Source organism: Nelumbo lutea, chromosome 1 (genome assembly GCF_056320005.1).
Source record: "Nelumbo lutea isolate HS-2025 chromosome 1, American lotus-T2T, whole genome shotgun sequence".
Taxonomy (NCBI): domain Eukaryota; kingdom Viridiplantae; phylum Streptophyta; class Magnoliopsida; order Proteales; family Nelumbonaceae; genus Nelumbo; species Nelumbo lutea.
In genome coordinates, this window is record NC_142684.1 from 136172569 (window position 1) to 136303888 (window position 131320).

At 41.4% G+C, this 131320-nt stretch overlaps 5 protein-coding genes and 3 long non-coding RNA genes across 17 annotated transcripts; 4 read left to right on the top strand and 4 right to left on the bottom strand.

Moving 5' to 3' along the window:
• Positions 1–35954: 35954 nt before the first annotated feature.
• Positions 35955–39613, bottom strand: LOC148877789 (uncharacterized). The gene is made up of 3 exons (XR_016105398.1): positions 39354–39613; positions 36519–36914; positions 35955–36441 (listed from the first exon to the last, which is right to left on the bottom strand). It is a non-coding gene; the product is annotated as an uncharacterized LOC148877789 (long non-coding RNA).
• Positions 39614–46868: 7255 nt separating this feature from the next.
• Positions 46869–49187, top strand: EXPA12 (expansin 12). The gene is made up of 3 exons (XM_088944014.1): positions 46869–47070; positions 47179–47488; positions 48626–49187. Exons 1-3 carry the CDS (start codon positions 46917–46919, stop codon positions 48936–48938), a joined length of 777 nt encoding a protein of 258 aa, XP_088800140.1. The 5' UTR covers positions 46869–46916; the 3' UTR covers positions 48939–49187.
• A 995-nt stretch (positions 49188–50182) lies between these two features.
• LOC148877791 (pentatricopeptide repeat-containing protein At2g20710, mitochondrial-like) lies at positions 50183–59969 on the bottom strand. 3 transcript variants are annotated; one of them, XM_088943979.1, is made up of 3 exons: positions 59712–59969; positions 51593–51673; positions 50183–51388 (listed from the first exon to the last, which is right to left on the bottom strand). In XM_088943979.1, the coding sequence occupies exons 1-3, from the start codon at positions 59967–59969 to the stop codon at positions 50423–50425; spliced, it is 1305 nt and encodes a 434-aa protein (XP_088800105.1). In that variant the 3' UTR covers positions 50183–50422. The 3 variants fall into 3 exon arrangements, with proteins under 3 accessions (XP_088800105.1, XP_088800111.1, XP_088800099.1); XM_088943985.1 differs by adding an exon at positions 58948–59331 and having other exon boundaries at positions 50183–51673; positions 59712–59852; XM_088943973.1 differs by having other exon boundaries at positions 50183–51673.
• Positions 59970–60139: 170 nt separating this feature from the next.
• Positions 60140–66702, top strand: LOC148877792 (uncharacterized). 2 transcript variants are annotated; one of them, XM_088943996.1, is made up of 4 exons: positions 60140–60905; positions 63972–64124; positions 65766–65837; positions 65963–66702. In XM_088943996.1, exons 1-4 carry the CDS (start codon positions 60753–60755, stop codon positions 66629–66631), a joined length of 1047 nt encoding a protein of 348 aa, XP_088800122.1. In that variant the 5' UTR covers positions 60140–60752; the 3' UTR covers positions 66632–66702. The 2 variants fall into 2 exon arrangements, with proteins under 2 accessions (XP_088800122.1, XP_088800129.1); XM_088944003.1 differs by lacking the exon at positions 63972–64124 and having other exon boundaries at positions 60252–60905.
• A 2398-nt stretch (positions 66703–69100) lies between these two features.
• On the top strand, positions 69101–87204 carry LOC148877793 (uncharacterized). 2 transcript variants are annotated; one of them, XR_016099085.1, is made up of 4 exons: positions 69101–70549; positions 70642–70849; positions 73585–73659; positions 73743–74359. It is a non-coding gene; the product is annotated as an uncharacterized LOC148877793 (long non-coding RNA). The 2 variants fall into 2 exon arrangements; XR_016099087.1 differs by lacking the exons at positions 73585–73659; positions 73743–74359 and adding an exon at positions 86544–87204.
• LOC148877794 (uncharacterized) lies at positions 86684–87630 on the bottom strand. Its single transcript, XR_016099090.1, has 2 exons — positions 87198–87630; positions 86684–87017 (listed from the first exon to the last, which is right to left on the bottom strand). It is a non-coding gene; the product is annotated as an uncharacterized LOC148877794 (long non-coding RNA).
• Positions 87631–115049: 27419 nt separating this feature from the next.
• Positions 115050–117978, bottom strand: LOC148877795 (Tetratricopeptide repeat (TPR)-like superfamily protein). Its single transcript, XM_088944082.1, has 2 exons — positions 117554–117978; positions 115050–116649 (listed from the first exon to the last, which is right to left on the bottom strand). The coding sequence occupies exons 1-2, from the start codon at positions 117821–117823 to the stop codon at positions 115399–115401; spliced, it is 1521 nt and encodes a 506-aa protein (XP_088800208.1). The 5' UTR covers positions 117824–117978; the 3' UTR covers positions 115050–115398.
• Positions 117979–118138: 160 nt separating this feature from the next.
• LOC148877796 (uncharacterized) lies at positions 118139–126941 on the top strand. Of its 6 annotated transcripts, none has more exons than XM_088944104.1 (8): positions 118139–119009; positions 120896–120977; positions 122383–122432; positions 122617–122658; positions 123681–123769; positions 125786–125950; positions 126032–126133; positions 126229–126941. In XM_088944104.1, exons 1-6 carry the CDS (start codon positions 118585–118587, stop codon positions 125893–125895), a joined length of 798 nt encoding a protein of 265 aa, XP_088800230.1. In that variant the 5' UTR covers positions 118139–118584; the 3' UTR covers positions 125896–125950; positions 126032–126133; positions 126229–126941. The 6 variants fall into 6 exon arrangements, with proteins under 6 accessions (XP_088800230.1, XP_088800220.1, XP_088800239.1 ...); XM_088944094.1 differs by having other exon boundaries at positions 126055–126133; XM_088944113.1 differs by having other exon boundaries at positions 123681–123745; positions 125784–125950; positions 126055–126133.
• The last annotated feature ends 4379 nt before the right edge of the window (positions 126942–131320 follow it).

The following is a 131320-nucleotide window of genomic DNA, read 5'->3' on the forward strand; positions in this document are numbered from 1 at the left end:
GACCTTGGAGAAACATGGGCAAAACTAGAATGTTACACTTGACCCCTAGACTCGATTGTGATACTGCACTAGGTGTCAGATTGGGCTGTCTTTGATATGCCAATCAGTGAGATCCTTAGAGGGGTCAAAACCTAGGTATGTTGGGACAATCTGAGAATTCATCTAAGTGGGTGATCATAGTGACAGGATATGCCAATCAGTGAGATCCTTTGTCGTGTTAGACATTTTTGTATAACCTTAGCTTCAATCAAAATGATGTACTTTATGAGTTTATTGTAAATGAATAAAAGTGCATATTTGATTCATGTTCCCTTGGTATGTTTGTGTGTAATACACTTAAACTGGACACTTAATGATACTCGTGTTAGTTTAGAATGTTCACAGCCGATGGGTCGGTCTAGGGAGACCTATCCTGACAAGGCTGACACCGTGGTGCCACCAAGTCAGTTGGGGTGGCTTGTCTCAGCTACCAGGGTGAGGCCCTAGGCACATACAGTGTGGGATTAATTGAATCTTTGAACTGGACTAGATTTCCAGTATTGCCATGGACCTTGGAGATTGATGGGAAAAACTGGAAAGTTACACCCGACCCCTAGACTCGATTATGATACTGCACTAGGTGTCAGATTGGGCTGTCTTTAATGTACCAATCAGTGAGATCCTTAGCGGGAGTCAAAATCTAGGTATGTTGGGACAATCTGAGAATTCATCTGAGTGGGTGATCATAGTGACAGGATCAGCCCCTTTGTCGGACAAAGGTAATGATCAGGGATGCACTCTCACTAATGGAAACCAAGACTGCCAGCAGCCCATTTCAATCGTTGAAATTTGTTTTGCAAAATATATTTTATATGAGATATAAAAGTGTATAAATTATGGTTTCAAAATGATTTGCAAAAGGTTTTAACTCCCGGGATCCATACTTGAGAGAGTGCAACACTATTCCTTACAACCGAGGGAGAGGTCCTCTCTTGTCGGGCAGTGAATGATCATTATGGACTGAGAGGTTAAGTGTAAGACCATTGAGGATAATACTTGATGGGCTAATCTTGCATCTGCCCACAGTCCCTGGGTGTTACAAGGTGGCTTGGCCCAAGGACCACTTAGGGTAAGTGTTGGGCTCATAGAGCCCATCTGATGGGTTTCAGGGGGTGCACTGTCCATAACAGTGTATTCGGCTAGGCCTTGTAACAAAGGCTGGGCTGAACACATGTGGCTGATGTGTAGATCAATGTTTGGGTCCCACGCCATACAAGGAAGCCCAACTGGGTAGCAGTTTGGAAGGCTTAATGAATACATAACCCTAAATGGGCCTTAAGCCCATTTCGAACTGGGCTAATTTGATTAGTCTTTAAGGGGCGAATTCTGAGATAAGATCAGCTGATAGGATTGGGCCCACACCCTATCCACTCAGAGAGTCCAAGATCAAAATGAGATTTAGATTTGGAAACTTCCTAATTAGATTAGGAGCTCGCTGTTCTAATGTACAAATAAGATAAGGATTATCCCTTATCTTAAATGGACTTCTAATCGAGATATGATTTGGGTTAGCAAATCCTAATGGGATTAGGAGCTGATCCCTTTAAGTCTATAAAAGGAAGAGGGGGCGGCAGCCTTTAGACATCCAACACAACAGACAACCAGTAGTCTTGTCTTCAGAGCTGAGATCACAGAAGAAAGAATTCTACACCCTACAAATACTCTCTAGCCGCCTCCTTCCTACAGCTGCCGCCTATAGCAGTTCAATCTCCTTTCCTTAGGAGAAATCAAGATTGGATCTTGATTCTAATCTTTTGGAGAAAAGATTGGTAGGAGTTGTATTCACAACTCCACCTTGCACTGCGCCATTTTCAGTGGGAGCAGATTTTGGTTTCTACCTTGGGCGTGAACACCTCCATTGAGAGATATTGTTTCTCTGTATCAGGTATTATCTCTCTCCTCTTTTATGTTCAGATCTGGTTCAGTTTATAGTTCAAGAATGATCCTTGAAAATATGATTTTCTAAATAGGGAATTCGATTCCCAGTTGAAGGGAAAGAAAAAATTTTTGAATTTCGCCCCCTTTATTCCACAATCTTGGGCATCCATATAATGGATTTCCTATCCCTACATGTCGGACAAAGTGAATGATCGGGGATGTTCTCTCTCTGATGAAAACCAAAGCTGTCGGCAGCCGATTTTATTTGTTGAAATTTGTTTTGCAAAATATATTTATATAGTGATAAACATATATATATATATTATGGTTTCAAAATGTTTGCAAAAGGTTATAATTCCCGGTATCCATGTGAATAGAGAGTACAACACTGTTCCTTGCAGTCAAGGGAGAGGTCCTCTCTTGTCGGGCAGTGTTTGATTATTATGGACTGAGAGGTTAAGTGTAAGACCATTGAAGGTAATACCTGATGGGCTAATCTTGCATTTTCCCACAGTCATTGAGTTTTTATAAGGTGGCTTGACCTAGGGACCATTTATTGTAAATGTTGGGCCCATTAAGATCCCATGGTGATGGGCTCAGGAGTTCACTATTTTCTACAATGAATTTGGTCAGGCCTTGTAATAGAGGCTAAGCTGAACCCATGTAGATGATGTGTAGATCAATGTTTGAGTCACACATCATACAAAAATACCCAACTGGGCAGCGGTTTGGAGGATATGTGAGTACATGGACTTAATGGGCCTAAAACCCAATTCGAACAGGTATAATATGATTATTTAAAGAAGGGGCAGTTTTGGGATTTAGATCAGCAGATAGGTTAGGGAGTTATCCCTATTCACTCAGAGAGTGCAGATCCAAATAAAGATTTGGATTAGGAAACTCCTAATAAGATTAGGATGGCTGATCTTTATATGCAATTAAGATAAGGGTTTATCCTTACCTCCTAAAGAGAGTCCAGATCCAAGAAAGATTTGGATTAAGAAACTCCTAATGGGATTAGGAGAAACCCTCTTCAAGGCTATAAATAGAGGAGAAGGGCAAACCCCACTTAATCCTTCAAGATTACATATTCAAGAGAGAAGACAACTCTAGTTAGACTGACGCCATGTTCTGCTCTTGCCTCCCTTTATTGTTGTCGCCATAACTAGTTCGTTCTTCCCCTGTAGGAGAGATCAAAAAGTGTTCTTGATATCAGTTTTTGGTAAAAAACTTATCTGAAGTCGTGCTCACTCACCCTCAATCAAATTCTTACTAAAGAGTTTGGTTCTTGTTGAAAACCACCTGTTGATTCTGCTCCACCCTACGCTGTTTCTGAAGGGATAGGAAATCCATCATATGGACGCCCAAGATTAAGGAATAAAGGGGGCAAATTTCAAAAATTTTTTTCTTTCCTTTCAACTGGGAATCAAATTCCCTATTTAGAAAATCATATTTTCAATGATCATTCTTGAACCATAAACTGAACCAGATCTGAACCAAAAGGAGGAGAGAGATAATACCTAATACAGAGAACAATATCTCTCAATGGAGGTGTTCACGCCCAAGGTAGAAACCAAAATCTGCTCCCACTGAAGAGGGCGCAGTGCAAGGTGGAGCAGAATCAGCAATGTCCTTCCTAAGAACTTGATTCTTCCCAAGAATCACCTGAACGGCTTGTGAATACAACTCCTACCAATATTTTCTCCAAAAGATTGGAATCAAGATCCAATCTTTATTTCTCCCAAGAAAAGGAGATCGAAGTGCTATAGGCGGTGGCTGCAGGAAGGAGGTGGCTAAAGAGAATTTGCAGGGTGCAGAATTCTCTCTTCTATGATCTCAGCTCTGAAGACAAAACTGCTAGTTGTCTATTGTGTTGGATCTCTAAAAGCTGCCGCCCCCTCTTCCTTTTATAGACTTAAAAGGATCAGCTCCTAATCCCATTAGGAGTTGTTAACCCAAATCATATCTGGATTAGAAGTCCATTTAAGATAAGGGATAATCCTTATCTTATTTGTGGATTAGATCAACCAGCTCCTAATCTAATTAGGAAATTTCCAAATCTAAATCTCATTTAGATCTTGGACTTTCTGAGTGGATAGGGTGTGGGCCCAATCCTATCAGTTGATCTTATCTCAGAATTCGCCCCTTAAAGACCAATCAAATTAGCCTAGTTCGAAATGGGCTTAAGGCTCATTTAGGGTTATGTATTCATTAAGCCTTCCAAGCTGCTGCCCAGTTGGGCTTCCTTGTATGGCGTGGGACCCAAACATTGATCTATACATCAGCCACATGGGTTCAGCCCTGCCTTTGTTACAAGGCCTGGCCGAATACACTGTTATGGACAGTGCACCCCCTGAAACCCATCAGATGGGCTCTATAGGCCCAACAGTTACTCTAAGTGGTCCTTGGGCCAAACCACCTTGTAACACCCAGGGACTGTGGGCAGATGTAAGATTAGCCCATCAGGTATTATCCTCAATGGTTTTACACTTAACCTCTTAGCCCATAATGATCATACATTGCCCGACAAGAGAGGACCTCTCCCTCGGCTGCAAGGAACAGTGTTGCACTCTCTCAAGTATGGATCCCGGGAATTAAAACCTATTGCAAATCATTTTGAAACCATAATATATATACTTTTAAATCTCATATAAAATATATTTTGCAAAACAAATTTCAACGATTGAAATCGGCTACCGGCAGTCTTGGTTTCCATTAGTGAGAGTGCATCCCCGATCATTACCTTTGTCCGACAAAGGGGCTGATCCTGTCATTATGATCACCCACTCAGATGAATTCTCAAACTGTCCCAACATACCTAGGTTTTGACCCCTGTTAAGGATCTCATTGATTGGTACATCAAAGACAGCCCAATTCGACACCTAGTGCAGTATCATAATCGAGTCTAGGGGTCGGGTGTAATTTTTCAGTTTTGCCCATCAATCTCCAAGGTCCAGGGCAATACTGGAAATCTAGTCCAATTCAAAGATTCAATTAATCCCACATTGTGTGTGCCTAGGGCCTCACCCTAGTAGCTGAGACAAGCCACCCCAACCGACTTGGTGGCACCACAGTGTCAGCCTTGTCAAGATAGGTCTCCCTAGACCGACCCACTGGCTGTGAACATTCTAAACTAACACGAGTCTCATTAAGTGTCCAGTTTAAGGGTATTACACAGAAACATACCAAAGGAACATGAATCAAATATGCACTTTTATTCATTTACAATAAACTCATAAAGTACATCATTTTGATTGAAACTAAGGGCATACAAAAACTGTCTAACAGCTCCCACTTGCACTTAGGTCCAATCAGGTACTAGCCGGAGTCCCATGCTTTCCACGCATTTCTCAAACACTTTCTGTGATAGTGGCTTAGTCAATGGGTCTACCACATTCTCTGATGATGCTACCTCTTAACATCATCCTCCCGTAGGTTCAATGTTGTCATACAACAGTGGAATGGGTGATGTGCTGAATTCCAAATTCAGGAATGAACACCTTCATTCATAAGGCAACCTATTTACGGTAATGCGCTCGGCTTGGGTTGTGGACTATTAATTTGCTACTTAGGACCCTTGTTTGCTGACATTCAGGAAATAGCACACGATCCTATCGTGAAAACATATCCAGATGTAGACTTTTTATCATCTGGATCCGACTAGAAATCGGCATCTGTATACCCTTGGATCTGTAGTGACCTACCATCAAATACTAGACAAAACTCTTTTATCCTTCGAAGGTACTTAAGTATGTTTTTCACAGCAGTCCAGTGCTCCTGCCTTGGGTTGGCCTGAAATCTGCTTATTACACTCACTGCCTGAGCAATGTCAGGGCGAGTGCACAGCATGGCATACATGATGCTCCCTATGGCAGAGGCATAGGGAATGTCCTTCATGCCATCAATCTCCTTAGAAGTCTTGGGTGACATCTTCTTGGAGAGAGTGACTCCGTGCCTGATAGGAACATTTCATTTCTTGGAGTTTTCAATGCTGTATCTTTTGACTATTTTGTCAATGTAGGCAGATTGGGATAATCCTATTATCTGCTTCGATCTATCTCTATAGAGTCGAAAACCCAGTATATAAGAGGCTTCTCCAAGATCTTTCATGGAGAATTGCTGTGAAAGCCATACTTTCACCGTAGTCAACATTCCTACATCATTCCCAATGAGTAGAATGTCATCTACATACAGAACCAAGAAGGTAACCTTATCTCCACTGTTTTCCTGTAAACACAGGGTTCATCCGGATTCTACTCAAAGTCAAACAATTTGACAGCAGAGTCAAAACGGATGTTCCAACTTCTAGAAGCTTGCTTAAGTCCATAAATGAATCTATTAAGTTTACATACCATGTTTTCCTGACCCGCAGCTATGAAGCCTTACAACTACTACATATAAATATCTTCAGTAAGATCTCCATTCAGGAATGCAGTTTTGACATCCATTCGCCAAATCTCATAATCATGGTATGCTGCTACAGCTAGCAGGATCCTAATGGATTTAAGCATGGCCACAAGCGAAAAGGTTTCCTCATAATCGATGCCCTCTTTCTGAGTGTACCCTTTCGCCACCAAACGAGCTTTGAAGGTCTCAACCCTACCATCGGGGCCCTTCTTCCTCTTGTAAATTCATTTGCAACCGATTGCTTTTACCCCAGAGGGCGGATCTACTAGAGTCCAGACTCCATTGGTCTCCATTGAGTCCATCTCTGCTCTCATGGCCTCTACCCACTTCTGGGAATCTATGTCCAACATAGCTTCCGTGTAAGTCACGGGATCCTCATCACTAATCAAGGTTTCCACCAGGTAACTATCCTGGTCATAACCATAATGGACTGGTGGTCTGTATACCCAAGTGGATCTTCTAGGTTGGTCGCTACCTGGAACTTGTGGGACATCTCCCACTGCTCCTGAGCTCTCCTCATCAAGAACAATTTCCTGACGATGGGTGTCCAGGATATAATCGGTCTCCAAGAACTGGGCATTTCGACTGTAGAACACTTTCTGCTCACTTGGGTCATAGAAAATGTAACCTACAGAGCCTTTCGGGTAGCCTACAAATAGGCAACGACCGGTCTTGGATTCCAACTTGTCTACACTCGTTCTTTTAACGTGTGCTGGACAACCCAAAATCTTCAAGTGTTTGACACTTGGTTTCTTTCCGGTCCAAAGTTCATATGGAGTGTTTGGAACCCGATTCAGCACGTAGATCGCAGTCTCTAATGCGTAACCCCAAAAGGATGTGGGTAACTCTGAGTGTATGAGAAGTGACCGGACCATATCCAATAAGGTCCTATTCCTCCTATCTGAAACACTGTTAAGTTGTGGTGTAGCAGGAGGAGCTAATTGTGATACTATCCCATTGTCCTTTAAGTAGTCCCTGAACTCGTCAGAGTGATACTTGCCACCTCGATCAGATCGAAGGGCTTTAATTTCTCTCCCCAACTGTTTCTCGACTTCTTATCTAAACTCTTTGAACTTTTCAAAGGATTCAGACTTGTGTCTCATTAGGTACACATAACTATAGCGTGAGAAATCATCTGTGAAGGTGATGAAATACACGTGTTGATTCCATGTCCTAACACTCAGGGGACCGCATACATAAGTATGTATTAGGTCAAGTGTGCCTGTACATCTTTCAGGCTTATCGTCAAATGGTCGTTTCATCATCTTGCCTTGTAGGCAAGGCTCATAGGTGGGAAGATCTTCTACAGTTAGAAAATCCAAAGGACCATCCTTTACCAACCTTGTGATTCGGTCACACCGATGTGGCCAAGTCGGTAGTGCCACAGACACGTGGGATTAACTGTATCACAGGCTCTCTTCTTGGGGATTTCAGCCAACGTAGTTTTGGTTATGTTAATTTCTAGAGAAGGATGTAGAACATAGAGACCGTTCTCCAGTTCCCCGTATGCGATGAATCTGTTATTTCTTTTAATAGTAATCGTATTGCTAAAGAAGACAGAATAACCATCTGCACACAATTTTGAAACAGAAATCAAATTTCTTCTCAAGTTTTGTACATAAAGACAATCTTTCAGTACAACTTTTCCTTCTCTAAAAATTAACTCCACGGTTCCTATTGCCGCGTATGCAACAGTTGCAATAGTCCCAAGTAGAGAGTGACTTCTCCTTCACTCAGCCTTCTGCTTACCTTGAACCCCTGCAGTGAGTTACACGCATGAGTTGAAGCCCCAGAGTCAATACACCAGGACACAGAAGCTACCAATAAATTGGTTTCTATAACACAAGTTTCGAAATTACCTTTCTTGGATTCCAAGTAGGTAGGATAGTTCCATTTCCAGTGGTCGGTCCTTTTGTAGAAGTGACAGGCATCTGATGCTTTGTCTTTTTTCTACCTTTTGCCTTTGGTGGCTTTCTTCTGAGGCTTCTTTGCCTCCTCTTTCTCTTGCCCGACTTGCTAGCTTCAACAAGCATAGCTACAGGCTCATCCTTTTTAATCAGTTCTTCAACTCTTTGCAACATATTGCTGAGCTCTTGCAAACTGACATTCAGCTTGTTCATGTAATTGTTCATGATGAACGGATTAAAGGAAGGAGGCAAAGAATTAAGGATAGCATCTATCTGGGTGGCGAGGTCCAACCCGGATCCAAGAGCCTCTAGTTCGTTGATGTAACCCATCATCCGAAGACAATGGTCGTGAACTTGTTGGCCCTTGGACATTTGAGTGATCATGAGCTACTTCAAGACCTTTTGCCGAGTAGAACGATTATGCTCTTCATACATCATCCTCAGACTGTCCAATATGTCCTTGGCAAGTTCGATCTGATCGAACTGCCTCTGTATTGGGTTGTCCAAGGAGGCGATGATGTAACACTGGGCTAGGGAGTTTTTCTCCTCCCATTCCTGATAGTCTCTCCTTCGGGCCTCAGAAGCCCTATCTCCCGAATGCTCCGGGGCAGGAATCTTTGCCACTTTGTCCAGCTTTTCTGAAGCTAGGACCAGCATAAGGTTCCTGTACCAGTCGGCGTAGTTTGGGTCCTTAAGCTTATTGTCATCAAGAAGCTTTGCAAAAGATCCGTTTGCCATTTTCTGATAAAAGAGCAAACATCAGTCCACAACCTAATTTGATTAATGTTCATTTCATAGATATGGCTTTTAATCTACGATCCAATTCCATTTATTCATTTTTGAGATTTCCCTCCTTTCTCAGTGACGGAGACTACGGGTTGTCTCTGGAAATGTGGAAAATCACATAGGGTGCATGGAGCCAACTGTTTCAGCTGCATAACCCCATCACCTTTCTGTGAAGGATCATATCCACTCATCATATGAGTTTTCCCTTAGGCCTCTGTCAGACAAGGTTCAAAGCCGTTTTCAGGTAAACCTTTCTGTCCAGTGAGTGCTTACCCATCATATTCGTGAACGCCAAGGTACCGTGAGAGAGTTTCCATTTTCTAGTGAAGCCCCTCCCACATCGATCTATAACGCCCCTATCATCTTATGAAACACTCAGACAAGCCCAATAGCAAATGGATAGCCCATTTTCTGGTGCGTTTCCTCATTACTAAAGGACCCATCCTCATGCTAATGATGGAAGGCCTTTAGAGAGTTCATCATATGAATCTCCCGAACACATGCACTCATATTAGCTGGAGAGAACAAATAATTACGCCCTAGTTTGATTTAGGTCAAACCAAAGTGGCTCCCATTGATTTTCATAAAGCTAGATATCGGTGGGCCTTAAATCGGCTAGGGTTCCACACGTAACCTCTTGATGAGGTGTGGGGCCTACCACTAAGGGAGGTCATCCAATGACCTAAAGGGACACCATGGTAATGATGTGCATTCAGCCATGGTGTGCGCAAGAGCCATTGTCGAATGAGCATGGGCCAAGCACCTATGGCCCATGTACGTAGCACATCACACACCATACATCTCATGCAGGGATAAATTGATTCAATCAATTAATTATCTGTAAGGCCCGTTGGAAGCCCGTTAAAATTTCATAATATTAACCATTAATATTATCTAGGTATATGGGCTGAATTAGGGTTACACAGTTCGGCCCATATAACTTTATCCTTTAAAAATGGCTTTTGCAGTTTTAACTATTTAAAACTGGGCCTTTACAGGCTGGGCCGAATTAACCATTTAATTAAATATCAATCCTTAGGCCCATTAGTGGGAAAATTAGGGCTGACTTTCAGCCTTGATTAAACCCTAGAATTGGTCCAAACAGTTTGAACCAATCTTGGTTCGAATGGGTCTAGGGTTTGATTTTTAATTAAATCCTTAATTCAAGAAAATAATCTAAAATTAAATAACTGATAAAAGAAAAACAAAAATCAGTTAATCAGGGCTGTTCGCACACTCCATCCTGCAAAACAGAGGTTATATCACAGATTGCAGCTCAAACTGCAAACCACAGATAGCGAATCTCCCATCTGCGAAATCTCCTTCTCTGCACTGCCATCTTCGATCCAAAATTAAAAATAAATAGAAATCCTATTTCTATTAATTATTACATCAGATCGAATGCCTATACATTGAGTCTAAAAAAAAAATTATTTACAGACCAAATGTAATAAATAAATTCAATAAACTGCAAATCTTGCAGTTCTCCCTATGCAAACCAAGATTTTGATCTCCTCTTGTATGAATAGCCCATAAATCTAGAAATATATAAAGAACTATTCTAAATAATAATCAGATTTATTTAAAATTAATTTCAGATTATTTGCCCATCTACTTTGGGAACAAATTTCCCGAAACCCATATATGCGCAAATTGGGTAGAACGCCTTCTCCCTATTTGTGCAGGTTCAGATTTGAAACAGAATGGTTCAAGATTTGGACCATGGCTCTGATGCGAGTGAAGGGATAGGAAATCCATCATATGGACGCCCAAGATTGCGGAATAAAGGGGGCGAATTTCAAAAAAATTTTTCTTTCCCTTCAACTAGGAATCGAATTCCCTATTTAGAAAATCATATTTTCAATGATCATTCTTGAACCATAAACTGAACCGAATCTGAACCAAAAGGAGGAGAGAGATAATACCTGATACAGAGAACAATATCTCTCAATGGAGGTGTTTACGCCCAAGGTAGAAAGCAAAATCTACTCCCACTGAAGATGGCGCAGTGCAAGGTGGAGCAGAATCAGCAGTGTCCTTCCTAAGAACTTGATTCTTCCCAAGAATCACCTGAACGGCTTGTGAATACAACTCCTATCAATCTTTTCTCCAAAACATTGGAATCAAGATCCAATCTTGATTTCTCCCAAGGAAAGGAGATCGAATTGCTATAGGTGGCGGCTAAAGAGAATTTGCAGGGTGCAGAATTCTCTCTTATGTGATCACAGCTCTGAAGACAAGACTGCTGGTTGTCTGTTGTGTTGGATCTCTAAAAGCTGCCACCCCCTCTTCCTTTTATAGACTTAAAGGGATCAGCTCCTAATCTCATTAGGAGTTGCTAACCCAAATCATATCTGGATTAGAAGTCCCTTTAAGATAAGGGATAATCCTTATCTTATCTGTGGATTAGATCAGCCAGCTCCTAATCTAATTAGGAAGTTTTCAAATCTAAATCTCATTTAGATCTTGGACTCTCTGAGTGGATAGGGTGTGAGCCCAATCCTATCAGCTGATCTTATATCAGAATTCACCCCTTAAAGACTAATCAAATTAGCCCAGTTTGAAATGGGCTTAAGGCCCATTTAGGGTTATGTATTCATTAAGCCTTCTAAACTGTTGCCCAGTTGGACTTCCTTGTATGGTGTGGGAACCAAACATTGATCTACACATCAGCCACATGGGTTCAGCCTAGCCTTTGTTACAAGGCCTGGCCGAATACACTATTATGGACAGCGCACCCCCTAAAACCCATCAGATGGGCTCTATGGGCCCAACACTTACTCTAAGTGGCCCCTGGGCCAAGCCACCTTGTAACACTCAGCGACTGTGGGCATATGCAAGATTAGCCCATCAGGTATTATTCTCAATGGTCTTACACTTAACCTCTCAGCCCATAATGATCTTACATTACCCGACAAGAGAGGACCTCTCCCTCGGCTGCAAGGAACAGTGTTGCACTCTCTCAAGTATGGATCCCGGGAATTAAAACATTTTGCAAATCATTTTGAAACCATAATATATATACTTTTAAATCTCATATAAAATATATTTTGCAAAACAAATTTCAACGATTGAAATGGGCTGCTGGCAGTCTTGGTTTCCATCAGTGAGAGTGCATCCCCGATCATTACCTTTGTCCGACAAAGGGGCTGATCCTGTCACTATGACCACCCACTCAGATGAATTCTCAGACTGTCCCAACATACCCAGGTTTTGACCCCTGCTAAGGATCTCACTGATTGGTACATCAAAGACAGCCCAATTCGACACCTAGTGCAGTATCATAATCGAGTCTAGGGGTCGGGTGTAACTTTCTAGTTTTCCCCATCAATCTCCAAGGTCTAGGGCAATACTGGAAATCTGGTGCAGTTCAAAGATTCAATTAATCCCACACTGTGTGTGCCTAGGGTCTCACCCTGGTAGCTGAGACAAGCCACCCCAACCGACTTGGTGGCACCACAGTGTTAGCCTTGTCAGGATAGGTCTCCCCAGACCGACCCACTGGCTATGGACATTCTAAACTAACACGAGTCTCATTAAGTGTCCAGTTTAAGGGTATTACACAGAAACATACCAAGGGAACATGAATCAAATATACACTTTTATTCATTTACAATAAACTCATATAGTACATCATTTTGATTGAAGCTAAGGGCATACAAAAACTGTCTAATAGTGTCATCTTCAGTGGGAGTAGTCTTTGGCGTTTTCCTTGGGCGTGAACACTTTCGTTGGGAGTTATTGTTACTCCATATCAGGTACATCCCTCTCCTACCTTTTGGTTTCAGATCTGGTCTGGTTTAGGGTTCAAGATTGATCCTTGAAAAAGCAGTTTTTTAAAACAAGGAATGTGATTCCCATATGGGAGAGAGAAATTTTTGAAATTTCGCCCTACCTACCTGTAGGGTTCGGCTATCCATATGATGGATGTCTCATCCCTCAAGTGGTATCAGAGCCAAGTTCAAATCTTGAACCGAAATTGATCAGATCTGAAACTATGCAAATGGGCAGAAGGTGTTCTACCTGATTTGTGTAGATAATGGTTTTTCTAGGAAATCAGCTCCCAGATTAAGGGTGATTGATCTAAGTTAAATCTTTTTAAATCTGATATATATTTAGAATTGTTCTTTTTATTTTTCTTGATTTATGGGTTGTTTGTATGGTGGAGATCGCATTCTTTAATGGCCCAGGAAAACTACGATTTGTAGTTCTTTACATTATGGTATTTAATTATTATTTTTTATTTTCTAGACTGAATGTATAGGAATTTGATTTGATGTAATATTAATAGAAAATTAGGGTTTTTCTATTTTATTTTGTTCAAGATCAAAGCTGATTGCGCAGAAGGAGGAGATTTCGTAGATTTGGGTTTTGCTATCTGCGATTTGCAGTTTGGGAAACTGCAAACTGTAATCTAACATCTATTTTGTAGGTAGCAGATCTGCGAACATCCCTAGTACTGATTCTTGATTGTCTTTAATCAGCAATTTAACTTCTAATCAAATCTTGAATTAATTCTTGAATTAAAAATCAAACCCTACACCCATTCGAACCAGATTGGACCAAACTGGTTGGACCGAATTTGTGATTCAATGGGACTTCTCTCAGCCCTAATTTTTACTCTTGGGTCAAGGAATTGATTATTAATTGCAAGACCTAATTCGGCCCACACCTGTAAATTCCAATTTTAATGTGTTAAAACTGCTTAAGCCCATTAACTGCATGAAAGCTATATGGGCCGAACTGCTATTTGCTATTCAACTCATATACCTAGATAATATTAATCAGTAATATTATGAATTATTTTGGGCTTTAATAATGGGCTTTGCAGATATGAATTGATTGGATCAATTTTATCCCTACATGTGATGTATGGATGTGTAATGTGCAACGTTCATGGGTCATAAGTACTTGGCCCATGCTGATACGATAGTGGCTCTTGTGCACACCATGGCTGGATGCACATCATTGCCATGGTATCCTAAAGATCATTGGATGATCTCCCTTCATGGTGGGCCCCACACCTTCCGAAGAGAAACTATGCAAAACCCTAGCCATTTAAGGCCCACCGAAATCTGACTTTATAAAAGTCAGTGGGAGCCACTTTGGTTTGACCTAAATTAAACTAGGGCATAACTTTTGTTCCCTCCTGAAATATAAGTGCATGTGATAGGGAGATTCATATAATGAACTCTGTAAAGGCCTTCCATCATTAGCATGAAGATGGGCCATTCAGTAATGAGGAAGCACACCATAAAATTGGGCTATCTATTTGCCACTGGATATGTTGGAATGTTTCATAAGATGATAGGGGCGTATTCTAAAATGGAAGACTCTCTCACGCTACCTTGGCGTTCACGAATATGATGGGTAAGCACTCACTGGACAGAAGGTTTTAACCTAAGATGGCAATGAACCTTGTTTGACAGAGGCCAAAGGGAAAGCTTATACGATGAGTGGATATGATCATTCACAGAAAGGTGGTGGGGTTATGCAACTGAAACAGTTGGCTCCATGCACCCTATGTGAATAAATGGAAATAGAACAAAGATTAAAAGTCATATCTATGTGGACAACATAAACCAAATTATGTTGTGACTAATGTTTGCTTTTTATCAGAAATGTCAAATGGACAATTCGCTAGATGACAACAAACTTAAGGGCCCAAACTATGTTGACTGGTACCGTAATCTTATCATGGTCCTGACCTCTGAAAAACTAGACAAAGTAGCTAAGAATCCTGTCCCAGCATGTCTGGGTGATAGGGCTTCTGAGGCCTGTAGGAGAGAATACCAGGAATGGGAAGAGAAAAATTCCCTAGCCCGCTGCTATATCATTGCTTCCTTGGATAATCTTATACAACGCTAGTTCGATCAGATCAAATTGTCCAATGATATATTGGATAGTCTGAGGACAATGTATGAAAAGCATAATCGTTCTACTCGGCAGAAGGTCCTAAAACTGTTCATGACTACGCAGATGTCCAAGAACCAGCAGGTTCATGACCATTGTCTAAAGATGATGGGTTACATTAATGAACTTGAGGCTCTTGGATCCGGGCTTGACCATGTCGCAAAGGTGGATGTCATCCTAAACTCTTTGCCTCCTTCCTTCAATCAGTTCATCATGAACTACTACATGAACAAGCTGAATGTCAGCATCCAGGAACTCAACAATATGCTGTAGAGGGCCGAAGAATTGATTAAGAAGGATGAGCCCATTGCTATGCTTGTTAAAGCTAACATATCGGACAAGAAGAAGAGGAAGGCAAAGAGAAAACCTCAAAAGAAAGCTGCTAAATCTAAGAAGCAGAAGAAAGACAGAGCATCAGATGCTTATCACTTCTGCAAGTAGACCAGCCACTGGAAGAGGAACTATCCTCAGTACCTGGAATCCAAGAAACAAGGTAATTTCGAATCCTATGTCATAGGAACCAATTTGTTGGTAACTTCTGCTTCTTGGTGTATTGACTCCGGGGCTTTGACTCATGCGTGTAACTCATTGTAGGGGTTCAGGATAAGCAGAAGACTGAGTGATGGAGAAGTGACTCTTACTTGGGGACTTCTACAAGTGTTGCAGTTATGACTATAGGAACCGTAGAGTTAATTTTTAGAGAAGGAATAATTGTACTGAAAGATTGTCTCTATGTTCTTCATCATTCTCCGGAAACTAACATAGCCGAAACTACATTGGAAGACATCCCCAAGAAAAGAACCCCTGATACAGTTAATCCCACGTGCCTGTGGCATTACCGATTTGGCCATATTAACATAGATCGTATCACAAAGTTGGTAAAGGATGGTCCTTTGGATTTTCTAACTAGAGAAGATCCTCTGACTTGTGAAACTTGCCTTCAGGGTAAGATGATGAAACGACCTTTTAACGGTAAGCCTGAAAGATGTACAGGCACGCTTGACGTTATACATACTGATATATGTGGTCCCATGAGTGTTAGGACACGTAACCAGCACATTTATTTTATAACATTCACTGATGACTACTCTTGGTATGGTTACGTGTACCTAATGAGACACAAGTCTGAATCATTTGAAAAGTTCAAAGAGCTCAGACAAGAGGTCGAGAAACAATTAGGGAGAGAAATTAAGACCCTTCGATCGGATCGAGGTGGTGAGTATCTCTCTGACGAATTCAGGGACTACTTAAATGTCAACGGGATAGTATCACAACTAACTCCTACTACTACACCACAACTAAATGGTGTGTCAGAGAGGAGGAACAAGACTTTATTTATATGGTCTGATCACTTCTCGTACACTCAGAGTTGCCCACATCCTTTTGGGGTTACACATTGGAGACTACAATATACGTGTTGAACCAGGTTCCAACCAAATCAGTTCCGAAGACTTCTTATGAGATTTGGACAAAAAAGAAACCAAGTGTAAGACACTTGAAGATTTGAGGTTGTCCGACACATGTTAAAAGAACGAGTGTGGACAAATTGGAATCCAAGACCAACCGTTGCCTATTCGTAGGCTACCCTAAAGGCTCTGTGGGTTACCTATTCTATGACCTAAGAGAACAGAAGGTGTTCTATAGTCAGAATGCCCATTTCTTGGAGGATTATTAAATCCTGAACAATCATTGTTAGGAAGTTGTTTTGATGAAGAGAGCTCAGGGTCAGTGGGAGATGTTCCACAAGTTAAAGGTAATGACCAACCTAAAAGATCTACCCGGGTTTCCAGACCTCCAGTTCATTTCGGCTATGACCGGAATAGTTACCTGGTGGAAGCTACGACCAGTGAGGAGGTGATGGGTTGTCGAAGCCCTCAAAATTAGTATTAGTCCCACAATCACCGTCCCCCTCTTAGCGGACGGAATCCTCAGCTTGAATGTGTCTCTCACAGTGGCACTTGTCATCGCCCCACTCCCTGCTACAGTCGGAGCGACGTTCACCAAACCCTTGGTCGTGCCCTCAACGGCCAGCTCAAACCAACTAGAGGACTTGATGCAGTGCATGCAGGCCATGCAGGCCTAAATGTAACAGTTCTAGCAACATCAGCTCTATCAACAACATGTACTGCACCATGTCTCCTAGTATTAGTATCAGCAGCAGTTCCCCCAGCTGCCTCAACCTCAACTTTAGCAGTCGCAGTTCCTGCCTCGGCACCCAGCCTCGCAGCAAGCTAAGTCTCACCGCCAGGACGAGCGCCCCTCTGGCCAAGGAGAGGCCCCCCAAAACCTCCCAAAAAACCAAGCCTCCCCACGCAGCAGAGGAGAGAGACCGGCTACCCCGATCTCACCGCGGGCAGACAGGTCGGGAGGACCCCAGCTCGCTAGGTCTACGTCACCTCAGCAGTCGAAGTTTGAAACCCCACTCCTTGAGAACCGATGCGAGGTTCTGGCAACAAACTCCAAGCAAGACCCCTTTATTCACAGCCGTCACCAGCAGATTGGGATACTCCCTGTGCAGACCATTTCGGACAGCGCAGAGGTGAGCAACACGAACGCCGAGCCCACCAAGAAGCAGAGACACCGCCGCCGGGCTCGCTGGTCTATCACCTGCGATTTGCCCGAGCTCATGGACAAAGAAGAGGTAAGCTCGGCCGAAGTCAAAGCTCCCTTCCTCTCAGTTCCATCCCCCCTGTCTTTCGAACTCCTGGCAGTCCCAATGCCCAAAGACTTCAAGTTCCACCCTCTTGACAAGTATGACGGGTCGTTTGACCCAAATGACCACATAGATGCCTTTCAATCATAGATGCACCCGGCGCGAGCCAGTGAGTCGTGCATGTGCGTGGCCTTCTCCACTACTTTTAGGGGAGCAGCCCGCACGTGGTACTGGAACTTGGCACCCAGGTCGATAAGAAGTTGTGCGCAGTTCACACAAACCTTCATGTCCCACTTCGTTACTAGCAAGTGGTGTCTGTGAACTGAAGAAAGTCTCCTCAGCATAGTACAGAGAGAGGGAGAATCCATCCGAAGCTATATCAAGCGGTTCAACGATGCTTGTATGCAGATACCACGCTTGGACCCCGCCGTACGCCTTGTAGCAGCTAAGAAGGGCGTGGCGCATAAATAGTTTAAATGGCACATGGTCATCAACCAACCAGCGACCATAACCGAGTTCCTGAATCTTGCGAACAGGTTCATAGCCACCGAAGAGGAGATCAACCAAAAGGGCGAGAGAGGGCTCGAAAAAAGAAAGAAGGATAGCTCTCCAGTCAAGAAGACAACCGAAAGAAAAAGAACATAGCTCGGGGGGGCAAGGCCAGGTCAATTATTCTGACCTTTTGTAGCGGACCGACCCGATTACACACCACTGAACGCGAAGTGGGCTGAAATCCTGATGGCGATCAAAGATGCCCTGTACATGAAGTGGCCACCCTGTCTGAGGGGGAATCCCAATGAAAGGAATAAGAATCTGTATTGCAGTTTTCACAAAGATCACGGTCACAGTACCGAGAGTTGTAAAAACCTCCACGATGAAATAGAGGAGCTCATCTGTCGTAGGTATCTAAGAAACTTTGTACAGAATAATAATAATAGTAATAAAACAGGTCGGCAAGGGGAGCACGGTAAGGATGCTCCCGAATCTAGCAGTAGGCCGGCCGAACAGCCGTAGAGGCAGCCTCCGGAGGAGAGGCCAGTCCAGGGAACCATCCACATGATAGTGGGAGGTTCTATCGTTGTAGGTTGCACTTCAGCAATAGCTCAAACTTCGGTTCGTGAAGCCACCCGGGACAAAAGAGCCAATTTTCTTCACAGAAGATGATGCGCGAGGAGTGCACTACCCCCATGGCAACGCGCTCGTAATAAAGCTAAGAATCAATGACTTTGATGTCAGGCGTGTAATCGTCGACTTAGGCAGCTCAACCGACATCCTCTTCAAAGCTACGTTTGACCAGCTCCAGTTGCAGAGAAGCGACCTGAAGCCCGTAGACACTCCTTTGGTAGGCTTCAGCGGAGAAGAAGTCTGGCCCCTTGGGAAAATAACAGTACCTGTGGAAGTCAGCACGTGGCCTTGTGTAGTTAGATTCAAGCATGATTTCTTGGTGGTCGCGACCCCCTTCCCCTACAATGCCATAGTAGGTCGACCGATAACCCATGTCCTACAGGCGGTGGTCTCCTCTTACCATTTGGCTATGAAGTTCCCAACCGGCTTCAGTGTGGGAGTAGCGCGGGGTGACCAGCTCGAGTCCCACACGTGCTACGTCGCTGCCCTAAAGGGAAAAACCAAGGTAGTCGATGACCTTAAGCTGGAGTGGCCTATGGAGCAAGGCGAAGAATGGGCCGTGCCAATAGAAGAAACAGTCACAGTTCCAACCTCAGCAGCGGACCCAGCTCAAACACTTCAGATCGGCGCTTCCGTCCAGGAACCTTTACGATCAGAACTGATAAGTTTCTTACTTCAAAATTTAGATATTTTTGTATGGTCTGCGGCCGAGATAACGGTATAGACCCCAAACTCATAACTCACAAGTTAAACACTGATCTTGTAGTTAGGCCCATTAGACAGAAGAAACACAACCTAGCCTCAGAGCGGTGGAAAGTGGTCGACGAGGAGGTCGAAAAGCTCCTTGCAGCTGACTTCATAAGAGAAGTCCACTACCCGAGTTAGGTAGCCAACCCTGTCCTGGTAAAGAAGGCCAACGGCAAGTGGTGCATGTGCGTCAACTACACCGACCTGAATCGGGCTTGCTCAAAAGACTACTTCCCGCACCCCAGGATTGACCGATTAGTGAAAGCGACCTCAAGGCACAAGTTGGTAAGTTTCTTAGACGCCTATTCGGGCTATAACTAATTAAGTTGGACCCAGCAGATGAAGAAAATGTTAGACAGTTTTGTATGCCCTTAGTTTCAATGAAAATGATGTACTTTATGAGTTTATTGTAAATGAATAAAAGTGAATATTTGATTCATGTTCCCTTGGTATGTTTCTGTGTAATACCCTTAAACTGGACACTTAATGAGACTCGTGTTAGTTTAGAATGTTCATAGCCAGTGGGTCGGTCTGGGGAGACCTATCCTGACAAGGCTGACACTGTGGTGCCACCAAGTCGGATGGGGTGGCTTGTCTCAACCACCGGGGTGAGACCCTATGCACATACAGTGTGGGATTAATTGAATCTTTGAACTGGACCAGATTTCCATTATTGCCCTGGACCTTGGAGATTGATGGGAAAAACTGGAAAGTTACACCCGACCCCTAGACTCGATTATGATACTGCACTAGGTGTCGGATTGGGTTGTCTTTGATGTACCAATCAGTGAGATCCTTAGCGGGGGTGAAAACCTGGGTATGTTGGGGCAGTCTGAGAATTCATCTGAGTGGGTGATCATAGTGACAGGATCAGCCCCTTTGTCGGACAAAGGTAATGATTGGGGATGCACTCTCACTGATGGAAAACAAGACTGCCGGCAACCGATTTCAATTGTTGAGATTTGTTTTGCAAAATATATTTTATATGAGATATAAAAGTATATAAATTATGGTTTCGAAATGATTTGCAAAAGGTTTTAATTCCCGGGATCTATACAAGAGAGAGTGCAACACTGTTCCTTGCAGCCGAGGGAGATGTCCTCTCTTGTCGGGCAGTGTATGATCATTATGGGCTGAGAGGTTAAGTGTAAGAACAGTGAGGATAATACCTGATGGGCTAATCTTGCATCTGCCCACAATCCCTGGGTGTTACAAGGTGGCTTGGTCCAGGGACCACTTAGGGTAAGTGTTGGGCTCATAGAGCCCATCTGATGGGTTTCAGGGGGTGCACTGTTTATAATAGTGTATTCGGCCAGGCCTTGTAACAAAGGCTGGGCTGAACCCATGTGGCTAATGTGTAGATCAATGTTTGGTTCCCACGCCATACAAGGAAGCCCAACTGGGCAGCAATTTGGAAGGCTAGATGAATACATAACCTTAAATGGGCCATAAGCCCATTTTGAACTGGGCTAATTTGATTAGTCACTTAAGGGGCGAATTCTGAGATGGATCAACTGATAGGATTGGGCCCACACCCTATCCACTTAGAGAGTCCAAGATCTAAATTAGATTTAGATCTAGAAACTTCCTAATTAGATTGGGAAATGGCTGATCTAATCTGCAGATAAGATTAGGGTTATCCCTTATCTTAAAGGGACTTCTAATCCATATATGATTTGGGTTAGCAACTCCTAATGGGATTAGGAGCTGATCCCTTTAAGTCTATAAAAGGAAGAGGGGGCGGCAGCCTTTAGACAGACAACCACAAGCAACAGATAGTCTTGTCTTCAGAGCTGAAATCACAAAAGAGAGAATCTACACCTTGCAAATACTCTTTTGTCGCCTCCTTCCTGCAGCCGCCGCCTACAGCAGTTCGATCTCCAGTTCTTGAGAGAAATCAAGATTGGATCTTGATTCCAATTTTTGGAGAAAAGATTGGTGGGAGTTGTATTCACAAGCCGTCTAGGTGATTCTTGAGAAGGATCAAGTTCTTTTCGAAGAACACTACTGATTCTGCTCCACCCTACACTGCGCCATCTTCAGTGGGAGCAGATTTTTTATCCTTCCTTGGGCGTGAACACCTCCATTGAGAGATATTATTTCTCTGTATCAGGTATTATCTCTCCCTACTCCTTTTGGTTCAGATTTGATTCAGTTTATGGTTCAAGAATGATCCTTGAAAATATGATTTTCTAAATGGGGAATTCGATTCCTAGTTTAAGGGAGAGAAAAATTTTTGAAATTCGCCCCCTTATTCCGCAATCTTTGGGCATCCATGTGATGGATTTCCTATCCCTTCAGTGGTATCACAGCCATGGTTCAAATCTTGAACCATTCTGTTTCAGATCTGAACCTGCGCAAATTAGGAGAAGGCGTTCTACCCAATTTGCGCAGATATGGGTTTTGGAAAATTTGTTCCCAAAACAAATGGGCAAATAATCTGAAATTAATTTTATATAAATCTGATTATTATTTAGAATAGTTCTTTATAATTTTCTTGATTTATGGGCTGTTCGTACAATAGGAGATCGAATTCTTGGTTTGCGCAGGGAGAACTGCAAGATTTGCAGTTTTTTGAATTTATTTATTTCATTTGGTCTGTAAATAAATTTTTTTACTCAATGTATAGGAATTCGATCTGATGTAATTATTAATAGAAATAAGATTTCTATTTATTTTTATTTTTGGATCGAAGATGGCGGCGCAGAGAAGGAGATTTCACAGATGGGACATTCGCTATCTGCGATTTGCAGTTTGTGAAACTGCAATCTGTGATCTAACCTCTGTTTTGCAGGATGGAGTGTGCAAACAGTCCTAATTAACTGATTCTTGTTTTTCTTTTATCAGTTATTTAATTTTAGATTATTTTCTTGAATTAAGGATTTAATTAAAGATCAAACCCTAGACCCATTCGAACCAAGATTGGTTCAAACTGTTTGGACCAAATCTAGGGTTTAATTAAATAGTTAATTCGGCCCAACCTGTAAAGGCCCAGTTTTAAATAGTTAAAACTGCTAAAAGCCCACTTCAAAGGATAAAGCTATATGGCCGAACTGGGTAACCTAATTCAGCCCATATTCCTAGATAATATTAATGGTTAATATTATGGATTTTTAACGGGCTTCCAATGGGCCTTACAGATAATTTATTGATTGGATCAATTTATCCCTACATGAGATGTTTGGCCCATGCTCATTCGACAGTGGCTCTTGCGCACGCCATGGTGTACCTTCTGGTCATTGGATGACCTTCCTTCAATGGTAGGCCCTACACCTCATCAAGAGGTTACGTGCAAAACCCTAGCTGATTTAAGACCCACCAAAATCTAGCTTTATGAAAGTCAGTGGGAGCCACTTTGGTTTGACCTAAATCAAACTAGGGCATAATTATTTGTTCTCTCCAGCTAATATGAGTGCAAGTGATAGGGAGATTCATATGATGAACTCTCTAAAGGCCTTCCATCATTAGCATGAGGATGGGTCCTTCAATAATGAGGAAACGCACCAAAAAATGGGTTATCCATTTGTTGTTGGGATTGTCTGAGTGTTTCATAAGATGATAGGGGCGTCATAGACCGATGTGGGAGGGGCTTCACCAGAAAATGGGAACTCTCTCACAGTACCTTGGCGTTCACGAATATGATGGGTAAGCACTCACTGGACAGAAAGGTTTACCTAAAAGAGGCTCTGAACCTTGTCTGATAGAGGCCAAAGAGAAAACTCATATGATGAGTGGATATGATCGTTCACAGAAAGGTGGTGGGGTTATGCAGCTGAAACAGTTGGCTCCATGCACCCTATGTGATTTCCCACATTTCCAGAGACAACCCGTAGTCTCCGTCACTGAGAAAGGAGGGAAATCTCAGAGATGAATAAATGGAAATGGATCATAGATTAAAATCCATATCTATGAAATGAACATGAATCAAATTAGGTTGTGGACTGATGTTTGCTCTTTTATCAGAAAATGGCAAACAGATCATTTGCAAAGCTTCTTGACGACAACAAGCTTAAGGGCCCAAACTATGCCGACTGGTACAAGAACCTTATGCTAGTCCTAGCTTCTGAAAAGCTGGACAAAGTGGCAAAGAATCCTGCCCCGGAGCGTCCGGGTGGCAGGGCTTCTGAGGCTCGAAGGATTGACTATCAGGAATGGGAGAAGAAAAACTCCCTAGCTCGGTGTTACATCATTGCCTCCTTGGACAACCCAATACAGAGGCAGTTCGATCAGATCGAACTAGCCAAGGACATATTGGACAGTCTGAGGACGATGTATGAAGAGCAGAATCATTCTACTCGACAGAAGGTCTTGAAACAGTTCATGACCACTCAAATGTCCAAGGGCCAACAAGTTCACGACCATTGTCTTCGGATGATGGGTTACATCAACGAACTAGAGGCTCTTGGATCCGGGCTGGACCTTGCGACCCAGATAGATGCTATCCTTAATTCTTTGCCTCCTTCCTTTAATCCATTCATCATGAACTATAACATGAACAAACTAAATGTTAGTTTGCAAGAGCTCAGCAATATGTTGCAAAGAGCTGAAGAACTGATTAAAAAGGATGAGCATGTAGCTATGCTTGTTGTTGCTAGCAAGACGGGCAAGAGAAAGAGGAAGGCAAAGAAGCCTCAGAAGAAAGCCACTAAGGGTAAGAAGTAGAAGAAAGACAAAGCATCGGATGCCTGTCACTTTTTCAAGAAGACCGGCCACTGGAAAAGGAATTGTCCACCTACCTGGAATCCAAGAAAGGTAATTTCAAAACTTGTGTTATAGAAACCAATTTATTGGTAGCTTCTATGTCCTGGTGTGTTGACTTTGGGGCTTCTACTTGGGGACTACTGCAACTGTTGCAGCCACGACAATAGGAACCGTTGAGTTAATTTTTAGAGAAGGAAAAAATTGTATTGAAAGATTGTCTTTATGTACAAAAATTTAAGAAATTTGATTTCTGTTTCAAAACCGTGTGCAGATGGTTATTTTGTCTTTTTTAGTAATACGATTACTATTAAAAGAAATAACAGATTCATCATATACAGGGAACTGGAGAACGGTGTCTATGTTCTACATCCTTCACTAGAAACTAACATAACCGAAACTACGTCGGCTGAAATCCCCAAGAAGAGAGCCCGTGATACAGTTAATCCCACGTGTCTGTGGCATTACCAGCTTGGCCACATCGGTGTTGACCGAATCACAAGATTGGTAAATGATGGTCCTTTGGATTTTCTAACTGTAGAAGATCTTCCCACCTGTGAACCATGCCTACAAGGCAAGATGACGAAACGGCCATTTAACGGTAAGCCTGAAAGATGTACAAGCACCTTGACCTAATACATACTGATGTATGTGGTCCCCTGAGTGTTAGGACATGAAATCAACACGTGTATTTCATCACCTTCACAGATGATTTCTCACAATTGGTTACGTGTACCTAATGAGACACAAGTCTGAATCCTTTGAAAAGTTCAAAGAGTTTAGACAAGAGGTCGAGAAACAGTTGGGGAGAGAAATTAAAGCCCTTTGATCTGATCAAGGTAGCAAGTATCTCTTTGACGAATTCATGGACTACTTAAAGGTTAATGGGATAATATCACAATTAGCTCTTCCTGCTACACCACAACTTAACGGTGTTTCAGAGAGGAGGAATAGGACCTTATTGGATATGGTTCAGTCACTTCTCATACACTCAGAGTTACCCACATCCTTTTGGGGTTACGCATTAGAGACTGCGATTTACGTGCTGAATTGGGTTCCAACCAAATCGGTTCCGAACACTCCATACGCACTTTGGAACGGAAAGAAACCAAGTGTCAGACACTTGAAGATTTGGGGTTGTCCAGCACACGTTAAAAGAACGAGTGCAGACAAGTTGGAATCCAAGATCATTCGTTGCCTATTTGTAGGCTACCCAAAAGGCTCTGTAGGTTACCTTTTCTATGACCCAAATGAGCAGAAAGTGTTCTGCAGTCGAAATGCCCAATTCTTGGTGATCGATTACATCCTGGACACCCATCGTCAGGAAATTGTTCTTGATGAGGAGAGCTCAGGAGCAGTGGGAGATGTCTCATAAGTTCCAGGTAGTGACCAACCTAGAAGATCCATTCGGGTATCCAGGCCACCAGTCCGTTATGGTTATGACCAGGATAGTTACCTGTGGAAACCTTGACTAGTGAGGAGGATCCCATGACTTACGCGGAAGCTATGTTGGACATAGATTCCTAGAAGTGGGTGGAGACCATGAGAGCAGAGATGGACTCAATGGAGACCAATGGAGTCTGGACTCTAGTAGATCCGCCCTCCGGGGTAAAAGCAATCGGTTGCAAATGGATTTACAAGAGGAAGAAGGGCCCCGATGGTAGGATTGAGACCTTCAAAGCTCGCCTGGTGGCGAAAGGGTACACTCAGAAAGAGGGCATCGATTATGAGGAAACCTTTTCGCCTGTGGCCATGCTTAAATCCATTAGGATCCTTTAGCTATAGCAGCATACCATGATTATGAGATTTGGTAGATGGATGTCAAAACTGCATTCCTGAATGGAGATCTTACTAAAGATATCTATATGCAGCAGCCACAAGGCTTCATAGCTGCGGGTCAGGAAAACATGGTATGTAAACTTAATAGATTCATTTATGGACTTAAGCAAGCTTCTAGAAGTTGGAACATACATTTTGACTCTGCTGTCAAATTGTTTGTCTTCGAGCAGAATCCAGATGAACCCTGTGTTTACAGGAAGTACAGTGGAGATAAGGTTACCGTCTTGGTTCTGTATGTGGATGACATTCTACTCATTGGGAATGATGTAGGAATGTTGATTACGGTGAAAGTATGGATTTCACAGCAATTCTCCATGTAAGATCTTGGAGAAGTCTCCTATATACTGGGTCTTCGACTCTATAGAGATAGATCGAAGTAGATAATAGGATTATCCCAATCTGCCTACATTGACAAAATAGTCCAGAGATACAACATGAAAAACTCCAAGAAAGGAAATGTTCCTTTCAAACACGAAGTCACTCTTTCCAAGAAGATGTCTCCCAAGACTTCTGAGGAGATTGATGGCATGAAAGACATTCCCTATGCCTCTGCCGTAGGGAGCATCATGTATGCCATGCTGTGCACTCGTCCTGACATTGCTCATGCAGTGAGTGTAGTAAACAGATTTCAGGCCAACCCAAGGCAAGAGCACTGGACTGCTGTGAAAAATATACTTAAGTACCTTGGAAGACAAAAGAGTTTTGTCTAGTATTCGATGGTAGTTCACTATATATCCAAGGGTATACAGATGCCAATTTCCAGTCAGAACTAGATGATAGAAAGTTTACATCTGGATATGTTTTCATGATAGGATCATGTGCTGTTTCCTGAATGTCAGCAAACAAGGGTCCTGAGTAGCAAATTAACAGTCCACAACCCAAGCCGAGCGCATTGCTGTAAGTGAAGCTGCCTTATGAATGAAGGTGTTCATTCCTGAATTTGGAATTCAGCACATCACCCTTTCCACTGTTGTATGACAACACTGGACCTACGAGAGGATGATGTTAAGAGGTAGCATCAACGGAGAATGTGGTAGACCCATTGACTAAGCCATTGACACAAAAAGTTTTTATGAAACACGTGGATAGCATGGGACTCCGGCTAGTACCTGATTGGACCTAAGTGCAAGTGGGTGCTGTTAGACTGTTTTGTATGCCCTTAGCTTCAATGAAAATGATGTACTTTATGAGTTTATTGTAAATGAATAAAAGTGCTTATTTGATTCATGTTCCCTTGGTATGTTTCTGTGTAATACCCTTAAACTGGACACTTAATGAGACTCGTGTTAGTTTAGAATGTTCATAGCCAGTGGGTCGGTCTGGGGAAACCTATCCTGACAAGGCTGACACTGTGGTGCCACCAAGTCGGTTGGGGTGTCTTGTCTCAACCACCGGGGTGAGACCCTATGCACATACAGTGTGGGATTAATTGAATTTTTGAACTGGACTAGATTTCCAGTATTGCCCTAGACCTTAGAGATTGATGGGCAAAATTGGAAAGTTACGCCCGACCCCTAGACTCGATTATGATACTGCACTAGGTGTCGGATTGGGCTGTCTTTGATGTACCAATCAGTGAGATCCTTAGCAGGGGTCAAAACCTAGGTATGTTGGGACAGTCTGAGAATTCATCTGAGTGGGTGATCATAGTGACAGGATCAACCCCTTTGTCGGACAAAGGTAATGATTGGGGATGCACTCTCACTGATGGAAACCAAGACTGCCGGTAGCCGATTTCAATCGTTGAGATTTTTTTTGTAAAATATATTTTATATGAGATATAAAAGTATATAAATTATGGTTTCGAAATGATTTGCAAAAGGTTTTAATTCCCGGGATCCATACAAGAGAGAGTGCAACACTGTTCCTTGCAGCCGAGGGAGATGTCCTCTCTTGTCTGGCAGTGTATGATCATTATGGGTTGAGAGATTAAGTGTAAAAACAGTGAGGATAATACCTGATGGGCTAATCTTGCATCTGCCCACAGTCCCTGGGTGTTACAAGGTGGCTTGGCCCAGGGACCACTTAGGGTAAGTGTTGGGTACATAGAGCCCATCTGATGAGTTTCAAGGGGTGCACTGTCCATAATAGTATATTCGGCCAGGCCTTGTAACAAAGGTTGGGCTGAACCCATGTGGCTGATGTGTAGATCAATGTTTGGGTCCTACGCCATACAAGGAAGCCCAACTGGGTAGCAGTTTGGAAGGCTAAATGAATACATAACCTTAAATGGGCCTTAAGCCCATTTCGAACTGGGCTATTTGGTTAGTCACTTAAGGGGCGAATTCTGAGATGGATCAGCTGATAGGATTGGGCCCACACCCTATCCACTTAGAGAATCCAAGATTTAAATGAGATTTCGATCTAGAAACTTCCTAATTAGATTGGGAGATGGTTTATCTAATCTGCAGATATGATGAGGGTTATCCCTTATCTTAAAGGGACTTCTAATCCAGATATGATTTAGGTTAGCAACTCATAATGGGATTAGGAGCTGATCCCTTTAAGTCTCTAAAAGGAAGAGGGGGTGGAAGCCTTTAGACAGACAACCACAAGCAATAGATAGTCTTGTCTTCAGTGCTGAAATCACAGAAGAGAGAATCTGCACCCTACAAATACTCTCTTGCCGCCTCCTTCCTGCAGTTGCCGCCTACAGCAATTCAATCTCCAGTTCTTGAGAGAAATCAAGATTGGATCTTGATTCCAATCTTTTGGAGAAAAGATTGGTGGGAGTTGTATTCACAAGCCGTCCAGGTGATTCTTGAGAAGGATCAAGTTCTTTTGGAAGAACACTACTGATTCTGCTCCACCCTGCACTGCGCCATATTCAATGGCAGCAAATTTTGGATCCTTCCTTGGGCGTGAACACCTCCATTAAGAGATATTATTTCTCTGTATCAGGTATTATCTCTCCCTACTCCTTTTGGTTCAGATCTGGTTCAGTTTATGGTTCAAGAATGATCATTGAAAATATGATTTTCTAAATGGGGAATTCGATTCCCAGTTGAAGGGAGAGAAAAATTTTTGAAATTCGCCCCTTATTCCGCAATCTTTGGGCGTCCATGTGATGGATTTCCTATCCCTTCAGATAAGACTACCTTAATCATGGAATTCGGCCTATACTGTTACAAGGTTATGCGTTTCGGGTTGAAAAACGCAGCGACAACCTTTAAAAGGCTTGTAAATAAGTTGTTTGCGCCGTTAATCGGTAGAAAAGTAGAATGCTATGTAGACGACATGGTCGTCAAAACTCAATTCTCATATGATTGAATACAAGATTTGCATTCTGCTTTTGAAATTTTGCATAAGTTTAATATGAGACTGAACCCAAACAAGTGTGTGTTCGATGTGACCTCGGGCAAGTTCCTAGGGTACATCATTAACTAGCACGGCATCGAGGCCAACCCAGATAAAATTAAGGCCATTTTAGATATGAGACCGCCCCAAAAATTGAAGGAGGTTCATAGGTTGAATGGCCGCATAGCCGCCCTGACCCGCTTCATGTCTAAATCGATGGACCGCTGTCTATCGTTCTTTAAGGCAATTGAGAGCAAAGGGTTCGAGTGGACCCAAGACTGCCAGCTTGCATTCAACGAGCTCAATAAATACCTCACTACTGTGCCGACCTTAACCCAGCCCGATGAGGGCGATGTTTTAGAATTGTACCTCTCGGCGAATGACGAAGTGGTCAGTTCGGTACTAATAAAGGAAGTAAATCAGGTCCAATGACCCATCTATTACATTAGTAAAGTATTGTTGGGAGCAAAAACGAGATACCCAGAGATGGAAAAGCTAGCATATGCATTGGTAATCGCAGCTTGGAAGCTCTGCTCATACTTTCAAGCTAATATTGTTGTCGTCCTCACTGACAAACCTCTGAGGCAAGTATTGCTTAAGCCCGAGGTCTCTGGTCGGCTGACGAAGTGGGCCATTGAGCTCAGCGAGTACGACCTCCAGTACAAGCCACGAACTGCCATTAAGGCCCAAGCCTTAGCAGATTTCATAGCTGAATGCACATTCAGCTCCGTAGTTCCCAGGCCGGTTGAGCACAAGGCTCTTAGCTCAGGTAAGTCCGAAGCTCCCGGGTCGATCGAGTCTGAACCCCGTGAGGTAGCAGCCAGTGTGGCACCTCTCCTAGCTCGGTCAACCGCGAGCTGGGATGAGGAGCCCTAGATCCTTCACGTAGATGGCTCCTTGAACCAACAGGGCAGCGGCGCCGGAATAGTTTTGCATGGCCCAAGCGGTACAAAACTAGAATACGCGCTACGCTTTGAGTTCGCAGCATCTAATAATGAAGCAGAGTACGAGGCATTGATAGCTGAATTAGCCATAGCCAGAGAAGTAAAAGCAAAGCACATTGTTATCTGTAGCGACTCCCAGCTCGTGGTTAACCAGGTCACCAGCGAGTACGAAGCTCGCGAGCCAACCATGATTGCCTACTTGACCAAGGTTTGGGAGGCCTTGCTCGACTTCTAGTCACACTTCATCAGACAGATCCCTAGGTCAAAGAACGCTGAGGACGACGCCCTATCCAAGTTAGCCAGCACTAGCAACATCACCTTGAGAACCGTGCCGGATTGACCCGCTCGCGAGCTTCTTGCTCACGGGACCCTCCCTGCAGATCGCAATGCAACCAGAAGGGTGCCGCACCAGGCAGCCAAACACGTCATGATAGACGAGCGGCTGTACAAGAGATCCTACACACTCCCCTATATGCGTTGCTTACGGCCTACCAAAGCCGAACTCGTATTCTGCAACACTCATGAGGGGTTGTGTGGTGGGCACTTGGGGGGCAAAGCCCTTGCCCAGAAAGCGCTTCGACAAGGGTATTATTGGCCAACAATGAAGGCAGATGGAATTGAACTCTTAGAAAATGTGACAAATGCTAGACATGCCAATATTCACCACCAACCCGCTGCCGACCTCAAGTATCTCACCAGTTCGTGGCCCTTTGCACAATGGGGGATCGGTCTACTCGGACCATTACCGCCAGCAATGGGTGGAAGGAAGTTCTTAGTAGTGGCAGTGGACTATTTTACTAAGTGGGTAGAAGCCGAACCCCTCGTGACGTTCACAGCCCAAAATGTCCAAAACTTCTTTTGGAAGAACATCGTGTTCCGCTTTGGATTACCTCGGGTATTGATCTCCGACAATGGCAAGCAGTTCGAGGACATCAAATTTCAAGACTGGTGCCGAGACAGGGGGATCCAACAGAATTTTACTTCAGTTGCGCACCCTCAAGCAAACGGTTAGGTAGAAGTCACGAACAGAGCCATCCTCCGCGGACTAAAGGCACGGCTGGACCGAGCTAAGGGATTGTGGGCAGATGAACTACCCATTGTCCTATGAGCCTACCGAACCACAGAGAAGACCGCCACGGGAGAAACACCCATTGTCCTAATAGGATAGGGAGTTATCCCTATCCACTCAAAGAGTCCAGATCCAAATAAAGATTTGGATTAGGAAATTCCTAATAAGATTAGGAGGGTTGATCTTTATCTGCAGATAAGATAAGGGTTTATCCTTACCTCTTAAAAAGAGTCCAGATCCAAATAAAATTTGGATTAGGAAACCCCTAATGGGATTAGGAGAAGCTCTCTTTAAGGCTATAAATAGAGGAGGAGGGCAGACCCCACTTCATCCTTCAAGATTACAAATTCAAGAGAGAAGACAGCTCTAGTTAGACTGACGCCATCTTCTGCTCTTGCCTCCCTCTATTGCTGCCGCCATAGCCAATTCATTCTTCACTTGTAGGAGAGATCAAGAAGCGTTCTTGATTTCAAATTTTGGTGAAAAACTGATCTGAAGTCGTGCTCACTCACCCTCCATCAAATTCTTGCTGAAGAGTTTAGTTCTTGTTGAAGAACCACCTGCTGATTCTGCTCCACCCTACAATGTGTCATCTTCAGTGAGAGTAGTCTTTGGCATTTTCCTTGGGCGTGAACACTTTCGTTGGGAGTTATAGTTACTCTGTATCAGGTACATCCCTCTCCTACCTTTTGGTTTCAGATCTGGTCTGGTTTAGGGTTCAAGATTGATCCTTGAAAATGCAGTTTTCTAAAATAGGGATTGTGATTCCCATATGAGAGAGAGAGAATTTTTTGAAATTTCGCCCTACCTACCTGTAGGGTTCGACTATCCATATGATGGATCTCTCATCCCTTCAGTTTGAGTACATGTTTCTGGTGGTCGTGACTTCCTCTCTTTATAACGCCATAGTAGGTCGACCCATTATGCGCGTCCTATGCACGGTAGTATCCACCTACTATATGGCGATGAAGTTCCCAATGGATTATGGAGTAGGAGATGTGCAAGGTGACCAGCTTGAATTTCGCAAGTGCTACATAGCCGCCCTCAAGGGGAAAGCAAAGCTAGCGACTAACATCGAGCTTGAGCGACCAACAGAGTATGTCGATGAGCAAGCTGCCTCATAAATTAAATACCGACCCTTTAGTCAGGCCAATTACACAGAAGAAGCGCAACCTTTCCCCAGAACACTAGAGGATAGTCGATGAAGATGTCGGGAAGCTCCTAGTGGCAGACTTCATTAGGGAAGTCCATTACCCGAGCTGGGTAGCTAACAGAGTTATGGTAAAAAAGGCCAATGGCTAGTGGCGCATGTGCGTCAATTACACCGACCTAAATAGAGCCTGCCCGAAAGAATGCGTTCCACTACACAAGATCGACCGCCTAGTGGACGCGACCTTAGGGCATGAGTTCTTGACCTTCCTCGATGCCTATTCCGGTAACAACCAGATTAGGATGGACCCCAACGACGAAGAAAAATCTACCTTTATAACTGAGCTCAAGTTGTATTGCTACATTGTCATGCCCTTTGGACTAAAACATGCCGGGGCAACCTTTCAACGCCTTCTAAGTAAAATTTTTGAGCCATTAATCAGCAATAAAATCGAATGCTATGTTGATGATATGGTCGTGAAGACCCAGTATTCAAATTTTTTGCTAGATGATTTGCAAAGTGTTTTTTCGAATTTTACGAAAATATAATATAAAATTAAATCTCAACAAGTGTGTCTTCGGGGTCACATTGGGTAAATTTCTGGGCTATATAGTCAACTGACATGGCATCGAAGCCAACCCCGAAAAAAATAAAGGCCATCTTAGATATGGGACCACCTCGTAAAATAAAAGAGGTTCAGAGGCTGAATGGCCAGATAGCCGCCCTGAGCCACTTTATGTCCAAATCGGCATATCGCTGCCTACCCTTTTTTAAAGCCATAAAAATGTGTAAAGACTTCGAGTGGATTGTAGAATGTCAACCCGCCTTCGACAAGCTAAAAATAAACTTTACTAGCACCCCAGTTCTGACCTGACCCGAGGAAGGGGATGTATTAAAGTCGTAACTCTCCGCGAGTGACGAGGTGATCAGCTCGGTACTAATCGAAGAGGTAGATTGGGTCCAACGACCCATCTACAATGTTAGCAAAGTTTTGCAAGATGCAGAAACAAGGTACCCAGAGATCGAGAAACTAGCATACGTGCCAATCATAGCAGCTCACAAGCTTCATCCATACTTCCAAGCCCACACCATCGTCGTCCTCACCAACAAGCCTCTGAGATAGATTTTGCTCAAGCCCAAGGTGTCTGGCAGATTGACGAAGTGGGCTATCGAACTAAGTGAGTACGACATTTGGTATGAACCTCAGACGGCAATCAAAGCCCAAGCCTTAGCCGATTTTGTGGCAGAATGTACATTCAGTACCGCAACTCCCGACCTGACCAAGCTTGAACACATGATGGAAGCTTCAACCAATGCGACACCGGTCCTGGTCAGAGCAGGTCCAACCTGGGATGAGGAGCCCTGCATTCTCCACGTTGACAGCTCGTCCAACCAACAAGGAAGCGGTGCAGGAATAATTCTGTAGCCCAAGTGAGGTGAAGCTGGAATATAAAGCATTGGTCATTGGGCTCACTCTACCAAGGGAAATGAAGGCAAAGCACCTCATCATATGCAGTGACTCACAGCTCGTAGTCAACCAAGTCATCAGTGAGTATGAAGCCCGTGACCCAACTATGGTTGCTTACTTGGCCAAAGTTGGGGAGATCCTATGCCGCTTCATTTCCTATTTCTTCAAACAGATCCCAAGGTCTGAGAACGATGAGGTTGATGCCTTGTCTCGATTAGCCAGCACAAGTAGTAACACCTTGCAGACCGTTTATATAGAGGACTTACCTTGGCCTAGCATTCTCGAGGGGGTAGGAGAGGTCGCTCCTATAGCACAAGTGGAACCAAGCTGGATCAATCCACTCGTGAGTTACTTGCTTCACGGGACCCTCCCTGTAGAACACAACGCGGCCCGAAGGGTAGAAAGGCAGTCAGCTAAGTACATCCTTATAGATGGATAGATGTACAGAAGGTCCTTCACACTCCCCTACTTGCGTTGCTTGCGACCCTCAGAAGCCGAGTACGTACTCTGTGACACCCATGAAGGCTTGTGCGGCAGACACTTGGTGGGTAGGGCTCTCGCATAGAAGGCGTTACAACAAGGCAACTACTGGCCCTTGATGAAGGTAGATGCACTCGAACTCATCAAGAAGGGCAACAAGTGTTAGAGGCACGCTAACATCCAGCACCAACCTGGTGCCAATCTAAAATACCTCACTAGCCCATGGCCTTTCGCATAGTGGGGAATTGACATCCTTGGCCCATTCCCACCAACGACAAGACAAAGGAAGTTTCTGGTCGTAGCAGTAGACTACTTTACAAAGTGGGTGAAAGCTGAACCTTTGTCAACAATCACAGCCCACAACATACAAAATTTCTTTTGGAAGAACATAGTGTGTCACTTCGGGCTACCTCGGGTACTCATCTCTAATAATGGGAAGCGGTTCGAGGTAATTAAGTTTCAAAATTGGTGTGCCAAAATGGGAATTCAACAAAATTTCACCTCAGTGGCACACGCTCATGTGAACGGGCAAGCAGAAGTCACTAACAGAGCCATACTTCGTGGACTGAAAGCTCGCTTAGCTCGAGCCAAGGGGTTGTGGGTAGACGAATTGCCTAGTGTCCTCTGGGCTTACCGGACTACCATTAAGAATGCCATAGGTGAGACTCCTTTCAACCTCACTTACGGCACAAAAGTGGTGATCCTAGCAGAAATCGAGGTGCCTACACTACGCTTGGAGGCTTATGACGAGGAGACGAATGATGACAAGCTATGTACCAACCTAGACCTGGCATACATCCAGACTACAGCCTACCAACAAAGAATAGCTCGGTACTATAACACCCGAGTCAGAAAGTGACACTTCCGCGTCGACGACCTAGTTCTTCAAAAGGTTATGGTACCTCAGCCCGGCGTTGGTAAGCTCGGACCGAATTAGGAAGGTCCGTACCGAGTAAGACGAGTGTTTGGGAAAGGTACATACGAGCTCGAGTCTTTGAAAGGGAAGCAAGTACCTCGAGTGTGGAACATCGGCAACCTAAGAAGGTAATACCCGTGATCATCAAACTAGTCAAGAAGGATCACTGAACTGGAGAGAGGACTGCGAGTCACTCCTAGAAGCCCAAGGGCCATGATGCCGAGCTAACATAAGACCTCGACACTAGGATAAGTCCTAGTTGCCTCCTCGACATAGGCAAATAAGTCTCAGTCACCTCTTCGGCATGGGCAAACAAGTCCTAGTCGCCTCTTCGGCATAGACAGTCAAGTCCTAGTCACCTCTTCGGCATAGGCAAACCAGTTCTCATGCCTGAGGTATAGACAGTTCGGGTACAAACCCTACTATGTCTAGCCCACCTTGACATGTAACAATAGGTTGATCCCATTTGAAGTCCAGCTCGATGGCTTCACATTAATGCGAAGTTATCCCTATTTGTAGTCCAGCTCGTTAGCTCGACAATTCGAGCTAACCAACACTTAGAAAAAATCTACTCTTATTTTTGGTTCAGTTCTCCAGTTTGGGAGTTATTTACACTTACAAAATTTTTTACACAAAGATTGTCAAAATACATGTATTTCATTAATGTGAAGCTTTGAGTACAAAAGAAAAAGAAGAAACTATCACTCTGAACCGAGCTCGGAGGCTCAGGGTGTACATCACAAAGGTCTAAGAAAAGAGGCAAGACCGATAAGATTTTAATCCATACTCGACCTGGAGATTGTGAAACTCTAGAGACTCTTTGAAGCCTTCGATGGTGCACTCTCTCTCCTCAGCTCGCGTCTCTTGGATAGCGGTCTCGAAGATCTCGGTGTGCTCTTTGATCATCGCATCGAGGTTCTCGTTCTCACGTTGGAGCCTCTCCTTCTCCTCAATCAGCGCCATGATCAGCTCCTGTTGACTCCGAGCTCCTTTCTTAGCCTAAAGAACCTCAACTCAAGCTAAGTCTAGCTCGCAGTAAAGTTTTCAAGCATTCTCCTCGGCTTCCCGAGCTCGCTTCAAGCGGACCTCGGACTGGTAGACTAGCGAGTGAATGGCAGAGTTCACCTGGCAAAAAGAAAGCAGATGTAAGTACCTTTAAGAAAATGAACAAGGAAATGAAGAACAAAGGTAAAGTAGACCACCATATAGTAACTGGTAGCCCAGCCTCTGAGCTGGCTTGTGGACATGTCAGCCCACTCCGCTACTTTGGCAGGAAATACGACGTCCTTACTTTTGAGGAGCCCGAGCCGAGGGGTCATTATGCTCTCCTTCGAGAGCTGAGGCTCGGGCACGGAAGCGCTCTCTAGCTCGTGAGGCGGAGCTCCTTCGTCTTGGTTTTCGTCCAGGTCCACGACAGGAGGTTGGGGACGGACCTCCTCCTCCGGAAACTCGGTTGAAATCGACTCCGACGCGATGACCTAGGGTAGGACGGGGGCAGAAGGACCGGCCCCCCTGGTGAGACTTCTTTGAGGCCTTCCTCTTTTTTCCTCTCTGGAAGCTCCTCAGAAGGTTCTCTGCATCGATCTCCGACATGGCGACTGCAAGAAAAAAAAGAAAGAGTTAGTCGTGAACTGAAGAAAATTCAAAATAAAAAAGAATATCAGCACCAAGGTGGAGGCCTAACAAGAGGGCTCAGCCTAGCTCGCACAAGCTTCTTTTTGGCCAAGAAATCCCTCATCTCCACGCTGAGGTCCCTCCAGGAGTTAACGACCGCCCTAGTCTCTGCATCTAGCCTGACCCCGGGGTCTTTAATGGCCACCTGCCAGTGAGTCAGGAAGGGCCATCCCTCAGGGTTCCGGACAAAAAGGTATCTCCTCTTCCGGGCAAGTATTTTGTTCGGGCTGCCAAACAGGATTTTGAACCCAGGGCAAGGAGAGATGTAGTAACTCTATCGGATGTCCCCGCACAGGCAAGCGGAGTTCCTTTTGATTGAACAGATCTAGTTAAAAATGTCTAAGGACAAAGGTCGGTTATACTCGTGGAATAGGGAGATTGTATCTACTATAGTTCGGATGGAGTTTGGGTGTAATTGGTCAATGGTGATATCAAAGAACTTAATTATTTCTACAATGAATGGGTGGAGTGGGAAGCGCAACCCAACTACGAGCTGCTCTTCGAAAATCGTGAGTTCATGGTGACCATGAACCCAAGGGTACCGACCCAAAGGAATGCTGAAAACTAGGTTATCGGGAAGGCAACAATGAGCTACCAAGGATAGTAGCCTGTCCGAGGTCATAGTGGAAGGCCCGAAGTCATCTAGATCCCAACCCCGAGAAGAAGACGGGACCCCCTCCCTAGAGGTCGGTCCCTCCTCCCGAGCTATAGGCTCCTCAGGCCGAGATGGCTCGACCTCGGGTAAAAAAATTTCTCCTAAGGGGCGAAGGGGGAACTACCTGGCAAGGAGCTAACCTCGTCAACGGGAGCCGAGGACTGCACCTCGGCACCTTCAGGCTCACTAGAGTCACTAAGAAGCCTATCTATACTAGCACTAGACATATTGAAACTGGAACAGGAAAGGAGAACAAACTAACGAAGAAAAGACGAACTCACCAAAAAGATGAAAACGACATCGGAACACAAGGGAGGAAGTGGCGAGATGAAAGACTCCGGCGTGACCTCGGGAGAGCTCAATCACAAGATTTTTAGTGAAGAAGAGGGGCCCCTCGGTCCCCTATTTATAGCTCACTGCATGACGATCAATGATTGAGACCTACTCGATCCAATCGCTCTCATAAAAACCGGTTGCACGACACCCGAGGATGAAATTGGTTGAGCGCACTCTTTGACGTTCGCGGAGTCTATAAACAACATGATGTCCGCGCATACCCGGGACGCGATTTGGGTCATTTCGTGGTTGAGCCAAATGGTTGAACAGGCCCGACCAGCGGTTCGCTCTTCAGATTGTCATACCCCACGTCAAATCCGCCTAGATCGTCCATGAACTCCTCGCACCGGGTTGGGACCGCTGGCACGTGGAGTGGGGGGCAATTGATGAAGGGTGATTTGGTGTGACCTAGCGAGAAGGGGATACGTGGACACAACCTGACTAAGGGATGACATCACAGCTTAGCAAGACTAGTTCGCAATGTTTAAGCTTGGGTGTTCGGTTACTTTGGCACAGAGTCACCTCGGCGTAGGGTCACCTCGGCATTCAGTCCAGTTCGGAACTAAAGAACTAAAGTGTCAGTTCGGGGTTATCAACCCGAGCTGCCACATAATGACTTTGGAAGTTTCTCCAATAGACTCTGAACCTCAAGGGATCATGTTGCATAATGGTAGGTCTAATCTTCTCCCTGCTCGGATCAGGCGGAATTGATAAACCTTATTAATTGATACATTACTCCCCAATTAAAGTGGAAATAGATCCCCTCAAGACCTAGATCCCGGAACCGATCCGCAAAAATCGCGAGAGCTCAACTATATAAAGGCACAACTGCAATGACACAGGGCACGCACGTGATTTTTCTACTCTCTAGCTCTAACTCTCAAACTCTCAAAACTTTCAGCTCGCACTATAGTATACTAACTTAAGCATTGGAGAGACCTCGCCGGGTTAACCACCACGGGTTCTCTGATCCGTTGTTTTGCAGATTCACCTAGCTCGCTGCTCAACTGGAAACTAGGTCATCATCCAACAGGGAATAGTAAGATCGCGCTACATAGGAAAGAGAGAGAGAAGGGCAGAGGTGGAGGGGTCTGCTAGCGGCGATGATGAAACAGGGAAGAGAGAATAAAGGAAGAAGAAGAAGGAAAAGGAGAGAGAGAGAAAGAGAGGAACCGGACCAGCGTCTCCTGAGATCTGGGAAATACTCAGATCTAAATCTGGTTCGTTTTGGTAGCGGTAGAGATCGTCGGCAGGTATGCTTTCGGAGACCGTCAATAGCTGATGTTAAAAAGATTTGGGCGCGGCTCTCTCTCTCAGAAATCTTCGTTGTCTTTGGCTCTGTTAAAAATAAGATTTCTTATATCAAACTAACCTTGGCGCCGCTCTCTCTCTCTCTCTCAAAAATCTTTATTGTCTTTCGCTCAATTTGCACCACTCTCTCTATCAGGATCTTGATCGTCTTCAGCTCTGAAGTAATCTCAGTGAAATACAAGAACAGAGAAAGAGAAAAGAGGAGGCAGGCTGGAATATCCCGGGTTTGTGACACTCGCCGAGAAACCCCAATAAGCTCTCTCTCTCTCTCTCCCCTCCACTGATGCTAATGTTGCCGGAGATCAGTGGCCATTCATCCAAACTAAGTGAACCCGCACATGTATTTAAACAAAGGATAAGAAGGTAATTTTACTGACCAATCGAATGTTTGAGTGAAAGGGTAAAATGAATATTTTAGAGTTTCTGTCCATGTGTAACGGCACTGATAAGACTTGGGCAATTGTTAAAATAATAAGAGTATTCAATTTTCAAACAGTAGCGATATATCTAATCAATTAACTTATGATCATAAGGGTAGTTTAAAAAATTTACCCTAAGTTTAATTAATTGACTACTTAGTTATTAAAGGCAGTCTGACTGCAAGTGGGATTGAACCCTAATGGTTAATATGAGTGGCAAGTAATTCTATCACTTGACATATCATAACTATTTGGCAAAATAACATGGTTTGTACATTAACTTCAGAGAAAAAAATTTGAAACCTTTTTTTGGTATCATATTAATCTTAAAAAGAGAAAATAATATTTTATGTTACTGGTTGATGGCTGTGAGTTTTTCCAATCACGTCTTTTCAGTATATAGTTGGATTCAATCCCGGGTTTAGGCCTGAATCCAATTCCAGTGCATCAAATTTCAGTGTGATTGGGGCTCAAATTTAACAGTTCAGGTATAACCTTGGGCTCAATCACAAATCTTAGGCCCAATTCTTAGGGTTGGATCTGAATTGAGCTTAAAACTTGGCCCGCCCGCCCAACTACTCTTCTAATTGAATCAAATATTGATGATCAAGTAGTGTATTAGATAGGGGTTCTCTGGATCAATAACGCGTTCAGCATAAGCCCTCTAAGGCTATATAACCCAACTTGTGCTGAATTTTTCTGATCAATAATAATCAATCGAACTTTTAATTTTTTTTTTTTTTCTTTTGATGTAAAAGTCGCAAGGTTTGGGTTTTGACTTGCACCCATACAGCATCCGAGTTTGGTGTATAGATATTCTTTAGGCTCAATTTGGAAGCAGTATAAATACAAATTTATAGAGTGTAAATACATACAAAATAATATAAAATATAAGGTTTTACAATTTACAAATTTACATTTATACTCTTTCCAAACTGAGCCTTAAATCGGGCACCTGATTTAAAGCATCCAAGTTTGGTGCTGTATAAATCCAAATTTGATGCTGTATAGGGGTTCTGACTTGCACCCCTATACATCCCTTAGGCTCCGCTTATTTACACAGTGAACGGAGTGTAAATACTGTATGGGTTCAATTGTACTAGTAGGAGTGCAAATGGACTGAGTGTAAATACTGGTTTACTTTGATTTAACTTTTTTTTGGGGTGTAAAATTTAAAATGATTTGGTTTCGGTGCCATTTTTACGAAAAATAGTGCCACGCCGGTGACACGTAGGCGTTCCCATTACTAAGTTATTTGGTTTATGTGTTATTTAAAAAACGGGAAAAATTGGCAACATATCGTAAATTGAGATGCCCTCGATGCACGAATCGTCAAATTTGATGATTCATGCATCGGTTAATTGATGTGAGCCGTTGCACCCAACGGTTAATTGATGTGACGATGACATGTCATCCTACGTGTATAATGACATGTCATGAGGAGAATCGATCTAGTGCATTGCGGTGCAGTAAACCACAAAAAATAGTTTGTAAGTAGGGTTTCAATTGCTGATTCCTTCGCTTGCCTCCTTCACTGCCAACCTCCCCTCCCCCTCCTGACCGCTCATGTGTTGCAGTGCAACAGTCACCACCGACCGCCGTTATCAGTAAGAAACTCTTTTGATTTTTCCTTTATTATATGTTGTTCGTTGATTCTTGTTGTCGGTAAGAAACATTCCGACACTGTTTTGCATGAACTTGCTCTTCGATACCTTACTGTAGACCTGGAACAGTTCGTCGGAAATACCCAGCTGTGGGTTCTTTGCCGTTATGTATGGGATCCAGACCAGAAATTCCCAGTTGTCGTTTTTGTTTTCATATGAGATTATTCTAATATTCCCGTTTTCCTGTGTAGCATCAGATTTATCATGATTTTACAGAGAATTCACACTGGCTTCATTTCTTGACATCTTCAACCAAAGAGGTTATCATCTCATCTAACCAAACGAAAATGTTTAGAGTATTTCCAAATTTTGTTTGAAAATTTTCTGTGTATGTTTAGAGTCTTACCAAATGAAAATGCTGGACTTAATACTTCTGCCTGAATGTCTCTTCTTTCAAGCTATAATATGCACTACTATAATTCCGGTAGCTACTAGGCACCTGATGTAGGACTGATATATAATCCAAGGTTAGAATAGCAACAAATTTTAAGAAAAATTAAAATGTAAATGGTGATCTCAATGGTTTAAGTCCAAGGTTTGGGTTTGTAGGATTGAAGCATGTTTAGGGAAGGTGTCTGAGATTCATTTTTCAAACTTTTTCAAAGGTAACTTTACTGTTTTAGGTTGCTAAACTAGAGATTGAAATTTATTTTTGCAAACCTTTTCAAAGGTATCTTTACTGTTTTAGGTTGGTAAACTAGAGATTGAAATTGAAATTTTCAAACATTTTCAAAGTATCGATCGTACCTGATTTTCAAAGCTATAACATACCAAAATATATTGTACTCATTGTTTGTTGTGGTTGTAACATCATTTGTCTTTTTATTTGGGTTTGGCTAGTAATTATTCTACTAGTCTTGAAATTTATTAAATAGGATGATTATGTTCGCCACTGATAGACATTATGCGTGTGGTACATATTTTGAAACCTTATTGTTAGACACTAATCATGACTTATTAGCATCTATATATTGGAAGGTATGCAATTAGCTGTTGGGCCCAATATTGATTAGCAATTAGGCCCAATAGGTGAGTATTTGAAAGGTCTATAACTTGAAGAAACATGGTTTGATTAGTTACATTCATTTTTTTCTTGAATAGTTGCAAAATACCTAAGATCCACAAAAGTGATACCACTCTCGGTTAATGGACATGACAGACCTATTCACGTTCATATCATGGATGTAATCAAGAGTCAATTCCACCCGTTGGATTTAATTTTTGAGGCCGAATAATGTTGATTATTCGTCCAAATAATGTGGACCGTTTGATGATCATTGTTAGTTTCTTATGGTATGCACCATCATACATAGTAGTGGGTGTAACTACATGAAAATCGGTGATGAAAATCACCTTACCAAATGGAACAAGAGTGAAAATGATGCTCACTGCCTATGTCGTAGAAACACTACCAAACATAATATGGCAAAAAACGGGATAGTAGGCATGGCTGTTTTATTCAAAAAACAGTCTCAAAAAATGGCCACGCCACCAAACACCATCTTATATATGAAAGAGAATGGAGGTGTGAGGAAGGTTATTTATTGGGGGGAAGGGGGAAGGTGGGAAGCAAATGGGTGTAATCCCCATGGGTTTGCACTGCCAATGAGTGTAAATAAGGCTTAGTTTGAAAGGAGTACAAGTGTGCAAATCCTTTTGTATTATTTTATATATATATTTGTACTGTACACATTTGTATTTATACTCCTTCTAAACTGAGCTTAAAGCACAAAAATATAAATTTTGTATAGAATAGGAGTGCAAGTTATAATCAAACAAACAAATGCAAAACCAAATCTAGTGCGAAATTCTAGGTAGACAGCACACGCTGATAAAAGTGGAGAGCCAAAACTTTCTCCATTAACTTGTGTCCTTTTCTCAATTAGAAGTATCAAATTATTTTGGTAAATAAATCCCATATAATTGGATTAAGACTTGGACGATAGTGATGACTAGGCCAATCAATAGCTTAGAAGACCTTTGAAATAAAGTGACAGAGAATACTTGCCCTTTGTAGTGGTGCAACTCGGATCGGGTTGGGCTGGGAATTTGTTAAGTTTTAAATGGGCACAAACCCTAATCAAGCCCATGCCGAACAACCCAACTTGCAGTCCTAGCCCTTTTCATCACAAAACTTTGCATATGCTGAATATATGATGTGGACAGTGGCTATTTTGCGGGCCTAATGGGCTACGAATAGTAATGCAACTTGGACTCAGAGTAAAGACTTGATTCAGACTTGAAGACTAGGCTCGTGTTGTGTATAGGAAAAACTTGGTACTTGGAACTAAGGCTGTATTTGATTGCAGTGCAATTTGTACTAATACAAATGTATGGGAGTGTAAAAGAAAAGAATACAAAACATTTGCACTGCAACCAAACAAAGTAAGCACCCAAAACATTTGCAGTGCCATAGTTTTGCATCAGTGCAATCAGTGCAAATAAATTTGTACTGCAACCAAACACAGCATAAAGAAATAGCAAAGAACCCATAGAAACTAGAACAACTACTAATTTTAGATGAGAAATAGCAATACTCCTTACTCAGACTGGATTTATACCGAAAAAGAACAATCTCTAATTGCAAAGGAACACTATAACACATTTGGCAAGATTGCAGTGATTTGGAAGTGCAATTTTATTTTGTTTTGCCATCTGGTAACAAGGTAGATCATATGGTTGCTGCTTGTACGTGGCAGTACTCACTACTAGTAGTAGTGTAGGGTAAGTAGTGTGTGGTGTAAGTGTATATTTTTTTTTCTCTTTATTTCTTTCTTCTTTCTTGTTTCTTGGCTAATTCTATGGGTGTTGGTCTGTTTTTGGTTTCGTTTATTGTTGAACGAAGATGCTTTTTACCAAGCCAACAGTAATTGGTTATTATTTCTTCGTGGAACTGCTTTAGGCTGTTTTTGGTACCATATCTGTTTCCACCTAAAACGTTAATGGGTTGATCGTCAATACAAATCGGTGAAAATATATGTTCAGATATAAAAAAAAAAAAGCATTTGGGATTAGATTGGAAGGAGTACAAATATAAATATAAATATGTAGAATGCAAAATTTTATATTATGTATATATTTGTATTTTTATTCCTTTTAAACTGAGCCTTTAGGTAGAAATGCCAATGATTCAATCGATTTCATCTGCTCTTTTTTACTATGGGGTCAATCAATTTGATCGGCTCTTTTTTACTATGGAGTCATTTGGCAAGTCTTTTTAGGAAGATTTCTGGTAGCTTTGGCAATTAGAAGATGCATTGAGCTTTTGCATTGAAATTTGAATAGTTTGAAACCCATTAGGTTAAGGAATGTCTTTTACGTATGTCTTACCATGTGAAGAGGAAGAAAAAAAAATACAAAAGCTCCATTTGGAGCTTCTCGAAAATCACCCCGTTTGGAAATTGTCTTTTCAATGCATCAACTTTTGGTGACTAAATCTACAACAAACCAAATGGAAAAATACCAAATTTAAATTTACCGAACTTATAAATAACCGACAGATTGCACGAAAATGCACACCAAACGGGGCTTACATTGATGTCCACTCACTCAATGTAGTTTTCTCTTTTACTGAATTTACAAGGCTCAAGAAGCTCGAATTGAGTTCTGCTCTTCGCTCAGGCGCCTCACAAGAACATCTTCCATAAATAATAACACATGAGGTCAGTATGAGGTGCCATGTGTGAGAAGCAGATCCGGTCTCGAGAATTCCATCCCTTTCACTTGATTTCAAATCCCCAGACGATTCAAAATCTGGTCGCGATTGCTGAAAGGGAGTAGTGGCAATTGACTCAAAACCCCAACTTCTTATGCTCCATACCGTTGCCGCCTAGAGGGAAGAATATATTTTAACTGGCGTAGGCCACATATTACAATCAAAACTTTCGGTGGCTTTCACGTCACCGAAATATTCCGGGATATATTAATCAACTAAACTTCAGCTTAGGAGCTGCTGGCGATCTACCTCCTGAGTAACTCCTTTACTAAAAGACAAAGCATAAGTCATTGATCAGTTCACCCACTGTTATTCTTAATCATCATTTGCTCCAAAATTATTCCTAGACCATATTGAGCGGAGATCAAGAGCCTTTGGTTTTGCAAAACTATATTGATGATAGACATTTCCAGCAGCTGAAGAAATTAATTAAATGAACACCCAAAAACCCAGTTACAGGTTAAGAGGCGGAGACTCATCTGAAAAAGCTCCAACTTTCCTGAAAATTTCTATGAAATTAAAACACATGGCGATTAATGGTTTGGATGAACACCCAAAAGGACTGTTTTAAGAAACTTACACAGCTAACCCAAACCCTCTTTAACTTGTCCACACTGATCCACTACACCGACCTCTAAATTAAAGAAAAAATACTCAAAATTAAATAGATAGATAATTCTAATATTAGACACTTGGAACTCTCTCTCTCTCTCTCTCCACCGGCATATTAGCTGCAGTGGGAAGCTTCTACTGACCCACACATAGACACGAAGTAAAGGATCGATCGCCAACTTTGTCTGAACATAGTTTTGTACTTTGTTTCCTCTCAAGAAACCCAAAGATCTACAAACATGTGGTTTAGGCTTGCTCTTTGCTTTCGACCTTCTTGCCCTTCATTCTCTTGCGGAGGTCCCACACGCAAAATTGAACTCTCTATTTCAATTCAATTTCAAACACTTACCTCCACAGTTGTAATAACAGTCTACACTGCCATATATAGAAATGGGTTTACCTTGGCTGATGATCAACATGCCCATTTCTCCTCAGTCTTATGAATACAAAAGAAAACCCCAACGAAATCATATATACCAAATTAACCCACCAGTCCATATATAGCTTCATCAGGTTGCTGCAGTCATCCATCTAAATTTGGCTCAGTTACTGAAACAACTATACTAGGACAAAGTTGGGTGAAAATTAAAACAGTAAACAGACCACCTTCTTTGGAAAAGGATCTCTCTGAAATGAACACAAATGTGCTAGCTATTACCACTGTTTTGTCAATTGTCATTCCAACACCACCAACAATGCCAACTGCTGCATAAACTAAAGTGTTGTATCAAGTTGTCAACCAATAACAGAGACAAAATTCGGTTTCTTTTCTGCTTTTGGAAATCATGTGCAGCCATTATCTCCTCAATGAGAAAACTTATATTCTATCCCAACCTACTAAATATAAAATTAAAAAACAAATACCATCAATCATCATACAATTAATAAACAAATACACAGTTAATAGTAGACAACAAGCATGTGTACTTAACGTACCCAGATGAGCTTATTTTCAAGCCGTACATGTTCCTCCGTACCAGAAGCATACATAGCCATAAATGGCCGATCGAGAACGTGTAAAACCGCGTCAGTTAGCCCGAATTCAGGAAGGAAAGAAACAAATTCTCAATAGTAGATTATATTAATAATCACCGACAACCGCGTCGAGTTGCATGGCTAAGCGTTTATAAATGGAGGTGGGTTAGCTTTGGGATACTGTGCAGTATCTCTTTGATCAATTGTCAACTTCCAAATACATATACAGAAAAAGGAAAATGGCATCACCCGTTGTGATTCCTTCTGTTTATTTGCTTTGGCTTTTTCCTTTTATCACCAGCGTCGTTCTTGGGAGAATCCATAGACAACCCAACGGTTGGCTTTCCGGCCATGCAACTTTCTATGGAGCCACCGACAACCCCACCACCCTCGGTAAGTATTCATGATCAGAAGTTCAGAGAGAGAGAGGGAGAGAGAGGTAGTTAAATTATTATTAGTCAGATGGAAACTAACTTAGTCAAGTGTGGTTGGTACGTGTAGGAGGGGCTTGTGGGTACGATAACACATTTCATGCTGGGTTTGGTGTAAATACTGCAGCGTTGAGCAGTGCGCTGTTCCGAGGTGGTGAGGCCTGTGGTGCATGCTTCCAGGTAATGTGCAATGCAGAGATTGACCCAAAATGGTGCCTCCGGGGTAGGACGGTAGCCATCACCGCTACCAACTTCTGCCCACCCAATAATCATGGAGGGTGGTGCGATCTCCCTCGTCACCACTTCGATATGTCCTTGCCTGCTTTCCTTCGCATTGCACGTCAAGGAAACGAAGGCATCATTCCTGTGCTCTACACAAGGTATTCATCATTTTCCTTCCAACTTTCATACTATTCATTGCCTATTTGAGCGTGCCAATGCACCGGTTTTGGACTGGACCCCATCCAGTCCAAAATCAATTTGGACGGACCGGTCCAAAATATTTATTAGATTGGATTGACTTGGTTCCACGTAATAAATTTATATTAGATTGGATTGGACTAAGTCAATATGTTGTCCATTGATATAAGATAAGAATAGACTGGATTTGAGTTGAAACCAATCTAAATTAAAATCGATTTGAGCAGATTGGACAGTCCGGACATTGAATTGGACTGTTCCAAAAAATGCATTGGATTGGATTGAACCTGGCGTATTTGTAGTGGACTCGCATTGGACTGAATCGGATTGGACCAAATCCAGTCCGATTAATACTCTTATGTGTATTGCACGATTCAAATGGGTGATACATTAAGGTTAATAAAAATGTGGGTTTAAAAACCGATCATATTGATATGCACCACCAATACATTGCGATATATTTTAATCATTTCTCTTACTTCAATCTCAATCTGAGATCTGTTACATTTGTTTTTAAGCAACTTTTGCAATAATTAATCAGACTAATATAATTAAGGGAGAACGACGGTTCAGCCCAGGGTCAAAATTTGTAGGCTCAAAGTACTGTTGGGTAGGTCTCAGCTCGGAATTGATGCTAATTTACAGGCGGACGTTGATGTATAGAGTGTGGGTTGTTCACATTTTGATTGTTTATAACACTGCAGTGGAAATCAGAAATATGCATTAGGCCTGTCCATACTTTTCCATATAACTAATTCAAAAGAAGATCAAAACATTATTAAAATTTAAAATAGTACCCTTTTAATAACTACTTCAGTTTTTTTAATGAATAATTGCTACTTCCGTTGGAAAGAATATTTTCAATATCTTACTCCTACAACCGAAAGAATTATAGGCACCCACTTGGATTAAAATAAGATTTTTCTTCTCCTCCTCTTCTTGTTCCCACAAGGCTAGCTTGCTAGTATTTCAGCACAAAGTAGAGCTTTCTAACATTTTGCTAATCACAATCTGACAAACGATTAGAAGGGTTTAAATACAGCCTATATTTATCTAACAAATTAACTAAGCTTTGGTTTTTTGTATGTGGATGAAAGGATTCCATGCAGAAGGAGAGGAGGGGTCCGCTTCACCCTCAAGGGGCAATCAAATTTCAATATGGTGATGATCACTAACGTAGGCGGGAGCGGAGATGTGAAGGCTGCTTGGATTAAGGGATCAAGGACAAGAACATGGGTTCCCATGCACAGGAACTGGGGAGCAAATTGGCAAAGTAGCATCGATCTGCGAAGCCAAATACTGTCCTTCAAACTCACTTTGGCTGATGGCAAAACCCTAGAATTTTTCAACGTCGTTCCTTCATCATGGAGATCTGGACAAACCTTTTCTTCTCAATATCAGTTCTCTTAGCAGCCTGCAGCCTCCTTAGCATGCGGATCAATATTCAATATATAACCATTTTGATAGTTCGAATAACAATCCATAATTGGATTTTTTTTTTTTTTTAACTTTCATCAATTTATTATTGACTAGGATTCTTCATGCTGGTAGTCAAATTTTATTTAATTTTGTTTACAGAATGTACAACGCCTGTAACCTCTGATTAAGCTTACATACATGTGGCTAGTATAAGGGGATGATATTCATGTAACTTTGCTTCATAAATGTACTCTATCCTGAACAAAACAAACAAAAATTAATAAGAATAATATTTAGTATAGAAATTCTGAAGTGATATTATCATATAAACATCAAACAGAAGGATTACTGATCATTTTATTTGAACATTAAACGAAATTATAGGTTGGATACGTTGCATTAAAAAGAAATAATTAGTGGAAATAACAAGAATATACAATACCCCAATACCCAAAATATTATATATTTTAATATTATAGGACTGGAACCCCAACCGAGGCCTGTGTAGGGCTTTACAGAGCTCGGATCTCCTAAAAGCAAAAACCAAAAACATCTATGCACACAGCATCCAGACGCACATTGGCCCATACATGTATATAAAATTTATGGGGAGATGCTCCCAATATGCGACCAGAGGCCCCTAGTTTCAGAATGTGTTCAGAGTTTTTGCTTGAAGAAGACCAGGGTCGTGTAGGTTTTTTAATCATTGATATTCTGGAATAAAGGAGTGAAATGACCATTTTACCAAAAAGATGACTAAGATCATCCTGTTTCATTTGGATTCGTACAACCAGTAGGCTGAGGCCGCTGAGCCCATTAAGGTGCTTGCTCACCCAAACAGGTCTTCAATAATGACTGGTTTATTAGTCAAATAGCTTCTAAATCCATATGGATCCATCACCGCCACTTCAAAGCAAGAATATGAAATAAAGCCTTTAGGGGTTAATCCTTTCAAGCGGTGTATATTCTATCTGATCATGATCATGATGATCATGATCAAAGCAAAGTTGAACGAAAGCTGGTAACAAATTTTGTGAAATTCCTCAACAACTTTCTGTATCTCTACTTTCAATCCTCCACACACACAAAGGTTTTTGGTGAATAGGTAGAATGGTAGATGGTGTTAGCCTGCAATTTTGCCAGGAAAATCCTCTTCCATGAAAGTGTCATAATTTATAGTGAGAAATAATGATAAGGTTCTAATTTAAGTATTAAAATGCATCACAACACCAAGATTTCACTAACAAAAAAAGGTCATGCAAATTTTTTTTTAGCATGAAAGGATGCTGTTAGATTTATTGAACCAACCTGTTATAATTTAACTGTCCAACAATTCTTAGGAGAATCCTGATAGCAATGGGGACAAAGATGTTAACTTGTATTTTCTCAAAATTTGGAACAACTTTACCCCAATTTCTGGACATGATAGGCGACAGGTTGGCCATCCAACAAGTCAACTATGATCTCACACTTCACTAATCTAACATCTCCACTTGTAAATCTTGCCCTGTTTTTAGGATCGTTTGTGTTTCTTCATTAATTGGTAACCCATCCACGTTCATCTGATCTAGAATGCTTGAGCTTGGTTTGCCAGCTGCAAGATAAATTCTGAGCAACCTGTGGTATAGATCCCTAGACAAAGGACCTGTGGCCCTAAATAACCTCACGAGATCCTCCACTCCTTCCACATCTCTCTTCTCTTCTAAGTAATCTAAACAAGCAACCAAAGTGGCCAAATTTGGCCTCCACCCCTCTCTGGCTACCAACATAGCCTTTTTCAACATCTCCACCGCCTTGGACATCTGTTTATTCTCCACATACCCCATTGCTAAGATGTTCCAAGTACTTGCATAAGGCGTCCTCCCCACAACTGCCTTCTGCAGAACCAACTCTGCCTTGTCAAAAAGACCATTCTTGCAATAAGCAACAAGAAGCCGATTCAGGACCCGGAAATCATAGAAAGCACAGTTGGACTCCCACTCTTTGAAGATCATCTCAGCTCCCTTGATATCATCCAGTTTTGCCAGTGATGTTATCATGCAGCAATAAGATGAATTTCGCTTCCCAGATAACTTGTACAGATTCCAAACTCTGTAAAGCTCATCCTTTCTTCCCATGCTGCTATATAGCGAGAGAAGATAGTCAAGACCAATTGTAGTTGATCTTTGAGTAATGATAATTCTTTCCATTTTCTTCAGCATTGCTAAAGCATTGTCAAAAAGTCCAGCTTTAATGTACCCATTTGCTATGATTGCATAGGTATTCCAATCAATAGTTGTATAGGGATCCTTCTCCATCTGATTTAGGGTTTCTTCCATCCCCCTAATGTTGGAAGCTGAAGCAAATGCACTCAGTTGGTTGTTCAATGTGAACTGGTCATGAAGGATGCCCTTCTCTTTCATTTCTTGCATTAGGATGTCTATTTTCTCATGCTGTCCAGTCTGAAAATAAAGGATAATCAGCATATTATAAGGAAAAGATGTTGTTGCAAAACCCATGCTCTTCATGTTCTGTACAAGGGCTTCTGCTTTTTCAACAGATTTTTCTCGCACATAACAGTTCAGAAGAGCACCGTATGTCTTAAGTGCTTTCAATTTATTTGAAATGCTAGCAAAATACTTTTCTGCATGTTCGAGGCCATGAACCTTGGATATCAAATCCAATCGCATTGCAGCATCACTTGGTGATAGTTGAAAATATCTACGGTTAGTCATCCATTGAGATATCTGATGGAAGAAAAAAAGCAAGAAAAAATATCAAAACATGGTAGAAAAAACAGAAAACATGCAACAGACAGATTATGAGCCTAAATAAAGGGCTGGAAATGGATCGGATTTTAATGTCTCAATTTCAAATTTCAATCCATTAAGGTCAGATTCAGATATCCATTTAGTATTAAAATTTTTTATGTTTTCTATTTATTGTATGTATGCTTTTTTTATATTTATTTTTATAAATGTATGCTAATTTTACATAAATTTACTGATACTTCAATCAAATTGAATTTGAAATGGATATCTGTATGTACAAACAAATTGAATTTGAATCTATGTTTTACATCTCCAGGTTAATTTCTTTCTTTCTATTTCTTTTTCTCTCTTTCCCACTTTTTTTTTTTAAAAAAAAAAGCAAAGGTGAAAAACTGTATTAATCTTCAAAGTTACACTCATTGACAAGTACAGCCTATATAGAGCAAAGTCGTAAACAATAGGTACAAGCACCCAAATTTTGTTAAGTTAATCTACCTTACTCCCATAGGCGACTAGGCACCCTTGGCTGGGCACCTCACCTAAACGCCTTGACTTTTAAGCAACTAGGTGCCCTTCTAGGCGACTAGGCGCCCACCTAGGCAACAAAAATGACAAGGTGGGCACCTTTTATAATATCATTTATATTGTTGTATCTTATTAATGTATGTGTTAAAAGATTTTATAATATGCTATATATATCAATTATACTTTGTTTTAAGGTTCTCTATTGAAATTTAAAAGAACAAAAGGGTTTTGAGGAGAGAAAAAGAAAGAAAGAAAGAATAGAATTATAAAAATGTTCTTTTTTTTTCTATTTTCTCTCTCTCTCTAGTTAAATAAAACAAAAACTCTATCCTTGTTTCTTCTATTTAACTTTCCATCTTGAATATTTACCATATAAAGTTAATAACCTTTTTTAGCTGGTAATTGATATGAAATTGCTCTGGTAAAAATGTATTAGAATAGTATTATTTTTTAAAATAATGAAATTAATATATGTAAAAGATTTTTATATTTTAGATGTGACGACTTGCCACATTTTTAGAGGAAATTTAATGTTCTTACGAAAGAGTATTGCTATTTTTTTTTTCAATTAATATACATGTTGAAAGGTATATAAAACTAAGGAACTATCCAAAAGTTAGTTTTTTCTATTATAAAGTTTTCATCGCCTAGGCGACTAAGCGACTAGGCGCCCCAGTGTCACCCAGAATCACCTAGACGCCTTGAAAACTAGGCGTTGTCAAGGTGACAAGGCTCCCTTGGAGGCTCGCCTCACCTGATCGCCAAGCAGTTTTTTACGTTGTATTATAAAATACTTTTATATTCTTTTTTTTAAGATAATAACCATAAAATAGACATTATTAAACTAAAATACTCATTTTGTGTTGTAATTGCTAGGGCTGATTCTAATAATTTGATCAGAGGTTGGAGAATTGGGAGGGACGCAGTGGTGGTTACTCATCTTCAGTTTGCAGACGATATTATTGTTTTTTGTGGAGGGGAGCAAGAGGAGTTAATCAATTTGAAGAGGTTGGTAAATCAGTTTGAAAAGGCCTTTAATCTCAAAATTAATTGGGGAAAGAGATGTGTGGTAGGGGTTAATAAATCGGAAGAAGAGGTAGAAATCCTTGCTAGAGTGTTGGGATGTGAAGCTGGTGATTGGCCATTAGAGTATCTAGGATTACCTTTAGGAGGGAATCCAAAGTCAAAAAGCTTCTGGTAGCTAGTTTTGGAAAGATTCTCAAAGAGGTTAGCAGAATGGAAGAGAAATTACATCTCTCTGGGAGGAAGAATTACCCTAATAAAATCAACTTTGGCAAACCTACCAATTTACTTCCTTTCTACCTTCAAGATCCCCACTAGTGTGGCTTTTAAATTGGAGAAATTAACGAGGGATTTCGTATGAGAACCAGGGGATACAAAGAAAGATCACTTGGTGAAGTGGGAGGTGGTCTCTAGAAGTAGAGATAGTGGAGGGTTGGGTATAGGAAACATAAAGCTAAGGAATACAGCCTTTTTGGGAAAGTGGTTATGGAGACTACCTTTGGAACAGGACAACTTGTGGCACAAAGTGATAGTGAGTATACACGGGGTGGCAGAAAACAAGTGGGATACTGGTCTTGACCCTAGGGCATCCCGGTCATCTCCTTGGAAAGCTATCCATAGCATTTTTCCCTCATTTCTTCCATTTATCAGACTTGATTCTTATGCAAGGAATAAAGTTAGATTCTGGGAAGATGTCTGGTTTGGGGATGTCTCCCTCAAAGATAGATTCCCATCCATCTACTCTCTTTCTTTGAATAAAGAAAAAACCATTTCCTCTGTCTATCTAAATGGTAACTCTTGGGATTTGGGTATGATGAGGGGGTTGAGGGAGTCTGAAATGGGTATGGTTGATGATCTAATTGCCCTTCTTAATACTCTGTTCCTTAATCAGTCTTGCTTGGATAGTGGAATTTGGTCAGCCTCTCCTTCTGGGTTTTTCACTAGTGCTTCTTTCTACAATGCTCTTCTCCATTCATCTAACTTGGCAGGAACCTTCCCAACAAAGGAGATTTGGTGTAACCTTGTACCCCCAAAAATAAGGGCCTTTTGCTGGGAGGTGGTACTCCAGAAAATCAACACCTTAGATATGCTGCAAAAAAGAAGGCCAAACTACTGCCTTTCACCCCACGTGTGTAGCCTCTGCTTGGCCTGTGGTGAGACCATTACACTTATTTATATCCTGTCCTTTGTGTCCTTTGTTTGGAATTGGTTTCCCTCTCTCTTCGGATGCAGGTGGACCCCTCCTTCGGATGTAGTAAGACTCCTTGATCTGAACTTCTTTAGACCTCCAAAGAAGAAGGGGGGAGCAATGTGGAGAGCAACAAGAGCAGCAATTTTGTGGTCAATCTGGGAATAAAGAAACAATAGGATCTTCCAGGGTTCTGAAAGATCTAAGGAGCAAATCATTGACTGCAATACTGCATATCTACCAAGGTCATTCATTGGCTTAAAGCATTCCCTTTATTTAAAGATTATTCGGCTGATGATTTCTTTAGAGGATGGTACACTGTGGTAAACTCTTCTTCATTGAGGTCTGTGTTAAAGGAGCAATGGATCCCTCCTGCACATCAATGGGTGACGCTGAATTTCGATGGGAGCTCCTTAGGAAACCCGGGTCCCTCTGGGGTGGGAGGAGCCTTCAAAGACAGGGAGGGCAGACTGGTTGCACTGTATTCAGGTCCGATAGGTGATGGAGACTCTTTGAGAGCAAAGATTATGGCCTTACTACGAGGTCTAAGGCTGGCTAAACAATGGGGCTTACACCAGATTGAGGTAGAAGGGGACTCTAAACTATTAATTGGGTGGTTGCAGTCACATAACTTGGGGGCTTGGGTACATCGACAATTCATGAGGGAAATAAACTGCTTAGCAAGGGAGGTTGGGGCACTGTTCAAGTGGACAAGGAGGTCAGCGAATGGACTAGCTGACACCCTTGCAAAGCAAGGAACTTTCAGGGAAAACTTGTTTTAGGCTGTTCTGTAATCAGAAAGTACTTTTCTTGGGGCAAACACCCTTAACTGGGTGGTGACAGTGTATTCTCTTAATCTGTCTAATGAAAGTTACCGTTTCTAATAAAAAATATTCATTTTTATGTGCTTATATTGCTAATTTCTTTTTATTATTTTCTTATTTGTTAGGGTTTAATCAACACAAACATTGCTAACTGCTGTATTGAATCCTCAAAGACTTCAAAACCTGAACCAAATAAGAACTTAAAACTTTGTCTAATCAACACATCTTCTTCTTCCACATTTTAGAATTTTCTTTTCCTGTAACAAAAATAGGGGTAGCCCCTATTTTTTTTGTTTTTTTTTCTTTCTTCTTTTTCTTCTCATGAATATATTGATTTTCTATACTTTAACACAAAGTTTATATTTATTGATAATTATTAAGGAAATATGGTCATGGAACCTAGGGAACTACCCTAGGATATATGTTTTTTACTTAAAAAATCCATCGCCTAGGCTAGGCAACAAGGCACCCCCCTGTCGCCTAGACTTGCCTTGGCACATTGAAAACTATTTCCATATCCTGAACCCAGGTACCCATTTACCAAGTTTCAATTTTCCACCTAATAATCAACAGTTTGAGCTTCAATAGAGAAAAGATTCCCAATTTTTTACACAACCAGTAAGGCATAAAAACCCAAAGTACAAGCTACATCTTATATGCCAATAAAGAAGAACCCAAATATGAAATATTCCCTCCTTAAGCCAACTCTAATCAATGTGTCAGTAGTCACATTGGCAAATATATGAACCTAATGAAAGTTTAGCATAGAATCCTATAATATCAGTTCTCAACTCAGCATCTATTGTTATCTACCAAAAAACTCAGCATCTATTGATCCAAAGAGGCATCCCTAATGGAGCCAATAGTTATTTAGAAATCACTATCTATCATGATCATCCCAAAACATTCATATGATTAGAATCGAAACCCTTGGACGGATAGCAAATTTATTCTTATTGACTTACGTCTCTACAAGTCTGGTGCATGCTTGAATAGCCTTGCATGTGCTATCCCTGAAGATTTCACCAACACCAGATGGCTTAGGGGTTCCCCCACAACTAATCATCAAAATTAATCTTGATGATAATCATTCTACGAGGGATCCACCTTAGAACAGTTGTATATCTGATGAAGCAGGTGGAACAAAGCAATGGAGTAGCACACTAGCACTATCTGAACATAAAATCATTGAGGTGGCTCTTATAACTCCTACCTATTACAACCAATAAACAAAAACAACTTCCAATCAGCAAAACTATATTGTTTTTGCTAATGTAAAAGTTGTTTGTTTAGAAACACAAATTATAGCATTATACATATTGGCAAGCACCCCCTAATAACTCAGATATATACTATATCAATCATCTCCTAATGAGTGTGGCCTGGTTTTGGAATTTTCTTGCAGTTGCTCCTCCCCTAGTAGCTTTCTTGGCTCTGTGAATGGGTGCACAATCCCTTATATATGCATTATTGTGGACCTATAACCTATTGAATATTAACTCAAGGAATATGTCAATTTCCATATTCCAGTTAAACAAAACAAAAAGAAAAAATGCCGCCAATTGGCACATGAGGACCATGATGCATCTGTTAATGGTAAAGATTACAATGACTTTACAAAAAGAAGGATTCACCCTAATATATCTAGGACCCATTCATAAGTATATACAAAAGAAAAAAAAAAAGGCATAGTACCCAACAAAAGAATTAATAAGCATCCCTAAAAGTTCTCAGGATAGTGCAAAGCAGAGAATTCTCCATAGGATTGTACCATTCTCTTTGAACATTCCAAGTATTAGATTATGAGAAAATATGATGAAGGCTGCTGTCTATCAACTTTAACGATGTGGAAATTTTCCAAAATATCCTTCATAACCTAAAAATCCAAGAACAAGTAGTTGCAACATTCCTCCCTCCAGCCACATAATATCTGCTTCTGAGCAAACTTGAAGTTTCACCTTTTGATCTTGCTTACAATGAGGACCCTTATGATTTATGAACTGAAAAAAGATCTCACTCTAAACAAACCATTTGGTTCCTCTTTCCAAGTACAATTGGTTTTCTTTGTATGGGGAATCTGAAAAAAAAAATTTGTTGGATCATATCCCATATAAAGAACTAACATAGGTTGGGCCATTTCTTGTCCACCTTTCCCATTATCCCGGATGGCTAGGACGATCAATAGGTAATTGCTTTTTTATTTCTTATAAAGAATTTGGGATCTCAACATCTTGACGAACCTCACTTCCACAGGGTATTCTCTACCAAAAGCTTACCTATCTTTCAAGAAGGCAGAGTTAGTGATTGCTACCTTGTTTCTTCAACAAAGAAAATAATGTATCTCCCTCAGTGTTTTAAAAGCACAAGGCACAAAGGGCTTTTTGCATAAAAATCCTATTAGCTCAAATTAAAATACATAGACATAACATATAAAACATATTCAAGCACTCAAGAATTTAAGCATGTGAAACTTCCAATCTCCATTTCTTTTCCAATCGCATTACTTCAAATAGCTAATGTGATGTTAAGCATCTTGCATTCTTTATTCTATGAGCCGCCTTTGTACCAAGCTCTTTGAGGCAAGCCCAAACAAGTCCATGCTAAGGTCTTAAATTCCTAACCCATACATAAAAAGTTGGTTCTATAATTTTAATTAGAATTCCTTATCTTTTAAAAAAAAATGTCTTGTATTAAGAAGAATGAATGAATAACTTTTGAAAGGAAAAAATGACAAAAGGGTCCAGCCACCATGGTTTAAAAGGAGCAAAAAACACAAAATTAAACTGAGGCACATACAAGGTTCAAAATATCAGTACAGCCCAATATGCCAATAGGGGCGTATCAAACTGTATTGGGGGGCTTGCTCCCCTATTTTTTTAGTTTTTTTTAAACCTGGTTCAAAGGGGTCGGAGGCCTGTCTAACCCCTGAACCGGGTGGCCACAAGCTGAGCTCTTCACGAGCTACTCAAGCTCGGTTTGTGAAAAGCTTGGCTCGGCTCGGTTTTAACCGAGCTTCGAGCTGAGCTTGGGCCCAATTTATTGGCTCGATTAATAAACGAGCCGAGCTCAAATATATATATATATATATATAATAAAAATATTATAATTCTTAATTTTTTAAATATCAAATAAAAAATATTTTTATAAAACATTTTTTCTCAAATCAAGCTCGAGTAGAGTCGAGCTCGAGCTTACAAGTTTTTGACTTGAGCCGAGCTCGAGCTCTAGAGCAAGCCTTGTACTACCTTGGCAAGCCGAGCTCGAGCCAAGCCACTATTCGGCTTGGCTTGGCTCGAATCCACCCCTAGAACTGGGTTAAACCCCGAAACACCCCCTATAGGAGCGAATTAGGAAGCCCCCAATACAATACGCATTGGTCGATACATATCGAAATTTTGAACCTTGAGTGCATGCCTGAGCTGAATCGCAAGGCGCACCAGACACATGCCTTTACAAAGGGGCTGTGCCTAGTCCTAAGTGAGGCACAAGCCTTATGACTCGCCTGTGCACCAAGGCACACCTTTTAAATCAGAGGTCTCCCTTTACCATTCACCTACTTTGTATGCAATTAAGACCGCCTAAGCTGAACTAGTGTAAATTCATTCCCCATTGGTTGAGGAGGCTGCCTTTACTGCCAGAAAAGTTTCACTCACCTAATCTTTCAAGAAAGAAAAGTTGGTGATTACTACCTTGTTGTGCTCAATCAGAGAGTAATGGGTCTCCCTTGATCATTCACCCTCTGTCTTTGCATTCTGTTAAGACCATCCAAGCTGAACTACAGTGTAAAATCAAGTCTCGTTGGTTGAGGAAGCTGATTTTACTACCATAAATGTTTTATTCACCTTATCATTCAATAAGGCAAAGTGATTGCAACCTTGTTGTTTCAACCAAGAAAGTAATGGGTCTCCCTTGATCGTTCACCCATTACCCTTGCGTGCTGTTAAGATCATTTAAACTGAACTACAGCATAGATTCATGTCCCGTTGCTCGAGGAGGCTACGCTTACTGTCATAAAAGCTTCACTCAATAACCTCATAAAAGCACAAAAGGCCATAGTATTTTAGAACCAGTGGCTACAAAAACAGGCAAAACACAGAGGTTAAAGAACAAAAATAATTTTAACTAAATATATCATGATATAACTATAATAATTAGACTAGATTTTTTTTTCATTTATAGTAAAGTGCAAGTTCATTCATCGAACACATAAACAAAAGGTTGTTTCGAACTCATCCGGATTAAAACAGAACAAGGATTTCGCCCTCTGAGTTCTATATTACGGTCTGAAGGACATTTGAGAATGTCCAACTTTTCATGATTCATATAAACGAATATTAATTTTCTTCGTAGAGCTACTGAAGATTATTATATTTCTACCACACCAAAAGACACGCCCAAGAAGAAATTTTAAATAGAAGAAGCTAAAGCAAGGAGAGGAAAAAGAGAGACCGACCTCAAGAGCGTGCTTGAATTTTCTGAGAAACTTCAACTTCCTTATCAGCAAATTAAGCTCAACTTTGTTGACAGATCTTCCTTCGTCAACCCATTTCTCGAGTACTGGAACAACCGAAATCTTAGGGTCCCCAGTGACTGCGATTCTCTCGTAAAGAGAATCGGGGGATGGAGATGTTAGGGTTTCCGTCGAGAAGAACAAATCTCTGAAACGAGAACTCTGCCGGTGAAGGATTCTACTCGTTGAGACAAGCTTCATCACCTCCCCCTCTCTCTCTCTCTCTCTCTCTCTTTCTCAATCTCTCTGAGTGGGAAATGGGACTGTGAACTGTGTAGCGTGAACTACTGAACTGCAAACCAGTTAACGAAAGTCTGACTTCTTGGACCACTCGAGTCCAGGCAGAGAGGGATGTTTGGCTGAAGAGATGCTACAGATACGGATTAGTCAACCCGTTGTTTAGGACGGTAACTTCCAACACCGTCTTCTAGCGAATCGTGTGGGACCCAATCTACTGTCCAATTTGATTCCATTCGGCCTGCCTGTTGCCTAGGGTTTTCGGAAGTCTCCATCTTTCTTTCTTCTACACCTTTGTTTCTTATCCGATTTTCCTTTTGTTATCATTACCGCGTTTGGTTTCTCGATCTTCTGCAATTTCATTTTGACATCTTGATATCCCGCTTTTGTTTCGACCTGGTCTGGTCTGATCGCTAGGTTTATCTCTTAATATGATTATGTGCAAGATATTTCGTGGGGTTTAGAATAGCTCCTACAATGAAATGGATATGAGCCATATGTTAGTCGGTTGCAACGAATGTCATCAGAACCTGTCGATTTCGTGTTTTAACTCATTGGCAGGGAGCGTAGACGTCGAAGCTGAAGCATGGAGTGGAGGATTAGGGTTTTGTGTATGTGATAAGGAGAAATAAGGTCTGTCTCATCGGTATAGTGTAAGGCAAAGGACTATGTGCCGTTTCTGTGATGCGGATTGCAGAGACGTAGGAGCTCTGTACGCTGGGTTTCAATAAATCTAGATATTGCCCCATGTCGAGCACTAGCTGCCACTGTCTCCGCAGAAGTCCCTCTTTTCTTCCACCTTTCGTTTCTGGGGTTGGAGTTCCAAAGCCAACTAGAAGCTCTTCGCCACTCAATAAGAGTTTACGTCTTGTTGAATGCCATTCAAGGTCTTCAAAGAATGTAAGAGACTGAATAACCCCCTTTGTTTCTAATTTGGTTTATAGTTTTGTATTCAATTTATGAGATTGTTTTGATAGTTTTAGTTCTTATTGTTATATACATAAAAAATCCACGTTAATTGACAGTTTAATGATTAAAAATTAGTTGGTGGGTGGTTTGGTTCCTCACTTCTCTGTCATTTGTTTGGGAATCGTGAAGAAGGATCAATTTCTCTTTTTCTAAAATTAAGATTTTCAAGTAATTTTCCTGTTGAGATTGAAATTTTGATGTAAATATTGGTTTTTTATTTATTTTATTGAAAGAGTTATCCTGCCCCTTTGTTTTGACTGAGGATTTGGAAGTACTTCATTAATCTGCCCTTCTATCCCATCGTACTGCTAGGGGAAAGATGGTATGAGTATATAGAGTTCATGGTAGATGATGTGGTGAGAGGGTGGAGTTCTGTGGAGCTTATTGACCCAATTCTAATTCTATGAAGTAAAAATAACATAAAGTGAATTTATTTTCTTGCAAGTTGGTCACTGAAGTCCAAAGTGATTCCGCCCTTATGGAATATCATATCATGTCTAATCTGTGGAAGAAAACAAAAGACTTTTAAGAGTTAAAGGTGGAAGCAGGAAAAAAATAATTATAATTCTAATTATATTTTATGAAAGAACCTGCTTATAGGAAGGACCCCACCCATCACAAATTGCTTGATTATTCTCATACAGTGGTATCTGACAAACAATCAATTCAATTGATGGATCAAGAACATAAACTACTTGGTTCAACTCAATCCAATAGTTTAGAAGTGTTTGGTTGGAGGTAGTTTTGTCTGACCTCACATTGATTTGGCACACTTAACAGAAATTATATTGGGATTAATGATTCCATATAGCAAAGAAATCCAAAATAGTTAAATTGGCCCCTTTGCCTAGCTTCTTATTTTCAAATGGCTAGAATCACTTGAAACAAGGTTGAAACTATACTTCATGATTGGATATAGATCATAGAAGATAGAGCCAGCGTAGACTAGGGAAGACAACATAAAGGGGCTCATCATAGATGGTTAGGATTAGCCACAATATCTCCCCATGTGTCTGAAATAGTACAGTGTTGTCAATGTACCCAGTTATCTAAATCCAAGCCAGAGATCCAATCTGATTATCTCAAACATGTATGATCGGTATATATAATTGGTTCAAACTCAGATATAGTCTCATTCTTTCCAATTAAGAACCAGCTCTGTTTCTATTATAGAAACTACTGTAGCCATGTACATGGGTTATGAATTTATGTTAACCAACCATGCTCTACGTGTTAGATATGTCATTTTATTAGTTGTGGAAAAAATGTCTAGTTACCTTCTGAATTTGATAATACTGTATTCATTTTCTTTGTTTCTGGTTTGTAGTAATTACATTGGATGATATTAATTTAATTGGTTTTACAGTTTTGCCAAGTATATAATAAGTCTAACTTAGTGAGTTTAGGATTTGGATTGAGATACCATCTAGGAAGTGGTGTTTTCTATTTTTCTCCTGCCAATAAAAGTTTTAAGATTTTTGAAAAAAAATGGAGGTAACAAGTTGAACTGTGGGAATAAAATCTTTGTTGATATCGATTATATATTTAGAAGCACTCCCAAATCCTTTCTGTAATCTGAGAAAAAAAGGACTACATATGTTTCTCATAACTTAGTCCATCAAACATCAGTTCATTTCTAAATAAAGGGTATTAAATGATGAGAAATATAGATCTTGTTCAGCTTGCAGTTGTATTCCAATTATGATGGCCTTGTAAAGATATCCTGTTGTTGATGTGTCACTTCTTCTAATCCTAAAGCTTTTAGATTGGCAAGTGCTCCATTGGAACCCCAGTTTATATCTATCACAGGAGGCACTTAAAAAAAAAAATAACAATAGTGACTAATTTCCATGTCAAACAGCATTCTATCGTTTTTGTGCTTCTCTAGGCCTATAGCTATGATATCCATAGAGGTGTAAATCGGGTCGTGCTGCCCACGGCTCGGAACGACGGTCTACGGGTCATGCTAGGCCCAGCATGACCATGCGGGCCATGTTGGGCCTGGGATTTTAGGTCCACGGGCCGGCATGGCACGGCCCGACCCAGCTCGCAGCCTGGCCCAACACGGCCCATGGCACAGCTCGGCATGACCCATATATATATTTTAAATATATTATAATTATATAATAATATATAGTAGATAATATATTAATAAAATAAATATTTCTTTTAATTTTATTATACTAATTTATTTAATTATTGCATATGTAAGCATATAAAATTAAAATTTTATGTTTTTTTGTCAATTTGTTTAATATAAATAGCTTTGGCCCGATACACGGCCCAACCTCGCCCAAGGCTCGGCCTACGGGCCATCCCGGCCCGTGGCACGACACGGCATGGCATGGGCCCACATGGGCCCGGGCCGTGGGCTGTGCCAGGCCGACCCCCAAATTTTTCACTGGGGATGGCGGAACGACCCACTTTACACCTCTAGATATCCATATTTTGGTCCCTTCCTCAGGATGTGATCAAACTTTAATTTATGAAGATGCTCCATGGGGAACCCCAGTCTCTTAGGTATAGGTGTTTTTAAAAACCATAACGGATTGTCGCAGCTTTGCTTGGATCCTATTGCTACAGAAACCTCCTTCAAATTATGCCCTATGCTTTTCTTGGGTTCTGGTGGAGAGAGATCCTCAGGTTACCATTAGTTGGATGAGCAGCAGAGGAAGAGAGGGGGTCATGGGCTCTTTGGTTTCTAAGAGGAATATCTTGTTCCACACTCGCTGGATCCTGAGATGGCTAATGGCTTCCTGACTCATTGGCAAGAGGTGGTGTTAAGGAATGAACTTTTGGGGGGAGTGTTTCTGGTGTATTGGCTTGGGGATCGGGGGTCTGATTGGTCAGACCAAGATATTGAGCTTTTATACCTTTTTGGTTATCCTTGTTTTATAATCTGTCTTGTATCCCCCATTCTTTTCTTGCTTAATGAAATTCTGATTGATCATGTTACTAATTAAAAAAGTTCTAATTTTGATTTTTCTTCTCTAGTAGAAATGGAAATTTTCATGCTTTAAGGATGAGGAATCTTCTTCATACATTCCCGAGTCTGAGTTTTCAGGAGACAAGCTGCCGGAAGAGTTGGTTGAACTTGAACTAGGTCAATCTAGTGTTGTAGAAAGGGGCTGGGTTTCAAATCTTCAAGAGGTAGAATTTCGTTCATCCATTTTTTTCTCAATCTTTTTGATATTTATATTTCATTTTCAAAGAATGTTTAATGGTACTGGTTACCATAGATCATTTTTGTTTTTTGTAACCATACAATTCACTTGGTGCCTCTCTCTGGCTTGTGGCCTAGACTCAAGCTGTTGCCATCTATGTATCCCAAGCATAGTACCAGCTTGGCTGGGTCTGCTGTGCCACCACTATTTAGTAGCTGGTTTGGATTAGTGATCATGTAGACCAATTGTTTATAACTATAATTCATGGAGTAAGACTCATTTATGCAACCATGATTTGTTGGGATAAGGTTCTGATGATGATGACAACATTAATACATACAGTTCTCAAAATCTTATAATTTATGATATGATTTACAATTTGAATCATTAATCCAAAGGATTTCAGTTCAAACCTTATGTCTGAATGATTTTTCTGCCTAAATCTTGCAATTCTTTTTGAACCCCATAAAGCAATTCATGAATTTATGATTAATTCAGTTCATGCAATTCAATTCAAATAAGATGTCTCTTTACTTGTCATTTCTTTGTTTCTTTACTTCCTTTCAAGAGACTCTTGTTTTGAAGTGCTTAATAGAAAATGATTTATTTAGGTTATTAAGACACTTTAGGAACACATTGACTTTTTTACCACCTTATGTAGGCTAAAAAGCCATGGTATATGGATTAGTTTGACTTTCAAGTTGACTTAATTATCTCATCATAGGCTTCTAATGCACAAATAGTATATTCTTTTGTTTTAAGTACATACATAGTTTTCAAGGCGCCAAGGTGAGGCTAGGCGACAAGGGGGCTCGTAGTCACCTAGGCATTGCCTAGGTGATGGATTTTTTTTAATTAAAAACATGTATCCTAGGGTAGTTACCTAGGTTCCATAATCATATTTCCTTAATAAATATCCATAATTTTCATAAGAAAAGTATAACCATGTTAAAGTATAGAAAATCAACATATTCCAACATATTCATGAGAAGAAAAAGAAGAAAGAAAAGAAAATTCAAAAAATATAGGGGCTGAACCCCTATTTCTGTTGTAGGAAAAGAAGAAAAGAACAGGTGGAAGAAGAAGAAGAAATTAGTATATAAAAACACAAAATTTGTAAAGAAAAAGAAGAAAATGTGTTGATTGGACAACATTTTATGTTCTTTCTTACTTGTTGGTTCAGGTTTTGAAGTCTTTGAGGGTTCAATATAGCATTTAGCAATGTTTGTGTTGATTAAACCCTAACAAATAAGAAAATAACAAAAAGAAATTAGTATATAAACACACAAAATGAATATTTTAGTTTAAAAATGTCTATTTTATAATTATAACCTCAAAAAATTAAGAATATAAAAGTTTGTTATAACACACTATAGAAAACTGCTTGGCAATTAGGCGAGGTGAGACTCCAAGAGCCCCTTGTTGCCTAGGCATCGCCTTGACAACTATGAGTACATATATGAAAAATATGGATTAAAAATTGGGTAAAATCACTTTTCTATATATTTTAATTTTTAGTTTAGTTTTTAACTTTTTGACAAGTCTGTAAAAAGCCTAAGATGAAGAAAATGGTTTTATTATTATAATTATTAGCACTAGTGCTACTACTACTTGATCTTTGTTTCAGGCTGCAGATGCAGTGTTGGGAATACTTGGGAAACCTTGGACAGTGCCATGGACAGCAGAAACCATTATTCAGGTAAGCATTAAGTTTTTTTAACTATTAGAATGAATTATTTGAAACATTCCTGTTTTAAATTAATTTATGATATGGGTTAATGGAAGATGAAAGGAAAAACAAAGAAAAGTTGTTTGGTGCTGCAGGTTATGCTTCTCTGGATTGCTTCATTCTGGTTTGTTGGGTCTTGGATAGTTCCATTTCTGGCTCATGCAGCAGGTTTTAGTAAGGAGTCTCTGACATATAGAGGCCAAGCCCTATACAGTCTCCTTACGGATGTGGCAGAGGGTCTTGCTGGCATTGCAATCCTCCAACGTTGCCTTAACAGGTTCCGCCCTCTTCCCTCTGACTGGTTTAGGTTCAGTCTGAATGGGAATTGGCAATTAGATGTTGTATTGGGATGCCTCATGTTTCCTTTAGTGAACCAGCTATCTCAGGTCAACCTCAATCTCTTGCCTCTTCTTCCCTCCACACCAGTTGTTGTATCAAGTGTTGAGCAATCAATTGTGGCTAGGGACCCCGTGGCAATGGCCTTGTATGCAATAGTAGTTTCTATCTGTGCTCCTGTGTGGGAAGAAATTGTTTTCCGGGGATTCCTTCTCCCTTCATTGACTAAATACATGCCTGTATGGTGCTCAATCTTGGTTAGTTCAGTGGCTTTTGCTTTGGCACATTTCAATGCACAGAGGATACTACCACTTATCTTCCTTGGGGTGGTGATGGGTGTTGTCTTTGCAAGATCAAGGAACTTGGTAGCGTCAATGCTATTGCATAGCCTATGGAACGGGTTTGTATTCTTGGATTTGATGAAATAAACATTTTGTTGTACTTTGTATTTACACATCAATGATAAATTCTTCCAATTTTCTCTCGCTATTTAATAAAAGAACAATGAGAATAAGACTGTATGAATTAGTAGAGTTAATCTAATACGACCAAATTAGCCTCAGTCTTTAGCCCTTAAAAGCTTGAGAAGATTGGAACGCATCCGCAACCATTCAAACCATTAGAGGATGTGTATGATATTCAGATGTCAAATTGGCTTTCCTCCGAGTTCTGATCTCTTTTTCGGTTGTCTATTATATAACTTGTTTGGCGTAGAAGGAATGTCATTCTAGACCATCCATGACGTTTGGACATGTACCTGTCTGGCCGGGCTACTGGCTACACTCAACCTTGTGTTGAGCTATTCTCCTTGAATCTTCATATACTTACAAAGGCTTGGATGAAAAAAAAAAAAAAAAAGGTAAGGCAGTGAAAAGAGCTCACCTTTGAATGCCGTCTTCTGTTGTTTGGTTACATGTAGTGTGACCATGGAAAATAATCCGTTGAAAGAAAATGACAGTGGATCGGATCTATCCGATATAACCAAACTGATACAAACCAATTATACCAGTTACGGTTTTGAGTAGAGGTGTGAAACGGGCCTGTGGGTGGCCCAGAATGGCCCACGGCCCAGGCCCGTGGGTCGATCCTTGGCCAAAGTTATTTATTTAAAAAATTTGACAAAAACCTTAAAATTTTAATTTTATATGAATTTTGATGTACACAATTGCTTATATATAATAATTAAAAAAGGATTTATTTTATTAATATATTATATACCATATATTATTATATAATTATAATTTATATAAATAATGTATACGGGTGATACTGGGCTGGGCTGCGGGCTGGGTCTTGATGGCACATGAGCCACAAGCAACACGACCCGCTTGGTTGTCATGTGGCCCAGCCCGTGGACCTAAAACCCTAGGCCCAGCACGGTCTGAATGATTGTACTAGGCCTGGCACGGCCCACAGACCATCATACCGGGCCGCAGGTTGGAATCGGTTCTTACTGTCCGGGCCACAATTTCAATTCAAATTTGGCAACAGCCATATTATTCTCTCTCAACTATTCGGTTTTGTGTTTTCAAGTTGAACCAAATGCTTAGGAAAAGAAGGTAATGATTCATATCATTCGTTTTTCATGCTACCGATCTATTTCTGTTGTGTAACTTTGGGCAACAAAAATATTTATTTTTGGGAGAAGTTTTTTGTTGCCAAGTCATTGATCTAAAATCTAAGTGTTATGTGTCATGCGTGTCACATCAACAATTAAATGGAATCGGCAAAAAAAAATATCTCATTTGATGATCTGATTTTTCAAAAAAAAAAAAGCATTTGGTTTTCGAATTTGGAAAATGAAGGGTTTCTTGAAACACCTAGCGATTGTGCATGAAACCATTGGTGTTTATTGTGCATGAAATCACTCTTTGGTTTTAGCGTTTTGTCATAAATGTTTAGATTTATGTACATGAGACATTTGAGGAAACGTTAAATTCTTATTTCCCCAATGCTCCAATATTTTTTTTATGGGATGTTAATCTAAAGTGGAAAATAAGAAATGTTTAAAGTTATGCTCAACCAAACAACAAAAATTTAAAAAAAAACGTTTAAAATATTTTACAAATAAACGCTTAAAACAATAAACATTTTAAGATAAACGCTTACAAAACCAAATACATACTGAATTGCTTTGGTGACATGGCACATCAAAATTTGAAAAAACTAGTTACTTTTCTTAGATGTCACAAAATTGTCATTATAAATACATTATAGGCTCTCTTCACTTTTCGATAAATTAGTTATTAGGGTAAACTGATTTATCGAAAAGTGAAGAGAGCCTATTACCCAGGTAAATGTTTCTCAAGAAAGACTTGCCCAGGTAAATGCATTTATCCATGTTTTTTTATTTCCCATGTAAATAAGGCAATGACTATGTTAGCCATACAAATCTAACATTAAAAGGGGCATTTTTGTCCCATTAAGTGTTGGTAACTTTCCCCTCAAGTGGGAAAGTTATTTATCCACCTAGGAGATGGATAGTACTTACTCGGGTAAGTGATACCTAGAACATAAACTTCAATTGATCCATAATAAATCTGAAAAAAGAACATGGGTCTCTTAGTCAATGGGAATCAAAATCTTATTGACCAATTTTTCTCTTTTTCAAATTTCAAAAAAAGAACGCCCCCATAATATGAGAAAACATTTATTACTGTTGCCTATCAACAATATAACGCATGTCTAACAGTTTAAGACCATTATAATCTAACCAGAGCTAAAAACTAAATGATTCTTATAACAAATGAAAATAATTTATCTTAATATTTGTTTTAGGATAAATTTCTTAAACTACCTTTTTAAATTAGCTAATTGAATAAGTATACCCTTACTATTTAAAAAATACTACTTCTTTCTAACAATTGACATCCGTTGGTATTCCATCGATGTGATAGTTTAAAATTCTTTTAAAACACAATATTACCTCCCTCCCTTATCCCCTTCCTCTGACCGGCAACCCCTTCTTTCTCATAGTTCCGGTCTCTTTTCCCTTACCTCTCTTTATTTTTCCCTCTAGAGTCGTGTAGCTGTGTAGGGGTAATCCTGGGAGGAGCAAATCTGGATTTTGATGGCTGACGGAGAAACGAGCGGCTGCTGATCGAGATATACTGATGGCTCACGAAGAAATGAGAGGCTGCTAATCGAGATATACTAATGGCTGACGGAGAGACCGAATCAGATTTGCAGCGGTAACTTCTATTCCATCAACACCAGTTATTCCAGCAACAGGAGAGATCCCGGGAAAGCGAAAGCCAAGAAGACTGGCTTCAATAGCTGCGGATTCTGATTCACTTCCTCATAGAGCACGTTAGGTTGTGCCGAGTCAAATTTGCTCTGCTTTTTTTCCGTTGCAGAAAAGAGATCCCTTACCCCCACTTTCTTATCAATCTAATGCTATCTCTCTCTGATTGTTAAATGGAAGCAATTTGACTTTGTCACCAAGCATTTGAACTCAGGAGTCAGCGAACAAAGAAGCCCCTGTCTCAGCGATTTCGCAACTATATACTGGGAGCTTCGGCAACTGGTTTCGTGGCATGTGGAGATAGCTGCCATTAACATTCCTCAGACGAACGAGAGGGTTTTCTACTTCTCTCAAGGTCACATGGAGTAATTGAAAGCATCAACAAACGGGAGGCTGCAGGTACTATGGATCCTCTGACTCCCAATCGGGTTGCCTTCGCAGGTCTCACCGGTGTTTCCTGTAGGTCGTGATGTGATTCGAGATGGCCGTCTCTTGTCCCCTTGCGTGTGGGGAATCAGCTCTCGGGTCATCGCTTCGCTCTGTTGCATCTGGCCTGTCCTCTAGGCACGACTGACTGAAACGTGCGTGCAGAAGGCCGAGCTGCCTCGTAACAGTCGGCATCGTAATGAAACCAGTCAGTCTTCTGCACGCGTCAGTCCTCCGTCCTCCATCCGCTGTGACCGGGAATAGTTTCCTCGTAATGAAACCAGTCGGCCTTCTGTATGCACATTTCAGTCAATCCTTCGTCCTCCGTCTGCTGTGACCGGGAAGAGCTGCCTCGTAACGAAACCGGCCGGCATCTTAACGAAACCAGTCGGCCTTCTGCTCGAATATTTCAGTCAGTCCTCCGTTCTCCGTCCGCTGTGACCAGGAAGAGCTACCTCATAACGAAACCAGTCAGCACCGTCATTCTCTGATTCACACTTGTTGTCGTGGTCCTCATTAGCAGCACCCACTTTTTTCAGAATATCAAAGCTGAAGGCGAAGAGAACATCGTCGTCCTCCATCCGGTTGACGATTGAGTTTAAGGGTGAAATGATCATTTTACATTTTTACGTCCATGTTTAGCGGCCCGATAATGTCTAATCAATTGTGAGAAATAGTAAGGCTAGCGCAAGTCAATTTCGTTTTTTAAATATCTTAATGAAACAGTCTTACCTGCTTTGTTGTTCTTTTGTCTCTCTCTCTCATCAGATTGGCCACTACCTTCGATCGGAGTTTTCCACGGTCTTTAACACCTGACCTCATTCTAGCAATGAAAGAGATTGATGACTAGATCCTCAGCTCTTTAGTGGGACATTAGTCGGAGTTGCAGACTTCAAAGGTGGTGTTGGAGTTGCAGATCGACTTTGCAATTCCCTCTGGGTTGCTCTGTGTCTGGCCTGGCCTAGTATTAATTCAGGTATCAATTGTTCCTTCTACAGAAAACTCCACTCAAATTGTTGACTAATAACTTGGGAAGATCTTTCTCTTTAACTGTCTGAACTCATTTCTAACTCTCTTTTTTTTAATCACTTTTTTCTCCCTCTCTGCATCATATTACAATTCGTCTTATGTTAATAGTTCTTACATGGTTTGAGATATTGTTGAGTGAAACATGTATGGTTTAAGGTGTGCCTCTCCATAAATCCAGGCTGAGATTTTTTTTCTTCTTAACTTCTCTTCTGAATTTAATTGTGAAATGCTTTCATTTTTTTTTTTTTCGTTTTTTGGTTGAATTCTTCCCTATCTTGGCTTTGATCTTTTAGGTCATCTATCCGATTAGCTGCTTTTTATTTTCATCATAGGTGCAAATAATCTGGTCATTTGTCCCTCCTATTGTATTTTCGTATTCATTTTTAATAAATAAAATTTTATTTTAGCAAATAAAAACTTTCATGGTCATGTATTTAGACAACAACGATTGTGGTTGATCAGATGAGAGTTGAGGAAGAGCTGAAAAGGAGATGAGGAAGAAAGGGGCAAATGGGTGAGATGAATGGGGCAAAATGAAAAAAAAAATGCGGAAAAGGTTTTATAAAATGAAAAATGTCTTTTATTTCAAACAAACAAATTTAGGTTTGTTAGTTAAGCCTTCCTGGCGTCAAAAAAAATTTGTTAGTTAAGAATTAAATTGAAACAAATTAGACACGTGTCATACAGAGGTTGATAGGTAGGCAATAAGAATTCCTGTAGACACCCAAAGTTTTCCCCCATAATATTAAGTCAAATCACTTTAAATGCCAAGTCAGCCTACATCCCGATGTCTTTTGTGTTTTTTCAAAAACACTTATGAATCAAGGCCCACTTCTGAAATAGAATGCTTGTGAAACGATCTAATGCAAAATATCGTGTTGCTATCAAATACATTGTCGAAGGCAACAACGTAATTTCTGGTATCCGTAGCCAACGGGTCCAACTTATTGAGAGAAAGAAGACATCAGAGACCCCGAGAGTTATCCTAGGAACTTAAACTCTGATGGTCAAGTTAGCTAAGAGCTGTGAGGGGTTGAACCAAGCAAGAGAGTAAACTTAGAGCTTAAATCTGTGTGTGTTTACCTCAATGTGTGACCCCTTTAATAGCCGAAGTTGTCTTAGAAGAGGGGTAGTTCGGAGTAGGTGGTGGTGGTTGGTAGTGCTTGATGATGGATGACCATGATGCATCTGATTGATGCCACATGTCAAGATTTGCAGGTCGGCCAAATATCCCTACATCACTTGCCCCTTACTCTCGAGGTCATAGCAGTCGATGTTGTTAGGTGAGTTGCATTGAGGCCTCAGCTTTGGCCAAAGAAAGCATGGTTGAGGCCTTGATTGTGGAGCTCTTCTCAATGGTTGTGTGGAAACAACTCCTCCGTATGGGCCTAGGCTACCTGTGTGCATTGCCCATGCCCCTATAGGTGCTGATGTCATCCGTCATAGGTCCATACACAGGATGGGTGTCAGGGTTGACTGATTGAAGCCATTTGCAAGATGACACCGGGGGGAGGTGTTCCAGTTCGGTGTGCCCTTGAGCTGAAGTCGATGGGCAAACTGACCTCATCTCTTGGTGTCATTTCGTCTCCCGAGGTCAATACCACATGAAGCCCATTGGTTTGGGCTGTTTGATCAGTCAATTTGTGGCCATTGGATCAATTGAATCTAGGCTATATATTTTCCTTTAAATAGGGGGGTTGGTTGAGCGAGACTTCACCATTTGCTTGAAACCTTTAGTCTTGGAGCTATTGAGGACACCTCAGCTTTCCACAACTAGTTCCTTAGACTTCATTTCATAAACAATTCTTAGGTAAATAACCTCTATCCTCGACATGTCAGCCTCGAATCTTACAACCTTTCCGACTGGAGTACTCCCAATAGCACTCCTAGGAATGATGAGAGTGACAGTAGTGACTCTAAGAGCTCCTCTCAGACGTCTAGTGTCCAAGTGTTGAGGGAGAGGGTCATGTCTCAAGGGCCGAGCACGACCAGCAGAGTGGGGACTCTGCTAATGAGAGTACTGGCTCCCCTACGTTGCTGACCGGCGGTGGCTTGCTCTTGAAGGGGAGGTATGCATTCACGAGCATTACCTCCACTTTGGGTTGTATTTTCCCCTACACTCCCTAATCCCCGAGATTTTGAACCACTACAACTTCACCCTTAGCCAACTTGCTCCCAATGTCGTTATGATGGTAGTGGCCTTGTTGGTGATGGCCCATCTCTGAGGTGTGGCTTTGACTCTAAACATTTTTCGGAGTTTGTTCGCATTATGGAAGCACCCCGACAAGGAAAGCTTGTGGTATTTCCAAGGCTGACAAGGAAAGGTGGTGGACAACCCAATGCCCATCCATAATTGGAAGAAGAAATTCTTTTTTGTTAGTTGCCCCTAGGGTTGGTCATTTCGGTCTGGTTAGGGGAACTCAGATACATTGGCCGAGAGGATCGTGCCACATAGCAGTGATGAAGAGAAGGCCATGATGAATCGGCTTTAGCTATGTGGGATAATTCATGCCGAACCCTAGGTGAAGGAGGAGGCCTTAGTGATGGCCGGCCTTAGTCTTGCCCCCCCCCCCCCCCGGTATGGGCACTTCTGTTGTTTGCTAGTTGTAACATTACTTGAATTTCGTGGTCACTTTTCTAACATGTTGGTTTTCTCTTGTTGGCAAAAATGGACGACAACAGAAAAGCGAAGTTGTTGGAGGCCGTGGCATCTAAGAGAGCCGCCGAGAAGGGTGCTATCAGTAGCACAACTCGGAGGTATGCGCATACTTCTCGAGTCCGTTATGTGGTTGAGGCCTTTTTGGTGGAATATGACCAATGTTTTTCCCTTTTTTGTGCAGATGGTCTCCTGCTTGGTTGCTCTCTACGACAAGGTAGAGGTGCTGATCTAGATGCTTCAATAGGCGCAAGAGGAGATCGAGTGCCTAAGGTAGCAATTGGTAGAGTTCGAGGGGCAGGTCTGTGATGAGCACAAATGTCACAAAAAGGTCGAGGATAAGGTGGCTGCTAAGAGTGAGCTCGTGAATAAGCTAAAGTCCTCGCTAGCGTCGATAGAGAAGCAATTGTAGGAGGCGGCCGCGAAGGCTGTCAAAAAGTATAAGGCCTCGGAGGAGCACGAGATGAACCTAACCTCCTTTGCCTCCTAGTCTTACTTAGAGGGCTTCAACAATTGCAAGGCCCAAGTGTCGGAGATTCTTCCAAGCTTCAATGTCGACCAGATGGACCTATTCGCTACTGAAGCTCAACAGTTAGTGGATATACTGGGGACGAGCAAAAGATCGACTGTCAATGCCATTACTCAAACCGAAGGGGGTCAATAGATAATTTTCTTTTGTTTGGGCCTACGTGCCCCTAAAACTTGTATACTTTTTCTTCCTGTAAGGGGTCGATGCCTCCACCATAAGAGGCATTTTTTGTAAAGACACTTACGTTAATGGAATTGAGTTTCTTGTCAAAAGATGCTCTTCTTTTCTTCTTTTGTGCAAGGGGTCGATGCCTCCACCTGAAGAGGCATCTTTGTTAAGAAACTTACAATCCTTAAATAAAGTATTTCTCTTTTGCTAAAGTGTTATCTACTTATCCTTTCGTGAAGAAGTTTCATATTAGTGTCCTTTAGGCCGAGGTTGATGTCATAAGTCACTCAATAATAGTTGTCGAGGTCTTGAAACTTTTTGGCTTAGTGAAAAAATTCCCTTTTCTTAGTGTGTCATTCTGGGGGGATTCTGTGGCCAAGGCCACGAGTAGTTGCCCTAGTGGAGAAGTGCTTGTTTACTTAGTACGTCATTCATCGTGTTTTTTATTTAGGTAATTGGTCGACGTTGACTCTTTGGCCTTCAAAAAGACTCGCTTCTTTAAGGGTCTTTGAGGCCGAGGCCGGGGTTGTCGGCCATTTATCAACAGTTGTCGAGATCCCAAAAGCTCTTGCCTTAGTTAAAGAAGGTCAAAAGGCAACTAGGCATATGACTCACAAAATCTTGTGTGCCTTGTGCCAACGTCCGGTTCAAGTGTATAACCTTAAAGAAGGTCGTATGCTACAGTCGGTTGGCCGTGGGGTCTAATGTCTGATCTGAGCATATAACCTTAAGAAATGTTGTATGTTGCGATTGGTTGGCCAAGGGGTCATGGCGGCTGAAGGGGATGAGAACATTTACACAAAGAAAGATCCGAAGTGAGAGGAACTTGCACTTTTCATTTACAATTTTCCATTAAGGTATTTACACTTATAGTGATAGTACATTCGGAGATTTTTAGAGTTTCAAGTATGAGGCATTGGCCTTCCACCCATGTACTTTAGCCTAAAGGTATCGGGTCCTACTATCTGCTTGATTTTGTAGGGCCCTTCCTAGTTTGGACCAAGTTTTCCAATGCTAGACTCGGGAATCATGGCCTTTTTGAGGGCGAGGTCACCTTCCTTGAAGTGACTCTCTTTAACTTAGGAGTTATAATATCTTACAACTCTTTGCTAGTAGGCCGCGACCCTGATTTGGGCTTGCTCTCGGACACATTACAAGAGGTCAAAGTTGTTCCGTAACTCTTCATTGTTCTTAGCTTCATAGTATGTCTCGGTGTGAAGTAATGGCTGGACAATCTTTATTGGGATGACGACCTCTTTCCCATATGTCAAGTTGAAGGGAGTTTCTCCCGTGGAAATCCGAGGTATCGTTCGGTATGTCCATAGAATGTTGTACAACTCATCCACCCAAAGCCCTTCGGCTCTATCTAACCTTGCCTTCAATTTGTATAAGATGTTCTACTAGTGACTTCAACTAGCCCGTCAATTTGAGGGTAACCGACCTAGGTGTATTGTTGCCTTATTCCCCGGCTTCCACACCATTCTTTGAATTTGGAGTCGTCGAACTATAGACCGTTGTTGGTGACGAGTATGTATAGAATGCTAAATCCGCAAATGATATTCTTCCAAAAGAAGCTTTGAATCTTTCTTCTTAGCCGTAATGGTTGCCAAGGCCTCAACTTTGACCCATTTGGTAAAATAGTTTACTACCACGATGAGGTATCTCTTGTTCCTTGTGGCCAAGGGGAGAGGTCCGAGGAGGTTCATGCCCCATTTTGCAAAGGGCCAAGGGCTGTTGAGGGCTAAGAAGGTCATTGTAGGATGATGGAGGATGTTGGAGTGCCTTTGGCATCGGTCACTCTTTTGTACCAACTAAATAGCTTCCTTCTAGATGGTCAGCCAGAAATATCCTTGTTTGAGTGTTTTATGTGTCAGGGCCTCGCCCCCTAGATGATTTTCGTAGATACCTTCATAAATTTCTCTTAGCACATACTCACCCTCCTCTTGGAGAAGGCATCTGAGATAGAATAGGGTGAAGGATCTTCTGTACAACTTGCCTTCAAGTATGTCATACCATGTTGACTACCATCGGACTCTCCTTTCTTCATTCTTATCGGATGGTAGCTGCTTATGTTGCAAGTATGCTAGAATGGGATCCATCCAGAAAGGTTCAGCTTGGATGGGATACACTTGCCTCTCTTCAATGTTGGGATGTGTTAACTTATCAATGTGCACAGTGCAACCGAGGGCTGATCCCAAATAGCTTGCAAGTTTTGACAGGCATCAACTCATGCTTTCTCGACTCGTGGGACCTGCTGCAGAGCAAAGTACTGGAAGTGACCAGTTAACTATTGAACCTTGGCTAAGTATTTGACCATATTTAGCTCCCTGACCTCATGTTCCCTGTTCACCTGGTTCACAACTAATAGGTACAGGCCTTGTTGAGATCTATGAATTCAATTCATATGTGCCATTTCCCATTAGCTTTTTTAACCATGACCATGTTAGATAGGCATTTAGGGCAGTTTACCTCTCTTATGAAGTCTGCCCCGAGTAGCTTGTCACCTCCCCTCTGATGGATTTTCGATGCTTCGGTGCATAGTTCCTATTCTTTTGTTGATCAGGCCTACAAGTCAAGTCCACGCTCAACCTGTGATTAATGACCGATGGGTCAATTCCTAGCATATCAGCAATAGACCAAGCAAACATGCTGGTATTGGCTTTGAGGAAGCTTACCAATTCAGAAAGTGTTTCCTAAGGGAAGTGAAACCCGACTTATACCATTTTCTTAGGTTTGGCCTTATCTAGGGGAACCGAGATGAGGTTCTCTTCCGACTGGCCTCGGCCTAACGGTTCGCCTGAGGTTGAGCCCCTTAGTGGTAGGGTTTGTTCTTTCCTTTTAGTGCCGCAATGTAGCATTGTCTGGTAGCTTGGTTTCCCCTGACTACTCCTACACCACACTTCATAGGGAACTTCATGGTGAGGTGATAAGATGAGATGACCACCTTGAGTGTGTGAAGGCAGGCGTCGAGGTCGACTATGTCAGTAAAGATCGTTCTAGGTTGAGGTTGTGTGGCCGTGGCCCATACAGGCGTAGGTGTTAGACAGTGTATGCCCTTAGCTCCAGTCAGAATGATGTACATTATGACATTTAATGTAAATGAATAAAGTACATATTTGCTTCATGTTATTATGGTGTGTTTTTGTGTAATACCCTTAAACTAGACACATATGAGACTCGTGTTGGTTTAGAATCTTCACAGCTGTTGGATAGATCTGGGGAGATTTATCCTGCCGAGGCTGACATTGATGTGCTGCCAAGTTGGTTGGGGTGACTTGTCTCAGCTGCTAGGGTGAGACCTAAGGTACATGTAGTGTGGGTTTTCTTGAAACCCTGAACCGGACCAAAATTCCAGTATTGCCCTGGACCTTGGAGATAGATGGGAAAAATTGGAATGTTCCACCTGACCCCTAGACTCGATTATGATACTGCACTAGGTGTCGGATTGGGTTGTCTTTGATATGCTAATTAGTGAGATCCTTAGAGGGGGTCAAAACCTAGGTATGTTGGGACAGTCCGAGAATTCATCTAAGTGGGTGATCATAGAGACAGGATCAACCCCTTTGTCGGACAAAGTGAATGATTGATGATGCACTCTCTTTGATGGAAACCAAAGCTGCTGACAACCCAATTTCAATCGTTGAAACTTGTATTTATATAGTGATAAATATATATATATATTATGGTTTCAAAATATTTGCAAAATGTTTTAATTCCCGGGATCCATGTGAGTAGAGAGTGCAACACTGTTCCTTGCAGCCGAGGGAGAAGTCCTCTCTTGTCGGGCAATGTTTGATTATTATGGGCTGAGAGGTTAAGTGTAAGACCATTGAGGGTAATACCTGATGGGCTAATCTTGCATCTGCCCACAGTCTTTGGGTTTTTATAAGGTGGCTTGACCCAGGGACCATTTAGTGTAAATGTTGGGCTCATTAAGAGTCCATAGTGATGGACTCAGGGGTTCACTGTCTCCTACAGTGAATTCGGCCAGGCTTTGTAACAGAGACTAGGCTGAACCCATGTGGTTGATGTTTAGATCAATGTTTGGGTCCCATGCCATGCAAATATACCCAACTGGGTAGTAGTTTGGAGGATATGTGAGCACATGAACTTAATGGGCCTAAAGCCCAATTCAAACTGGTATAATATGATTATTTAAAGAGGGGTTATGGGATTTAGATCAGCAGATAGGATAGGGAGTTATCCCTATCCACTCAAAGAGTCTAGATCTAAATAATGATTTGGATTAAGAAACTCCTAAAAAGATTAGGAGGGCTGATCTTTATTTGTAGATAAGATAAGTGTGTATCCTTATCTCTTAAAGAGAGTCCAGATCCAAATGAGATTTGGATTGGGAAACTCGTAATGGGACTAGGAGAAGCTCTCTTTAAGGCTATAAATAGAGGAGGAGGGCGAACCCTACTACACCCAATCATATTACAGATTCAAGAGGGAAGACAACTCCAGTTAGACTGACGCCATCTTCTGCTCTTGCCTCCTCCTATTTTTTCCGCCATTGCCAGTTCGATCTCCACCTATAGGAGCGATCAAGAAAAGTTCTAGATATCAGTTTTTGGTGAAAAACCAATCTGAAGTCGTGCTCACTCACCCTCCATCGAATTCTTGTTGAAGAGTTCGGTTCTTGCTGAAGAACCACCTACTGATTCTGCTCCACCCTACGCTGTGTCATCTTCAGTGGGAACAGTCTTTGGCATTTTCCTTGAGCGTGAACACTTTCGTATCAGGTATTTTCCTATCCTACTTTTTGGTTTCAGATCTGATCTGGTTTAGGGTTCAAGATTGATCCTTGAAAATGCAGTTTACTAAAATAGGGAATGTGATTCCCACATGGGAGAGAGAGAAATGTTTGAAATTTCGCCCAACCTACCTGCAGGGTTCTGCTATCCATATGATGGATCTATCATCCCTTAAGTGGTATCAGAGCCAGGTTCAAATCTTGAACCAAAATTGATCAGATCTGAAACTACGCAAATGGGCAGAAGGCATTCTACCCGATTTGCGCAGAAAAGAGATTTTCTGGGAAATCGGTTCCCAGATTAAGGGTTGTTGATCTGAAATTAAATTTTATAAATCTGAATTATATTTAGAGTAGTTCTTTATATTTTTCTTGATTTATGGGATGTTCGTACGGTGGAGATCGCATTCTTTAATGGCGCAGGAAAACTGCGATTTGTAACTCTTTACATTCTGGTCTATAATTAAATTTTTTTTTAATTTTCTAGACTGAATGTATAGGAATTTGATTTGATGTAATATTAATAGAAAATTAGGGTTTTTCTATTTTATTTCAATCAAGTTTGAAGTTGATCGCGTAGAAGGAGGAGATTTCACATATTAGGGTTTCGTTATCTACGATTTGCAGTTTATGAAATTGCAAACTGTAATCTAACATTTGTTTTGCAGGTAGAAAATCTACGAACAACCCTAGTATTGATTCTTGATTGTCTTTAATCAGTAATTTAATTTCATATCAAATCTTGAATTAATTCTTGAATTAAAAATCAAACCCTAGACCCATTCGAACCGGATTGGACCAAACTGGTTGGACCGAATCTGTGGTTTGATGTGGGGGCTGTTCTAAGCCCTAATTTTTACTCTTGGGTCAAGGGATTGATAGTTAATTGCAAGACATAATTCGACCCACACCTGTAAAGCCTAATTTTAATGTGTTAAAACTGCTTAAGCCCATTAACTACATAAAAGCTATATGGGCCGAACTGCTCTTTACTATTCAGCCCATATACCTAAATAATATTAATCAAAAATATTATGGATAATAATTGGGCTCTAATAATGGGTTTTATAGATATTAATTGATTGGATCAATTTTATCCCTACATGTGATGTATGGATGTATGATGTGCAACGTTCATGGGCCATAAGTACTTGGCCCATGCTGATACGATAGTGACTCTTGCACACACCATGACTAAATGCACATCATTGCCATGGTGTCCTTAAGATTATTGGATAATCCTCCTTTCATGGTGGGCCCGACACCTCCTCTAAGAGGAATTTGCGAAATCCTAGCCGTTTAAAGTTTACCAAAATCTAGCTTTATGAAAGTTAGTGGGAGCCACTTTAGTTTGATTTAAATTAAAATAGGGCATAACTTTTGTTCCCTCCTGAAATATGGGTGCATGTGATAGGGAGATTCATATGATGAACTCTCTAAAGGCCTTCCATCATTAGCATGAAGATGGGTCCTTCAGTAATGAGGAAATGCACCATAAAATTGGACTATCCATTTGCTACTAGATCCATTGAAATGTTTCATAAGATGATAGGGGCGTCATAGACTGATGCAGGAGGGGCCTATCCTAAAATAGAAGACCCTCTCACGGTACCTTGGCGTTCATGAATATGATGGGTGAGCACTCACTGGACAGAAATGTTTAACCTAAAATGGCAATGAACTTTGTCTGACAGAGGCCCAAGGGAAAGCTCATACGATGAGTGGATATGATCCTTCATAGAATGGTGGGGGGTTATGCAACTGAAATAGTTGGTTCCATGCACTGTATGTGATTTTCCACATTTTCCAGAGACATAATTCGTAGTCTTCGTCGCTGAGATAGGAGGGAAGTCTCAGAGATGAATAAATGAAAATGGAACATAGATTAAAAGCCATATCTATGTGGATAACATGAATCAAATTAGGTTGTGGACTAATGTTTGCTTTTTATCAGAAATGGCAAACAGACAATTCACTAAACTGTTGGACGACAACAAACTTAAGGGCCCAAAGTATGCTAATTGGTACCGTAACCTTATGTTGGTCCTCACTTCAGAAAAAATGGACAAAGTAGTTAAGAATCCTGCCTTAGAACATCCGGGTGATAGGGCTTCTGAGGCACGTAGGAGGGACTACCAGGAATGGGAAGAGAAAAATTTCCTAGCCCGCTGTTACATCATAGCCTCCTTGGATAATCCAATACAACGACAGTTCGATCAGGTCAAATTGTCCAAGGATATCTTGGATAGTTTGAGGATGATGTACGAAGTGCAGAATCGTTCTACTCGGCAGAAGGTCTTGAAACAGTTCATGACCGCGCAGATGTCCAAGAACCAATAGGTTCATGACCATTGTCTCAAGATGATGGGTTATATTAATGAACTTGAGGCTCTTGGATCCGGGCTTGACCATGTCACGAAGGTGGATGCCATCCTAAACTCTTTACCTCCTTCCTTCAATCAGTTCATCATGAACTACAACATGAATAAACTAAATGTTAGCATTCAGGAACTCATCAATATGTTGTAGAGGGTTGAGGAACTAATTAAGAAGGATGAGCCCATTGCTATGCTTTTTGAAAACAACAAATCGGACAAGAAGAAGAGGCAGGCAAAGAGAAAGTCTCAGAAGAAAGCTGTTAAGTCTAAGAAGCAGAAGAAAGACAGGGCATCAAATGCTTGTCACTTCTTCAAGCAAACTACCCACTAGAAGATGAACTGTCCTCAGTACTTGGAATCCAAGAAACAAGGTAATTTCGAATCCTATGTCATAGAAACCAATTTGTTGGTAATTTTTGCTTCCTGGTGTATTGACTCTAAGGCTTCGACTCATGCGTGTAACTCACTGTAGGGGTTCAGGATAAGCAAAAGACTGAGTGATGGAGAAGTGACTTCTTACTTGGGGACTTCTACAAGTGTTGTAGCTACAACTACAGGAATTGTAGAGTTAATTTTCAGAGAATGAACCATTGTACTAAAAGATTGTCTTTATGTACAGAATTTGAGAAGAAATTTGATTTCTGCTTCAAAATTGTTTGCGGATGGATATTCTGTTCTTTTTAGTAATACGATTACTATTAAAAGAAATAACAAATTCCTCACATATAGAGAACTTGAGAATGGTCTCTATGTTCTTCATCCTTCTCTGGAAACTAACATAGCCAAAACTACGTTGAATGACATCCCCAAGAAAAGAACCCGTGATACAGTTAGTCCCACGTGCTTGTGGTATTACCGACTTGACCATATTAACATAGATCGTATCACAAGGTTGGTAAAGGACGTTCCTTTGGATTTTCTAGCTATAGAAGATCTTCCAACTTGTGAACCTTGCCTTTAGGGTAAGATGACGAAACGACCATTTAATGGTAAGCTTGAAAGATGTACATGCACGTTTGACCTTATACATACTGATATATGTGGTCCCATGAGTGTTAGGACACATAACTAGCACATTTATTTCATAACATTCATCGGTGATTACTCTCGATATGGTTATGTGTACCTAATGAAACATAAGTCTGAATCATTTGAAAAGTTCAAAGAGTTCAGACAAGAGGTCGAGAAGCAGTTAGGGAGAGAAATTAAGACCCTTTGATCGGATCGAGGTGGCGAGTATCTCTCTGACGAATTCATGGACTTTATTGGATATGGTTTGATCACTTCTCGTACACTCAGAGTTGCCCACATCCCTTTGGGGTTACGCATTAGATATTGTTATATACATGCTGAACTGGGTTCCAACCAAATCAGTTTCGAAGAATCCTTATGAGTTTTGGACCAGTAAGAAACCAAGTGTAAGACACTTGAAGATTTGAGGTTGTCTAGCACATGTTAAAAGAACGAGTGCGAATAAATTGGAATCCAAGACCAGCCGTTGCCTATTTGTAGGCTACCCCAAAGGTTCTGTGGGTTACTTATTCTATGACTTAGGAGAACAAAAGTTGTTCTGTAGTCGAAATGCCCATTTCTTGGAAGATAATTACATCCTGAACAATCATCGTCAGGAAGTTGTTCTTGATGAGGATAGCTCAGGGATAGTAGTAGGTGTCCCATTGTCCCCTAGAATGTAGTACTTCTTGGCCAAATCCTTAATTTGCTCCTTATCGAGGATGCTATCCATATTAAAGTGGGGATAACACCCTAGCATCACACCTCGGCTCAATCCTTGACCATGGGTACCTTGGTCTCTTCCACGTCTACCACTTCAAGAAGCACAACAACATTTACAGTGGCGTTAGCCCTTGGCCGCGTGGAGCCAAGTCTCTCGTTGGCAGAGTCCGCACTTTACTAGTTGCGCTCGGCCCCATGAGGCGTAACCCTTTCCCTTAACACCTAAACGCTAGACGTTCGAAAGGAGCTCTCAAAGTCATTACAGTTGCTCTCATCATTGCTAGGAGTGTTGCTAGGACTTCTCCAATCGTGAAGGTTGTAAACTTCAAGCATAGAATTTGAGGCTGACATGTCAAGGACGAAGGTTATTTACTTAAGAATTGTTTGCGAAAAGAAGTCTAAGAAATTAGTTGTGGAAAGCCAAAGTGTCCTCAGTAGCTCTAAGACTAAAGGTTCCGAGCAAATGGTGAAGTCTTGCTCAACCAACCCCCTACTTAAAGGAAAATGTACAGCTTAGGTTCAATTGATCCAATGACTACGAGTGGACCGACCTCGGGAGATGAAATGATGCCAAGAGATGAGACCGGTTTGCCCATCGACTCAGACTCAAGGACACGTTGAACTGGACCCGCCCCCCAAGTGTCGTCTCGCACACAACTTCAATCAGTTAACCCCAATGCCCGTCTAGTGTATGGACCTATGACAATGACGTCAACACCCGTAGGGGGCACGAGCAATGCATGTGGATAGCCTCCACACGTATGGGCCACGGCCGCACACCCTCGGCCTGGAATGATCTTTTACTAACACAAAGGGTGGATGGAGGAGCAATCACCACATAGCTATTGAGAAGAGCTTCGAAACCGAGACCTCAACCATACTCTCTTCAGCTAAAGCTGAGGCCTCAATGCAACTCGCCTACCAACCTTAGCCACTACAGCCTTGAGAGTGGGGGGCAAGTGATGTAGGGATATTTGGCCGACCCATGGATCTTGACACGTGGCACCGACTGGATGCATCTTAGCCATCCATCATCAATGACTACCAACCGATGCCACCTATTCCCAATTACCCCTCTTCTAAGGCAACTCCTATTGGAAGGGTTAGGATCCTTCATATGGATGGCCAAACCATGTTAGATGGCTGGGCAAATTTTCAAAGATTTTCTAATCCTTCTGGAATCGAATTTCCTATGTTTTGAAATTTTGCATTTTTCTGGACTGGTCTTAAACCGAACTAGACCAGATTTGAAACCAAACAAAGAGAGAAATTTATACCTGATAGGGATACCACAAACATAGATCCCACGATGGAAGTTCATACCCAAATCAATCACAAAACCAGCCTCCATTGAAGATGGCGTAGTGTATAGGTGAAGTTGATTCAGCAACAATTTTTAGCAAAACTGCAACCCAATTGCTTGGATAGAATTGGGAAGGTGAACCTAAAATTCCTTTGAATTTTTCTGCAAAAATCAAAAGAAAACTGATCTCTATGAGTCCTTGAAAGCCTAGGTCAAGTTAGGGTTTCTTGAAAGACAAAAGAAAAGAAGAGAGAACAAGAGAGAGTGGTGTTTTAGTCTGGTTTGCCCTCTTCTTCTTTTTTCTCCTTATAGAGCACTCTCACAATCAAATTAGGAGATTAATCAAGTAGGGGTATAAACGAATCGAATTCAAATCGGATCAAGCAATATCCGAATTCGAATCCGATTAGAAAATTCGATTCGATATCCAACGGATGTTGAAAATTAATATCCAAATTCGAATCCAGTTAAATATTCAAATATTTGATTCGATTAATTAATTTATAATTAATAAATATATAAAATAAATATTTTATTGATATAAAGTATATAAATATATAAATTATTTATATAACTTAATTAAATAATTGATCGAATTTGGATATTTATTGAATCGAATCAGGTCATATCCGAATTCAAATCCGACTAATTATTCGGTATGAATAGGATATTTGAATTCAATTGGTTAGATATTTGAATTATCCGAATTCGATATTTGATAAATCGAAATCGGATTTTCGAATACCGCTTACACCCTTACTATCAAGAGATAAGCCTTATCCTGTTAAGAGGATGGATGCTCCATACCCATTTCCAAACCCAGATTTAACCTAGAGCACATGACAAATTGACAACTTACTTAATCTTATTAATTATGGGCCTTAGGCCCATTTCTTTCAAAGGTTCACAACCCAAGATGTTGAATGGCCAACTTAGGCCTGATTGGTATGGCGTGAGACACCATAATGACCTCACATAAGTCCACATGGGTTTGGCATAACCTCTGTTAAAAGGCTTGGCCAAATTCACTACTAAACATAATGAACCCCTAAGCACATCACTATGGGCTCAATACAGGCCCAACATTTATACTTAAATGATTTTTGAATTATGTCATCCTATAAATCCCAAGGATAAGGGACTTAAGTGAGATAAAGCCCATTAGGTAATCAACCCTTAATGGTCTCTTACACTTAACCTCTCGGCCCATAATGATCACAACACTGCCTGATAGGGAAAGATCTCTCCCCTAGCTGTAAGGTACAGTGTCACACTCTTTGTTCGGATGGATCATTAGAATTAAAACATTTTGCAAACATTTATCATAAAACATAATATATATATATTGCAAAACCAAAACTCAAACACAGTTTAGGTTTCCATCAGAGAGGGTGCGAGCTCTATCATTCACTTAGTCTGACAAAGGGGTCAATCCTATCATTATGATCACCCACTCAAGTGAATTTTCATACTGCCCTAACATAACCATGTTTTGACCCTTGATGGATCTCACTGATTGGCATATCAAAGACAACCCAATCCAATACCTAGTGTAGTATCATAATCAAGTTTAGGGGTTATGTGTAACATTCCAGTTTTGTCTATCAATCTCCAAGGTATAGGGCATAACTAGAAAATGGTCTGGGTTTAGTGTCTTATTCAAACACACATTACATGCGCTTTGGCTCTAAATCTAGCAGTTGAGACAAGCTGCCCCAATTTCTTTGGTAGCATATCAGTCTCATCATTGGCAGGATAAACTCCCTAAGTCTATCCAATGGTTGAGTACATTCTAAACTAACACCAGTCTCTTAAGTGTCTAGTTTAAGGGGTAATTTCACAAAAACATATCAATATCAACATGAAACAATAATGTACTTTTGTTTATTTACAATAATTGTATATATACATCAATATGATTGGAGCTAAGGACATACATGGTCTAACAACTGGCTATAAAATGGGCTTACACATTGAGGTAAACACATGCAGACTTAAGCTCTAAGTTTCCTCTCTTGCTTGGTCCGACCCCTCACATCTCTCGACTAACTTGACTATCCGATTTTACACCCCTGGGATAACTACCGGAGCCTCTAATGTCTTCTTTCTCTTAGCAGATTGGACCCGTCGGCCTCGAACACCAGAAATTACGTTGTCCGTATTTGGCAGCAACATCATGTAAATTGGAAAAAAAGAAAAAAAATAGGCACCAACTGAAGACTTTGGCAAAAAATGTTAAGTAGATTTCCATTGCTCAAAACCATGTAAGTCTTTTATTGATGTGGTTGACCCGTTTGGGTTACCGGTTACACAATAATGATGACGAAAATGAAACAAAGAAAATCTTTGAGCCGGATTCGAATCACATGAGCCGATATAAAGACACCGAACCAGAATAGCTGATTTTCTGGATCAAGCAACCAGCAATGCCATATCGCCATTGTCTAACGGCTAATTGTGTCGAACTGAGCTCAATTTTGATCAGGACTTGGCCCCGATGGTGGCACCGGAACATACTTCGGAAGCATTGCCTGAATTTCTCTGTAGTTGAACCCAAATGAATTCTGTTGTTGAGTGGCCGGAACCTTGAGCTGAGACAACAGACGAGCCAGAGTGTTCTCGGTAAGAGATAGAAGAATCACAAGAACCATAAGTAAACAGAACAATTTCTTGCTTAGATGGATAACTGAGAATGCCATTCTAAAGCAGTTGACGAAAAGAATTTGACGTGCAAGTGGTGATGCCAACTATGCAGAGGTAAACGCCATTACCCAATCCCAGCGATCTGGGGACTTGACCTTTGGCCCTTTCTTCCTTTTTCTCTGCACGAAGTGGCTGCTCTCAGAGATTTTACCATTACACAAAAGCAATGGCTTGCCGTCTTCAGATATCAAATATGCAAATGGAAGTGTAAAATGAGTTGGAAAATTGAATGAACGATCGAATTGCTGATTAGTGATGAAATTTCTACATTCACAGTCTGCAGAAAAGCTTGTGACTGGAGACAAGAAATTAGAATCAGCCGGCTGTTACACCAGATTAACGCTTATCATCACGAGCTGGACACTTGACCAAGATAGAAGTGGTAAGTCCTTCCACACGCGACACACCGGAGATATAAGAGGGAACACTTTCACGATTTGACCAAGTTGGTGTCAGCATGCGGAGTTTCGTCGAACATGTGGGGAGAAAATCTGGTTTCATGGAAGCTGACTGCTTTGGTGGTGCAAGAATAAATGTGTCAAGCATGGACAAATTGGATTGGGCCCGTCACTTCTTCGTTTGAAGATGCTCGAGGGTTTTTTGCTCGTATTTCGTATCTGTGTACGAAAGCAAAGCAAAGTTATGGGCTTCACGGATTTACAAATTCAGTAATTGGCATTGACTCCTTGGGCTGGTACGTAGGTACTGCGTAGCTTCTTATTGTAAGCTGTACACCTGTTCACTCCAATATAACATCACAGGTTAGGTGGGTGTTCTTTAATGTGAATAGTTTTTCTTTGTTGTGATCGAGTTTTAAAAACAAATTAAAACCATCTATTTTGAAAACAAACTGATTCTTAAAACAAAGATATAGAAAACATGTTCTGGGTTATATATATGCATGTTCTTGGTTTGAAAAAAACCATGTTTTCATCTAATGTCCTCTCATAATTTTTCATAAATCATACTGTGTTTCATAATTTGCTTTTTCTTTTGTTTTAAATACAAAAACATGAATTGTTATTTTAAACTAAACCAACTTGTCTGTGCTTCTCAAAACAAAAATTTGTACTTTTGTATCAATTAGAAAGGTTGGTTCTCTCTCATCTGTTTAATGATCAATCTGAGGGGCGAAGCAATCTCAGAACATAGTAAGATTGGCCCATCTGGCCATCCGGATAGTGAGATAAGAGAAGATTGGCTAGAGAGATAAGAGATCCCATTTGTTTTCGTTAGAAGATAGCAATCGTCCTGCTCATGGATGGGCAGTAAATGCTGCCCAGTGGTTTGAAGTTTGAAGTTGCGCCGGCGGAATGCGTTCATAGTCTACATCAATCTGACATTTTGTTGCACAAGTAATAAGTTAGCTAGTTATGTTTCAGTGAGGAATCTTCCTGGGGTCAGTAGCTGTCAGACTTGTCGTTGCTTTGTCAATGTGTTCTCTGTCGTTTTGTTGTCTTCTTTAATATCTTTATAAAAAGGATTTTTCATTAAAGCTTTATTGCCCGTTTTGGAGGAATACCATGAAATGTTCTGTTTTTTTCGCTCTTCATCTAGTACCCAATTGTTCAAAAACTCGATCAGCGGTTCCTTAATATTTCTTGTCATATCCATTTTGATTTTACCTACAACCCTAGAACTAATGATAACTTTTCACCGCAGTTATAAAATACATGGACAATTACCTACACCTCTCACCCCCCCCTTTGGATAAATTACAAAAACCTCCTATATTATGGGGTTAGTGACAAAGTCCCCCTCTACTCAATTTGTAACAAAACCCCTGAATTTTTACATTGTGACAAATACCCCTTGGTCATTCAGCCAAATGATGAAAGGTGTTAAATTACCAAAATAGTGTTGAAAGGGTTAGGATCTATCATATAGATGGTCGAATCAATTTATATGGTTGGGCAAATTTTTAAAAATTTCCTAATCATTCCATGAATCGAATTCCCTATGTTTTGAAAAACTATATTTTTCAAAATCGGTCTTATATTGAACCGGACCAGATTTGAAACCAAATTAAGAGAGATGTATACTTGATACGGATACCACAAATGCGAATCCTAAGGTAGAAGTTCACGCCCAAATCCGTCCTAAAATCAGCCTTCATTGAATATGGCACAATTGATTTAGCAACACAGTTTTCAGTAAAACTATAGCCCAACTGCTTGGATCAAACGAGGGAAGGTGAGCTTGAAATTCCTCTGAATTTTTCTTGAAAAAATTAGAAGAAAAACTAATCTCTATCAGTCCTTAATAGTTGATGTCGAACTAGGAAAAAAACTAAGAGACAAAATGATGCAGAGTGAACCAGAAACTACAGTCCAACATACCTAGGTTTTGAAACATTAAACTCGGATCATTTTCCAGTTATGCCCTAGACATTGGAGATAGATGGGAAAAATTGAAAAGTTACACATAACCCCTAGACTTGATTATGGTACTGCACTAGGTGTTTAATTGGGTTGTCTTTGATATGCCAATTAGTGAGATCCATTAAGGGTCAAAACCTAAGTATGTTGGAGCAGTCTAAGAATTCATCTCAATGCATGATCATAGTGATAGGATCGACCCTTTGTCGAACAAAGTGAATGATAGAGCTTACACTCTCTTTAATGGAAACCTAAACTACCGGTAGTGGATTTCAACTGTGTTTGATATTTGGCTTTGCAATATTTATATATATATATATGCAAAATGTTTTAATTCCTAAGATCCATCCGAGTGTAACACTGCACCTTACATCTAGGGGAGAGGTCCTTCCCTGTCAGGTAGTGTTTGATCATTATGGGTCGAGAGGTTAAGTGTAAGAGATGATTATAGTGATGATTACCTAATGGGTTTTATCTTACTTAAGTTCATTATCCTTGGATATTCATAGGATGGTTGAATCCAATGATCATTCAAGTGTAAATGTTGGGCCCATACTAAGCCCATAGTGATATGCTCAGGGGTTCACTGTGTTTAGTAGTGAATTGGGCCAAGCCTTTTCACAAAGGTTTGGCCGAACCCATGTAACTTATGTGAGGTCATTGTGGGGTCTCACGCTATACAAATCAGGCTTAAGTTGGCCATGCAACACCCTTAGGTCATGAGCCTTATAGCTGATGGGCCTAAGCCCCATAATTAATATAATTAATTAAGTTAGCATGTGAGTTGTCATGTGCCATGGGACAAATCTGGGTATGGAGCACCTAATCTTATAAGAAGATAATGTATATCTCTAATTAGAGTCCATATCTAATTTAGATCCGGATTATCTCCTAATTAGATTAGGAGATAGCTCCATAAGAGATTATAAAAGAGTAGGGGGCTGAGCAGTCCAAGATAGCTACATATTTTTTGCAATTTTTGGTTCTCTCTGCACCCTTTTGTCTCATAGTTTTTTCCCAATTCGACATCATCTATCTAGGACTGGTTTAGATTATTTTTCCTTTGTTTTTGCAAGAAAAATTTAGGGAATATCAAACTCATCATCCTTAAATTGATCCAAGTAGTTGGATCTCAGTTTTGTTGTTGAATCAGTTTCACCTATACATTGCATCATCTTTAGTGGAGGCTGGTTTTAGAAATGATTTGGGCATGAACTTCCACCTTGGGATCTACGTTTGTGGTATCCATATCAGGTATACATCTCCCTCTTTGTTTGATTTCAAATATAGTCTAGTTCAATGCAAGACCAATCTTGAAGAATGCAGTTTTTCAAAACATAGGAAATTCAATTCCTATAAGGATTATGATTTTTTTTTAAATTTCACCCAACCATATAATATGGTTCATCCATCCATATGATGGATCCCAACTGATGGAGGGTGATTTGGCCCGACCTCGTAGCTCAGGTACACGTAGGCGTGACCTAGCTCAAACAGTGAATCTGCATGACAACACAACGGACAAGAGCACTGCTCGGTGGGGAAGTTCCAACGAGTTCAGCACGGCAACTCGACAGGTAAACTACTCACCGAAAGCCGCCTCGCCCACACCTCCTCCCCGGGGCCAAGGGACTTTGGGGGGTCCCTAGTTCGGGGGCACCCTGACCCCTTTTGAGACCCGAGCTCCTCCCAATGGACCTCGAGCCACTCCCAAGCAAGAACGCACTGATTCTTCTTTGGACGCCCCGAGGCACAAAGACCTTGGGTCGGCTAGCTCGGCATAATAGGCTGCAAGCAGCCCGTCACTTAAGGGACGGCCTAGCTCAGGGCAATTCGCAGGAGAATAGCTCGATATACCATAGGAGGGCTCCCTGCCCGACTGCCGTACCTGACAAACCTGCAAATTGCAGGCATGTCCCCTCGTCGCGCCTGCCACCTTTAGGAAAGCGTCCCACACCTGACAGACACGTACCTTGCACGACGGCTCCGTGCGTGCCACCTCAGCTCTGCCTGTAGTGGCTACGACAGACTGACAGTGGCGGTTATACCTACCCTGTCAGAAGTCAGAGGGTCGCGAGCAACGGAATTCAGCTATAAGGAACTTACCCTCAAGGAACAAGGTATCTGAAAATCACTAGCGCAACCTACACTCTTAGCCTTCGTTCTCTCTTCCTGTACACAATACTAACTTAAGCATCAGAGCATTCCCACCGGGAAACCCCCCGGGAGTTCTTCCTCCTTCCTCTCGTTTCAGGTACATCTCAGGAGCCATGCGAGCGCCAGCTAGGAGTGACCGGGTTGTGCTACATCATTTGGCGCCGTCTGTGGGAAATGCTTCAAAAAGCCTTTCTCTCTAAACTTTTCTAGTTCCTTCTTCTTCCTTGAAACAATCCAACCCTCATGGCTTCCTCTAGCAATGTCAGACGAAGCACGGAGATAGATAACTCCAGGGAACAACCCCAGCTTCCTATTGTCTGTATTGGACAGTTCACCGTCCCCCTCTCAACGGACGGAATCCCCAGCTTGAACGTGCCTCTCACAATGACACCTGTCATCGCCCCACTCCCCGCTACAGTCGAAACGACGTTCACCGAGCCTTCGGTCGTGCCCCTAGCAGCCAACCCAAACTAGCTAGAGGACCTGGTGCAGTGCATGAGGGCCATGCAGGCTCAAATGCAACAGTTCCAACAACTTCAACTCTACCAACAGCACGTACTGCACCAGGTCTCCCAGTATCAGTATCAGCAGCAGTTCCCCCAGCTACCCCAACCTCAGCTTCAGCAACCTCAGCTCTCACCTCAGCGCCTAGCTTCACAGCAAGCCAAGTCCCGCCGCCAGAGCGAGCACTCCAGCCGAGGAGAGGCCCCCCAAAATCTCCCAAAAAACCAGGCCTCCCCCCAGAGCAGACGGGAGAGACCGGCTATCCCGATCTCGCCGCGGGCGGACAGGTCAGGAGGACCCCGGTTCGGAAGGTCTACGTCACCTCGACAGTCAAAGTTTGGAGACCCGATCCTTGAAAACCGGTTCAAGATCCTAGCAACAGATTCCAAGCAGGATTTTTCTGTTCGTAGCCATCACCAGCGGACCGGGCTACTCATGGTGCAAACCATTCTGGACAGCGGAGGTGAGCAGCACGAATGCCGAGCCCATCAAGAAGCAGAGATGCCACCGCCGAGCTCGCCGATCTGTCACCAGCGATTTGCCCGAGCTCATGGGCAAAGAAGAGGTAGGCTCAGTCGAAGCCAAAGCTCCCCTCCTCTTAGTTCCGTTCCCCCTGTCTTCTGAACTCCTAGCAATCCCGATGCCCAAGGATTTCAAGCTCCCCCCTCTTGATAAGTATGACGGGTCATTTGACCTGAATGATCATGTAGACGCCTTTCAGTCACAGATGCAACTAGCGCAAGCCAACGAGTCGTGCATGTGTGTGGCCTTCTCCACTACTTTTAGGGGAGCAGCCCGGACGTGTTACCAAAACTTGGCGCCCGAGTCAATAAGAAGTTGGGCGTAGTTCGCAAAAGCTTTCACGTCCCACTTCGTCACTAGCAAACACTGCCCGCAAACTGAGGAAAGCATCTTCAACGTAGCATAAAGAGAGGGTGAGTCCATCCAGAGCTATATCATGCAGTTCAGTGACGCTTGTATGCAGATACTGTGCCTGGACCCCGCTGTACGCCTTGCTGCAGCCAAGAAGGGCGTGATGCACAAAGAGTTCAAGTGGCACATGGTCATCAACCAACCCGTGACCATAACCAAGTTTCTAAAGCTTGCAGATAAGTTCATAGCCATTGAAGAGGAGATCAGCCAGAAGGGCGACGATGCACCCGAAAAAAGAAAGAGAGAAGGAGAGCCTTCCAGTCAAGGGGACACCCGAAGAAAAAAGGAAACAGTTCGGGGAGCAAAGTCGGGTTAATTGTTCCGAACTCCTGCACCGGACTGAATTGATTATGCTCCACTGAACACGAAGTGGGCCAAAATCCTGATGGCGATCAAGGATGCCCCATACGTGAAGTGGCCACCCCGTCTGAGGGGGAATCCCAATGAAAGAAATAAGAGTTTGTATTGCACTTTTCACAAAGACCACGGTCATAGTACCGAGAGTTGTAAAAACCTCTACGATGAGATAGAGGAGCTCATCCACCGCGGATATTTGAGAAACTTTGTACAAAATAATAAAAATAATAATAGCAATAGAACAGGTCGGCAAGGAGAGCACGATAAAGATGCTCCCGAGTCCAGCAGTAAGCCGGTCGAACAACCGCAGAGGTAGCCTTCGGAGGAGAGGCCAGTTCGGGAGACCATCCGCATGATAGTGGGAGGTTCGACCATTGCGGGTTGCACCTCAGCAACAGCTCGGATGTCAGTTTGTGAGGCCACCCGGGAAGAGCAGAACCCCCCAAAGCAGCCAAAGACGGGATATCCAATTTTCTTCACAAAAGACGATGCGCGAGGGGTCCACTACCCCCATGATGACGCACTTGTAATAAAGCTAAGAATCAATGACTTCGAGGTCAGGCATGTACTCGTGGACTCAGGCAGCTCAACCGACATCCTCTTCAAAGCTGCGTTTGACTAGCTTCAGTTGCAGAGAAGTAATCTGTGGCCTACGAACACCCCTTTAGTGGGCTTCAGCGGAGAGGAAGTCCGCCCCCTTGAGAAAATAACAATACCTATAGAGATCGGCACATGGCCTTGTGTGGTCAAATTCGAACACAACTTCCTAGTGGTAGCGACCCCCTCTCCCTACGATGCCATAATAGGTCGACCGGTCACCCATGTCCTACGGGCGATGGTCTCCACTTACCACTTGGTTATGAAGTTCCCAACAGATTTTGGTGTGGGACTAGCGCGGGGCGACCAACTCGAATCCCACAAGTGCTACGTTGCCGCCCTAAAGGGGAAAACCAAGGTGGCCGATGACCTCGAACTGGAACGACCCACAGAGCAAGGCGAAGAGCGAGCCGCGCCCACAGAAGAAACAGTCGTGGTCCCGACCTCAACAGTAGACCTAGCTCGGATGCTTCAGATCGACGCTTCCATCCAGGAGCCCCTACGATCCGAACTAGTAAGTTTTTTACTTCAAAATTTAGATATTTTTGCATGATCCGCGGCAGAAATGCCTGGTATAGACCCCGAAATCATAACTCACAAGCTGAACATTGATCTTGTAGTTAGGCCCGTTAGATAGAAGAAACGCAACCTAGCCCTGGAACGGTGGAAAGTGGTCGACGAGGAAGTCAAGAAGCTCCTTGCAGCGGACTTCATAAGAGATGTCCACTACCCGAGCTGGGTAGCCAACCCCGTCCTGGTAAAGAAGGCCAATGGCAAGTGGCGCATGTGTGTCGACTACACCGACCTGAACCGGGCTTGCTCGAAAGACTACTTCCCACTCCCAGAATCAACCGTTTGGTGGACGTGACCTTAGGGCATGAGTTGCTAAGTTTCTTGGACGCCTATTCGGGCTATAACCAGATCAAGATGGACTTGGCAGACGAAGAAAAGACTGCCTTCATCATAGAGTTCGGCCTATACTGTTACAAGGTTATGCCCTTCGGGTTAAAAAACGTAGGGGCAACCTTTCAAAGGCTTGTAAATAAATTGTTTGCACCGTTAATCGGCAGAAAAGTAGAATGATATGTAGACGACATGGTCGTCAAAACTCAATTCCCACATGAATTAATAAAAGACTTGCATTCTGTTTTTGAAATTTTGCGTAAGTTTAACATGAGATTAAATCCGAACAAGTGTGTGTTCGATGTGACCTCAGGTAAATTCTTGGGATACATCGTTAACTGGTGTGACATTGAAGCCAACCCGGATAAGGTTAAGGCCATCTTAGACATGAGATTACCCCGTAAGTTGAAGGAGGTTCAGAGGTTGAATGGCCGAATAGTCGCCCTGAGCCGCTTCATGTCCAAATCGGCGAACCGCTATCTGTCGTTCTTTAAGGCAATCAAGAACAAAGGGTTCGAGTGGACCTGAGACTGTCAGCTCGCGTTTGACGAGCTTAAAAATTACCTCGCTAGTGTGTCAATCTTAACCCAGCCTGAGGAGGGCGACGTTTTGGAACTGTACCTCTCGGCGAGCAACGAAGTGGTCAGTTCGGTACTAATAAAGGAAGTAGATCGGGTCCAATGACCCATCTATTATGTTAGTAAAGTATTGCAGGGAGTAGAAACGAGATACCCGGAGATGGAGAAGCTAGCATACGCATTGATAATTGCAGCTCGGAAGCTCCACCCGTACTTCCAAGCTCATACTGTTATCGTCCTTACTGACAAACCTCTGAGGCAAGTCTTGCTTAAGCCCGAGGTCTCTGGTCGGTTGACGAAGTGGGCTATTGAGCTCAGCGAGTACGACCTCCAGTACAAGATGTGAACTGCCATTAAGGCCGAAGCCAAAGCAGATTTCATAGCCAAATGCACATTCAGCTCCAAAGTTCCCAGTCCAGTTAAGTGCGAGGCTCCCACCTCGGGTGAGCCCGAAGCTCCCGGATCGGTCGAGTCCGAACCCCGTGAAGTAGTAGCCAATGTGGCACCTCTCCTATCTCGACCAACCACGAACTGGGATGAGGAGCCTTGGATCCTTCACATAGATGGCTCCTCGAACCAATAGGGCAGCGGTGTCGGAATAGTTCTGCACAACCCAAGCGGCATAAAATTGGAGTACGCGCTACGCTTTGAGTTCGAGGCATCCAACAATGAAGCAGAATATGAAGCTCGCGAGCCAAAGTCAGAGAGGCCTAGGTTAGAGAACGCCTAGGCCGATGCCCTATCCAGATTAGCCAGCACCAACGACATCACCATGAGAACCGTGAATATAGAGGACTTGCCTCGACCTAGCATTCTCAGGGGGGCAGAGGAGGTCGCTCCCATCATTCAAGCAGAGCCGAGCTGGATTGACCCGCTCACGAGCTTCTTACTACACGGGACCCTCCTTGCAGACCGCAATGTAGATAGAAGGGTGCAGCGCCAGGCAGCCAAATATGTCATGATAGACGAACAACTATATCAGAGATCTTACACGCTCCCCTGAGCCCGGCGTTGGCAAGCTCGGGTCTAACTGGGAAGGTCCTTACCGAGTGAAACGAGTGCTCGGGGAAGGAACTTACGAACTCGAGACCCTCGAAGGGAAACAAATACCTCGAGCATGGAATATTGTCAAACTAAGACAATATTATTTGTAAGAATTGAGTAGGCCACGAGCCACTCCCCAAGCCTAAGGGCCAGAATACCGAGATAACATGACCTCGACACATAAGACCCAGCCACCACTTCGGCCTAGGTGAAATCTAGGAGCGGACTACAGATCCCTCCCTAAGCCTAAGGGCCACAAGAAGACCCCAGTCGCCACTTAGGCCTGGGTGAAACCTAAGAACAGACTACGGGTCCCTTCTTAAGCCTAAGGGCCACAAGGAAACCCCAGCTGCCACTTCAGCATAGCGAACTGACAAAAACCTGGTTATCTCTAACCCTTAAGGGAAAGACAGCTCGGGTATGAACCCTACGGTGTCTATACCCTTGCTGCTCTTACTCAGCTTGGTAACCTACGCAACCCGAAGTTACACAACTTCACTTAGTCACCCTTACTGCCAACTCGGTGGCTTGACAGCTCAGGTAACCCATACATTAAATTGACCAGCTTGGAGTCCGCTCACACTTAAAAGTATTTTTGCACTCAGAGATACTCGAAAGAAACTATATTTCATTAAAAAGAGAATTCAGGTACAAGAGTTTTTACCCGAGCTTGAAGGCTCAGGATGGTACATTCACAGTTTAGAAAGGGAAAAGATTAAGTTACAAATATAAGGAGCAAACTACTTCGGGGACTCGCCGCCTCTATTAGGGACCCCCTCGGGGACAGTGTCTGGACCGGCGTCCTCTGCTCCATCTTCCGAACCTTCATTCTCGGAATCGGGGTCATCTTTTGACTGACGCACGATGTCGTTAGTAATCCGAGAAGTAGTGATGGCGCTCGTGTCTAGCTTGGGGTAGAGGTGCCTAATCAGCCACCGACTGAGCTTGAAGCCCTTACAGTAGGCCTCCGTCATCACATTGTCGAATCTCGAAGATTTGACGTAGTCAATGACGGCTTGGGTCTTGGCCTCCTCAAGAGCACCTTCGAAGATTGTAGTCTTCTCCCTTATGTCCTCCTGAAGGTACCCCACTTCATGCTCCAGCTTCCCCTTTGCCTCCTAGAGGCCTTGCACCTCAAACTTCAAGGCATCCCATTCAGCCTTGAGGCTGCTCACCTCAAGCCCTAAGGCCTCCTGATCGACCTTAAGGCCGTTCACCTCAGCCCTCAACTTGTCCTTGTCTCGGGTCAGCTCCCCCTTCTCTGCCATCAACATCTCAATGATGGGCTGCGCGAGACAACGAGCTGCCCTCAACTTAGTATGGACCGCGCGAGATGACTCCTCAGGCTCCAGAGCCCGCCTCAGGTGCCGATCTGATTGGAGGGTCAAGGCACGAATGGTGGTGTTCACCTGTGAAAGGGAAACCAGTCAAAAAAAAAAAAAGAGAGAAGGAAAAAGAGAAAGAAGAGAAACTCACCACAATAGTATGAGTGGCAGCTCGGCCGCCGAGCTGACCAGGAGTGAGTTCAGCCCACTCGCTGACCTCCTTCGGGTATGCAGCAAGCATACTCTTCTTTAGGCTACACTTGGTGTTCAGGATGGATTGGCTCCCCTAACCCACCGAGCTGGAAGCTGTCATCTCCACATCGTGAGCGGAGCTCTCAAAGGTCTCGGCGGCATCTTCAGTAGGATGAGCCCCGATAGTAGCGGTGTTAGCCTCGGTGACACTTTCCCTGGCAAGTCGGGTAGGCTTAGCAACGGGCTCTGCCGTCACCTCAGGCACCTTGGCCACAACCCCCTCTTCCAAGTCTATGACGGGCACGGCTGCCACCTCGGGCCCCGAGGTAGAGGCCTGCGGAAGTCGAGGCTCGGCTGGAGCTGGCGGGGACCCAACGCGCACCTTCTTTACCACGCATTTCTTCCTCTTCATCTGGTGAAGGAGTCTCTGGTTATCTATCTTTTCCGCCTCCATAGGACCTGCGGTGAAATACGACATCAGTAACTCAAAGCGGATATATGAGCAAAAAAGCCAAAGTGGGAAAAACCTACCCGGACTCAAGCCCGCTCGGACGAGCTTCTCCTCAGAGGTGAAGTCTTTATAATGCAACCCGAGCTTAGCCAGTGACTGGAGCTCCTTCTTGGTCTTCCCGTCCAGGATGACACCAGGGTCTTGAACGGCTATCCTCCAATCGGTGGGGAAGGGCCACCCCGTGCTACTTCGGACTACGAAGTAGTCCTGCTTCCAAGGTGGGACTTTGCTCAGGAGCTTGTGCATGAGTTTAAAACCCGGGCGGGGGACAAGTAGTAAGACCGCCTATGCCCGGGGGGAACGCCCAAAACGCTCTTCTTTATAGCCAAGATCGTACTAAGAACATCTAAATCTATGGAAAGGAAACGGTCAAAACAAAGAGAAATGGACCCCACCACATTCCGTATGGAGTTCGGATGGAGTTGGTCCAGGGTAATGTTAAAGTGTACCAACACCTCAACGATTAAAGGGTGAAGTGGAAGTCTGAGCCCAGCTATCAGTTGCTCCCTGAAGGTCACGATCTCATTGGGACCGTGCTCCCATGGGAAGTCTCCGGTGGGAAGACTATATGAGTACTCGCTAGGGAGGCGGAACCTCTGTATGAGGTCCTGAAGCCTCTCCGAGGTCATTATGGAAGGCCCGAACTGATATGGTTCCCGACCTCGGTAGGAGGTAGACGCCAGATGACCCGAAGACACCTGTACCTCGAATGGCTGGGTAGTAGAGGGGACATCCCGAGCTGAGGTACCTACCTCGGGCTCGTCAATGAGATCGTCTACACTAGATGACATACCGGACAAACAGAAAGAAGCGAGCTAGAAGGGAACAGGAAGCTCGGGAGGACTCACCAAAGAAACGCAACCGAACTGGAAGAACAAAACGAACTGGAGGACTCAAGCTAAGAAACCCCTGGCGTGAGGTCAAAAGCTAACGATGAAGGTTGTGGTGGAGAAAATGGCCAAGGGACCCCCTATTTATAGCCGCAACCGTGGGATCTTCGAGACGAAAACGATTTAGCACATTTTTGACGTCCACGAAGTCCAAGTCACGTGGAGTCGGCGCGTAACCCAGATGTGACCCAAATCTCTTTTCGATCGAGCTAGGTGCTAGACCGGTACAGCTAGATGGAACGCGCGACGACGCAGCACAAACACCGATGCCAAATCCACTCGGCACGTCATGACCTCCCCGCGCTAGGTCACCGCTGCTAGCGCAGGGAGTGAGGGGCAGTTGATGGAGGGTGATTTGGCCCGACCTCGTAGCTCAGGTACACGTAGGCATGACCTAGCTCAAACAGTGACTCAGCATGACAACACAACAGACAAGAGCACAGCTCGGTGGGGAAGTCCCACTGAGTTCAGCACAGCAACTAGGTAGGTAAACTACTCGCCGAAAGCCGCCTCGCCTGCACCTCCTCCCTAGGGTCAAGGGACTTTGGGGGGTTCCGAGTTCGGGGGCACCCTGACCCCTTTTGAGACCCAAGAATGGACCTCGGGCCACTCCCAAGCAAGAACGCACCGATTCTTCTTTGGACGCCCCAAGGCACAAAGACCTTGGGTCGGCTAGCTCGGCATAACAGGCTGCAAGCAGCCCGTCACTTAAGGGACGGCCCAACTCAGGGCAATTCATAGGAGAACAGCTCGGTATACCATAGGAGGGCTCCCTGCCCGACCGTCGTACTTGACAAACCTGCGAATTGCAGGCATGTCCCCTCGCCGCGCCTGCCACCTTTAGGAAAGCATCCCACACCTGATAGACACGTACCCTGCACGACGGCCCCGCGCATGCCACCTCAGCTCTACCTGTAGTGGCTACGGCAGACTGACAGTGGCGGTTATACCTGCCCTGTCAGAAGTCAGACGGCCGCGAGCAACGGAATTCAGCTATATGGAACTTACCCTCAAGGAACAAGGTATTTGAAAATCACTAGCGCAACCTACACTCTTAGCCTTCGTTCTCTCTTCCTGTACGCAATACTAACTTAAGCATCGGAGCGTTCCCACTGGGAAACTCCCCGGGAGTTCTTCCTCCTTCCTCTCGTTTCAGGTACATCTCATGAGCCATGCGAACACCAACTAAGAGTGACCGGATTGTGCTACATCACCAATCATTCCAACAAGTTAATCGTAAACACTCACAATCAAACAAATTTCAGCACCATGGGCCTCATCAATAAGGCAACAGAGGCTTGTCTAAACGACTTCCATATTATGACCAGTCATCTCAACCTGGTAATACCAGCAATCCAACAATAAGAACCAATAAGACACTCAGTTTCCTAGTGCACATACATCAAATTCCAGTCTTCGTCCTCAATGCCAGATTTGTAACAAATGGGCCACATAGCCATAGATTGTTTTCAGCATATGAATTTATCATATCAACTGAGGCACCTCACCAGAGAAACTGATGGAAATGGCAACTACTGCATGCAGTGATGTCCTAGATGACTCCACCTAGTACTCCGATACTGATGCATCTCACAACATTACATCTAACTTGGGTAATGTCACTCACCACTCCTCTTATTTAGGTAATGATACAATTACAGTGGGAAATGGTTATAGCTCAAGTATAAAGAATGCTGGCTCTTCCATCATTCAATCCGCCAACTCCACATTTCATTTAAAATAGCATCTTACATTATCCTAAATCTTCTACTAATCTTTTATCAGTTTCCCAATTTTGTAAGGATAATAACTTGTACTTCACATTTAATGATTCTGGATTTGTTGTGACGGACAAGGCGATGGAGGAGACCCTACACCACAGAGCGATTGAAAATGGCCTCTATCCCTTCAAATCTTCATCAACTTCTTGCATCTTTAATGTTCGTTCAGCTTATGTTAGTTGTTTCTAGGCACCACCGTTTGGGTCACCCATCTTGTGACATCCAATGTTCAATTTTTTCTTCTATTTCTCTCATGAATAAACAAGTCTCTAATGTTTGTTCCTCGTGTTAACTTGGCAAAAGTAATAAACTTCCATTCACTTCATGTTCTAAGAGTCATGTAAACCATTGGAAATTATTGATATTTGGGGACCATCCCTGGTATTATCAATCTCTCAATTCCTTTATTATGTGCTATTTATTGATGAATTTACTAAATTTTCATGGTTATTTCCACTTAAACTCAAGTCTGATTTCTATGAAGTTTTTCTCTCATTCAAGTCCACAGTTGAAAACTTATTTGATGCTAAAATCAAAATATTTCAAAGTGATAGTGGTGGTGAAATCAGCAGTATACCCTTTGAAACATTTTTGCCACCAGTGCTATCATACACCAATCTTCTTGTCTACACACACCGAGCCAAATGGGCGGGGTTGTGGAACGTAAGCATTGCCATGTGGTGGAAACCGGTCTCGCCCTTCTCGCTGATGCCTCAATTCCGCCAAAATTTTGGGTGGAAGCATTTCATACTGCCATCTATTTAATCAACTGCATGCAACTTCATGAAGCACATACTCTCTCTCCTTTTGAAAGGTTGTTTGGCATCTCCCCCAACTACGGATACTTACAATAATTTGGGTGCTTATGTTATCCTTCGCTCCATCCATATAAAAACAAGCTCCAATTTCGCTCCTCAAAATGCTATTTTTAGGTTATAGTTAACATCACAAGGGATATCGGTGTATGAACCTACGGATCAAGTTTATGTGTCTTGTCATGTTGATTTTGATGAACACCAGTTCCCTTTCTCCTCTCACTCTTTCTTTTCTCTGTCCTCTATTGAATCTATACTCCCCCTCTCTATGTTTGGTTTCCCTCTTTTAAAGGACCCACTAATACCATTTACACATTCACGCTAGCTCCTAGGCCAGCTTCAATCGCGTTGCAAGTCGCAGCACCTCCATCACCACCTTCTTCCCCTTCTAACACTCAACCCTTGGCTAGTTTACTTGAACCACTTCCACCGCCCCTACCTCCCACTCCTCTCCTTTGTGGTCGTTCGCACTCACCCAATTAAAATGTGTTCCCAATCTAGGATTTTCAAATCGAAAGCCTATTCCACTAGGTACCCCATACCCATGGCCTTCACTGCTACCTATCCATGTGAACCGAATTCCAAATCCCCTAAATGGCATCATGCCATGGATCAGGAATTTATGTCACTACTACATTAAGGTACATGGGTCTTACTACCCCACCAGCAGCATAGCGTATGAATGTGGTTGATTATACATGGGTTTACAAAGTCAAACATAACCCTAATGGTTCCATATCAATCGTTATAAGGCATGTCTTGTTACCAAAACAAAGGATTTTTGAAATGGCCTAGTGTTGACTTCATTGAGACGCTTAGCCCAGTTGTCAAGCATACTATCATTAGGATTGTTTTATCTTTGGTTGTCACCAACGATTGGCCACTTCATCAGTTGGACGTGGAGTACACTTTTCTCCATGGTGAACTCCACAAGGAAGTGACTGTCTTAAATAGCCTCTGGGTTATATTGATCACTCTCGCCCTTTCAGGTGCGCAAAATGGTCAAGTCCATATTTATGGTGTACAACAGGCATCTCGAGTGTGATATGAAAAAATCGCTTCTACATTAGTTGATTTGGGTTTCTATGTTTCTAATTTAGATCCCTCTCTCTTTATTTACCATCATAATGGTTAAGCTCTTGTACGTTGATGATATTATAATTAATTACCGGTAACAATTCTTCCTTCATTGCTCATCTCATTGATGATCTTGGGAAGTCATTCAACATGAAGGATCGATCTCAGCGCATTGTCCTACTTGGGCATTCAAGCCCATCGAAATGCTGATGGTTTATTCCTCTTATAGTCTCAGTACATTTTAGATTTATTGAATAAACCTGGCATGGTAGTCTGCATACCCATTTCCACTTTAGTCTCTCTTGCTATAGTTGACTTCAATTATTCTCCACCACTACAAGATCCTTCCCTATACGCAACTCTTCAGTACATTACTTTCACAAGTCTGGGCATTGCCTTTTGTGTTAATCATGCCTATCAACATTAACGGGCTCATCTTACCTTTGTAAAGAGCATCCTCCATTACCTCAACCTACGGAACTCTCTCCATTTGTGCTCGGGCCGGCCCCTTGCGACTTACTACTTATTGTGATGTAGACTAGGCTGACTACCTAGTGGATAGACGTTCTACTAATGGCTATTGCATTTTTCTGGGTCGTAATCCCACTATTTGGTGTGCTAAAAAGCAACCCACCGTTGCTCGGTCCTCAACTAAAGTGGAGTACCATTGATTGGCTCATACTACTGTTGACATCAATTGGCTTTTTTCCCTCTTTAAAGAGTTCCAAGTGTCGATTCTTTCAACTCCCATCATCTACCATAGCTCTCACCCTCAACCCAGTTTTTTATGCTTGAATGAAGCACATTGAAGTGGATTACCACTTTGTCTGAGAGCTAGTGACTTACAAACTATTGGATGCTCGGTTTATCTCTTCCCTTGATCAGCCGATAGACACCAAGGGGAGCTTTCATCTTCTCATCTACGTGATCTCTTGGCCAAGTTGCATCTTGTATCTCCCCCCCGTTCAGCTTGCGAGGGGCTGTTAGTGATAATAGTGACACGTCACTCTCCTAAACTAATGGCATTCAGTCCTAGCTAGTAAAACACCTTCTCTGCCGTATATTTCATGTAAATAGCTATAGATAGTTGTTACCATAACAAATTACTTGCAATGATCTGCTTCTCTATATATAATGCAATTTGGATCGACCCAAGAACTCACGGGTGATCTTTCTTTGATCTAGTTCTGCTAAAACTTTTAATCCCTACATATATTTCATATATTTGATCTATTAAAGAAGAAAGGAAACTTTGATTGATTTTTACCATCTCTAGGCATATGTGTTTCTTCTCTTCTCTCCTTTCTTCAGAAGAAACGTCATCATTCATCCTTTTCCTACAGACGAGTTTCAACACCAATGTTCTTCATCAAATGAGTTTCAGCAGAACATGTCATTGCTAGAGATTCTTGTTCTTCTCTAAAAAGGTTTGGTACTTTTTTATCTTATCTCTCTCAAAAAATTTTATTTTTTATTCTCAACTCATTACTGTGAAAAAAAAAAAAGCAAAACAAGATTGTTTTGAACTTTCCATAGAGGCAAACATATATTTAAGGATGTCAATGGGTTGGTTTAAACCAAGGTTTTTAAAACTAAATCAGACAACAAACCGGTCAAGGGTTTGGTTCCCTAGTCGAACGGTCTGATCATTTGAATCGAATGGACAACCTGTTCTGATAAAAAAATAAAAAACGGTCAAAACTGTTGGATGGTTCGAATGGTTCGACCGCCCAGGTTGCTAACCAAATCAACGGTTTTTGACAAAGTAATAGTTCTAGGGTAAAACGGAATCGGCCACCTGATGAGTTCCTGATTTTTTTTGGTCCAATCATCCGGTCTGGTCTGGTTTGAAAACCATGGTTTAAACGATAAATCTAGCTTGACCCAACCCATAGTGATGTGGCGTAATCTGGCTACTCCCTACTAGAGACGATCTGGCTGCCAGCAACGACGGAGACTGGGTAACCTACAAGAGATGAATCAGAGATCCCGAAGTGGCTTACCCGGCGAGGACACTCTGATGGCTAAGTTAGCACGTAGTAGAGAGCTTGAAGATGATATCAGAGGATTAGAGAGCTAGAGAGCAAAGATTACACATCATACCTTCGCCCCTGGGGGGTGAGGTCTTTATATACTAGAGTCCCTACGGGTTTGGTGGAGCAGTTCCTGGATCCTCGTTGTGATGGGATCCACTTTCGTGTTAGGTGGGGATAATGCCACCAACTGGTAAGGTTGCCCATCTCCGCCTGAATCGGGGAGTGGGTGAGCTAATATAGCCGTTAAGGTACGACCCCGTAAGATGTGAGGTACGGTGGTGAGCTCCTCGGGGTTGTCATGCAGAGGTCAGCCTAACTAGGTAGCGAGCTGCCTGTGAAGTGTCGGGCTATTTGGTGGCGAGCTGCCTGAGCTCGTGTTCTTTAAACCCGACCTGCTCTGAATGCCAAAGTGCCTTAATACTGAGATGATCTTGCACCAAGGTAGGTTTGTCCCGAGGTGAACTCTTTTCGAGGTGGGCCCAGCTGTCCGAGCTCAATTTGTAGCAGATTTGGTACCGTTATCCTGGTTGCGAACTGGTACTGAGGTGATCTTAGTTCGGGATGATCTTAGCTCGAAGTAACTCTAGTTCGGGGTAACAGGGTACCCGAGGTTGCTTTGTAGCGAACTGATCATGTTGAACTGTCATTTGTGTCTAGTCACGTCCATGCACCGATCTGATTATGCTGAGTTGTCACTTATGCTGACTCACGTCCACGTGTTTCCCTGTTATGAGGTCGGGCCAAATTTCCCTTCATCGTATAGGGATTTTATTACTCATGTATAAGATCGGGTTAGGATTTTTATTATTTATTTTAACCTGCTTTGTGTTTGGGTTGGTTTGGTGCTGATCCAGCCTGTTGGGTAATAAATAGTTAAATACCCTTATGAGGGTATTCTTATAATTTGGTATAACTTCTAACCCCATAATCTTGATGCTTATGACCGTTTTTTTTTTTTTTTTGCTTAGTTTTTCTTGTTTCACTATGAAGAAATGGCACTTTGAAACCCATAAACCAAATTCTAGTTAAAATAAATTATTCTTATTGGATTTTCAAAGTATGTTACAAAAAATACAATTAAAAAAATGTGGGTCAGGTCAGATGAAGTTAGGTTCGTAGAGGGGGGAGGGGGACATTTGTGATTAGATTGGTTCAGGTGGAAACATTGGAGAGTATAAACCTGACTCATTGACACCCCTGCATATATTTGATGATTTTATCTATTAAAATATGAAAGATAACTTTGATTGCCTTCTACCATCTCTGATTTTTTTTACATATTTTACTCATAAGTTATGAAGAATGGCCATGCTTTTAAGTAGCTAAGCGGTTGTCACCAAATATAGCTTATGCTATTTATGAAGCTGAACCAGCTTAGCTGAATCAAAGCTTATCTTCAGCTCAACCCCTCCCAAATGGTAGCGGCTCAATCAAAGCTTCATCCCTCCCAAACAAGTCCATTGTCTAGGGATGCAAGTCAGGCAACCTGAGATTTTGAACCCCCAACCGTCACCATAACCTAACTCGGCCCAATCGAAAGTTAACTTTGGGTTGGTTTGAGCTTAGGGTGGGCCAACCCCAACCATTCTCCCATCCTCTTAAAATCTTTCAAATTCTCTTAGGGTCCATGAGTCATATTCGAAATTGGAATCAAAATCCCTTGGTATCAGAATCAGAATGGCTAACCATAGTTTGTTTGATCAGAATTGGATTTGGAATAAGCTGGGATGGGATTTAATTCCCAAAGGAGGGGGAGGGAATATCCATTATTCCCTCAAATGGTGAAATGCCATTCCAGCAGGAATGAGAATAAGATTTTGATTCTACTCAACCAAATAGTTGGAATTGGGATAGCCCATTCCAATTCCGATTCTAGACCCCTATTCCTGTGAACCAAATGGGCCCTTAATCGTTTTCTTTTTAAAGGCAAAAGTTCTCTTAATCCTTGATTAAGAGACCTAAATTCAACTTTTATGACATATTGACCATATTTTTTATTGGTGTTTGCTTGTTCAAGGTATTTCGAATAATTAAAGTCTATTCTAAATTATGTTAGATTTACTATTTCATGATATTAAAAATAATAAAATGTAAAGTATAGGATAAAAATCACTAATAAGTAAAAACAACTAGTCATTAGGGTTAGGGATAAAGAATTAAGAGAAATGAACATGATACTGTGTAGTGGGGTTGAGAGAAATGAACATGATATTGTGTAGTGGGGTTATAGTATCTATATACAATAACAAGAGTAGAGTAGAGTGGGGGTCAGGTTTCTTGAAACCCTTGCCCAATCCAAACTGAAATTGGATTCGCAAAAGTCAACCTTAACCCTAACTTGATCATCAACTCAATACAATTTAACCTAACCAAGTTGCACCCCTACCATTGTCTCTCTCCAAAGTAGCTAGAGATGGCATTATGGCAAGTTTGGGGAAGGTTTGTAAATTCTAGACCCTAGCTACTTCCCTAAACTTCCAAACCCATACCCGCCCCAAAACCCATAGCATGTTAGATTTTGAGAAACCAAACTCTCCCAACACATGAAAATGAAAAACCCTCCCCAACCCTACCCTCCCCACATTCAAGGGTAGGGCGGGTTGGGTTTAGAACCAGCAACTAATTTCCTATTATTTCTTGTTATATATAAGCAATAAAGAAGTAAAATAACACAAGCAAAGAACAAAATTCCCAATTATTTGATTAAAACATGTAAAAAACACAAATTATCAATTATCATTCACATAAAATTCAAAATATTATTAAATTCAACACCTAATACATAAAGTTTATATGCTTTCTGATGAGGACGGATTTGGCCCTCCAGTGAAGTTGTGACACCTGGCACCTCATGCAAACCAAGTGTAGCCTCTTGACAATTGGGCAGCTCGGGAAGCTCGGGCAGTTCGGCAGAGCTCGCCACTTACAGAGCTCGGCATGGCTCGCTACAGGCAACTCGGCAGAGCTTGCCACAAGCCACTCGGCATAGCTCGAGGAGCTTGGTATAGCTAGGGGCAGCTCGGCATAGGCAGCTCGCCACAGGCAGCTCGCCACTCTACAGGCAGCCTGGTGTCTTACAAAGAGCTCGCCACTTACGGGCAGCTCGGCGCTTACAGGTAGCTCAGCACTTAGGGGCAGCTCGGCATATCGCAGGAAGATCTCCTGCCTGACAACCGTACCTGACAGATCTGGAGACCTGCACCCACGTCTCTCGCTAGGCGGCGCCGTGCCTGCCAGTCCTGAGAGCTGTCCCTTGATTGGCAAAGTCGTACTCTGTAGCAGCCGCCTGCACCCGCCACCTCAGCTCTGGTAGTAACGATTGCGGTAGTAACCGTTGCGCCTGATTTGATAGGACACCACTATATAAGGACTCCGACCCCCAAAGACAAAGGGGAGAGAATGAAAAAGTGGAGGTAATCCCTACTCTCTAGCTCCCTCATTTCTCTCCAAGCTCCCTACAATTAGAATGCTAACTTAGGCATCGGAGAGTCCCCACCGGGAAAATACCCCCGGGTCCTCTGATTCAGTTCTCGCTGGTTCCTCATCTCCCGCCGCCTACAAAGATGAGGAAAAGATGGAGTTCAAGTAGGTCCCTCAGCTCCCACCGCCTACAAAGGGGAGGAGATCACCTCATGCAGAGGGCAGTCGGGTTGCGCTACACTAGGGAGCTCCAGCATCCCCTGAGTTATAGGCCACCTAGGAGGAGGTCAAATGACGAGTCCACTTAGGCAGTTCTCCACTAGGGAGCTCGCCACCAGGTAGCTCATCACCAAGGAGTTCATCACCAAGTAGCTCTCCACCAAGGAGCTCATCACCAGGCAGTTCTCCACCAGGGAGCTCGTCACCAAGTAGCTCACCACCAAGCAGTTCGTCACCAGGCACTTCATTACTAGGTCAAATGATGAGGTACTTAGCCAAAAAAAAAATTGATACATCACAAAAATTTAGTACGTGACCAGAAATGGTTACATCACTTTCCAACAATATGCAAGTCAGGGAGGGTCAAGTTTAGCCTAATACCATACCCTACCTATACCTGTTAGACAGTTTTGTATGCCCTTAGCTTTAATCCATTTTGATGTACTTTTGACATTTAGTGTAAATTAATAAAGTACATGTTTTATTCATGTTGTTTGGTATAATTCTGTGTAAGACCCTAAAACTGGACACTTATAGAAACTAATGTTAGTTTTAAATGTTCACAGCCATTGGATAAGTCTGGGGAGATTTATCCTGCCAAGGCTAATACTGATGTGCCACCAAGTGTTGGGATGGCTTGTTTCGGCCATCAGGGTAAGACCCAAGGCACATGCAGTATGGGATTGCTCGAACCCTTGAACCGGACCAGATTTCCAGTATTGCCCTAGACCTTGGAGACAGATGGGCAAAACTGAAAAATTACACTTGACCCCTAGACTCGATTATGACACATCACTAGGTGTCGGACCGGGCTATCTTTGATGTGTCAATCAGTGAAATCCTTAGTGGGGGTCAAAACCTGGACATGTTGGGGCAGTCTGAGAATTCATCTGAGTGAGTGATCATAGTAACGGGATCAGCCCCTTTGTCGGACAATGGTAATGATCGGGAATGCACTCTCTCTGATGGAAACCAAACTGCCGGTAGTTGATTTCAATCGTTGGAATTTTGTTTTGCAAAATTAATATATATATATATGTATATATATATATATATATATGTATATGTACGATTTCAAAAGATTTGCAAAAGGTTTTAATTCCCAGGATCCATGTGAGTAGAGAGTGTGGTACTATTCTTTGCAACCGAGGGAGAGGTCTTCTCTTGTCGGGAAGTGCTTGATCATTAAGGGCTAAGAGGTTAAGTGTAAGACCATTTAGGATAATACATGATGGGCTAATCTTGCACCTGTCCACAGTCCCTGGGTTTTTATAAGATGGCTTGGCCCAGAGACCACTTAATGCAAGTGTTGACCCCATAGGATCCATGTGATGAGCCCAAGGGGGTCACTGAGTCTTTCAGTGAATTCGGCTAGGCTTTGTAATAAAGGCTGGGCCGAACCCATGTGGTTGGTGTATAGATCAATGCTTGGGTCCCATGCCATACAAAGAAGCCCAACTGGGCAGCAGATTAAAAACTAGTTAAACACTGAACACTTAATGGGCCAAAAGCCCATTTCGAACTAGGCTGATATGATCACCTATTCATGGGGCGAATCTGAGATTAATGTTAGTAAAAGGATTGGGTCTTTAACCTTATCCACTCTAAGAGACCAAATTCAAATTAGATTTGAATCTGGTAACCTCCTGATAAGATCAAGAGTTAGCTAACTTAATCTGCAAATAGGATTAAGATTATCCCCTATCCAAATACTGATTTGGATTGGGATAACTCCCAAAAAAATTGGGAGGTTTCTTAATCAAGAAGAAAGAGGAGAAAACCTAACAAAAATATCAGATTTCGAACTAGGGTTTGTATGCAAGAGATACTTCCTGCAAATAGAGATTTGATCTCTCACAAACTCCAGAGAGAAGAGACACAGTTCAGCCCTCTTCGTCCTTGGATTTCTCCTCCTCCAGCAGCCGCCATACCTTGTTGCAAGATTGGATCTTTGCAGCAGTAGGAAGTCAAGAAATCAGTTCTTGACAATAGTCTTGCAAGAAAGACCAAAAAGATTCGATGTTCAAGGTTTCCAAATGATTCTTGCGAAGAATCCAGTGTGTGGGATGCACCCTGCTAGTTCCGTTCCATCCACAGCTGTGTCATCTTCAGTAGGAGCAGATCTTGGTTACTTCTTTGGGCGTGAACACCAACTTTGGGAGATATTATTTCTCCGGATCAGGTATAATCCTTCCTATTTCCTTTTGGTTCAGATCTGGTTTGATTATGGTTCAAGTGGAATCCTTGAATATTGTATTCTAAATTTAGGGAATATGATTCCCGGTTGGAAGAAGGTAGGAAATTTTTTTTAAATTCGTCCATCCATTCCGCACCCTTCATGGCGTCCATTAGATGGATCCTACCATTCTTTCAATACCCATATGGGCTGTAGAATCCCAAAAGCAGGTAGGGTAGAAATTGTCATCCCTAAAAGCAGCTTAACAAAGGCAACTCAACCCAAGCTTTAGCCCTCCCAAATAGGCCCATATGGGCAATCAAGAAAAGGTCCAAAACATAGGTCTCAGATTGATCTTACTTATCCATCCGACTTCTTCGTGAATGGCATACCATTAGCAATTAACGAGATCAAATTGGAAAGGGTAAAATACAAAAACCTCCCCTGTAGTTTCACAAAAACCTATAGTTACCTCCCTTCCATCTTTGTTCAGTAATGAAGACTTCAAAGTTACAAAATTACCCTTACAACTTATTAGAGCATCTTTTTATTTAAATTATAAATGCCAGATCCCTTTCTAAACTTTCACTAGACCTAATGTTTTTATAGAATAAAATTACTTTATTATTTTCAACCTAACTAGGTATTTTTTCTAATTAAGTGAAAATTTTTAAGAGTATTTTAGTAACTTTCCATATGAATTGATAGATATAAGGGTAAAGTGGGTACTTTTGAAAAACTAATTCATTACACCAATGCTTCAATGCTTCATATTTAGGACAATAAAAAAGGGAGGTAACTATAGGTTTTTTCAATACTATGGGTCTGTTTGGTTCACAGTCAGAATTGAAATCTAAATGGTCCTTTCCCATAATTTGTTTGGTTGGGAATGACAATTAGAATCAGCAAGAATGGGATTTCATTCCCAAGGGAAGAGAGGGGCAGGGAATGGCCATTCCCTCAAATGGGGGAATGCCATTCCAGTAGGAATGGGAATGAAATTCCAATTCCACCCAACCAAACAGTTGGAACTGGAATAATCCATTCCGATTTTGATTCCATACCCCTCTTCCCACGAACAAAATGGGGCCTATAGGGGATGTTTTTACATTTTATCCAATTGAAAATTAGATACTCACAACTCACCATGTATACTTGTTAAACTGGTTTGCATTAGTGCCCCACAGTTGGGTGCCTCACACAATTGAAAAACGCCTCCTGGCCTCCCACACATGCCGCTCCCTTGACGTGTGCAGAGCTAATAGGACGAACGTTAGCTAATGTCCTTCTTGTTAGCTCTGTATGTGTCAAGAGAGCGACATGTGTGGGAGTAAAGGTGGCATTTTTCTTGATTATGTGGAATGCCTTCGGGGCATTGGTGCGAATTCCATTAAACTGTAATACTAAGATTAGGGGTGAGCAAATGGGTAGATTATATTCAGAACCGACCCTACTTAATCTATTATAGGGTAGGGTCTAGTTCCAAATTTTTGGAATTGATTCCCACCCATGCCAGTTTTAGGGTATAGGGGTTTACCTTACCTAAACCGGCCTTGGTTGGCCTTGGACCCGGACTTGCCTTGAAATAAACTCTAGAATACTTTTTGGGGATGTAAAGATTTGAACCCAAGCATTCATGGTTACAAAGGTCATGGTCTCACTTGACCATGACCTTTGAGTTTAAGTGATTTGATCATTTGTTTTTATGCTAATATTTGAATGTGTATAATAAGTAATGTAAAAGGTAATATTTACAACATTTAAATTTAAATTATAAGTTTTTTAAGGTAATTTAAATTATAAGTTTTGAACCATAAAATGATAGTCTACATATTAACTTCCTCAATTTAATCAAGATAATATAAGTTTTTAAGTTATTTATATCATATTTATTGAAAATCAAGTTTTTAAAGAACATGTTTTTTTTTTCTACAGGGGAAGAGTAAAAAAAGAACAAATTCCACAGGTAGACCCTAAAACCAACCCTAAAACCGACCTTCATAGGATATGTTCCAAACCGAACCAACCCATGCTCATTTCTAAGTAAGACTACGCATAGGGTGAGGGTGATTGGATCGGCTGCCAACAGAGAGGCCCCCATAGCCCATCCCCTCTGTGTAGGTGTGCATTGGGAAGTGGGAACATCTCCCTTGCTTGTGATGGGGAGATATTCCCAATGCACAAACGGGATGGGCTGTGGGGGGCAACCGATCCGATCTTTACTTCAGTTACTCAAAATATAAGATTATAAATACAAAACATGAATGAAAAATGAAAAGACTTTAAAACCTAACAATTCGTGCAGTCCCAACCAAACCCACATGAGCCCATTGTAAATTGTGTTAGGTTTAGCGTAGATGGGTTTGGTAGTGAGCTTCTTAAAGCTCATGCATGCACTGCAAAAAATGCCCACTAAGTTGACAAAGAAATAAGTCCCAAAATCAAATTCGTAAAAGCAAGCTTCAAAGTATCGATACAGGTCGATATGTTGGTATTGGTACTTTTTTTTAAGTTTTATTTAATTTTTTCCAAAACTGTTTGAGAGGGACCAGTTTAAGGCCTAGAGGGGCATATTGAGAAGCCATTGGCACGATAGGTATCGGCCGATACAAGTCAATACGTATCGATACTTTGAACCTTGCATAAGAGGACAAATCATCTTATCTTTTCAAAATAAAACACTTTCATGTTCTTAAAATGCATTATCCTCTTTGACCCCTCAAGGAATGGAGACAATCTTAGAAAATCCATTACATTTCATAAAATGTACAAATTAATAATAGTTGATAACTTAATATGAGATTAGGGAAAATTCCTCATTAGTACCCTGTATTTTGCACCTAGTGATTCAGTGCCTGAACTTTCAAAACGTGTCAATTTAGTATCTACCATTAACCAATTGTTAACCATTCGTTAAGCGACATTTGAAAAAGACACAAATGCACTTGAGTGTCACATATTTTTCCTTATCAACCATCCAAACATTGACAAAAAGTTAACGGTCCCAAATCCTTGCCTCTTCTATTCAAAAAAGTTGGGGTCATGTATCAGTGGACATTCTGGTGACCCCAACTTTTTTAAATAGAAGAAACAAGGATTTGGGACTGTTAATTTTTTGTCAACATTTAGATGGCTTATAAAGAAAATAGATGACACTTGAAGGGCATTTGTGTCTTTTTCATATGTCACTTAACGACTGATTAACAGTTGGTTAATGGCAGGTACTGAATTGACACATTTTAAAAGTTCGGGTACTGAATAATCACATTTTAAAATTCAGGGATTGAAGTGTCACTAAGTGCAAAGTACAGGAGGATACTATTCAAGAAATTTCCCATGAGATTACTACATAAAATCCATGGTGGTGTGATGGTAAAATCTCGGTCTGTAGGTGTGAGAACGTGGATTCAAGTCTAAGAGCGGCAACTTTGTGAAAAACTGAAAATGAAATAAAGAAAAGGCTTATCACATCCACCCCTCCCAAGAACCCTTGGCTAATTGCCTTTGTACAGATTATTACATCTTCAAGTGCCTGCCAAATAAAAGAGAATTGGGTGATTTAAATGAGCTGCTCTATTGCCCTGTCTACCAACATACTTAAACATAAACCATTCAAAGCATTTACTACAGATTTGAATGTTGTCCAAAATCTTACAACAGGACCAAGGACAGAATCTGGTTTTCCCTTTAATGCTTTTAAAGACAGAAGAGAATCTGTTTCAAACAAAACAAATCCCCATCATTTTCTCTTGGTAGACTCCACAGCAAAATATACTGCTAAGAGTACTGCTTCTCCTACACCTTCCAAAAGAAACAAATAGATGACCATTAGATTTATTATATCACATTTGATACTTAGGCTTTGAATCCTGTGGTAATTGATCTTCACTAGTAAACCATTTTTTAGATGAATTACTTGGTATTAGTTGCTTGCCACAGTGACAATGTCCAATCCAATCTTTTGGATATTATCTAGGTAATCTGTTGCCAAGAGTGATAAAAAGAAGGCCTTAGGTAGACTTTATACTTTTGGATACTAGATGCAATAGAATAAAATTTATGAATAATGTTAATAATCTGAAGTATTAACACTATAATTCCAATAGTCCAAGGATTATTGTATCTCCAAAAACTAAAAATAGATCACAAATTAATTGAAGTGTATGGGGGACCAATTGATCCTTAGTTAGTAGAGGACATTTCAAATAAAAGAGTGGTATCACATCCAATGTATAAATAAAACAGTCTCTATAATCCCAACCTCCCCTGACAACTGATTCCATGACCAAGACAACACAATACCTATGCTTTAGAGTGCTATAGAGGGGGTTTAAACTATTAGAGCTTCAGCAGAAACATAGATTAACATCCTTTGATCATTTTGGTTGCTCTTGCCTTAAGCTCAGTATCTTCTTTGTTTCCAAATCTTCATCTATCCCATCATCTTTCATGGTTTGTACAAGCTCATCCACTTCCTTTCCTCCTCTGATATTTGCCTTGATCAAGGCATGGTGCATCTCCCTGTTCATAGGGATTACCATCCTCAACAAGCTTACAAAGGCTTCTGCACTTTTTACATCGCCTTCATCACCAAGCCAATTCAATATGCATTTAATCACTTTAGGGTTCGGCCTCCAGTTCTCATTACCCACTTGCAAAGACAACGACAAAGCTTTTTTCATACACTCCATGGTCTTCTCAATCTCACCTTTACCTTCATATCCCACTGCTACCATCACCCAACTGTTAGGAATTGGAGTCTTACCTCTCTTTTCTATGCTTTTAAGCAATGTCTCCGCCTTCTCAGATAACCCTTTCTGACAATACCCAACAAGGACAGTGTTTGGCACTCGAAAATCATAACAGTTACCAGATGACTCCCATTCCTCTAACAACTTTTCAGCTTCTTCAAATGCATCAAGCTTCATGAGTGATCCCAGCATCGTGATATAGTCTCTGTTAATATACCTCTTACAAGCAGCTTTCTCAAGATACCATAACCTGATTACCTCATTTTTATTCCCAACACTCGCATAGAGTGAGATCAGATGATTGTAGCCAAGCCCATCCTTATCTAGCTTCTCTTCTGATTTCTTAAGGGCACTAATTGCCTTGTCAATAAAACCTGCTTTTATATAGAAACTGGCCACCATGGAATATGTATTCCAGTCCATGGTGATGTGGGATTGGCTTTCCATTTCTTCTAGAAGCTTCTCCATTCCATTAAGATCAGATCTCATCCCGTATGAGGTGATGCAGATTCTGTAGCTGAAGTTGTCAGGGGAGACACCGTTCTCCTTCATCTCGATCAGCACATCGAGGACTTTTTCATACTGGCTCATTTTTATGTATAGAGACATGAGATCATTGTATGTAAGACAGGATGGAGGAAAGCCCATCTCCTTCATCTTCTGGAAATGGGACAAAGATTTATCAACCAAGCATTCTCTAACATAACAGTTCAAAAGAGCACCATAGGTCTTCTCAGTCTTATCTTGATCATCCAAATTGTTGAAGTAGCTTTCAGCAGCTTGGAGCCCATGAACCCTACTAATTAGATCCAACTGCACAGCATGCTCCCTTGACGAAAATTTACAAATACCTTTGTTACCCATCCACTCAGATATCTGCATCCGCGTAGCAACACCAAGCAAGAAAATTAGGGAAAAGTACAACTTGCAAATGGTATAGCTAAGTGAAAACCAACTGCTTGTAACACCAATCAGAAATCCTTTCTTCCTCATAGAAAAAGTACAGGCAATATGAAAATGAAGTACATCATAAATTGGTTATCTGTGAGAGACCTGTTGTTATCAAATACAACTACTTTAAGACTAGTTACACTCAGTGACATAAGATGCCCTAACATCAATTAAACAAGCATGAAGGTGCATATATTATGTTCTAAGCAATGAGTAATGACATATCTGTACGCTTAGCATATTAAGTTAGAGCTACAAAAGAATTATTATCATTATAACTATTACATATTAATTTCTAGTACTTGCCCTATTTCCATTTCTTTCCTGGACATGTCTTTAATTTTTTACGTTTGCTCTCTACATGAATTACCAGAGAAATCTTGGTATGTTTTAATGGGCAAAATGAAAAATGCCAAGTGTTGTTCCAACTTTGTCAGACTATTCCTCTGTTACAAACATCTATATCTTTCAAACTCTAAACTCTAATAACATTCCATTGGCTTAAGCTGTAATACTCTTCTAACAAAGAGGGGCTCGTGACGGGCTTAGCACTTAGCGCTCCCTTTGAAGGAAAGTTACCTTTCTGATCAACAAAAACCGTAGTGATATTATTCCACTCAAATACAAAGGGAAGACATGATCTGTACAAGTGCATTTCTACAGAATCCTCAAATTCAAAACCAACCGGGGAATGAAATTCAGTTCCTTTACAGTTCAAATTATGAAAGTCAGCTTTTTCTGTACCATTAAGATCCTTCATAACCGAATTCGAAAGAAAATTGGAATTCTAGACATGAGATGCTTATGTAATCTGGGAACAGAAAGGAACCTCTAGTGCGTGTGTGAATCTTCTGCGCTTGCGGAGAGCGCGAACGATGCGTTGGAGCTCGGCTGCTCCAATCTTCTTCCCATTTTCGACCCATTTGTCGAGCTCCGGAAGGACACTGGAGCCAGGGTGTCCGAGAGGACTGATCTTCGAAAACAGAGTAGTCTTACTGACACTCCTGGTATGGCATGATCTGCTCACTGATATGATTTCCGTGATAGTTTCAGAGATTAGACGAATAGACCGGAAATTTAATCTCAAGCGATTCAACATCGAGAAAAGACTTGAGTCCGTTTAAGCGAAGCAACTCTGGTTGGTGAGTTCTTGGTAGAGTCTAGAAGATGAAGTTGCGAGTTGCCTGGCTTGAGAAGCACGGGGTTTAGGCCACCTTATTAGGGTTTTAGATTTGAAAAGTTTTCAAACCGTGCCAGTGCCACGAGGAGACGAGGAGTTAAGTTAACTCAAGCCCTAGCCCCTGTGCGCGTGATCGGATCGGCTGCCCACAGCGCGCCCCACACACCATCACCAATGGAAATGGAATCAGACGCACAACGTTTTCAAGGGATGCTCACGGTTCGGTTTGGAAATCGAACCGAATAAATACATATAATATATTAATATAAATAAATTAATATAATGTATTCAAATATTATCGGTCGGTTCATCGAACCGATCGGTTCCGTTTCTCGGTTTTTACCAGCACCCCTCCGGTCCAGCCCTTTCCAGCCTTTTGCCGCCACCCGACGGAGCCCAGAGCCCAGAGGCAGCAGGCAGGTGTGGTTAGCAACAGTTGTCCCTTCACTTCGATTCTCTCTTCCTCCCCCAGTAACAAAAATGGCGAAAGATCAAACTCGAAGAAATGGATCTTTACCAGAAAGAGATGACAGAGAAAAGGATGAAGAAGGATACGTGAAAAGAGAAGATGGTGAAGAAGAGGCACCTGCACCATCGTAGAGGGATCATGAGAGCAAGTCCAAAAGGAAAAAGGAAGAAGAGACTGACAACAACGATGACGAAGATGGAGACTCCAGGGCATGAAGGAGACAACAAGAGGAATAGTAGAAGGAAGGAAAAGAAGAAGAAAAGGAGGAGGAGCTCCGATAGAAGGTCTCGGAGGCATCACAGCGATGACGATTCGTCTGCTTCGTCCTATTCTTCTTATTCGCCGCATTCTGAAGATTCGTATTCTGATGATTCTGAATAGGAGAGTTCTGATTACTCTTCGGAGGAAAGTGAGAGTGAAGACGAGCGGAGGCGGAGGAAGAGAAAGGAGAGACGTCGAAGACGGAGAGAAAGAGAGAAGAAGGGTTGGAAGAGGAGGAAGAGGGGCAATGACGAGAAGAAAACAAAGGATAAGCATAAGAAGAAAAAGTCGGATAAAGCAAAGGAGGATGGGAAGAAGGGAGCTGTCACGAATTCATGGGGGGAAGTGCGGCATTATCAGGGAAACTGACATGAGGTAAGGAATTGCTTTTGCAATTCAATGGAGTGCGTATTCTTTTTCATGATTGGTACTGATTCTATTCAAGAATTGAATATTGCTTTTGCATTTCCTATTCACGTTTCATCATAACTAATGAAGTTGGATTCTGCATGGAATATTAACTCTGGAGGTTCGATATGTAAGTTTGAAGGAGTGCTCTGCTTACATTGTTAGTAAAGTTTCTGACTTTGATCTGCTGTTTAGTTTGTTAAATCGTTGAGCTTCATTAGTTATGATGAAACGTGAATAGGAAATGCACATTAACATAATATTGTCAAATTTGTTGTTTCTGGTGGCAGATTTAGCCAATTAATTGGGATATGAAAACCTTGTGAGCATCAGAAAATTCATGTATAAATCCACCTGGTTTGTATCTGGAAAATGTACCTTTTCCACAGTTTAGTTTTCAGTCTTGAGAAAACCCATTGCAGAAGAATGGCTCGTATCTTGAACAAGGTTCAATACATCTTTTTTGCAAAGTGTTTCACAAAAGCAATTTTAAGGAAGACTCTATAAATCTTGTAGAGACATGAAGAATATTAATTTTCATTATCAACTGATTTGGATATTGTATAAGATGCAAAAAAAAAAAAAACAACATTTTGTTTATATAATAAGTGTTACGTTGCATTTGATGAATAGTTTGTGGGTATGTAATGTGTTTTTTCTTTAATGTTTATAAATATAAGTAAAACTTAAAATGAATGCAATTGCAATTCTCTTATTTTCTGCCTCAATTTATTTTGATTTTAGATTAAGTTTTACAATATTTATTCACTAGTTTTACTTAATATTTTATTGTTTATAACTCATTTTAAAGTTTTATTTGTATAGTTAATAAAGGATAGTCTTGGTTTCAACATAACATAAATCAATATGCTATACTGGCAACTTATTTAGTATTATTTAAAAAAGTCAGAGGTTGGTGTACATTGCAAAAGTTTTCTCAATTAAAAGCAGGTTTATATGGGACTGGGCTGTGCAAGAAGTTTAAGAAGGTCCACAAGAGGAAGTCATTCCACACTGAAATTTAGGAGATAACCAAGTGGCCATAGGTCAGAACTTTAATTAACCAAAAGCTTTGGGGAATACAAATAAGGATAATAGTGGTCATGGCTTTCTCTTATTGATGGAGAACGAAATACTTGTCTTGATAATTTTTCTCTTGCTTTATGGTAAATTTTGTACAAATGATGTTTTATTTTATATTTCTTGCATCTTAAAATCTTAGGATGGCAAGTGTAAGAACGCAGGTTCAAGTCTTAGAGAGGCCATTTTGTGCAAAAAAATGCCAAAGGTTAGGTTCATAGTCAGTCCACCCCTCCCAAGACCCAAGATAACTCAGACCAACATGTAATTACCATTTTTTATTATGTCATAATCATGAATATTTTGATATGACATATTTCGACTCCTAGTTTTGTCTAATTGGGCTGCCGACTTTTGCTCCAAGTGTTTTTGGAGTTTGGTGCTAAAGGTTCAAACTCAAGTTTCTCCAGGAAGATATGCAGGGGACGGCTGATAAAATGCATTTTAATGATGCTCTACCTTGTCATGTCATTCATTTCTGATCTAGATGCCTATATCCATAGATAGGTGACTTCAACTTTCAACAAGTCTTACCCTCTGGTAATTCCATTTTTTCTTCTCTTTTTCCTTTTGAGATTGGTAACTCATTGAGTTTTAAAACCGGAAACCTAGTAGACTGATTCCCAATTATCCATATTGATGAACATGAAGCTTTCACATCTTTAAGTATAAATCCTGTATTGACACAAAGTTATCAATATGTTGAAGTTAATAGTAGTTCTTTTAGTGAGCTTTTACTTTTTTTCTGACAAATTTCTTTTTTTCTTTTGGAGGAACAGGCGACCAGAATTCACTGCATGGTTAGCAGAAGTCAAACAGGGTGTCCCTGTCTCACACACTTCATGGAAGCCACAAGTAAACAATTGTGTGGTTACAATAAACAAATAATCATATATGTTTTTTAAGGGAAATGTTGTTCGGGTTCGTGTCTTAAAATAGAAAAACTGAAAGTGAAAAATAAGTGTATTCCCAATTGTTGAAAATTTGAAATAGCTTCCTCCCTGAAATAGGGTTTTCTTGTATGTGGAAGCCTGGAGCGCTCATATAGCAAGTATGGACCATCCATGATCCATCTAATAAAGGTAGTCTTCCAAATTGATGGTGCTACAGTTCCAGAAAGCATAGTTGTCAAGGCATAACCTATGTGACTAGGCACCCTTGGTTGGCAGAAGTTACCTAGATACCTTGACAAATGTGGGAGGAAGTCATCTAGTGCCATTTTTCCATGCAGTGCTAGAGAGTAGGTGATGTGGGTGGACAACTATGAATCCACTAATATCACCTTTCCTTGATATAGCAAATTTGAGTCCAATAGCTTTAAATATGGCAAAAAGAAAGGATTAAGTGGAGATGCAAATACCTTTGACCATGGGAAAAAGCTACATGGAGACTCCTTATACTATGTCAAATATGAACTGTATTAAAATGGGGATTCTTTTATGAAAATGTCTTGGATTTGAGTTTAGATGACTTGCATGTGTTTTTTTTTTTTCTTTTTTTCATTTTTGTAAACCAGATATGTCCTAATGAAGAGATAAAAGGCACTCTTCCTTGAGATAACTGTTGATTCATGGGTATTAGTTTTTGACAAGTATTCTTTTTTAACTATTAATTAGAGTTATGCCTAGTTTGTCAAAATAGGTTGTGTTTAAATCATCTAAGTTTAATTCACCTTTCTAAAACATTTTTCCACCATCCAAGTGGTAGCAATAAAAACCACATGGTCATAATTATCTTTACAGTTGATCATTGACCAAGTTTACTTATTTATTTTGACACTTTCAGTGGCTGTTTGACTCACCAATCTTTTCATTGTCAGCGATAGGTAATTTATGACCCAGACTGTTCTTGAATTAATGGATCTAAATGACTATAATCTAGCATCTACTTGAGCAGTGATTTGGTTTGGACTTCTTGAATCAGGAACCTGTTCCAGTATCTAGTTCTCATTTTCTCACAGATAGTTTAGTGCAATAACCAATAATGTTAGAACTGAAATTTTCTTCTTTTCCATTTCATAGCCAAATTCAACTACTATTGGTGTTTTTTATATTTCATTTTGGCTTTGTACCCAAAAAAAAATTCTGGCTAAAAGTGTTCATTTTGCCAAATTTTTGGTAATTTACATTTAGCTTGTTTGATTTTATGTGTAAAATAATTAACTGAAGGAGATTTGTCCATGTCATTCAATAAGCTTAAAGGTGCTTCTAATGAGTTGGAGATTCTTGTACCCTTCTGTAACTCGAATTTTTTATTACAGGTGAACCAGGAAACTCTATCTAACTGGGAAGAGAAGCAAAACTTCAAAGAGTAAGACTAGACTGCTTTAAACATTCTATGAGTTTGTTGGATGAATTTAATTATAAATAATTAGGATTCCTATATGAAATAGAAGAAAATATATTGGACTCTAGATGATACATCCATATTGTATTTGACTATTTTTAATGCTATTTTGTCTGAGGTTCTCTGCTAACTTTTATCCTTCTTACAGGTTCATGGGGGATCATAATACAGCTATCTTTCCTTCAAAAAAGTAAGATTCTACTCCATTAACTGCCCATCATGATTCCTAATTTCAAGTAACTTTGGTATTCATTATTGTTGTGAAGGGGAAGGGGATGTGAAACTTCTCTATGGCATTTCTGCGTTCTTCCAAGTAGTGGGTTCCGTTCTTATAATTTTCCTGTCACTGGATTCAGTTGTTCCCTCACCATTGATTGAAAGAAAATTTGCTTAGATTGACAATATGAAGCTTTATAACAATGAATAATTTTTTATTCTGAATAGATGAAGTAATTTCTTTTTTGGGAAGAAAACAGATTATTTTATTTAAAATAAAAGACTGAAGATTGTTACAGGAATTAGAGCAATACCTTCATATTGGTGGTTAGCCACACTTACCGACACAAACATTCATTGCAGAATCCCCCCCCCCCCCATTTGGGGGACTAATTCCCAAAACATTCGATTCCTCATTGCCACTTGCTTTGTAAGTGAATCGCCAAAGTGTTTGCAGACCTTGGAACCCAACCCACTGTGGCTTGAATAGCACTCAAGATATATTTTACTTCCCTTACAGCATGCCTATATTTCCATGGGCCTTCTTGGAAAGATGAAGTAAAACTGTATTAATTATGTCAATCAAAAATCATATGAAAGTGATTCCCATGGACACAGGAATTATGAGGCTGAGGAAGATAAATACAAAAAAAGGACTGGCAACGAACTTCCCTGAATTGCTTGTGGACAGTTAATTGGGTGTAAGATGTAGCAACAGCTTCCTAAGCACCACTTCATTCATCTGAGAATGGTCATAAAAGTACAGGCATTTATTTCCAGCCACATCTCTCATTAACAGCCAAAAGAATAACTCTCACCACTTGTGTTGGAGATTTGGTTTGTTCTAGTTGCCTGATCTTTGTTTTTCTTGAAGTTCCACTCCCCTCTTTGGGACATTATTACTCCAAGTTCTCTACTTGCCTTCTTTCATCTCAGTTTTATTATAAACAGTTCAATTATTTTAAAACTTAAACTACAAACTTTTCATGATTGCAGATACTATGATTTAGATGCTTACCACAGGCGCAAGATGGAAAAAGAAAAGAATAAAGGTTCAAAGAAGATCCTGGAAAACAGAGCATTAAGTATGATGTATTTTTTTTCTTTAATTTTGACTTTTCTTATTCCCTATAGGTAAAGGGGAGTGTTTTAGGAAAAACAGTGAGGAATTATGATTCCCAAATGCAAAAGTCCTAAAAGATTTAACTCAGGAGGGCCCATAAAGTTCAAAGGCTGTATGGAGTGAAAGGAACAACCAGAAAAACATAATTATTTTCTTTAATTGAAAAGGTTCTAATTAATGTTGAAATCAAGGTTAAAATATTTACAACATATCAGTGCATATCAACCAATACATATTGGTCTCTGAACCCACCAAGATGCCAAATAAGGGGATTTAGGACATGTGGCCACTTTTGAAGGTCAATACCCTTCCCAGAGATGCCCTGACTCAATTTTTGAAGCTTGAAACATTTTTAATCTTAGCATATTGCCCTTCTGAATCTCATGATATGCAATTTTTTTGTATTGTGTGTATCGATTCTTTGAACCCTGTTCAAAATCCTCCTACTCCTAAAGACTAGAAGGCCCATAAAAGAAAAGCTCTACATTTTTGTCAGGAGGTCAGATGAGGAAGATCAGATAACCTCAGATTTGTTATTTTACATTGAATTGTGGCTCTACACTTAGACTTCAATCATACATTACTACAATAATACTTAAATGTTATCAAGTAAAACTTTTAGCAATTTGGACAACTATACATTACTACAATAAACACATCATACATTACTACAATAATACTACTTATTTCTTTCTAGAAAGAAGCATCTGCCAGTCTTTCTCAAAGCTAAGTATGAATTATCATTAATTCCATTAATGTATTTTGCATTGCAACATGTGGGTAAGATATGAGAGAGAGAGAGAGAGAGAGAGAGAGAGAGAGCACAGGTTTATGAATCCAGTACTTCATTGCTGCCCCTCCTTTATTCTATGCAAGTACTCAACTTTTTTATTGTACTCTTGGGGGTATAACTAAATCATTGTATATTTTTAGTTTTGTTCCATTGTTGCCATGTCTAGTATCATTTGCATTAAATTATGTAAATACTTGTCATTGTTTTTGCGTTTAATCGGAAGTTTTGTTTATGTTAGGAGAATTCACCCCTAAAAGCTAGCTATTAGAGGGAGGGAACCCGAGCACATATATATATACTGCACAACAGCATCCCATACTACCAATGTGGGATATCTCACATTAGCATACCATACTACCAATGTGGGACAAATGGATCGTAACATTCCACCACGCTCCACAGTCCTGGTACCCACGCAGGCTGGCTTTGCACTGATCCACCTAGCCCTGGCCGAACACTGCAATACTGACACCACCACCTATGCCGCACATTTGAAACTGGGAGGCATAGTTGAGGCTCTGATACCAGATTGATATCCAACTCTTCCTGACGGCAAGAAGAGGTCAGTCCATGCCTTGGAGCTATGGTGGAAGTAGGGGTGTCAATGGACTGATTTTGGGTTGGACTCCGTCCAAGTCAAAATCAATTTGGACGGATTGGACGGACCAATAAGACATTGGATTGGACCTGGTCCGTCCATAATGAATTTATATTGGATTAAACCAATATCTGGTCCATTGATAGAAGATAAGAACATAGGTGTCAATGGACCAGGTTTGAGTTGAAACCGATCTAAATTAACAGGAATTTGAACAGATTGGACAGTCTCTGCACCAGTCCAAAATGGTCCAGAATATGCATCGGTCTGGATTGGACCAGGTCCATTTGTAACGGACTCACATTGGACTGGACCGGATTGGACCAAATCCAGTCCAATTGACACCCCTGGGTGGAAGCACCTCCTCAAGAAGGAGAATTACCAGATTCATTTAGGGCTAAAATGATTCATAACCTTCAAATGGTAATCGACTAATGGGCAGGTTTTATATTGCCTGCTATCAGTTAGTTACAACGGCTTCTCTAGCTGCATTCAATCGTTTGCTAACATAGTATTTTATTGTATAATAATACGGTAAGCTAATATTGCCAGCTGACACGCTATGTGGTGATTGGTGAATGGTTCAGGTGCTGCAGTCTTGCATGGGCTTGGTGTGAGGCACGAATGTGGGCTGGGCTTCTTGGCTTGCCGGTATATGTATCAGTTTACTTGGGCAAGAATTGATGCTAGAGCGTGAGAAACAGAAGGAAGAACAAATGGAAGCCTTAAAGCATGCTATGGAGAGCGGAATGGTAATTGTCTTACTTTACGGCTCATCTGTCTTGAATTACAAATTCTTTAATTAATGAAACTTTCTGAATTGCGTCATCTAGTCCCTCCATTTTTGGATTTTCAGGCCCAAGCTGTGAAAGAGCAAGCTCAGCTTAAGGAAGAAATGGCTTGTCAGTACAAGCTTGGCAATTTTGACTCTTGAGGCGAGGAAACTGATCTCTTGTAATGCTTAATCGTGCATAGGTTAATCATCTTTAGCTGAATTTTAACAAGATTATTCATAATTTCATATCCTCAGGCTGTAGACTGTAGAGGGATCAGAGCTCGCTCTTGTTTCCAGAGCCTAGTGCTAGTCTTTTTGGTGTTGCTGGTGCCACTGCTGATCTTGTGTTTTAGAAAAAGCTGTTTCTTTGGAAGCCGCAGGGACAACTTGAACCTTTTGCTCACCCCCAGTTACACGAAAAGTCAGCGACTCGGTGGACGATATGGATGCACCCGCCGGCCTTGACAGCGTTGTTCAATAAATGTTTCAAACGGTCAAATACGTCCAAGGTCCAACTCAGGCGACTCAAAATCTCAAATATTATACGGCATTGTTATGGAATTGGCTTTCCAGTTTCTTCCTTTAACCATGCCGTATCTCAACTCTGATGGCACCGTTCGTCCACAGGTTGAACGGTTCTGATCATTATTATAGGCGAGTCCCAAAGTCAAGCATCATCATTCACGTGATTTATGATACCGGAAGGGCTTTTAGTTTTTACCAATCAGATTCTAAACTCTCCCCCGTGATTTATGATTCTAATCAATTGGTATTAAAGGGCTGTTTGGCAAGTCCTTATACATAGATCTTTCAACAGTCCAGATGTATCAAGCTTTTGGGATCTTGTCTAGTTGTCTTTAAAGATTAGACCGTTTGATTCGCATATTGTCTATTGGGCCATTAAAAACAGTCGGGAAGGCTATTTGTGTGGAAAATCCAAAAGCTTCATTTGAAGGCTTCTCATTTTTGCCATTTTTGGCCTTTTGAGCTTTTACAGATAAAAAGATGTGCCAAATACCACCTAAGTTTTTTTCTGGTATCATAGTCCAACACATTTATTAAGGCTCTGTTTGTTTGCAATGCAATTTATTTGCACAATTACACATGTAAAGGAGTATAAACTAAAGAAGTGTAAATTCTAGTTCACTTTTGCTCTGGCTATTATTATTCTTCAGGTTATATTTTACTTCATTTGCACTGCAAACAAATAAAAGAAAGCAAATTTAGAACAAAATTAAATCAGTATTTTCATTCTTATGCTTTTACACCAATGCAAATGAAATTGCATTACAAACAAACTAGGCCTAAAGAAAAAATTAATTGAACTTCCAATTTCTTCTTGGAATGGGCTTATTTTGATAGGACTATGATACTGGAAATGCAAGATACTGGAAAACCTCATATGCAAGGTTCAAAGTATTGATACTGACTGATACGCTGGTAGGGTGTATCGGTACCTTTTTTTAAGTTTTATTTATTTGTTTTTCGAAATTGGTTCAGAGATGTCGGTTTAAAGCCTGGCTACCCTCTGAACCATGGCCTGGCCTAATACAACCCCTAGAGGGGCGTATTAGGAAACCATCGGCACGACACATATCGGCTGATACGAGCCAATACATATCGATACTTTGAACCATGTTTATAGGTATCATAAAGAATTTTGATTAATCAAAGCTCCTCCAGTATCAGGTCTTTCCCGCAACATAAATTTTCCCTATTTTGATGAAAAGTAATTTTTTCATCTTTATTTATTAAATGAGTTAGACAATTGAACTAGATGGTCAAACCGTTCAACTCATGACCCAATCACCAAATCAATCCTCTATACAGTTCAAGTCTAACAATATTATATTTATCTCAACTGACCATAAAGTAAACCTTACCAAAATAGGAGAGAAGAGGCCACCTTTACTATTAGGGATGTTCATAAGAAGGCCCAACCCGACCAAATCGGCAAACCCGGACCGGCCCAACCCAAGTCGGCCGGGTCCGAACCAAACCGACTTAGTTCAAACATGAAGTTCCAAAGTCCATTAGTCCACCTAGTTTTTGAATGGTTGCAAGAAACTTTGGATTAGTGAATAGTGATTAATGAACAACTTTTGTGATTAACTTTTCATTTAAATTTTATCATAGGAGATGGCTAAAATGATGTTCAATTTATGATTGTTTTTAAAATTAGCAAAATTTTATCACAGGGATGAACTTAGAATCGAAACCGATCCAATCGGACTCAAACCTATCAGGTCAGTTTTGCTTAACACTGGATCGGTTTCGATTTCTATATCAGGTAACCCGACCAGGTCGAGTCGGTTGGAAAAATCGCAATAAACCAACCCAACCCGACCCGTGAACAGCCCTATTTACTATTGTGCTCAAGTGAGATTAGCCTGTGTTTGATTTAATATAAAATAAGAGAAACTGAAAGTTGAGGGGCAAAGTGCTTTGGTCTTGTTGATATCTAATAGTTTTAGATTTATCAAAAATTTCCTTTATTTAATGTAAGTATCTAACCCCCGTCTCCACGTTGGCGGTCAAACAAAACCAACACTCTCTTCTTTAATTTATTTCATTGTTTATTATGAAAACTGGAACTCAGGAAAGAAGGGAAGAAGAGAGAGATGAAGATCAACGCTACCCATCACGCAATAACAGACACTGACTAAATCACCAGCTAATGAATGTTCCGTAGATCTTGAATTCATGAAATGCATCAGACGGTGGATTGATTCTCACACCCATTATTGTCAAGGTCTTTGCTTTGGAAGTTTGGATTATAGTTATTGATGTGAGACTAAAAGAAAACAACTCAACAGCATTTTGCACAGCACATAGCACATGCATTCAAGGGGAGCCAAAATTGATTGCAGATAGTTTTGCACGAAAGATGAAGATTGCATAGAACAAAGCACTATTTTTTCTTCATAAACAGAGAAAGGAAATCAGCAAAAATTTTCTAGCAAACGTGAGACACAAAGAACAGAGCCCAAATGAACAGAATGTCTGAAATCTATATATAGTAACCTCCATTATAATAAAAAAATGGGGAGAGATTCTTTTTTAAGTAAGTGGAGAGAGAGAGAGAGAGAGAGAGAGAGAGATGGTTGAGCTAAGATCAGAAATAATGACCATTCCATAGCTAGTCAGACCTCGCGGGCTTTCATTTTCTTCTAAGTTGAAAATGACTATTATATTATAAACAGTACTTCCCCTTCATTGTCATGTACGCCCACCACCACCAGCTTAGAGGAAAAGAATAAGAAGGAACTACGAAGAAAGAAACAGAAGAGTCTTAGAACTTTCCCTTTAGAATACTGCATACCTCCAGTACTGTTTTATATTTATAAGTTAAGAGAGTTGATCAGAGGAAGCATTAGGGTCCCTGAGAATGGCTACGGAGCCAAACCAGCTGGTTACAAGACAAACTGCGAGTCATCATCAGTCGCCCAGGACGAGAAGCCCTGCTCCGTTCCTTTGTAAGACATACGATCTCCTCGAGGAAGAGGAAGAAGAAGAATTAGATCATGATAACTCCTGCTGTAATAAAAGAGTTGTGTCGTGGAACGGTGAGGGGAACAGCTTTGTTGTTTGGTCTCCTGAAGACTTCTCTCAGTTCATCTTGCCCAGATATTTCAAGCACAAAAACTTCTCCAGCTTCATTCGCCAGCTTAACACCTACGTAAGTAGCTAGACTTCATTCAAATTAAAACTCAAAAGCTCTACAGTTCTAATGACACCCTTAATTTGTTTTTCTCTCGATCGGTTTCAGTCATGCATGGCTAGCTACCTAATTAATTTGTTGAATGAATATGCTCATTATTCTTTTGGAATTGAAGGAACTGACTTTGATTTAACCCAACTGATCATTTTCATGGAATCCATATCTACACTGGATTGGGATCTTAATTAATCCAAAAGAAAATTAAAGTGGATTCATTCCCTAGTTTTATCTCTGATGTAGCAGAAACAGACCGCAGCTCTTACTGTTTCATGCAGACATATCAAACACCATATCTAGACCATCCACTTGCACTTTTCAGAAGAAATTAAATTAGCAGTCAGAACCCTGAAATCACTTTCCATGGGTTTCTCTTTTTCTAACCTAACGTTCTTTATACAGCATCAGAATTCTTAATTTTCTTCAATAACTTGTGCAAATCAAAAGGCAGGGTTTCAAGAAATCAGCCACAGGCAGATGGGAATTCCACCACGACAAGTTCCAAAAGGGACGTAGGGACTTGCTTGTGGAGATCACTAGGAAAAAGTGCGAGCCCAGTGTCTTTCCAGCCTTCCTCGAAGCTTCTAAAAGGGATCATAAGGTCACTGCTGCATCAGTTGACGAAAACAAACATCTGCTGTTAGAGGAGAACAAGAACCTAAGGAAAGAGAACTCTGAATTGCTGATGCAGATTTCACATTTCAAAGCCCTAGAGACCAAGCTACTGGACTGCCTTTTTCAGCACACGGGTAGCCACAATAAAACTAGAGAGTTTGTTAGAAGCTAGAAAATGAAGAAAGCAGGAAGAGAGATGAGGGGATCGATTAACATGCACAGGGTCTGTGTTGTCTTTATAAACTCTAATCAGGCTAAACCCATGCATTAAGATATTATGTTTTGTAAAGCAACAAACGTAGTAAGAATAACTAGACCGCCATTGTAGAAAGCTGCATGGCTTAGGAAAAATAGATCTAAAGCATAATTTGAACGTTCTTGTGATGCAACCAATTGAACCACCATTTTCTCTTTTGGATGGTTGGGTAACATATTGCCAGATTTCCAGGAAAAAAAAAATAAGAAATTCCATACCCAGATGATTATTTAAACCATTTGACAATGTCATTTTTCAGTATAAAAGATCAAATTAGAAAGCAAAACTGAATAGAGATTATATGTTAGAGCATTACTTATTAGTATTTATTTGTTGATGGTTCAAAAATTTTTATGGATCCACTGAAGACTAGTATTGAACTTTAATCATAAAGAAAAACAAAGATTCCATTAATCACTCCAGCACATGTTTCCAGGTAGGGCATGAAATGGAACAGGCTGGTCTGAAGTGGACCCTGATCCATACCCATATTCTGCTAGTTTGGGTCCTGACAAGATCCATACAAAAAGTACATACATATATATATGCGACAACTATGATGCAATCAAAACCTGGACAGGATGGATGGAAGGATGGGAACATATACCTCATACTCATAGGACCCGCTCATGATCCAAAATCCAAATACGCACAGGAGTTCATTTCCTCACCTGGATGTGGATATTGGATTTGGCTTCATGCCGTCCAGATCCGATTCGTTTCATGCCCTAATTGATTCCAATGTCTCAATAATGTAT

Bases quoted from the DNA above. Each gene is read 5' to 3' on its own strand.
- EXPA12 (XM_088944014.1), top strand. From the start codon at position 46,917: ATGGCATCACCCGTTGTGATTCCTTCTGTTTATTTGCTTTGGCTTTTT. The intron at 47,071-47,178 runs GTAAGTATTCAT...TGGTACGTGTAG, and splicing joins CGACAACCCCACCACCCTCG to GAGGGGCTTGTGGGTACGAT. The intron at 47,489-48,625 runs GTATTCATCATT...TGTGGATGAAAG, and splicing joins ATTCCTGTGCTCTACACAAG to GATTCCATGCAGAAGGAGAG.
- LOC148877796 (XM_088944104.1), top strand. From the start codon at position 118,585: ATGAAGGAGACAACAAGAGGAATAGTAGAAGGAAGGAAAAGAAGAAGA. The intron at 119,010-120,895 runs GTAAGGAATTGC...TTTCTTTTGGAG, and splicing joins ATCAGGGAAACTGACATGAG to GAACAGGCGACCAGAATTCA. The intron at 122,433-122,616 runs GTAAGACTAGAC...TCCTTCTTACAG, and splicing joins GAGAAGCAAAACTTCAAAGA to GTTCATGGGGGATCATAATA.
- LOC148877791 (XM_088943973.1), bottom strand. From the start codon at position 59,969: ATGAAGCTTGTCTCAACGAGTAGAATCCTTCACCGGCAGAGTTCTCGT. The intron at 51,674-59,711 runs GTCGGTCTCTCT...TTCTTCCATCAG, and splicing joins AATTCAAGCACGCTCTTGAG to ATATCTCAATGGATGACTAA.
- LOC148877795 (XM_088944082.1), bottom strand. From the start codon at position 117,823: ATGTTGAATCGCTTGAGATTAAATTTCCGGTCTATTCGTCTAATCTCT. The intron at 116,650-117,553 runs GTTCCTTTCTGT...ACGCGGATGCAG, and splicing joins GATTCACACACGCACTAGAG to ATATCTGAGTGGATGGGTAA.
- LOC148877792 (XM_088943996.1), top strand. From the start codon at position 60,753: ATGTCGAGCACTAGCTGCCACTGTCTCCGCAGAAGTCCCTCTTTTCTT. The intron at 60,906-63,971 runs GTAAGAGACTGA...CTTCTCTAGTAG, and splicing joins ATTCAAGGTCTTCAAAGAAT to AAATGGAAATTTTCATGCTT. The intron at 65,838-65,962 runs GTAAGCATTAAG...TTGGTGCTGCAG, and splicing joins CAGCAGAAACCATTATTCAG to GTTATGCTTCTCTGGATTGC.